Source organism: Haliotis cracherodii, unplaced genomic scaffold (genome assembly GCF_022045235.1).
Source record: "Haliotis cracherodii isolate W230 unplaced genomic scaffold, xgHalCrac1.p SCAF_2, whole genome shotgun sequence".
Taxonomy (NCBI): Eukaryota; Metazoa; Mollusca; class Gastropoda; order Lepetellida; family Haliotidae; genus Haliotis; species Haliotis cracherodii.
Window position 1 is genome coordinate 54,349,195 of NW_027266275.1, and position 144,179 is coordinate 54,493,373.

Sequence of the window (144,179 nt, forward strand, 5' to 3'; positions counted from 1 at the left end):
TCAATCACAACATAAAAGTAATCAATAAAAAGCTTTACCAGTGAAACCTTGAACAGTAACAGGCACATGTTCTTGGTCAGATGCAGCCATTTTGTAAACACTGACATAAAATTAGTCATGGAAAACATACGGTCTGAGAATCTAAAGTAAATTAATCATTCATCCCATAGCCTAATTCATATAATTTCAATATTGTTTAGATATTAATATGATTAACTAAATGATTTACATTCCAATCTTGTTGTATTTGTGTTAAGTTCATTTGCTAACTTTCGTATTAGAAATTGTTCGTAATTTAGTAATCACCTAAAACGGTACATAGCTGAAACGGCATCGCATCAAAACGCCACAAAACCCACACCTCGCTTGACAGAAACTTGAGTTGGGTTGGCGGAAACGTCGCAGTTTTTCATGAGGTTGGCGTGTCTTCATGCTAATGTGTTTTTAATTATGAATATTAAACATATGTTCTCATTTACTCTTCTTTCTTAAAAGACATCACGATTAAGATCATATCAGTCGTTAATTGTATAAGTAAGCTAGGAAAAAGATTAATTAATTAATAGAATGTTCTCCACATCAGTCCAAGAAGATGCAAATGTTTGATTTAGTTTCAGGCAACATATTGTGCCGTTTTACCCTGTTTCTTTTTGCCAAAGAAATATGCCGTTTTCTGCAGACAATTCGGTGTCGTTTTGAAGAGGTGCCGGTTTGGTCTGATTCCTTTACCACTTCCCGTTATTATCGTTTCCGGGTGGGACTCGACTCGAAAAGTGTATAAAATATAGCGACGACCCTGGGTTGTCGCTTCAATTGCGACTACTATCCCAAACCGGAAGTAAATATTGGACGTGCGCATTTGCATGTTGTGAATGTAATAGACACACAGGTGACTATTTAGGAAGGTATTTATGATGTATTTATTAAGTGTTTTAGCTGTGGTACGGACTTCGGCCACCGACTTTGACATTACTGAAATATACTCCTCATCATTTGAGAGGGATACTGGGCAATTTCATGTTGTTGCATATCTGGAGGACAGCAATTGCTGTAGGCCCTACTTGAATTATTTACTGACTTTAATTAACATTAAATGAAGATGAACATGCACCAGATTTAGACCTATGGCAAAGATTGGGGTTACTATTTGTATGACACCATCTCCGAGGAACCAATCACACATATTGAGGCCCCACATTCAACTGATGAGTCGTAGGGCCTATATTTGGTACTGGGGACCACAAACCCATTGGTATGTGGTCTCTGTTGGTACTAATTTGTGAAGTTTGTGTTGATTATTTCGAAACTGGTTCATTATTGGCGTGCATAACTCATTCGCGTCTTATCTTGGTCTATGTCTACATCAAATTAAAAGTAGTTAGTTCTGTCTTCAAGTTCAATCAATTGTTATTACATAGGAAAGACTTCCACCCGTAACCACCTCCAAAGGTAATGTATAAATACATGCTTTTAATCATGTATATTTTAAGGGGGGATATGGGCGGAAGTCTGACCATAAGATTGACAGTAATAATGTTTTGGTCGAAAATGTCAAAATCAGGAATGACATCATACGCATTTTTATTAGTGTCCAGTGGTATACTTGAAACAAATAAGTCTCTGTCCCTGCCATATTTACATCACATAGAGGTAGATGGTTACAGCGTGTGGATTGGAAAGAGACTAGGGGGAATTGGGAAACACCACTAGAACCTTATGCTTATTTTCTCAACAATATTTTACTTTCTATTTTATTCTATTTCTACTTCTAGTTTGTTTTAGTGTTTATATGTTGACATTTGTTTGTTGAACCAAGATTAGGAACATACCAGGGCTCCAGACAAGCAGGAAGATCTGCATATTTGTGTAAAATATACCAAAAAAATCACCAATATCCAATTAATTGTAGTTGGTTGTGTACGGGTGCAGGTTAAAACAGCACCTCAGCAAAACGGCACCGATTTCTCTGGCGAAAACGGCACCGCATTTGGTGAAAATGGCTATGATGTGTTGGGCGAAAACGGCACCTCTATTTTTAATAATGATAAGAACGATTTTTGTAGGAATATATATGGTTTATTTACATGGTATTTGATGTATTTACATTCTATTGGATGTATGTGATGTATTCACATGGTATTTCCTGTTTCCACAGATGAGTACATATAGAGAATCTCCCCCGAGTGTCTTTTGATATCAAATATATCCACACGAATTGATAAAAGTAGAAAAACTCTAATTTTTGGTGTTTGTAAGAGACGATGTGAGTTTGATTTCAATTATTTTTCTTTAAAGCATGTTATATCTTCACAATAAGTTGAGTTGCGTATAAGCTAAGTTGGATTATAGTTGTAGTAGAGGCTAATTTCTAATGTAAAATTGTTTTAACATCTCACAATTATTGGTGTTTGCAAATTACCATGTAAGTTTAATATCCTTTATTTGAACAAGGTGAAAAAAATAAGGTGCCGTTTTCGCCAAGCAATAGTAGCCGTTTTCACTTGAGTTGAGGTGCCGTTTTCGCCCGGTGATGTTTTGCTGAGGTACCGTTTTCGCTATAACCTGTTGCGTACAACTATGCATACAAAGTACTGCGTAATTACCCGATGTATATTTTGCAACTTGCTTCCCTGTATTTCTTAACAGATGTTTATTTACTGATGGAGTGAGGGCATCAAACACAAAGGACCTCCACTGCAGTGAATAATGCATACAAAAAACACTACGTCTTGCTTATTGTTAAGACATGTATATATCACTCTTGTGAGTTTATGCGACATGTTTGTCACTTGAGGCAGCACACAACAGATACAAATTAGAAGTCACCTAAAAAAGAACTTAAGCAGATTTATTAACAGAACTGTCTACTCATTTGATGTGAAAATACCCATTAGACTGGACTCAAGGAAGTAAAAATATATGCTGAAAATCCAAAGAAAACTATAAATACCCAATGTGAATGATAAATTGTGTAATACTCAATGGCTCTAAATACTATCTGGAGCCTGATCCCAGTAATGACGGCCATCTAAATGGCCCCATGCTTTGATAACTTATAGTGTAAATGCATGATGATGATGATAAACACAATCTATGACTCGTGAAATAATGATACTGTATATTCCTGCATGTGGTATTTTGGTGTGGAACCAAACTGCATTGGACTGTTTCAAAACAAATAGCTCCTGTGACCATCAGACCATTAGCCCCCCTCACCAATATACGGAAATAGGAATTATTTGATTCATATAAACCTAACAAAAGAAAAGCAATATTGTAACAGGCTGTCGTTGATTTGATTATTCTTTCTGTACACTTTCTGCAAATAATGTCAACAAGTCAACGAGTTGTTGTATAGAAAGGTGATAACTATATAAAATATAATTGCATTCTTCTGAAACTATATATAAATTTTGTATGTATATGATGTAGTTAATAAATATGTATTGAATTACTGCTATACAGCAGGTACAAAGGGATAGTCATATCAAATGTCTGTTCTGCCATTATTAAATTACACCATATATTTAATGTTGTAACCTATCACATTGTTTTATTTCAGACTCGTTTATGGTGACAGATGACGTTGACACTATGAACCTGTATGAAGGGCTGCTGTTACCTTGGTAACAGGTATCTTGTTGCCACTGGTGCTTGAGATTGGTTATGCCTCTATGAGCCAGGTCCTGTCTCTGTGTGTGCAGCAAGAAGTGCAGCTGCGCTTTCTCTGCCCTCATGATCTGGATGAGGTCAAGAGACTATGTGCGGAGTGGTTCCCTATAGAGTAAGTTGATCACTACGTTTGGTTCCTATTGAGTAAGTTGATCACAAAGTTTGGTTCCTGTTGAGTAAGTTGATCACTATGTTGAATTCCTGTTGAGTAAGTTGATCACTATGTTTAATTCCTGTTGAGTAAGTTGATGATTATGGTTGGTTCCTGTTGAGTAAGTTGATCACAAAGTTTGGTTCCTTTTGAGTTAGTTGATCACTATGTTTAATTCCTGTTGAGTAAGTTGATGACTATGTTTGGTTCCTGTTGAGTAAGTTGATCACAAAGTTTGGTTCCTGTTGAGTAAGTTGATGACTATGTTTGCTTCCTGTTGAGTAAGTTGATCAATACGTTTGGTTCCTGTTGAGTTAGTTGATCACAATGTTTAATTCCTGTTGAGTAAGTTGATCACTATGTTTAATTCCTGTTTAGTAAGTTGATGACTATGTTTGGTTCCTGTTGAGTAAGTTGATCACAAAGTTTGGTTCCTGTTGAGTAAGTTGATGACTATGTTTGCTTCCTGTTGAGTAAGTTGATCAATACGTTTGGTTCCTGTTGAGTTAGTTGATCACAATGTTTGGTTCCTGTTGAGTAAGTTGATCACTATGTTTGGTTCCTGTTGAGTAAGTTGATGACTATGTTTGGTTCCTGTTGAGTAAGTTGATCACTATGTTTGGTTTCTGTTGAGTAAGGTGATCACTGTGTTTGATTTCTGTTGAGTAAGTTGATCACTATGTTTGGTTCCTGTTGAGTAAGTTGATGACAATGTTTGGTTCCTGTTAAGTAAGTTGATGACTATGTTTGCTTCCTGTTGAGTAAGTTGATCACTCTGTTTGGTTCCTGTTAAGTAAGTTGATCACTATGTTTGATTCCTGTTGAGTAAGTTGATCACTATGTTTGGTTCCTGTTGAGTAAGTTGATGATTACGTGTGGTTCCTGTTGAGTAAGTTGATGACTATGTTTGGTTCCTGTTGAGTAAGTTGATGACTATGTTTGGTTCCTGTTGAGTAAGTTGATCACTATGTTTAGTTCTGGTTGAGTAAGTTGATCACTACGTTTGGTTCCCGTTGAGTAAGTTGATCACTATGTTTGGTTCTTGTTGAGTAAGGTGATCACTATGTTTGGTTCCTGTTGAGTAAGTTGATCACTATGTTTGGTTTCTGTTGAGTAAGGTGATCACTGTGTTTGATTTCTGTTGAGTAAGTTGATGACTTTTTGGTTCCTGTTGAGTAAGTTGATGACTATATTTGGTTCCTGTTGAGTAAGTTGATCACAAAGTTTGGTTTCTGTTGAGTAAGGTGATGACTATGTTTGATTTCTGTTGAGTAAGTTGATGACTATGTTTGGTTCCTGTTGAGTAAGTTGATGACTATGTTTGCTTCCTGTTGAGTAAGTTGATGACTATGTTTGCTTCCTGTTAAGTAAGTTGATCACTATGTTTGATTCCTGTTAAGTAAGTTGATCACTATGTTTGCTTCCTGTTAAAGGGGAAGTGTACACGCAAAAATCACTTTCTTTCTTTTTCTAAACAAAACGCAATTTTAGAATTAGTTAGTATCTGTGTTTGAAAATATACACTCATTTTTTTTCACAGTGAAAGTAGGAAGCTCACAATAGTGTGAAAGTGATATGCCGTTATGAGGCCTTCGTTTTACGAGCGAAATAGGCCTGAGTTATCCCCCTTAGATTATGACGTAATTGGTGCCAATTCAACTGGGTCCCTGTCTATTCTCAATGCAAAAGATATCAAAGACCAGTTTGCGGTAAAACAACATGGTCTGCGACACACTGCGGCGCAGTGGTGACTCAGCATAACACAATTCTGGCTGGCATCTGAGATGCTAGAATCACAAAACTGTACCTACACCACGTGAAGCGGCTCTAACAAAGCATGATGACGTCATAATGTTTATCAATTGGCACCAATGACGTCATATTGCAAGGGACATAAGCCATGGTGTTTTTGTTATGGAAATAGAACACTTGGTAAATGTGAAAAATATAAATCGTTTTAGTGCAAAAAATATGTTAATTAAATATGATGTTTTTATATTTTTGTCTATGACACTTCTATGTTAACACTTTTAATGTGGAAAAAGTACAAGAAAAAAAGGTTCATTTCCGTGTGAACTTGCCCTTTAAGTAAGTTGATCACTATGTTTGCTTCCTGTTGAGTAAGTTGATCACTATGTTTGGTTCCTGCTGAGTAAGTTGATGACTATGTTTGCTTCCTGTTGAGTAAGGTGATCACTATGTTTGGTTCCTGTTAAGTAAGTTGATGACTATGTTTGCTTCCTGTTGAATAAGGTGATCACTATGTTTGGTTCCTGTTGAGTAAGTTGATCACTATGTTTGGTTCCTGTTAAGTAAGTTGATCACTATGTTTGATTCCTGTTGAGTAAGTTGATCACTATGTTTGGTTCCTGTTGAGTAAGTTGATGACTACGTTTGGTTCCTGTTGAGTAAGTTGATGACTGTTTGGTTCCTGTTGAGTAAGTTGATGACTATGTTTGGTTCCTGTTGAGTAAGTTGATCACTATGTTTAGTTCTGGTTGAGTAAGTTGATCACTACGTTTGGTTCCCGTTGAGTAAGTTGATCACTATGTTTGGTTCTTGTTGAGTAAGTTGATCACTACGTTTGGTTCCTGTTGAGTAAGTTGATCACTATGTTTGGTTCCTGTAGAGTAAGTTGATCACTACGTTTGGTTCCCGTTGAGTAAGTTAATCACTGTGTTTGTAGACCTAGACCACTATGTTTGTAGACCTAGGCCACTATGTTTGAAGACCTAGGCTGCTCTGTTGTCAGACCTACCATGTGTTTTTTTCTTCTTTTTATTTGACATAAGTGTTCTCTGATTTAGACATATGCTCATGATATATACGATGGTAGCAGATTATCCTGTTTTGAGTTACCAATTGTGTCTTTAGTTAAGTAACTGATACTTCCCTTGTTATTTAAAAACAAAAATGTCCTATTCCACTTATTATGATGCTAAAACATTGAACACTTTCATTTCAAGAAATATGTTTGGAAATTTTGACCTGTTGAAACTTTTTTTTCTGTAGATAAATTGTTTACCTGAATTACTTTGAACTTTATTCATTTGTCAGAGATAAAGCCCAGTCAGGATTCCGGTTTAGAATAGGTCCCTAGCAACATGTGCTGGTTGTAAGAGGCGACTTAATGGATTGAGTAATTAGGCTCGGTGAATTGGATGACCGCGTAACATCGTATCCAAAATATTCTTGGTTAACATTTTTGAGGTTGCATGATTAGAAAACATATTCCGACTGTCACTTTCATGATCTGGTAAGCGATGCTTTGTTTGGTCGGATGAAAGGTCGTTCTGACGTGACCCGTAATGGGATGTCCTCAGATCTTTGTTTAGCGATAGCGAGAACTAAGATCTGATTTTAATGAGACTGAATCACTGCTCACAATATCAAACACTGGATTGTCTGATCCAAACTCATTTATTTACAGGCTATTGTCATATAGTTGGATTATTGCTCAGTTTATCTTTAAACAACAAGCAAACAAACATTCAACTGATTAAATGATAAATCTTCTTTCTTTGATGTTATAGTTTTGCAGGACTTGAACTAGTTGAACATGTTAAAAGAACACAAGATGTCGTAAGTCTGTGGAACTTGCAGACCCGTCGCCATCAATTTCTGTTTTGTCTGAAGGATGCTGGTGATGTTTCAGGTACCCTGACACGTGGTACAATGACATTACATCCAATCCCCGCTTCTACTCCCTGGCCGCCACCCACCGAGCTCGCATCATTGGACTCATTGTGGCAGAAATTAAACCAAGATCCAAGCTCAACAAGGAGGTAGGACTAAACTATGTCCACAATGGCTGGGCGGCACCTTGACCACTTTTGATAGGGATAACTTTATCTTTCCATGATACAAATAAATTATTCTCATAAATTGTCAAATGTGTATTTATTTTAAATAGAATGACTTGTCTGATTATCCCTATCGAAAGTGGAGTGGTATATAGCAACCTAACAGTTAATAATTACCCTGGTTACTTAGAAACAATGTCTCCATTTCACACAAGGCACTATTAACAATGTCTAGTCCTACACAGAATATGGCGCTAGAATGGAGCAGAGTACCTCTTTAATAGAGGTGTAACTATACGATGGGGTCGTGGTATGATACGTATCCCGATACTATGGGTACATCATCAAGACAAGTGCAGCTTCAACAAGGCTCTCATCTAAAAATGGTCTCTCCACATTAACAAAGCATCACTGATTATCCAGTTTTGCAATCACCCTTCTATTCTATGATATACTTGATAATTGAGGATGGTAGAATGGAGATGTAATACCCTGGATAATAGAGAATTAGAAATATTTCACTATTTGATAACTTTAATGTTGCGCACATCAAAACCTCATGGTAGGCTACAGAGTGCGATGACTCTACTTTTCTTCCTTCTGTTGCTGTACATGGCACAGATGGTCAATTTTCGTAAGGTGCTGCAATATGTGTGCAGAGTTGCATCCCTTGGGTGGGTTCCATCGCCCTGATTATGCTCTTTGTCTGGCTGAACCATACCAGTGCTTGTAGGTTTCACCAGAGTGGTAAATGTCTCCAACCTGCATCACAGTGGCTTTGCTCCCATATTATGTTCACCAAAAGTTTAAGCGCTGTTATGCTAACAATGTGCAGAACCTATGGATTTGTTATGGTCATAGAAATATATTGCAAGTGATTCTGCATTTGATTGGCTAACCAACAAAATATTTGGGCAATTGTTTCCATATACATGTACTGAAAATAATTTGGCGAAACCCCCTAACAGTCTGCGTTTTTCTTGGCTTATAAAAATGGGGGGCACGGTTGGCCCAGTCGTCTAAGGCGCCACGATTCGCCGTGCAGAGTTGCATCCCTTGGGCACGCCAGAAACCTATGATTGTGGGTTCGAATCCCGGTTCGCCCCAATTATGTTTCTAGGTTTGTCAGCACCATACCCGTGCTCGTGGGTTTCACCGAAGTGGTAAACGTCTGAGACCTGCATCACTTCGGGCTTTCCTCCCACATTAAGCTGACACGCCGCGATATAACTGGAATACTGTTAAAAGCGGCATTAAACCAAACTCACTCACTCACTCACTTGGCTGATAATAGTATTAGTGAGGCTTCTGTTGTATCATTGTGTGGAACAAAGTCACTGCTTTCGTATTGTTGTCTATACAGTTGTTTGTATTAATAACAAAATAAGCAGTCTGTGATGTTACTATTGTTGACAAATTTATTTATTAGGAATTGGTGTTGCTGTTTGAGTTATAGATGTTAAAAACAGTGCACACTTTGTAAATGCGGATATACATATTTTGCACACCGTTTTTATACTTCCATGAACACAACAATACTGAAGTCAGTTTGTTTGATTCGTTCAGGATGCAGACATTCTTGCGTCTTACTATGGGCCAAGTGTTCAGGTGGCCTACATCCTCAGTCTTGGTGTGGTGGGGGACTTCAGGCGGAATGGCATAGGTGAGTACCTCACTGTGGTTACTGTATGCCCTCATCTGTCCCTCGTTTAATGTCAGTCTGTCTATGTGTCACTACTGGGGGTACACAGATTGTCCCACAAGCAAGTCTGCCGATGTGTGCTGTAGGATTTCCAGTACACTTCTACATCTCTGATCGGCTACAAATCATGAAATATTTTTAAAATCTTAAAAAACTATCACTTCCTTAATCACTTACTTCCAAATATATATACTTGATTTCATCGAATGTAAACATGGAATCAGGATTCCTGATCAAAAAGAAATCAGTATGGCTTTTGGTAAACAAGATGGCACCCCTTCAAGAATGCCACAATTGTTTCCATTTTGTCCACAGAATTCTGATTTCACTCTTATTAAATGTGACACCATGGCAACCATACCAAATATATCACTTACCACTCTGATCAGAGCTGAACACACGCAAACTCATTATGTTGAAAATGTTGAAAAACAGTGCTTTGTTTGTGTTCTGATGTATTGTCTCCGTTCCACAGCCTCCCTTCTCCTGGATAGCCTGCTGTCATTTCTCACTTCCAAGGAGGGCTACGACTGCAAGGCGGTCTACCTGCACGTCCTGGCTACCAACTCAGTGGCACTGCGCTTCTACGAACATCGGAACTTCAAGCCCCACAGCTTCCTGCCGTACTACTACTCCATACAGGGCAAGCCTAGAGATGGCTTCTCATATGTTCTCTATGTCAATGGGGGACAGCCACCTTGGTCCATCATATATCCTTTTCTATGTATCACCATCATGATATTCTTGGAATCTTGGGGCCCGATCATCAAAGCACTTGTAGCACACCCTTCACAATTTTGTGACATCTTTAGGGATCCACAAAGTTATCTTAGTCAAAATATTTGCAACGTTGTGCGAAAAGCATGACCTTCTGTATCATGTGGTTTGACTTATGACAGAGTAGAGAAGAGAAGAAAAATAAGAAGAAGTAGACTCATGACACAGTAAGATGGCATTCATGACCAACTCGTGTATTCCGGGACAAGCCGAATAGCAACTTGTACCCCTCTCATGGCCATTTTGTGACCGGGTTCCGTCTTAGCGCAAACGGGCATACCTAAAACAATTGTCAACTTGTTGCGTAATGGTACGTATATTTCCCCATATATTATATATATTTCAGATGCAATTTAAAGCACAACAGGACATGAGGAATTATACAGTATGATGGAACACATTTAACTGTGTCTTGGGAAAATTTTAGATGCAAGACATATGTAAAATCAAAATATTTCTGAGGGATTCTTTGACGAAGAACTTGAAATCATACGCGCATTCTGATTGGTTTGTCATATTTTAGCAGTTAACATTCTTCGATAGGGGGACCATGCTTCTTGCAGGTTACAGAAAGGGGCGAGTGGGGATGAATGAGTAAGATGGCAGGAGGCATATACAAAGATTAAGTTTGTTACAATTATTGAAGTAAAGATCTGTTCACTAATAAGCCCCTATCAATTTTTACCTCCAACACAGAAGAGGGGCTATCTTTGGTGAAGGGTTTGGGGTTACTATTTTGCCTCTTCACATGTGGGGGCATTGGTGGTGCAGTTTGCTGTGAAGAGTGGCATCCTGTGCCATGATCTGCTGATCTTGGGTTTAAGTCATCCATTTTCACCCAAATAATCATCACAGGGATGAGAATCATCCATGGATCTACACATTTCTGCATATTTTAGTGACCACAAGTTTGTTAAATTCTGATGGCTTCCCCCATATACACCCCCAAATTATGTACCATGCTTCTTTGCAAAGATGTTTCAGCTGAAAGGGAAAATATCTATTCTCATCCCTGTCATCATCATGGCCCATCAGCATCAGACCTGTGTTCACTGGTTTCACCACTGTTATAAACGTTTGTGACCTGCATTGGTTTGTCTCACACATTAAACCAACATACCATGACCTGACTGACCCCCATTGGGACTCCAGCTTCGATACTAGCCACCTATGTCATTTTTGGTGACGTGGTTGATTGCAAGTCATTCTACCCCGACTGCATGGATCGATCCTCAGTCATTGGTTTGTATGGTCCATACTTGATGATATACAGGCTGCTCTTATGTAGCTGGAATTTTGGCTATGTGCACATTAAACAACATATCAAACTCTGCCATAAACCTTTACACTTTCAACCAGTGAAGATCTGGGGGAGAATAGGTCACCAGGAACCCATGCTTGCTATAAGAGGCTACTAATTGGATCAGGTGGTCAGGCCCGCTTATTTGGTTGATGCACGTCATCATATCCCAATTGCGTGGATCGATGCTCATCATGTCAATCACAGGATTATTTACAAAGCGCCGTCATATAGCTGGAATATTGCTGAGTGCAACAAAAAATGACAAATGACTTTCAGCCCTCTTCTAAACTCACTTATAGTTTCATTAAGAATTATTCACAGAATTGTCTTGTAAATTGCTGTCTTAGACACATTCAGTACTGATGGACCAGTTCACTGTGTCAGTATATTTATTACCTTAACCTGAATTACTGACTACATCAGCCATTGTGGGAAGATGCTGACCAAGATGCAGCCATGTGCTCTCCCCAAGCACATGTACCACGCAATTCGCAGTATCATCAACCGGTTCCTCTTTGGGTCATCACAGCAAGAGAATGCAGGTCATGTCAGCTGATGGTCACCAGTGCACACTCAGCAACCAAGGTCAAGGATCATCAAACATGTCTAGGTCAAGGTCATTTACAAGGGAAACAACTGATAACATCTCTTCAATATGCAGAAACACATGCCAAAGGATATTTATAATGATATTTATGATCCATGCAATGCAGTCCATGTGCTGAAGTAGAAACTTAAAGGGAACTAATATTAAGTATATTGATGGGAATTATTGCATTTATTAGCTTTTTTAATTAGAAATAATGTATAATACCGGATTGGTTTTATTTATAAATAACATTTCCACCAATTTTTCAATTCTAGTCTGTCCACATCAACCCTGATTGTATCAGATTACACAACTTTAGAGTAATCTCCCCTGTTTGATGGTGTCCTTGTCATTGGTTGATGCAAGTGTGTATGTCCTTGATCAAGGAGCCAAGTTTCATTTTGCCCACAACACATAGCTATGAATACACCTCCATCCAGATCCCCTATAGACAAACGACACTACTCGTACTTCTACCCTTTGTGATATCACTACTCCTCTATCTGTAAGCCATGTGTGAATATTATAAAAAAAATTCACCAACCATGGTTTACAGAAATTCAGTAATTTTGTTTCACCCACCTGAAGCGTGATAGCCAGGTATGACTGCAGCTACAGTGTTTAGTATATTTTGGCTAAGTGCTCTCATCTGTGGACTGTCCATAACGCAAGAGAATATTTTACTACATACAATGTGATAGACAGGTTGGTTAATCATAGGAGGCACACCTGTTTCATGCATTTGCCTCTGTTATATCCCAAAATTGCAAATTCACTTGAATCGTTATGTTTATAACCCTTAGAATTGTGAAACACTATGAAAACGCAATCCTGATTTAAGTTCTAAAGGAATTGTGAGGACTTTTATCAGTGTGTGATTTACTGGGGCAGCTGTGTATTGTGTGATGTGGCAGATGCCAGGAAATATACTGGGTTTGGTTAGTCCTGGTCTCTGTAGGCTTGGGGGCCAAAGGTCACAGGTGGCCTCTCATCTGAGGAGCTGGAATTCACGGTGCAGAGATACATCTCTAGGGTAAATCCATACGTGCCATAAAAGGTGACTATGCTGGTCATAAAAGGCAACTAATGGGATCGGGTGGTCGGGCTCACTGACTTGGTTGATACTTGTCATCGATCCCAATTTCTTGGATCGATGCTCATGATGTCTATCACTGGATTGTCTGGTCCAGACTTGATAATGTTACAGACCACTGTCATATAGCTGGAATATTGCTGAGTGCGGCGTTAGACAAGAAACAAGAAGAAGGGTGTGCCAGAAACCTCTGATCATGGGTTCCAATCCCAGATTCACCCTGATTATGTTTCTAGGTTGTCAGCATACTCATGCTCGTGGGTTTCATCGAAGTGAAACACGTTTAAGACCTCCCACATCAAGCCGACACGCTGGACACAACTGAAATACTATTCAAAGAAGTATTAAACTAAGCCCTGGTCTGCACACAACAGCCTAGTCTGATAACAAAATGACTACAAATGTCATGAAAATCAGAAACAGCTATCTCTAAAACATTGCAAACATTTTAAACTCTTTCATAATTTTGGAACTTTCTGAATTAATTGATACTACTGACAAGTCACAAAATGAACAAACCATATCCGAGGGACATTGAGACACATAAGATGTCTGAAACATAGAAATCCTCTGCACCCCAACTCTATCCGCCTGTGTAATGAGAGAAACATACAGTTGCGTTTTCACAGTGTGTCAGAATAAGGCATTAGTACTGACTTTGTTATAGCCACATTCTTTCCATGTCTGACTATGTCACAGCTGATATTGACAATGTGTTTTAGATTTGTGTATTCAAGAATCTATGTTGAACATAACCTGCTTGACTGTAAAACTTCTGGGCAGACATGTTAAGCCCTGTGAAGTTCTATTAGTGCAATAAGACAGTTGCTAGTGTTTGCTTAGTTTCGGCTGTGTGCAAAGGGGATCTTACCTTTGCAGTATCTTGTTTTAAATGGCAGTATTGTCAGTCTCTCAAACCTACTTGGACAGTAGATACATGTAGCTATTTTATTGAAATTATCAGTGACCATTTCTTCTGTGTTTTGTTCAACATTTGATGCCAAGACTGACACAGTGGTGATGAAATAGTTGGGTCATGGCAAAAGAATGAAAATGGATATTCCATTTTCCATTTGTCAACCTTTATGTAGTCTGTTTTATACATATCTGTTTTGAGGAACTATGTCTGTTCATCCAAATGTAATGTCGCAACTATTTTAGTTGATCTAGTCCACTGACACAGACTGATGCCAAAACAAGCTGTTTTATGTTTTGCAGATATATTCTTGGTGATTTAATGTTGAAAGAATTACGTGTATCATGACAACTGCCATTTTCAGCATTCAGCATGTCACATTCTCAAGGTCATTACTCATTTGCAAGGGAGATAACTTCAAAAGGTAAAATAAGAAGTTAAATCCCTGTCTTTTTCTGTGACAAATAAGGATTGCATGGTGATAAATCGTATAGGTCTGCGATGTATTTGTAATTTAAAATGCTGTTTAACATCTATAAAAGGGCAGCACTTACTTAATTGCTGTTTCGGTGAGAGGTTGAATGATATAGTGTTTTTAGATCTGAATTTAACATTACCTAACTACATGTAATGTAATGGTTAATTGCTAGTATCTGTTGATAATATTACTTATAAATTCTGACGTAAATTAAATAGTCACTTTGTTTGCTTTGAATAATCTGTTTTATTTGAGATGGCACTATTTACCTCCTCACGTTTCTATGTTGTGCTTTTAACATGAAGTCAGCGAGGGGTCGTCTCACAAGTTATTTCTTCAGATTTGAGAAGATTGAGTAGATGAGCTACTTCACATCTATTCTGTTCTGAAAGAGCCACCCATTTTGAACTCATTTGAGATATGTTGCTATTGAAATAAAGTTGGAAAATGACTTCTAACGTATGAAACCATCCCTAACAATGGGTGCAGTGTCTCTCAGGGTTTGTGCTGTATATTCCATGTACTCATTCTAAAAAGGTGGGGGTCATTCAGCTGTGTCCATGTGCCACACATATGGCATTTTAAGAGCTATAATCATTTCACTCTTTTTGGCTTATTGATATAAAGAGTGAGTTGCTATTTGTACTGACATAAAATATTAGTAAAGCTTTTCACATTTAATGTGAAATTTTAAAACAGGGTTGAAACATTCATGTAACAAAAATATTCTTAAAAAATATTACATTTTTATGGTGCAAGTTTGAACTGGTCTTGTTTTTCACTGGCATATTTTTATTCTACAGTCAAGTTTCTTGAAGGTCTATTTTCTACAACCACTAAGTTTTCACCCCGTGACAGGTTCTTTCCTTGGTCAAGTATGATGAATCTAAGTTTATCTGATAGCCTTTGGAGCTTTCCCTTGTAACAGCCTGCATAGTGCAGGGAAATATATATGTCCTTATTTGGAGTACCTGTCTATTCCCAGAACTCAGATTTAGGTTTCAAGAGTCGCCGATATTGCACCTTAAAAAGTGAAAAAAAATGGGTAAAGCATTTTGTTCTATTTCTCATACCTCAAGTATTTACATTAACGTGCGTCTTCCTGAGGCAAGAGAGTTAACAAACTATAAAAGTCTAGTTTCCACCCTTGCTGAACTGGGCTGGAGTTACGTTTTGGCTGGACTAACGAGTCTATGAGTACTCCAATCAAAATTCTATAATCTGATCAATACTTGGTTTGTAAACTGTCATGCAGATTTCAGTTGATTGCAGGATTTGCAAAGCATGTGTACCATCAACTGGGCATCATCAGATATTTTCTAAATCTTTTCATGTTTTTAGTCAAGATGCTCAAGTAATTTGATGCATTTCGCGAGGTAAGACCAGTTCTATTACAAAATATGTCTTGACTGGATGTCGCCATTTTTTTAAGCCAATGCAAGATATTATGGGCCCATATGGATTGGAGAAAAACTGATGTTCAGTTGGTTAGTTTTTAGCAACAGGATTTCCAGATTAACATGTCAATTTATGAAGTCAAACTTTGGTCACACCCTACCTAACATAAAAGTCTCGAGGCCCAGTCTCATGCATCTTCCCGAAGGCAAGAGCATCCACTAGTCTTTTTATCAAAGTCATATTGCCACCCTTGCCACATCAGGCCCCCTTTCCTGTGCTAAATATGATTGGACTATCACACATATCGATAGTCCAATCAGAGAATGTTTCACAAAATCAACATCTACAATTGGTACACTTTCGTATGAAAGTTATTTTCCTCTGGAATATGTCTTTTTTCATCTTTAAATACACCCAAAGAATGCCTATCAGGTTTTTGTGTCAGGGATGATTTTTGTTATCTGTTCAACTAGGTCATCGTGAATGGTAGTCGCCATCTTTGTGCAGCTATATGAGATAAGAACAGCGATCTCATTGCATATCACGTTTTCATTACAAGGGGTACAACTCATGATCTATGCGATATGGTGCCAGGGTCGAGCCATGAAAAGTGGCCTTAATGTAGCAATGGTAGAAACTAGGCTTTGATATAGGCTAGTGGACAAGCTTGCCTTGGGAAGATGAGCTTTCTGTGTTAGTGACCAGTCCTTCATAACTTGTTAATTCTGTTAAAATGACTGGTCCCTCAATAAGTGACTGGTCACTTGTATCATGGGAACCTCAATAAATGACTGGTCCCTTGTATCATGGGATCCTCAATACATGACTTGTCCCTCATGACGAGTTGATCCTTTGCGAGTTGACGTAACCCAAAAAGCACAACTATAATTAACAAAATAAATGGTGTACTTGCACTCGCTCACTGATGCGTGTCAGGCAGCATGAATGGACCCCACCTTGCAATTTACCTTGTACATTTTAACTTTGTATGGTCATATATTGGTGATTCTATTTATTGTTGATGCCTGTTTTATTCACGATATTTATCATCCTGTAAATAGTATTTAAAATCTATTGTACAGTGATTATTGTTTGAGAGATTATGTTTGAGGATACTGAAGATTTTATCTTGAAACACTAGTTACAATGAGAGAGCCGACTGACAAGATGATAAGACATCTACTAAGGCAGCAATGGTTTACCGGTAAACCCATCTGGGCAAGGTAAGGCCACACAACTGGCTTCATTTTCAAGAACCGGTTAATTGTGACATTACCATTCTCCCATTCCAAAAGGTATAACCAGTAGCCTTATAGATTTATCTTATAAGCCCTGCAAATATTACTTGTTTTAGTTAGCATGTCTTTGACCAATATGTTGGTAGTAAGGTAAATGTGATATTATTATTGTGTTGATAAGATGTAAGTGTAGCTGATATTCTTGACCACCCAACTGCTGAAACAAAACAGAATCAGATGAAGCTTTGGTATTGGAAGCTGGTATTCCAAGCTTAAAAATTATGCGTAAACGTATTAGTTGTGATGAAAGAATAATATTAATAATAACAATATTTTTATAATAACCAACAGCTTAGTACATGTTAATTTGAAAATGCTGGAAATGGGAAACTGTCAGTTAAATCTAGTTTCATTTTACAGTTAACCGGTTCTACTTTTTGAGAAAACCGTTGCAGCCTTAACCATGTTAACATCTAATCTTGTATCTAATTTATTCCACATGTGTTTGTCTAAAGTGGAAAACATTTGCTGTGTACACATGTGAGCATTGTGATCCTACGTTGTCAATGTGATGTGTACAGCTTGTGATGGCTTTCTCCAAGTGCTTACGTTAGTATGTGTGACTGCTATTAGATGTTGTTTTCATGTAAGGCCGGTAATTGTGAATCACTAGGTTATCAGCCATTCTGTCCAGACAAACGCATCCAACATTAACATTATGTCTCCGTTGTATGATGATATATACTGGACCCATTCCGAAGTTTCATTTAGTCATCACCATCTCCTCCTCTGTTATCACCCACCAATATAGCAAAGAACTTCAGTTGCTTATGAGCTTGAAATCAACAACCAATCAAAATGCTTCTTGGCTGCAAGTGCGGCATTGATCCACATTCATGATCATAGCCTTGTGTGTCGGAGTCCTGATATTTAATCAAATCAGAAGACAATTTGAACTGTTAGCATGAAAGTCAGACAGAGTGAGGGAAGTTTTTGTATGAATGGCACACAAATGTCGGGTTCTGATTGTATTGATCTCTTGATTGGATGGTATTCTAGCATTGTGTCATTCAAAAGTAGACTCAAAGTATAACAATGGTGACTAATATGGATCCAGGTATTTATAAAAAAAACCAATGGAGATTTGATTCATTGGATGAAAGAGGAGTGATTCTAAATGAGTAGAGATTCTAAAAGAGGAGTAATACTCAAAGAGTATTCTTTCCAAGATATATCGCCTGAAAAAACCAAGGAGAAACAATCGTAAGTTAGCTATTTGATCCAAAGTTGTAAACAAATTTGTAAACAAGGAATGGACTTGTCATGTTGATAAATAGATAACAAAGTGTAAAATGAGATGAACGTTTTAAAGGGAGTTTGCTGGAGGATAACCTAATGATGAATAATACTGGCCAAATATCTTATTATAATGTATTATAATTCCATTGTACAGGGATAATACTGTCAATGTGTTCGGAAGTGACACCAACAGGAAAACCAATGCCTTTGTTTACCTTGATGTTGTAAACGTGATACACATAAACAATCAACATGTTAATCATAATCATAAGGGATATGAATTGTACACAGCTAAAATAGCTGTGTTCAAAGTGGATACACACATTGACACATTCAAACAACAGGAAGTGGCTGCGTGTTCTTGACTGCTTCTTCTTCTAACAACGGTATGAATATGAAGAGATGTATTGTTTGTAGTTCAATCTCATTAAAATCAGATCTTAGTTCTCGCAATCGCTAAACAAAGATCTGAGGACATCCCATTACGGATCAGACCTATTAAAGCATCGCTTACCAGATCATGAAAGTGACAGTCGGAATGTGTTTTCTGATATTGCCACCTCGAAAACGTTAACATGGGGTATTCTGAACGACAGTTAAGGCCCAAATGACTGATTCTGTCAAAATCATCGTCTATCTCTCGCTTCCGTGGGATAAACATTTGAACGAAGGAGGCGTTGCACAGTATGTGGGAAGCACTGCCATACAATTGCAACCATATATAAGACATTACGGAACGTTCATTTGTTCACTTTACCCAATTTTAATCGAGAACTGTGTCAACATATTTTTCAAGCGTAGTCTGAAATGGAAGTCGCCATGTTGAAACTAGTGCCGTAAAGCTCGGGAAAGCTGCTTTCTAACTTGCTGATGTCGCCTTTCTGTTATTTGTTTCAAAGGTGGGTCAAAGTTCGTGAAAGGTCATTCTGACTTACCCGTAATGGTTTGTCCTCAGATCTTTGTTTAGCGACTGCGAGAACTTAGGTCTTTAATGAGATTGTTTGTAGTTAGGGTTCAAATTAAGTTTACATTTTAGACCAAAAGAATTACGGACCTCGTTGTGATGCGGAGGTAGCTTATGTAGGGAGTATGTCGGATACTTGAAGAGCTGTAGGAGGTATCATGTTTACTAGTCCTGCCTGCTGCATCTTTGTCTTGTACATACACATCTGAATTGAAAGTTAAGTTAAGAGACTCTGAAAAATATTTCCTATGTCTGTAATATTTAATATCCCCTCAATGCATGATTAATTACACTGCAAGGTAACAACAATTTGATTATTTGTGCTTTTAGGTTTTGACTACCTTTTTCTGAATTTTGTAGGGTTTATTCAGGCTTAGAAGAACCTCATTGTCACAAGTTTTCCACCAGTGTAAAAGGACAATTGACCAATGTAAGAAACCAAATATCCATTGTCTACAAAACTTTGATCAATTGCGACGGTATGTTTAAGATGTATACATCAACAACTTTTAAGTTAGGGAATTGCCCTTATTCTGGTCTGAGGGATCTTCCATGGTCCCTGACTAACTTGATGAACAATCTGATGAACAAATAATCCATTTTTTGTTGCCTTGACTTCAGTGTTCCTAATTGGAACCTGTAAAAAGTAGTGTGCTTTACTTCAGAGAGCGAACAGGAAGGTATACCTGTGAACCAATCAGATTCACAGAAACTAAATGTTTGCTAGGCTATGGATGCAATGAGAGGGCAGTAGAAATAGGCTGTTCTGGTCTGGCAAAAGAAAAATAAACTACTTAAATCTGGGGCATTAAGACTATGTTAATTGATCTTGGTCTATATCAGAAGTCAAACAAGTTGGTTTTGCCTTACAAGTGTTTAAGGAAAATATAACATAATGAATGGATCTGAAACAATTTTTCCTGAGACTTTAGAATTGCTTCTTGCCAGAATTGACATGTTATGGAACCAGATCTAGCAATTTGTCTGTGAGATTTGGGGGCGGTGGGGTAGCCTAGTGGTAGCCTAGTGGTTAAAGCGTTTGCTCGTCATGCGAAAGACCCAGGTTTGATTCCCCACATTGGTGCAATGTGAAGCCCACCTCTGGTGTCCCCCTCCGTGATATTGCTGGAATATTGCTAAATGCAGTGTAAAACCATACTCGCTCAATCTGTGAGCTTTGGAAGGTCATAATATTAAGGCATTGGCTCTCCATGCCATTAGACTGTGGCGTGAGTCCATCTGTGTGTTAGACAGCCCCTGATACATGTCTTAGTGGGGCTCTGAAGGGTAGAATGAAATGGACTCGAGGAACTGCGTCTCATAGACTCCAGCAGTAATATGCCACATAAACACCATTTTGTAATTTATTCTCAGCATCATCGGAGTCAAAACTGTCCAGACACTACCATATTTTTTCCATGTCTGCTGTCACGTTAGAGAAATGGAGATGTGAGTTATCTCCTCTGGTCGGGTACTCATGCTCTTACATTGGACTGAAGTACATCTAAGCCGGACACGTACTCGAGTTCTCAAGTACCTATCAGAGCCCTAAGTCATAGCTGGTGTGTTTTACTGCTTCATCGTGGATACAATGAATTTTGTGTAGCTATTTTATTGCTAATGCAATATGGTAATGCTGCAATGTGCTTACTCAGCAATTCTCAGCGGCAGGTTTGCCAAATGATGCCAATAATTAGATGTTTGTAATCCCTCCATTTCTCTCCAGCACTCTGTGTGTGTGTGTGCGTGTGCGTGTGCGTGTGCGTGTGCGTGTGCGTGTGCATGTGTGTGTAACTGTACGTGTGTGCACACATTTGTCAGCATGACATTGATGCTGGGCGACCTTTCCAGCATGACTTGTTTGCTTACCCTGTTCATTTCTTACGCTTTGTTTAAGATGTATCATATCCAATGTCAATCGCTTGCGTCGGAAACGTTTTGGAAGATGTTGCCAGGGGTGATATGAACTGCAGGAAAACTCCATCAATGCTACATATTGTGTTATGATGTCTTCTGGTACCTAAGAGTATTTAACTTTAAGTTAGGTATTTATAAAATCTCAATGATTAATAAAAGATCTGTCAAAATGAAAAGTGTTCGGGGCTGCAGTGACTTCTGTTGCTGTCGGTGCACATCAACTGATGCGCCAAATTCACTCTTCTTTACAGTAGATAGATGTACCTTGATAACAGCTCTGCATGAGGATTATTTACAGTAATTAAAATATTGAAATATTTTAACCACTTATGGATTAAATGTTCCTGCTTGAAAAAACATAAAAGTTTCTATATGTCAGTGTGCTTCATTTTGAACAAATCAGTAAAAATGTGTCTGTTTACGTATTTCCCTCAATTTCTAGTGTGCAGCAACATTCCAGCGTGAACACGGTGCAACAAAACCGACATCCCGCTACAAGTTAGATGAAGTGGCGTCATAGTTAGGCTATGCTACATTTGTATTGTAAACAGTATATGAACTGGCGTAAAATGGTTATTGATTCATGTTACCTCAATATGAGGTATCTCTCAATATGAAGTCGCTTCTTACAATATTATTCTTGGTTCACCATTTATGGTTCAACTGCTTGTCTCAATCTGTGGACAGCTCTACAAGGTCAATAAGGTTTCAGTGTATTTCATATCATTAATGGAAAACAGGCAAATATTTTAGGATAGTATTAAGACCTGAATATGTACACAAACTGCTGGACAGATTGAAGAATGATAATATAATACTCATTGATAAAATGTTATGAAGGGAAGACGGCTTCAGGATGTCACAAACCACATGTTAATCAATATTGAGGATGCATCTGAAAATAATAATATGGTACGTGCAGTGACAACATCAAGTTACCATTATCATATATATAGACCTCCAACTGAATCTGCGTCTTAGTTATATGGAATCGTTTCAATCAAGAGAATATTAGAAATAGAAGTAAAAGGAAAACCAAATATATTTTGGGTTTTGTCATATTTCCTGTAATAAGCACCCAGGGCTTTTAGAAAATTTATAAAAGTAGGTGCTTGTGAAACCTTACATAAGAAAACTTTCGCGATCCTGTTTATAACCCTTAAATTGAGGACATTTGAAAATGCCTGCTGATAAGTTTGACTGTGTTGTTTCAATTTTTAAAAAGTAAATCAAATTTCTAGCATCTAAGAATAATTTTGAAGGTCCACAGTATTCTGTTCTTTGTTATGGTTGAGGGACTTAAATGATGGGAATAGGTAGGTGTATGAACATTTGAAGGCTGTGACTAGGATTGTGATTTCTACATATGTTGTGTTGTACGACATTCAGTCCAAAACACCGAAACACCCCTTTTCTAACCATTGTTTACATTTTGTCACTATGGATACCAAGTGACAAGTTCAACATGCATCTGTGTGTAGTGTTGTAACAGTAAAATCTCACAAATCAGTTAATTTCTCAGAGCATGCTAAATTTCTGGCAAATAAAAGGCAACTTAGTTGGTAAAGTAGATAAGGGTAACTTGGGGTTCTGTCCAAGATTTGTTGTTCTTAAGGTGTTTGTATGGAAAATAACCAATTTAGGAAATGATGATGTTGATTTTGAAATGAAATAAAAAAAAGTCCAAAAAGACAGATATAATTTTTTCTATCCCACATATCTAAACAATATTTTTAATGTTCTCAAATGAAATGGAGTTTTGAAATGTACATTTGCCAGCATTCTCCATATTCTACACTCATCTAAAAGGCTTATATTAACTACTGTATTCGCCATATTATACCCCCTGCTTCAATAGGTGCCCGATCAACTTCTGAATTAATTTTAAGTGCCCCCTACAAAGACTGAATTTTTTTATTTAGTTTCAGTGACATTTGAACTTAGTTTGTTTACCACCGCTTGATTTCTTAAAATAAATTTAGCTGAATATTTAACAAGTGTCCTCCCTTTGTCATTTCTCAAATCTAATTTTCTGACCCTGGGTGCTTATTATGGCGAATATGGTAATTCCAGACATACGGTTTTTAACATTTATCTACTTGAATTCTTCAAAAGGTAAACAGAAATGTTATCTGTTTTAAAAGAAGCAAATTGGTTATGTCTTGCTGTGATACAACAAACAATACGAGACTTGACAGAATTGTGGCAGTTTATATTGTGCTGTAGACAATATCATGTTTAGTACCCTTATGTTTCCAAGATCTTGATTGTCTAAAGAATTCCATATCCAAGAGAAAGATATGTGTATTGATAACAATATATTGGATGTGTGTATATGTTAACTATGACAATTTGTGCATGCTGGTTTCTTGAAGACTTCCGTTATTTAATGCAAACCTAAGGTTTGTTGTTTATTTCACTATTCAGTCCTCTTGATTTAAAGAGGATGTTTCCCACATCCTAATATATATGTGTTCCTTCCTTCTATTGTGTTTTTTTATAGTTTTATACTGAATTTGTTATGCTTAACGTTATCAATCATATGTTTACACTTTTGTTTTCTCGAAACATTCTTGTGTTATTATTTAACATTGCTTGCTCCTTGGCAATATGTGGGGTTGGACCAGTCATGTATGCATGTGTTACAGGTGACCGCTCTATGCCGATGTCCAGAATATACTACTCAACTTTTAATAGGGCACGTTAGATACTGTATGCACCCGGGGCGCTCTCAAAATGAGAAATAGGGGGCTCTTATTAGAATATAATTTTGGTGAGACAAAAACATAGTTGAAAAATTGTAAATTTCGTAGTTTATGCTGACAGCCTGAAATGATACATAAGAAAAGTATGTGCGTATCATGCATGACAGATATATTTTCCCGAATTTAATTGCCCGTAATTAAGGGTGCCTATAACACACAAGTGCGTATTATACACGAATAAATAAGTCTTGTGTACATTGATCAATCGGAAGGGGTGCTAATTGGGATTGTTCACTAGCCAATATATTAGCAAATATCGCCGTGGGCGCTTATTAGAGCAGGGCCCTTATTACCTTGAATACGGTTTGTCATTCTATTTAAATATACACTTGACATATCAGAGGAAGAGCTCTGCGTATCATGCAAAGATAAAAATATCCCTATCAAAAGGGGAGTAGTATAATTTTAAATCTGTTACTGCCCATTGATAACAAGGACACTCCAAATCATACATTAGTATATGTAAGGGTGTAACACTCACCAAAGGATAGATGGAATACCCTAGACATGATGTGAGTTTGGTTTCATGAGATTATTATTTGATTCAAAATGGTACAAGAAAATGCAAGGGTAACGTGTAAAATGGTACGTAATGAATTGTACCATACTATTTTCTGATATATTAAAATATTCTCTAACCAGTGTAATTTTATGGACTTATATTTAGTGACAATGTTCAGTTTGGCCTTTTCAACGTCTCTCGAAAACATCTCTTGAAGATTTAATTTGTTTTGTATCATGTTTTTAATCACAGCCTTACTATAAAGATAGATATTGTACGGTAGCAAAGCATTCCGTTACACATTTCTATGTCTGTCTGTGTGGTATTCCAGTATCCATGCATGGGTGACTGGTCAGACAGCGCCAAGTGACAAGCAGTCTCACGACATATTGAACCTCCAGCTCATTTCTACCTGTTTTTGTCAGTCTGTGATGTGAATGGATTGTCTTGTGTGTTAGCTGCACAGTCTGTAGTGTTCAGTGAGAGGGGCACCTGCCCTCACTCCTCCCCGGCCTGTTACAATGGGGCTTGGTGCAATCTGTGCCAGATTAATGTTGGCTTTTGTGGATTTTCTCAGAAGCTGGCAATCATATGACAGGTACATTGTAGAATTTATACTGTAAGAACATGTATTTTGAAAATACAATTTGTATTTTATGACTACAGTTTTGTAAAGTGGAACGTCCTGTCATACATGCGGGTGAATGTTACAGTGGCTAAATGTCCTGTGGCTGGCTAACTCGACACGTGTCCTTCATTTCAATGCATGTGATAGGGTAATGTAAGTCTCATGTGTATTATTTATGGCTGAAAGTATGTCTTTTATGGTCAAACAGGACATTGGGCTCTCTATAGCAATGTAATCTCATAGACAAATTTAGCCTTTCTGTAATTCAAATCCTAGGATCTAGCTGAACCTTTCGTATATGCCAAATATGGTAATGAGGTTCACATACAAGGTTTTTGAGAAAGTCTACGATACAATGCTGACCTGTTAAATAACCAGCCAGCTGACATTACAGCTCATTTGTGATGGGCAACTTGAACAGGACCTTGTCCATTAGCCTTTGATGTAAGAAGGTGAGTTATTTTTATTAGCATTCATCCTGCTTATCATTGGCATTCACATGAAGGCAGCTGGGAAAATTGAGAAAGAAGGAAGACACCTGTCCTCCAAAATATGAATGTGCCTGCTACTCTTGTGTGAGGACAGAGGAGGGAATTAAAGCAAGCCTTGGAATAGAACAACTTATTTCTCTGTTTGATATGGGTTCATCGTTATTCCAAGGTAGCAGTGTTTTTTAGGACGATGGCAATGGTTGGGGAGGAGTTTACTTGAGAGGGCATGTGTTATCTTTCATAAAAAAGGGCACCTGTTACCATGCTCACGGAGCACATGCAACTTTGCTCACTCACACCTGTAGCTTATACACACAATAAAATGTTTCCACTGTCACAGTTCTGCTGTTTTCTTTATCATTCCATAGGATACCTTTGCAGTTGTGGTAGTTTGTGCTTTTTTATTTATTTATTTGTTTACACATTATCTTAGTGATCACGTGATTCTTAATCAAGGAATTGGTGGATGGGCATCATATCATGGGTGGCCCTCTTGTCCAAGTTATGCCAGATACATCTGAGACATGCATCACTTCAGGTTTTACTTTCATATGAAGCTGTGACCTGTGAAGATCCGGGTTAGAATATGTCTTCAGTAACCCATTCTTGTCGTAAGAGGTGACTAACAGGATTGGGTGGTCAGACTCGCTGACTTGCTTGATGCATGTCATAATATCCCATTTGTTTAGATCCATGCTCATGATGTCAATCACTGAATTGTCTTGTCCAGACTCGATTATTTACAGACCGCCGTCATATAGCTGGAATATTGCTGAGTGCGGCGTTAAACAACAAACAAATTATATGAAGCTGAAATTCACTCCTACTAAAAGTCCTGCCATAGGCTAATGTGCAGTTATAAGCTTCTTTCTTAATCATGACTGATGTCATACTTCGCATCACAGTGAGAGTGAAATATCATAATAGTGATATATGGTATAAAACTAAACTTTGCAAGGCTTAATAAACCCCCACAAGCTGTGCCACTCTTAGGTGCAAGTAAAAGATAAAACTGTAAAGACAAAGAAAGTACAGAAGTAATCAATGAATGTGCTTTATTTTCTGTACATGGAACCATGATAATAGTGATTCTTGTGATGCATCTCTGCTGGTCACTGAATGGTCAGCAGTGACCACACCCTCCTTGTCATGCACTCTCTGCTGGTCACTGAATGTACTTGTGATGCACTCTCTGCTGGTCACTGAATGGTCACTGAATGGTCAGCACTGACCACACCCTCCTTGTGATGCCAACCCTACTGGTCACTGAAAGGTCAGCACTGACCACACCCTCCTTGTGATGCCAACTCTGCTGATCACTGTATGGTCAGCACTGACCAAACCCTCCTTGTGATGCCCAATCTGCTGGTCAACTATAGTCTCAGACAGAATGGATTATGTGATACACTGGTGTAAGTGTCATGTGATCTTTAGAAGGACACCTGCATTGTGAATCACCTTGTTACTTGGTTGCCCTGACAACACCACACACAACAATGACTTTGGTCGAACCTTCTTTGCAATCCTCTTCACTCTTTTGTCTATTCGCTTCATATATCTCTGAAATACATGAATTTCAAACTGATGACAAGAGGAACATTTACACATTGGGTGTGTCAATAAATGGAAGTGAGATGAATTGGGGTTACACCTCACGTTCAAGATTACTTCTCTTGTACAGGGGGGCACAGATGGCCCAGTTGTCTAAGGCACCACAATTCACTGTGCAGAGTTGCGTCCCTTGGGCATGCCAGAACCCTATGATTGTGGGTTTGAAACCGGTTCACCACGATTATTTTTCTAGGTATGTCAGCACCAGACCCCTGCTTGTGAGTTTCACCGAAGGGGTAAACATCTAAGACCTGCATCACTTCGGGCTTTCCTCCCACATTGAGCTGATGCATGGTGATATAACTGTGGCGTTAAACACAGCTCACTCATGTATACAGTGATGTGTATGCATGTGTAGTTGCTAATACTAATCTGGACTTATGTCAGTCTTTTAGTGCTAGGCCACTGAGATACCATGCCGCAGTTTAACATGGCTACCCCTCTCGGATGCTTTATACTGACTGAGCCGGAAGGCCTTGTCGCTCCGATGTGACCCGTAATGGAATGTCCTCAGATCTTTGTTTAGCAATAGCGAGAACTCAGATCTGATTTTAATGAGATTATATATTTTGTTTTGTTTTGTCATGGTAGAATTTAGATAATCATTCTGTGTTTTCAATATAGAACTAGGTTACCTGTAGATTTAACAGCGCTAAATTTACATTTGAAACCTCAAGCTGCATGTTCAGTTCCAAATTCAATTTAGCATGGGTAAATCTACAGGTAACCTAGGTCTACATTGAAAACACAGTAAGTTTATCTCCTAAATGAGTGAGTGAGTGAGTATGGTGTTACACCACTTTTAGCAATATTCCAGCAATATCACGGCGGGGGACACAGGAAATGGGCTTCACACATTGTACCCATGTCGGGAATCGAACCCGGGTCTGTGGCGTGACAAGCGTAAGCTTTAACCACAAGGCTACCCAACTGCCCCAGTATCTCCTAAGTAACTAAATGATACTGAATGTTTTTAATGTTCTAGTGCTTCTAACCTTAATCAAGTCCTCGTCTTCCTTTTCCCCTTCTTCTCTCAACATGGACTCCTCTTTCTCTTCATCAGAATCACCAGTTTTTCTCACAGATGCTGCTGTCTCTTTCTCCTCCCTTGACTCTGCTGTTACCTTTTCCTCCCCTGTGTTGGCAGTGTTACTTTTCGTCCTCTGATTCAGAGCATGCAGCTGCACCCACACAAAGTCCTGCTTCTGCACCGCCTGCGCTGCAACCTCAGTCCTGGCTTTGTCTGATGACCCGACGGTGCAACAAACAGACAAGTGTGATGGTAGCGTGTCCGCCTTGTCAATAACTGCAGCTGTAAACACCAACACAGATATGTCAGACTACACTGTGCACCATAATTTAAAGTCTTCATATCATTTTCCCATTTGTCAGTTGTGTATGGATAGAATGGAGTTATTGACGATGTTGAAATCACAAAAAAATACAAATATTAGAAACAATGGTTTGCCTAGTGAAGCTGATACTTGGCCAGCATAGTTTTACTAATTATGACACAATTCTTTTTTAAAATTTGTGGATCCATTTCTTGGGATAAAATTATGATTTATATTTAAAAGAAATGTATGGAAAATTTTCGTTCCATCCTTCTTTCTCAGATTAGCCAAAACCATAGCTGAACAGATTAGCTAAAAGATGAGCTTAACAAATCAAAAGTTACTAAGCAACTTAGTCCAGTTTAGACACTGGTCCAGATTAGTGAGATTTTAGCAGGAGTTGTTACCAATGAACATACAAGACTGAATTCAATATTTACTTCCAATTGTACAAGAGTCAGTTCCCTGTATCTATGATGTCTATAAAATGTTTATAAAACTGATGTAATTCAATCGGGACCATAAATTGGGTCTGGTTTCCAAAGAGAATTAGTCAGGTTTTAATAGATCCCATACTTAACATTGATGCATGTGTGATATTTGGCCTTCTCTCCTAATTTGCATCTCACCATATCCTAAATTGTTAGTCTGAACCGTTTATTTAGCACCTGTTGCAATGATGCTGATGAATTATGATCATGACGATCGTGATAAGGACAAATACAAAATGGCTACCCATTTCAGCCACATTAAAAAATCCACTTTGTCAGCCATAGTTAGAGGCACAGAAATAAAAGTTGATATGTTGGCAAAATGTATATGTAACAGTACACCGAACACTTTAAGAGTTAACTAAAATGGCACAAATGAAGCAGGGATCAATTTGGGGAACTCTAACCTATTCAAGGTGGATGTTGACATGATAACCTAGTTGCACCAGGAAAAACCAGGTAACACCCTGGTCCCATGAATATATCAAGTTGAAACACGGATGCATACACTAGTCTAAATAAGTAAAATCTCAGAAATTGTGTCATGATTTTACATAACTTAATGGTGTATTGCTGTAAAACATACAATGATCATGTGCACATCATCTTGAAGTACCAACAGTGTGATGACGTCAAGCCCAAGAAAGCATGATAATTACACCTAACACAGGGATCAGTGATGTAGTACATAAAGCTTAGAGGTAGTGGGTGTTCGTGGATTGTTGTTGTGTGGAAAAGTCAGACACAAATTTGAATTTTTTTTACATGCACTTGATGCATGAAGACATAAATATCAGGTTGCACTTTTCAAAAATAGACTGCACTGGTGCATGTTTCATATAGCTAAATCAATCCCTGTGAAGTATCACAATATGTTTCATATCATGACTTGAGTATCATGATATGCACTGATTCATGGTGTAAGGGTAGGATCACACTACTCTCCTGTAGTTTTCCTCTGTGAGTCACAACCTACCTGCCTTCTTCTCTGTCACCATGAGTGAGTGAGTGAGTTGGGTTTAATGCCGCTTTTAACAGTATTCCAGTTATATGTGGAAGAAAAGCCCGAGGTGATGCAGGTCTCAGACATTTACGACTTCGGTGAAACCCACGAGCACAGGTATGGTGCTGACAAACCTAGAAACATAATCGGGATTTGAACCCACAATCATAGGGATGCAACTCTGCACAGCGAATCGCGGCGCCTTAGATGACTGGGCCACCCGTGCCCCCTCTGTCGACATGAGAGTCAGTAGACTGTGATAGCAGGACTTATTCTGTTGGAAGAACAACATACCTGTCTTCTTCTCTGTTGCCATGAGAGCCAGTAGACTGTTATAGCAGGACTTATTCTGTTGGAAGAACAGGCGCCTCTTGTCCATCACCTGGGTGGCTGTCTCCCCCTTCCCGGTCACACCCTCAACCACACCCTTGGTGCAGCACTCAGACGAGGGATCCAGGTCTACCACAGACCGAGTTGCATCCCCGAAATCCAAACCTGCCATCAGTGTACTCATATTTTAAAAGTGAACTATACTTCAAGTCATCTGTGTTGATTTAGCATCATGCTCAGCAAAGATGTTTTGTATTTATTCTATAGTCATATGTATATGTTGTTGAAATGATTGTGTGCCTGAGTGTAAATAAAAGTTCAATTTAGGCAATAAGCTTTATCCTTCATTGGACTGTTAGACTTTTACAAAATTCCTTTTTTTTCCTTAACTAAGCGTTGGGGTATTGGGGTGTTGGGTTTGTTGGTTTGTTGTTTAATGCCGCACTCAGCAATATTCCAGCTATATGACGGCGGTCTGTAAATAATCGAGTCTGGACCAGACAATCCAGTGATTAATATCATGAGCATCGATCCATGCAATTGGGATCAATGACATGCATCAACCAAGTCAGCGAGCCTGACCACCTGATCCTGTTGTCGCCTCTTACTTGGGGTGTTGGGATTTGGGGAGACAATCATTGGCAGTATTTGATGTTCATAAACTACAGCGTTTGTTTGCTGATATAAATTGTATGATGCACAGTGGAATAACAGTTAATGACTACCCTCACATACAGACACATGCAGGCACTGGGTACTGGTACTCATTGCAATGTCTGGACCTGAACTAAACATGGGCAACAGTCCTTGGATCATTGCCCCGTTTGAGGTTTTACTGATTATCAGATGAAACTTTTGGTCCTTGTGACATGCACCTCAGAACAGATGCTCATATTACTTTCAACTTGAAACAATTCTGACCTTTGTGCAGCTTCAGCTGAACGAGTTCCATGGCTGCACGGGCGTCCTCCACTGGACTGTGACCTGCCGACCCTGTCTGAATGTCCTGTCTGAACAATACAGGGTCCACACATCAGAAATATTTTACTAAACAGATGTTCAAATCTGAATTTGTGCAGTTTCTTTCATAGATATCATTAATATATTCATGTAAACAAAATTTCACTTTATAGATGTTAAAATGCAATATCAACTAGATAAACAAGGGTATATGGTGGCCAAAGGTCATAGCAGGGCAAAATATAAAAATCAACGAAAAATCAGAATGTTATTCTGCCTACCATATACTTATTCCTACTTTTTTATATGCATGTGATATATTCAATATGGCAGCCATGGGGGCCATGTTTGAAATCAGATCAGAATTCTGACATCATTATGTAATCCTCAGAGAAATATTATCCTTTGTTTCTCATAATTAATGATTTACTTGATAATAATAAAATATTTTTCAGAGAAAAGAATCAGAATTTGTTAATGAGTAGCCATCCTGTTTCATTCACAATATCATTTGAATAATTGCTGGTTGTGTTCTGTCATCAAACATTATTCAGCCTTACAAACCTTACATTCATCCATCAGCCATCACCCATATACGATGCTATGCAGTGTGGTAGTGACATATGTCTGTTTTAAGTAAGCTAATGAAATGAGGCCGTTTATAGCTCATGGGCCTCAAATTAACCCTACTCCTTGCATAAACATGGAAGGATTCACACAATGTGTAGAGCAGACAGTGACAAGGCACGATGTACCAGTTGCACATGTTGTCAAGCGAGAAACATCAACGTTTGTTGGAGTGAGTGAATGAGTCAGTTGGGTTTAACGCCGCTTTTAACAGTATTCCAGTTATATCAGCTTAATGTAGGAGGAAAGCCCGGAGTGATGCAGGTCTCAGACGTTTACCACTTCGGTGAAACCCACGAGCATGGGTATGGTGCTGACAAACCCACAATCATGGGACGCAACTCTGCACAGTGAATCACGGTGCCTTAAACGACTGGGCTATCCGTGCCTCCCCCGATGTAATCAGAGCGCTCATTGGTCAGAGCAATCGCTGCAACCAGGCCATGGCTTAATTAAAAATTGCAACTACACTGGAAAGTAATTGTATATATAAGACATATTGACGATGGGGACATATAAGTTAGCTACGCCATAAATCACAAAGAACAATGAAGAACAAAGCATGGTTTATTTCACAATAAAACATTGTTCTATCATGCCGTCATTTCTGATGATTGGAACAAGCACTCACAACTTGATGACATCGTATATTGGACGTACATTTGAGAGGGGAGTGTCTAGTGAGTTGTTCCCCATAGATGTAGCTGGCCAATGCAGACAAACATGATGGCCGAACAATCGCATCCAAACGAGACATGACAATCTTCATTGGGAGAAAATGTACAGGATATCGACGTGAGGATTGTGAGAATATGCGGTAAATACCCACCTGCGCACGAAATTGACTTGTCCGACATTGCTGAGGTCGGATTGTATAGAGGGAGTCATCATTATTAAAATACAGGTTAAAATTTTTAAAGCTTGTACATTTCATCATCATCTTTAAAGAGGCTGTATGTAATGTTAATACCTCATATAAGAAATAAACGACTCATGGTTGCTGTTTATCATACAATTAAACACGGCAGAGAGAATAAATGACCCAGGGCTGAACCCCTCATGGTTTATTCTCCCTGCAGTGTTTTCTTCTTCAATAAACCACGACCATGAGTTGTTTATTTCTTAATGATGCAACATGGGTTGATGGTACTGAACATACTTGAGGAACTGAGCTGTGAGGGCCTTGAGCCCAGTCTTCTTCCACCTGATGCCAGACATGTTGTAGATGACGCTCGTGTCGATCACATAGGGGTGGAACAACTGTAACATGAACCATGGAGACTTGTGTCAGTGGCAGTCAGACAGACAGCAAATCAATAAATGTATGGAATGGTTTCATGAGTGAGTAAGTTGGGTTTAACGCCGCTTTTAACAGTATTCCAGTCATATCACGGCGTGTCAGCTTAATGTAGGAGGAAAGCCTGAGATGATGCAGGTCTGAGACGTTTACCACTTCGGTGAAACCCATGAGCATGGGTATGGTGCTGACAAACCTAGAAACATATTCGGGGTGGACTGGGATTCATACCCACAATCATAGGTTTCTGCACAGCCAAATTGCGGCCCCTTAGACGACCGGGCCCCCCGTGCCCCCTCATGGACAGATTCAATAAGTGATAACCTCCTGTGGGTATGTTCATAAAGTTGATAAACATGGCAACAAGACTTTCCTTACCTGAAGGTACTCTATGGGGATGATAATCTAATACATACAATAATAAATGGCTGGTCCCTAAAAACAAGCATGTGGATCTATTTTGCAACAAATATGAGGTATGTGGATACTACCCTCACTCTGGAGTGAGTTTAGTTTAAGGTCACTTTGAACAGTGTTACAGTCAAATCACAGCATGTCAGCTTGTTGGGAGGAAAGTCTGAAGTGATACATGTCTTAGACGCTTACCACTTTGACAAAACCCCATGCACAGGTACCGCAATTACAGACCTAGAAACATAATTGTGGTGCTCTGGGATTTGAAGCCAAGATCATAGGTTTCTGGCATGCATAAGGGACCATTCATATATTATTGGGGGAGGTCAGAGGGAATATGGGGAGGGTCACCAAAAAATATGACTGTCTAATACACATATTTGGGGGAAAATGAACATTCTACGATAAAATATAAAGTGCTTTTGGGTCAGCGGAAAAAAAGGTACAAGGACAGCATGGACAGGGGGGGGGGGGGGGTCATCCGAAAATATGACAAGGATTAGTAGAGGGTTATTCTTTTCAGTACTTCAGTGCGTCAGAAAACTGACCCACCCCACACTGTAATAAATGGCCGTTCCCTAAGGGACTAACAGCCAATTGTGAGCCTCCACCTGGGCCAGTTGTGCTACCTGTTGTCATGGTGAGCTCTCCAGGGTAAGGCATACCTTGAGTGCAAGAAGATCCCCGTTGAGAGACTGACCCACCCAGATGGCGTCTGAGGGCAGGAGTCTCTTCAAGTGTTTTTGTACATCCTTCAGACGAGTCTTCACTGGAAGCAACATCGTCTTCGTGATGCCACTGTATCTGAACACACAGCACAGGAAGCTGTTACTATGTGACTGGCAATACATCATTGAGATTTCATTTGTGATTCTTTCTTTCACACATGCAATTTCTTTCACCAACCTGTGTAATGGTTTATTCATGTGGCACCTATAACTATAAGACAGATCCTGGCTTCAGTTAGTTATCAAGTGTAACATTAATACCGTATTCGACGTAATAAGAGCCCCACTCTAATAAACGCCCATGGCGATATTTGCTAATATATTGGCTAGTGAACAATCCAAATTAGCACCCCTTCTGATTGATTAATGTACACAAGACTGTATAATACCTGTGTTATATGCATCCTTAATTATGGGAAATTAAATTCTGGAAAAATATATCTGTCGTATATAAACATTTCAGGCTGTCAGCATAAACCACAAAATTTACAATCTTTCAACTCTGATGTTTTTCACCGAAATAATATTCTAATAAAAGCCCCCTATTTCTAATTTTGAGAGTGCCCTGGGTGCTTATTATGTCGAATACAGTACATGTTTTCCAGGACAGATAAAGAAATATCTCAAGTGTCCCTGGGAGATCAAACGGATAAACATTTTTAAAAAAAGCATCAGATTAATCAATTCTCCTACCAATGAACTTGTCAAATACCCTGGTGTGATTTGCTGAAACTGGCAAAACTATGTGGGCTGTTTTTCTTGTCAGATGCTTACTGTGTGAGGTAGTTTGTGATCCTGTTGTATGGTTTGACCAACGTGTCATACACAGTCTCTAACTTCTCGTTGACCACCGACACTCTCGTCAACTCATTCTCCTGGGCTGACGTGAGACACTGAAAGTCACAAGATACTATCTCATCTCTGCGCACAAATCTCTACTTGAGCCCAAGTGTTGGAATCAAAAGCTGGTCAAACAAACATACAAATTATTCTTCTTCTTTAAAACCAGAGATTATCAGTAAAATTATGGTTTTGTTTGAAATAATAATCAATGAACCAAGAAAGAGACCTAAACTACAAAAATGTTTGCACACTGTATCTTAACCTCAGACCGGAACTGCTCAGTCTTACCATTTCACAATCTATAGCAAAGAGTGGACTTTTCTTTGACACAGATTTGTAACTGTTACAGCTGAACTTGAAATCCTTGTAGCGATCTGAAACTCCAAATGTGTGGAATATATTCTTTATTCAACCTCGTGGGGGAAAGTGAAATAACACCACAATGAAAAGATTTTCAGTTATACTATACTACTGCAATGGTCAGAATGTCTGCAAATGTGACTATACTACTGAGATACTTCTGCAATGGTCAGAATGTCTGCAAATGTGACTATACTACTGAGATACTACTGCAATGGTCAAAATGCCTGCAAATGTGACTATACTACTGAGATACTACTGCAAAGGTCAAAATGCCTGCAAATGTGACTATACTACTGAGATACTACTGCAATGGTCACAATGTCTGTAGATATGACTATATTACTGACATACTACTGCAATGGTCAAAATGCCTGCAAATGTGACTATACTACTGAGATACTACTGCAAAGGTCAAAATGCCTGCAAATGTGACTATACTACTGAGATACTACTGCAAAGGTCAAAATGCCTGCTAATGTGACTATACTACTGAGATACTACTGCAAAGGTCAAAATGCCTGCAAATGTGACTATACTACTGAGATACGACTGCAAAGGTCAAAATGCCTGCAAATGTGACTATACTACTGAGATACGACTCCAATGGTCACAATTCCTACAAATGTGACTATACTACTGAGATACGACTGCAATGGTCACAATTCCTACAAATGTGACTATACTACTGAGATACTACTGCAAAGGTCAAAATGCCTGCAAATGTGACTTTACTACTGAGATACGACTCCAATGGTCACAATTCCTACAAATGTGACTATACTACTGACATACTACTGCAATGGTCAAAATGCCTGCAAATGTGACTATACTACTGAGATACTACTGCAAAGGTCAAAATGCCTGCAAATGTGACTATACTACTGAGATACTACTGCAAAGGTCAAAATGCCTGCTAATGTGACTATACTACTGAGATACTACTGCAAAGGTCAAAATGCCTGCAAATGTGACTATACTACTGAGATACGACTGCAAAGGTCAAAATGCCTGCAAATGTGACTATACTACTGAGATACGACTCCAATGGTCACAATTCCTACAAATGTGACTATACTACTGAGATACGACTGCAATGGTCACAATTCCTACAAATGTGACTATACTACTGAGATACTACTGCAAAGGTCAAAATGCCTGCAAATGTGACTTTACTACTGAGATACGACTCCAATGGTCACAATTCCTACAAATGTGACTATACTACTGTCATTCTACTACAATGGACAACACGTAGGCTGCAGTCCCCCACCTTTCAGTGTGTCTACTGGCATGGGGTAGCCATCCTGCATCATCTGCATGGGGTTGAGGAGCAGGTGGGTCCTGTCGAAGTCAGACGCCGGCGCTGGGATGCCTGCAACGGTGATGCCCAGAGACTGCTGTAGCCGCAACTGGGAATTGTGCACCTCATCAATCTGATTCTTCAATTTAATTCTTCCTTCCTGGTCACTCACTAAAGGTCAAGAGGAAACATTTACCAAATTCAAAATATTAAAAGGAACTTCTTTTTTCGGCAAGAAATATAAAGTAATTATAAACTATAACCATATGTGGTAATCAACAGTAATTAATGAAAGAATCATGTTTGTATGATGTCATCGTCAGGCAAACAATGGGTGGGTAACTGGACATGCCATGATGCACAGGCAATGGGTGAGTGAGTGACTTTGGTTTAACGCCGCTTTTAACACCGCTTTTAACAGTATTCCAGTTATATCAGGGCATGTCAGGTTAATGTGGGAGGAAAGCCCAAAGTGATGCAGGTCTCAGATGTTTACCACTTCGGTGAAACCCACGAGCACGGGTATGGTGCTGACAAACTTAGAAACATAATTGGGGCGAACCACATGTAATGATGAGGCAGACCACCCATGCTGACCACATCAGTCTAGTTTTAGAGCTTGTGTTTTGTTTTTAATGTTAAACGCCACACGCAGCAAAAAACAGCCTGTAAATGTCTGAGTCTGGACAAGACAGACTAGTGGTTGATGTAATGAGTAATGTCCCACGCAATCAGGGTACGAAGACACGCAATCAGCCAATCACACAACCTGACCACCAGATTCAGGAACCTTGTATGACAAGCATAGGCTAGAAGGGACTTATTTTAACCCAGAATTCCAAAGGGGCGCATTTTAGTATGCTCTGATGACAAGGATGAGATACATGAGGCCTATTCAGCCCCACAGGCCTAAATCAGGATATAAAAATAACACGATGTAAAGTACCACCAACTCACTGGCTTTAACCTTCATGGTGGCTTTGCTGACAGGCACGTGGAACACGTCCTCCATTACTGAGCCGCCATATTGATAAGGGGAGATCATCTCGGTAAACTGAGAAGCAGAATGCAAATCAAAGATGTAATTAAGCAGTTAATGTTTCTATGACTAGGCTACTATTAACATAAAATCTAATAACTAATATTCCACTAAGAGTAAGGAAAAATGTACATCTTGAAGGTAAATGGTGTCAAAGGGTTGGTTGATTTGTTGTTTAACGCTGCACTCAGCAATATTCCAGCTATATGACAGTGATCTGTAAATATACCAGTCTGGACCAGACAATCCAGTGATTGATATTATGAGCATTGATCCACGCAATTGGGATTGATGACATGCATCAACCAAGTCAGCGAGCATGACCCTCTGATCGCCTTTTACGACAAGCTTAGTCGCCTTTTACTGCAAGCATTGTTGAAGACCTATTCTACCCCGGATCTACCCCGGCCAAAGGGAGGTAACACGTGTTTCGTATGATTAACTTGTCCACAACAGAATCCAAAGGAACCCTGAAGTGAATGAATGAATGAATGAATGAATGAATGAAAAGTATTCAGCAATATCAAAACGTGTCAACTTGATGTTGGAGGAAAGCCTGAAGTGATGCAGGTCTTAAACATTTAAAACTCTGGTGAAACACGTACATGTATGGTGCTGACTACCTAGAAACATATTCAGGGTGAATCTAATCAGATCTATACTCCCAATCATAGGTTTCTGAAACACATAAGGGATGCAACTCTGCACAGTGAATTCCTCTGCATAAAACAACTGGCTCACCCATGCTACCCTAACGCATCCAGAAGTTCAGTGTCTTATATCTAAATTGTTAGTAGCTTGAAGAATAACATTAGTCCACAATGAGTGAGTGAGTTGGGTTAAACGCCGCTTTTAACAGTTTTCCAGTTATATTGCGGCTTGTCAGCTTTAATGTGGGGGGAAAGCCCAAAGTGATGCAGGTCTCAGACATTTACCACTTTGATGAAACCCACGAGAATGGGTATGGTGTTGACAAACCTAGAAACATAATCGGGGCGAACCATGATTCGAACCCACAATCATTGGTTTCTGGCGTGCTGCCCAAGGGATGCAACTCTGCACAGCGAATCGCGGCGCCTTTGACGACTGGGCTACCCATGCCCCCTAGTCCCCAATGATCAGGGATTAGATTTTGTTTGTTTGTTGTTTAACACCGCACTCAGCAATATTCAAGCTATATGACGGTGGTCTGTCAATAATCGAGTCTGGACCAGACAATCCAGTGATTGATATCAGAAGCATTGATCCACGCAATTGGGACACACTGACCATGTCAGCAAGCCTGACCACCTGATCCCTTCAGCTGCATGGGTTGCTGGAGACATATTCTAAACCCGAATCTTCACAGGTCTTGGAGATAGGAAACTGAGTTCATGATACAGATATTTCACATAATCTGACTGTTATAATAATATCATCGGGAACTAACTATACATCAAAATTCAGTTGAGAATCAGCTTTTTATAGCTGATACTATCATGCTAATAACCAAACAAGGAAAGTATGTTCAAGCTCTACACATCCTTAAAATGTATAAATCCTCACTTTTATTCCAAAATATCAACACACATTTGAAAAATTCCAAAGCCATAGTTTTCTTACTATATGAAATGTTTTCTTCATGAAGGGAAAGCAGTCTTGGTATTCTTCCAGATCACTGGAGCTAAGTTGGTCTATCACTATGACAACCACTGAGGCCACCTTCCTGGGACGTGCCAACTTACACCATCTGTAGAAAACAAGCAATATTAATGGAAAGGATTCTTCACATGCTTCAGCAACCCCATAATACTCTGCAATAGAAAAAGTGAAACATCCTGAGAATGTTTAACCAGTGAAGCCAAAGACAGCTGACCAGTCCTTGGTTTATCCTTTATATGCCGAACCCCAGGCAAGGAAACAACAAGTAACATATTTAAAAAAAATTGTATGATGGGGCAGGTGATCGAACCACCAACCTTCCGCTGTCCGAGCAGACACTTTGTCCACTAGACCACAGTGGTAGTCAAATTGATGGGCACAAGCCAGACAAGACAATTCATTGATGTCAACAAATTCTATGCATTAACGCCGACATACCGCAACTAAGTGTTTGAAAATAAGCATGAAGATCAATGGGTTCTTGTCATAGCCAGAATGTTAATAATGACAGATTTAGGGGGTACCCTTCATTAAAATACTAATAACAATACTTAAATGACCCCTTTACTTCTAAGTGTGGCTACTGTCTCAGATTTCTTCACCTTTATAAAGCAAAATAAGAACTAAATTGAATAGCACACCATAATTTGATACAAAGAGAGAATCCTTTTCTGCCCTTGTCTAATGTTGCATACCTTGGATAGTATTTGTACGAGTCAGGTAACAGAGCAAAGGTCAATAAATGTTGCAAATCCAACATGAACAAGGGAGGTAACTCCTCATCTTCTTTACGGGGTACTTGTGTGTTTCCTTGTTGTTCGAGCAACTCCTTGAGTGTGAGATACAAAGCTGGCCGTTCCTGCAGGAGATAATAACATTTTAGAAAGCATTTAGAAGATGTGACATTTCTAATGCAATTCTCTACAATATGAAAGCAATGCAAAAACTGGGAACCAGATCAAAATAGGTCTTGTTTATCAAAAAACTTGCGCAACCTACTTTATTAGGTTACAACATAATATGGGTGACTTCAATAGTTAACTAAACATCTGGCTTGACTGGAAAATTTCTTGTTACAATCAACTTTCAGCATGGATGTATAAAAATGGGAGACAGTAGCGTACCGCTGTATCTGTCTTGGCAGGTTTGCTCAATCTTCTTCTCTCTTTCACTCTCTGTTTCTTCAGTTGGTGCAACAGCACCTTCCTCGACACTGTTTTCCCTGTGGAATTTGAAGGACAGCTACCATCTTGGACTTTCTTCAATTGTGAATCATCTGATATCCCCCCTTTAGTCAACTTTATCTGGAAATAATAATAATAATAATAATAATAATAATAATAATAATAATAATAATATTCCATTCACCAAACGGATGCTCATAGTGCTACACTATCATTACCCTGTCAGCATGGTCAGTGGATCAGTGCGCACTTGATTTTTATTCTCAGCTCCCTGGGGTGTATACCTTTCTGGAAGAGCCATGCCTTCTGTAGCTAACCAGACTTAAACTGTTTTTGTATATCTAGGAGTGAATGTGTATGGTTTTACTAAAAGAAATACATATATTTCATTTATATTCTAACTTCTAAATATAGGCTATTGATATACACAAGCTACCCACACTGTGCACTTTTAACCATCAGCAACAGCATGATTAGTCTCAATGCAACGTACCTACCTAACCTAGCTACTATTAATTAGTCTAGCAAATTGCCTGATAATCATCATGGTTATGGTACAAATATTAACATTAAAATCTCGATCAGAGCTACAGATAAGCAGCGTTTTTGAGTAAAATACCCCCCAGAAATATTCAAAACCCAATTGCTTTCAATTATGAAACACTCAAATGTATAAACACAGTACGCGTAAATACCCAATAAAAGCTTTTTCACTACGCGTACAACGCAACTAATTTCTGAAACACAATTACAAGCTTATGTACCCTCTGAGTCAGGCCTATATTTATATACATCTTATATACATCTAACACATTATTTCATTTGTTTTAAATCTTAAAATGTTCCCTCATTTGGGGAAACACCCAATAGAGTGATGAATATATGTGTGAAAAAATATTGGTAACCCAATGAAAAATGTAATAGCCCGAGTGAAAACTCAAATGCTCAAAAAGTTATCTGGAACTCTGTATCTACTGATATAGTGCCAAAGGACACTTTAGTCTAGTAAAGGTGTGTCCTGTATCACTGCCTGTGGTTTTCATAGACTGACATTTGCTATTCAATAATGGGCAACACACACTGATTGTCGTTATATCAAGTGTTCAGGTTGTTTTACTGATCATTTCACTGTCCTCCTTTCAAACATGTCCTTATTCTATAATCATTCTTCTAACATGACTGAAAGGAGTGCTGAGCCCTTAGGTAAGTGAGTATTGTTTTAAGTCGCTTTTAGCAGTAATTCAGTAGTATCACCATGATTACATTTACAGTTGGACATACAAGAAATAAGGGGGCCGAAGTTGTTAATCATATCTAGTCAGTATTATAACTAAAATCATATCGTGTATATTAACGTACACTTAATATAAATTCGAAGGAAATGATTACTGACAAATCATGGTAAACTTGTTAACTATGTTTAAAACTTTATACCCGTTTGCGTTGCACATCTGTCTGGCTGAGTAAATCAATCAGAACTTCGGCTTTACGTTTCTTGTTCGCCAGTCTTTTGTCACGCTTACTCATTCTGACAAAGTCAGATATAACCTTTGAGTTTTCCATAATTCACAAAAAGGGTATAGTCGCTTCATGAAATTACTGTAGAATATCTAAAGCTAGTCACTGCACGAAGATCCATGTGTATGTGTTGATATCGCTGGGCGCTGACATCTTGGATCCTAAAAAGTGGTATTTTGACGAATATTTAGATTCTCTTTTTCCTTTACCAACTGTTCACCTTGTGTTGGCTCTGTTAACATGCTTACGTTGCAATATGATGTGTTTTAATATTATGCATAGAATATATTACACTCGCACGATGAGAAAATTGTAAGTAAAAAGATGTTCATATTTCGTATCATGTCTTATGTTTTTGATAAAATCAAAGTCTCGCTGGGTGCGAGAATTCAGCAATGGCGGCTAATTTGAGTCCACACTTGGACTGCGAAACCATTGATATTTGTATTTTCAGTACTTATAGTTGTCTAAACGCTCATGAATGACTTGCGTACACAGAGATGAAAACAACTAAAGAGCTTGCACGGTAATGGTCTCTGCAGTCATTACAATATACAAACTCTTGATATATACTTATATGTAAACATAAAATTATCATCAACAGTTCGGGGATGACCGGAGTCTGCAGAGACGACCTGCTGTCTGTCAGGGATTGGCATAAGTTCAGTGCGTGCATAATGACTGCCACGCAATTCTCAAATATGCATGCAACATTTACAAATTCTTTCTCACCCAACAACGACACATTCATGATTCAATAACTAAGGGTTGCATGTTTACATTTTCACACCGTCTCCTCATCATCGTAATCAGTGCCAATACATTTTTAGTTAACTTGCCCAAAATTGTCACTTAGCCTTATTCTCATTTAAATTGAGTCTTATCTGTGGATTTATAAGCTGATCTTAATAGACCAACAGAGTTTTCTTAAACTCAGCCTTGGTCCAAATCGCAGACTGTCATCGCAGGTAGGGCTGAGATGAGTCCAAATTTATTACCCGGGTACCCACAACCCTTTTACCTGACCCTTCCCAGGTACCTGCTGTAGGTCTCAAGAGTGAGTGAGTATGTTTTTACGCCGCTTTTAGCAATATTCCAGCAATATCACGGCAGGGGACACCAGAAATGGGCTTCACACAATGTACCCATGTCGGGAATCGAACCCGGGTCTTCGGCATGACGAGTGAACGCTTTAGCCACTTGGCTACCCGACCGCCCCTTAGGTCTCAAGAGATAGGTACAATATGGCCGATTGGGAAACGTTTGACCTTACTCCTGTCAAAATGTAATCAGATACTCATAAACCATTTGTAAACCGATCTGGTCATGCATTTACTGAAGTTGACTGAAGTTTTATCTTAATGTCAAGTCAGAAGGAATGTGGGCATTATCAGAAAGAAATGTGAACATTTGTTGCTTAATACAGTGTTACCAAAGAGTTCTAGATAAGTTTTGCCAATAAACAATATAATGATGTGACCAACCACGGGTCCGGGTAGCCCTGCTCAGTACCCACCTGACCCGAGTACCTGACCCATCCAAGCCCTAATTGCTGGACATTGTAGTTGTCATTTGTAAAGCATCTGTGTCTCAATATTCTCAGAATGTCAGTTGACAGTCAAAAAGTCTGCTTTCATTTCACTGACTGTAAAGATAGTGTCAGATCACCTGTTTTCATGGGAATCCAGTTTATGGTATTTCGGTACATATACTCTATCACTTGCTAGGCATTATCACTATTGCAAAAGTAAATGTTAATAGTTTATTGTGCATTATGACATTTATAAAATCTTTAAATAATCAAACTATTAAATATACCATATTTACCATATTAAGGGCTTTTCTCTTTCCTATAAGCACCCCCTCAACAACTTCTAGACCAATCTGAAAGTAATCTTTTTAAGCACCCCATATTAGAAGGCATATTGCAATGACAGTTCATATTAATTATAAGAAATTGCGTCACTGAAGGTACGTAATTGTGAAGTGACTATTATCATAAATCAAATAACATTTTATCGTTTAAACGATGTTTGTTCACTACCGAACGATCTATGAAAACAAGTCTAAATTGTGTATGGCTTACCCATGTCCCAGGGGTGCTTATTATGGACCATCTTTCCTTTGCAGTGAACTGGGACTCCTGAGAAAACGCTATATGCCAAAAGTACAAAATGGAAAAGAAGCCCTAATGAAAAAGCCCAAGTTGTGCACAGGTGATGTGATTTAAGATATGATAAGCTGAAGTTATAACTTAACTGTTTCATTGTTTGCTCTCATTTTATGACTAAAACTTTAATCATTCACAATTGTATTTGCATTTAAGAAGAAGTTAGATAAACTGTAAACATGAGAGAAAAATAAGTAAGATTGGCAGGTGATATATTCAAAGGTTTTATTCTTTCAGGTCAGGTTTTTACATATCTTGTGGTATTGGATTTTGAATCAACATGTTGGCAAGATGGAAAATTTCGCACCCAAGAAATCAGTAAGATTTTCAGATTCCTTTTATCAATATCATGAGTGAGTGAGTTTGGTTTCACGCCGCTTTTAGCAATATTCCAGCAATATCACAGCGGGGGACACCAGAAATGGGTTTCATACATTGTACCCATGAAGGGAACCAACCCTGAGTCCTCGGCATGACAAGCGAATGCTTAAACCACGAGGATACCCCACCGCCCCTCAGTTCCATGATGATCATACCATTCACACTGACGCACCGTGATGTTTTCACTTGTTCTGTAATAATTCACATGTAGTTAATGTCCTAAGGCTTAAAAAAAAATTAAGTGGATCCAATTACCTATCTGGCCTTTAAATAATTCTTTCAGTGGTACTGTTTTGTGACAAAACAAATGCCACAAATGAAATATATTCCAAACCCTGCTTACTTTAAGCATTTTTTCCAAAACAGTTGCAGATTCATTGAATAAGAAGAAGTCTATCTTCCGATCCCTTTTTAAATTAAGTGTAATGAAAACTACAACATTATTTTTAATTGTTCTTATCAATACTATAATGCAATAATCATGATAATATAGCTGCATACTATGTGATGGCTGGAATAACTTAACATGGATAGCTTGATGAAAAGCCAGTTAAATGGAAAAAGAATTGGGACAATGTTGACACCTACTGTTACTTGAAATATGGTGGCACATGGTCATGTGTACAGTGTACAGGTAACAAATCAGGTAACGTTTAAAAAACGTTGGTCGTGGAGAGTTGATGGATGGATGACTACTTTCGGCAGTGTGAGTTTCTAGGGCTTTAGTCCTGCCCCACACTGAAGCACATGTCATGTGATTTCTCCTAAGGCAAGTGCCTTTGTTTGAAATATGCCTCTGTTCACCCAGCAGTGTATGGGTACCAGGTAGGATGATATGGTGACCTTCTGGTTGTCAGTTGGTAATTGATTAGATTTCGCTGTTGTTGATCAATTTTGAGTGTTTTTTTTCCAAAATCAATGTTGACCTATCATAAATGAGTTTAAGTTGAGCAATAAAAACCCATTTGATTTTGATTATGAACAATATTGGACGATATTATGCATACATTTGTTTGTATTCTTCCAGTTGAGTTTCCAGCAGTGCTGTGTAACACGAGGACGGGGCAGATAGAGAGTGAGTTTCACCACTATGTTCAGCCTCAAGAACAGCCAGTGCTCAGTGACTTCTGTAAACAGCTCACTGGAATTGCGCAGGTAGGTGGGAATTAGCCTTGTCACATTCTTGTAGTTTCTGAAGTGGAATAGGTCACAGATACCTAGTGTTTACAAGAAATTGTCAGAAGTGAATGAAAACTTACTGATGTTTTCGTTTTTAAAGTGATCAGCAGAGAGACCTTAATTTTCTGAGAATATGACCGCTTGGCATCAGATGATGTTTGATGGTTAAAAGTCATGTCTTTGATTTCCCACATGGGTACAGTGAAACCCATCCTTTGGGATGACGTCATCATTTGACCAGAATATTGTTAAAAGCTGTGTAACTGCTTGCTGAAAGTAATGCTCAAACAAGTTCCTTACTGTTAGAGTAGTTACAGCTAAAGTGTGGGGTGAGTGAGTGAGTTGGGTTAAATGCTGCTTTAAACAGTATTCCAGTTATATCACGGCGTGTCAGCTTAATGTAAGAGGAAAGCCCGAAGTGATGCAGGTCTCAGACGTTTACCACTTCAGTGAAACCCATGAGCATGGGTATGGTGCTGACAAACCTAGAAACATAATTGGGTCGAACCAGGATTTGAACCCACAATCATAGGTTTCTGGCATGCTCAAGGGACGCAACACTTCACAGCGAATCATGCCTCTATTGTGAATTAAGTAGTTGCTTGTTTACAGTGCTACTTATTTACAGCTAAAAGTGTGATACAGATATTGAACATGCTAAAAAATATGACTTTGTATCAGTAATCACATTATACAAATAATTACTCTTGATGAGGTCAATATGCAGAAATGATCTGAGGACCCAACCTCTGGGATGATCTGATCAGACCAATGCAGGAGGCTGAGGTCCAGTCAGACCACCGAATGGATTGGGTCCAACAGTCCTTCTTTTCGCATATTGACCTCTCCAAAAGTGAACATTAGTTTTGTTATACCAAAATTCACTTTGAAGTTTATGAAGCATTTAAACCATCCTTTGTTTCATTACATTAATTTAGCTGTGAACCGTAAAAAAAAATGTTGGTATACCAGACGCTGTCTTGTTTTTCTCGTGATACAGATGAACCAATGGAATTTCAAAATTGTTAATGGAGGCATAACAAACATCAATCTCATTAAAATCAGATCTTAGTACTTGCTATCGCTAAACAAAGTTCTGATGACATCCCATTACGGGTCACGTCAGAATGACCTTTCATCCAACCAGTCAAATTTAGCTTACCAGATCATGAAAGTGTTTTCTAAACATGCAACTTCGAAAATGTTAACACGGGTATTCCAAATGACAGTTACGGCCCATACGACTGATTCCATCAAAATTATCATCTAACTCTCGCTTCCGTGGTATAAATATTCTAACGGAGGAGGCGTTGCACAGTACATGGGAAGCACTGCCATACAATCGCAACCATATGTTAGACATTTCGGAATGTTCTATAGTTTTCAAAATTTTAATAGAGAACTGTGTCAACATATTTTTCGAGCGTAGTCTGAAATGGAAGTCATCAGGTTAAATGAGTGCCGTAAATCTAGAGAAAGCTGCTTTCTAATTGGCTGATGTCGACTTCTTGTTAGTCTTTTCAGTGGAAGTCGTTCTGACGTGACCCGTAATGGGATGTCCTCAGATCTTTGTTTAGCGGCAGCGAGAACTTAGATCTGATTTTAATGAGATTGAATAAACATAAATGGGTCATGGCTGTGGTGTTTTATCATCGGCCTGTGTTTGCCAGGAGCAAGTGGAACAAGGGATCCCTCTGTTTCTGTGTCTACGGAAGTTCTGTCACTGGTTGAACAAGATTAAGCAGGAGAAGAATATTGTCTTCTCTGAAGGGGAAGAAGGGTCCAGAGCCACCTTTGTCACATGGTCAGGTTAGTACAGGTCTTGCTCCACACTTGAACACAGGTTATGAGGTATGAGACATATCCTTAGGCGAATCGTTTAGGTGATGTTCCAAATTTGCATCTGTTCACCCAGCGGCGAATGGATACCCGGTTGGTTGTTATGGTGACTTGAGAGCATACCTTCTGGCACTATGAGTTGTACACTGCCCAGGAGCTGAGCATGTGATTTGAATGTTCGCTGGGATACTATATGATATTTATGTTGTAAGAGCCGACTAAAACTAAGAGAGATTGTATGGTCTCAATGCCTGCAGAATGTGAATAATTATGAGGACTAGCGTATAAGCATGGGTATGAGCTGTTGGTGTGAATTGGCTCTCACACTATCGACCACTGGTTTATCTGATCCTGGCCTGATTTCAGGCTACCATGTTGTGGTTTCCATCAGTAGCATTGCTCACCTTTTCATTGAATCTTATTCCTGATTTAATTTTGACACATGTCATGTAACAGGTTTGTGAAATAGGCTACTCCTGAACTGAGATTTAGAAATCGACCACAATTTTCCCTGAACTTTGAACTGTCACGCTAAAGTTATGACATGGAGCCGTTGACATTCATTCTACATTTTGAACATTGCGCCAGACTTTCCTGTAACATACACTGACAAGCTGTGATATGCTAGAAACTGAGCTAATTACATTTAGCTTTGTGTGGTTTTAAAATGATGAAAGATAAAGAAGGATTGGATGGTAAATACATTTCTGAAGTTACGAATTTAAAGTTTTCTCTGTGATAAGCTTGAAAAGATATTCTACTGTGTAGAAGTATACTGGTATATGTTTTTTCAACTTTCAGATTGGGATCTTGGTGTGTGTCTACTGTATGAGGCTCGTCGGAAACAACTCTCCAGACCCCCAGAGATGAACAGTTGGATTGATCTGAGGGCCACATACAGGGTAGGGGATCGGGTGTTCCTTAGCTGTGCCAGGATCCAATAATTGTTAGATTGAATCACACATTCACCCTGATTATGATCTTTGGCTTCATGCCTGTGCATGTCTTAACAAGAACACAAACTATTATAAGAGGAATACAGTAGTGTCACAAACAAAAAGAAATTATGTTTCTTTAACTGAAAAATATTCAGTTTTACATCTACATGAGACTATTAAGAGCTACCTCCTTTAAATCTCCAACACATTCCATAGCCATTAACTGAACCTATGAAATGGAGGACATGTTACAGTAGCATGGTTAGGCAAGGCATGTTAGGCTTGCCATGGTACAAGCGTATAGAAAAAGGCGTGTGAAATAACATTGTTACAAGGTAATTATAGTCAGAATGCCACTGCAATAGTTAAAATGCTCCCTGTAGTCATCCCGCACCAGACAGTGCATTTTTTTTTTGTAAATGTGGAATGTGTTTATCAGGGGTCAGTACTTATTGCTTATGGTCGTAAAAGAGGGACTGTGCTCCATGTTCTGGTGCCCATTTCATGTCAAGGTCGAGGGTCGGGTGCTCACTTCCTGTCAAGGTCCATGTTCTGGTGCCCATTTCCTGTCCAGGTCCTTGTTCTGGTGCCCACTTCCTGTCAAGGTCCATGTTCTGGTGCCCATTTCCTGTCCAGGTCCATGTTCTGATGCCCACTTCCAGTCAAGGTCTATTGTATGGTGCCCATTTCCAGTCAAGGTCTGTTGTATGGTGCCCACTTCCAGTCAAGGTCTATTGTATGGTGCCCTCTTCCAGTCAAGGTCTATTGTATAGTGCCCACTTCCTGTCAAGGTCTATTGTGTGGTGCCCACTTCCAGTCAAGGTCTTTTGTATGGTGCCCACTTCCAGGCAAGGTCTATTGTATAGTGCCCACTTCCTGTCAAGGTCTATTGTATGGTGCCCACTTCCAGTCAAGGTCTATTGTATGGTGCCCATTTCCAGTCAAGGTCTATTGTATGGTGCCCTCTTCCAGTCAGGGTCTATTGTATGGTGCCCACTTCCAGTCAAGGTCTATTGTATGGTGCCCATTTCCAGTCAAGGTCTATTGTATGGTGCCCTCTTCCAGTCAAGGTCTATTGTATGGTGCCCTCTTCCAGTCAAGGTTTATTGTATGGTGCCCATTTCCAGTCAAGGTCTATTGTATGGTGCCCACTTCCAGTCAAGGTCTATTGTATGGTGCCCTCTTCCAGTCAAGGTCTATTGTATAGTGCCCACTTCCAGGCAAGGTCTATTGTATAGTGCCCACTTCCTGTCAAGGTCTGTTGTATGGTGCCCACTTCCAGTCAAGGTCTATTGTATGGTGCCCTCTTCCAGTCAAGGTCTATTGTATGGTGCCCTCTTCCAGTCAAGGTCCATGGTCTGGTACCCACTTCCTGTCTAGGTCCATGGTCTGGTGCTCACTTCCAGGCAAGGTCTATTGTATGGTGCCCACTTCCAGTCAAGGTCCATGGTCTGGTGCCGACATCCCATCAAGGTCTATTGTATGGTGCCCACTTCCTGCCAAGGTCTATTGTATGGTGCCCACTTCCAGTCAAGGTCTATTGTATGGTGCCCACTTCCAGTCAGGGTCTATTGTATGGTGCCCTCTTCCAGTCAAGGTCTATTGTATGGTGCCCTCTTCCAGTCAAGGTCTATTGTATAGTGCCCACTTCCAGGCAAGGTCTATTGTATAGTGCCCACTTCCTGTCAAGGTCTGTTGTATGGTGCCCACTTCCAGTCAAGGTCTATTGTATGGTGCCCTCTTCCAGTCAAGGTCTATTGTATGGTGCCCTCTTCCAGTCAAGGTCTATTGTATGGTGCCCACTTCCAGTCAAGGTCCATGGTCTGGTACCCACTTCCAGGCAAGGTCTATTGTATGGTGCTCACTTCTAGTCAAGGTCCATGTTCTGGTGCCCACTTCCTGTCATAGTCTTGGGTATGGTGCCCTCTTCCAGGCAAGGTCTATTGTATGGTGCCCTCTTCCAGGCAAGGTCTATTGTATGGTGCACTCTTCCAGGCAAGGTCTATTGTATGGTGCCCTCTTCCAGGCAAGGTCTATTGTATGGTGCCCACTTCCAGTCAAGGTCTATTGTATGGTGCCCACTTCCAGTCAAGGTCCATGGTCTGGTACCCACTTCCAGGCAAGGTCTATTGTATGGTGCACTCTTCAAGTAAAGGCGCTGCGATTCGCTGTCTATTGTATGGTGCCCACTTCCAGTCAAGGTCTATTGTATGGTGCCCACTTCCAGTCAAGGTCCATGGTCTGGTACCCACTTCCAGGCAAGGTCTATTGTATGGTGCCCACTTCCAGTCAAGGTCTATTGTATGGTGCTCACTTCCAGTCAAGGTCCATGGGCTGGTACCCACTTCCAGGCAAGGTCTATTGTATGGTGCCCACTTCCAGGCAAGGTCTATTGTATGGTGCTCACTTCCTGTCAAGGTCTATTGTATGGTGCTCACTTCTAGTCAAGGTCCATGGTCTGGTACCCACTTCCTGTCTAGGTCCATGGTCTGGTGCTCACTTCCAGGCAAGGTCTATTGTATGGTGCCCACTTCCAGTCAAGGTCCATGGTCTGGTGCCGACATCCCATCAAGGTCTATTGTATGGTGCCCACTTCCTGCCAAGGTCTATTGTATGGTGCCCACTTCCAGTCAAGGTCTATTGTATGGTGCCCACTTCCAGTCAGGGTCTATTGTATGGTGCCCTCTTCCAGTCAAGGTCTATTGTATGGTGCCCACTTCCAGTCAAGGTCCATGGTCTGGTACCCACTTCCTGTCAAGGTCCATGGTCTGGTGCTCACTTCCAGTCAAGGTCTAGGTGTTGTTAGATTGACACATTGTCTCATGTGTAAACAGGTAGTCTTTGACTACTGGAGAGACATACATCAGAATATTTGAGATAACAGATGATACACTGTATTGGGGGTCAGAGTTGATGATATTGAGGGCCTTAAAAGCTGTTGTACCATGTTTAAGTGTGTGTTTCTTTGAAATCAAATAATGAAAGTGAATCATCAATAAATGATGATTTAAATGGTTTTCTATTTTTAGAAATTCTATGGGCGGAAGCCTCATGGTTTGAATGGAGCTTTGCAGGCTGTTGGTATTGAGTTTGAAGGACGTGAACATTCAGGTAAGCAATTGACACAGATGAACATTTAATACCTCATCCTTGCTTGTATACCACCACTGGTGTCACTGCCATGTTGTTTTAATTTTAAGAGTTATGACCTCAGCGCTTTTGGACATTTCTTTTATTTTTAACTTTAAGTGTGGTGGCCTCTACTTTTAACTTAAAACTGATTGTTGAGATTAATTATGAATGATTCCTTACAATTCCCGAATGTGTAAACTTTCTTTAGAGAGAAGCCATCTTACATCGCACAGACAACAATGTTTCTTGTGTGACATTTGCAACATGGGCCATTAGCTTGTGGTTGCCTGCTCTATACAGTAATTTAGTGCCAATTTAGGCAATGGTACATCTCACACTAGACCCCCTCTGTGGTCTAGTGGTAGAGCATCAGCCCGGAGAGCGGAAGGTCCCGGGTTCAATCCCTGGCCGCGTCATACCAAAAGACATTAAAGGATGGTACTTGTTGTTACCCTGTCTGGCGCTCGGCATTAAGGGGCTAAAACAAGGACTGTCGGCTCGGAGTCAGTATACGGTGTCTGAGTGTTGTATTCATGTTAAACTGTGGCATGGTATCTCAGTGAGCTAGCACTATAAATCAGCATCAGTCCGGACTAGTACAAGCAGCCACACACACACCCGTGCATGCACGTCGCTATATAAGTGCAATAATCTTGGATGCGACGTTAAACCCAATTTCACCTCACCTACATTTCACACTAAGTTCAGCTGTGGAGTGCGGATTAAGTAAGGACAGAATTCCATTTGTGAACATGGTTAATACTAGCCTCATAGCTACCCATGGAGATTACGGGATTCCCTAGCAACCTGCTTGTCATAAGTGGCCACAAAACAGCTCGCTGACTTGGTTGATGCATGTCATTGTATCCGAGTTGCATAGGTCGATGCTCAGTTTGTCAATCACTAGATTTATTACATTGTTTGATAATTTGCTGATGTCAGATGATCATGTAGCTAGAATAATGCTTAGTTATTCAACAAGCAAACAAACACACTAACATCATTTCAATTAGCTTACTAAAAATAGACATGTGTCACTACTTCACCGATCGAGGTTAAAATAAGTCTTCAGCAACCCATGCTTGTCGTAAGAGGTGACTGATAGGATTGGGTGGTCTGGCTCGCTGACTTGAATGATGCATGTCATTGTATCCCAATTGCGTAGATTGATGCTCATGATGCAATCACTAGATTGTCAGATTTGATTATATACAGACCGCCGTCAAACAGCTGGAATATTGCAGAGTATGGCGTTAAACAACAAACATAACAAACAAACAAACAAACAAACACTACCACATCGTACAGCGGTTTAATGTATTCAAGGGCAACGGAGAAATGCAATGTCATGTATTGATGATGCATTCCTCGTGAATGACAAAGCAATATTTACTCCCTCCCTCTAGACAAGTGGCTATTTCTGAAGTGTTACACAGGTAGACACATGATAGATAACTTGTATTCCAGGTGTGGATGATGCCCGCAACACAGCTCGTTTGGCATGGAGGATGATGAGAGATGGCTGTATCATGAACGTCACCAAGAACATCGGAATGGTACGCAGATAGACACTCATTACAGTCGATCAAAACAAGGGTCACTTGCAGTATGTTTTATATGTGTACTTGTAGATGTCTGTGATGATAATGTGGATTGTGTGTACTAATCTACTTGATTACGGGCATGAAAATGAGACAAATTCATAACCAGTTTGTCCATGTTTTAATGTGATGTATTTACCTTTATTGTATTTTATGGTTGATTTTTTTGTACTGGATTTTAAATGATATTAAAACAATCTGATTTGTGACAATAAGTGTCTGTTCTTTGTTATAAGGCAGCATCTGGTCAGGATGACCAACAGACTGTTGAGGGGGATGGAACAATAAAGCGAGGACACAGGTCACACATCTCTCCAACTATCACCGTGTCCACAGATCAAAGTTCTAAACGACCAAACTCTGTTCCTTTCAAGCAAAGTGGAACACTTCTTCAGACAAAACTTCAAATAGTCAACCAGAGATCTGATGGAAAGGAGAAAACATTTGTGGTTCCAGTGAGTTTAAATACTCGTCAAAGCTCTGTGGGACTGAGTGTTCGAGATACCAATATTGGGAGTGATTTTAAACAGGAGGATAAAAAGTGTGTCAGAGATGTGAAGAGTGGCAGGACAACCTGTTCAATGTCAAGTCAAGGAAAGAAACTGGAGTCTGATCATTGTGTGGATACTAAAGTGTCCAGTGTAGTTACACCATGCATGAATCGTTCCAAGACGGCTTTGAGAAATAGCTACTCGAGAACTAAGAATCATTGTCCTGCTGTTCATGGAAGCTTCAAGCCACCGAATCAAAGTGCTGTGACTCCAGGACAGACGGGTCTAAGCTCCGCTTCCACATCTGAAGTTGTGTTGAGAAGTGTTTTCAAAACTCCAAATCAGAGGATGAACCACAGTGGTGAAAGCTTTAGTCGTGGAGTTATGGCACCATATCAAAATACTTCAAACACTGTTTTCAAAACACCAAGTCCTGGGCAAGGCAGGTTATCATTTCCTGGGTCCAACTGTTCAAGCAGCATGAAGGCTACCCCTCCGATGTGTAAATGTGGTCGACGTTCAAAACGACGTTTGGTTCAGTCACCGGGCCCTAACATTGGTCGGTTCTTCTTCACATGTGGTGTGCGTACTTCTCAATATGATGCTAGGAGAGGATGCGAGTTCTTTCAGTGGGAAAGTTCATCTGCAGGGGGAGGTAACTCCAGACATGTCTCAAAGACAGGAAGTAGTTGTGGTGTGTCCAGACCATTTTCTCCTGTCACACCAGGAGGTGTGAGACTACAGTCTCAGCGGGGGATCAGATCAGCTGTTCCTAAGTTTATTCGATAGAACTATCAGGTTGCCCATGTTTACCTTGTGTTGATTCCAGGGCAGAATATGTCAACAGCTCACTATGCTGTGGTAACAGCTGACTAACATGAGGATCACATGGTCATAATGCTGCAGATTTTGGAAGATGTGCTTCTTGCTATCAATGCATCCCACAACCCACCGAAATATGTGTTTCCTAATTCTAAAATCTAAAAATAGGGTAGGAAGGTCATTTTGTTTGCTCTCTAAACTGTAATTTTGAAAAGTGGTAATTTGCATTATGTTATTAAAATAAACCTGATTAAACAGGTTTCGGATCCAGGCTCCTGATTAGGATTGATCGGAAACAGTCATCATATACCGTATTCGACGTAGTAAGCGCCAAGCTCTAATAAGCACCCACGGCGATATTTGCTAATATATTGGCTTGTGAACAATCCCAATTAGCACCCCTTCCGATTGATCAATATACACAAGACCTATCTATTCATGTATAATACGCACTCGTGTGTTATATGCACCCTTAATTATGGGCAATTAAATTTTGGAAAAATATATCTGTCGTGTATAATACACACAGACTTCTCTTTTGTATCATTTCAGGCCGTCAGCTGAAACCATGAAATTTACAATCTTTCAACTCTGTTTTTTTTTCATCAAATTTTCATTCTAATAAGAGCCCCCTATTTCTAATTTTGAGAGTGCCCTCGGCGCTTATTACGTTGAATATGGTATCTAGTTTCTGTAGCCTCAATCTGTTTCTTCAATCAGTTCTCGATTTAGCTATGACATCATGCGCCAGTGCAGAGACCATATACATGCATGTTGAGAGTATGAAGTATCATTATGTATGCATCATTGGTAATTGGTTATTTTGTTGGTGTGGGAGAGATATATGCGTTGTTGCTTAAAAATCCAAATGGAAACGTTTTGATCGACTGTCCAATTTTAGATTAGTTCCATGGTTGATCCTGTGTTTAATGTTATTTAAGATAAAAATGGTGTGATCAGGACAATAATTTCTTATAATTCATTTGTACACTTATTTGATATTAAGTAGTTTATAAAAAAAACACAAGGAAAATTGAATATTAATGTATGGAAAATGATGAATCTTTCTTGGGTATAGTTTAGATTATCTGGCTGAAAGTCAAGTGAGCTTATATTCATAAGCTCTGGCCATGATCTGGCGGTCTGTTTGTTTGTCATTAATTTTTCGTATTTTCAAAATCTCCTCTGAAGCTGCAAGGTCTTTGAAGCTGAATCTAGGAAGTATAAATGTCTAGAAAACCTGCACAAAGAACATGTATTCAATTTTTAAACATGTCCGCCGTGGCAGGTATGCATAGTGAAAATATCATTTGACCCATACTTTGGCATTTCTACATGTATCATTATTAAAATGAATAACATAACATACAATATGAATAACATAAGATATAATATGAATATTGGCTTTTATTTATTGTTGAACCAGTTTCACTTACTCGTTTGTCCTGTGTATCTGCAGTTTCAACATCTCCTCTAAAACGTCTTGGTTTTTGTGTTGTTATGAAATTTAATATGAAGTAAGTTGTCATATGTGAATAGCATATTACCTCACTAGTGTTTTATGTGCATAGTTGGAATTTAGGCCCAGACAGGACCTTTGACCTTTGAAATGTTCACATAATCCTGTTAGTCAACTTTTACCACATTTTCCACATCTACTCTGACAGTTCTGGGTTTAAACAGATTGTTTCTTTCAATAATTCCATTGCAGTCATGATGAACTTGCAATTCCTGAACCATCTTATTTTTCCTTCCACCCAGCCCTTAATATAATGAATGCTATAGTCTTAATTGAAACAAGTCCATATTTACCACAGGTTCTGAATCTCCCATCTTACCAGGGCTACTTTTTAATTTAAATTGAGTTATTTTCAGAGACTAAGTGTCAGTCTACATTGACCATCTGCATAGCCAGTTATGGAAAAGTCATATAATGAACATGGTGTGAGGAGTCTGTTTTGTAGACTTCTGTTATTTCTATTGCTTATCCTTCTTTTACCTTGTACCACCTTTTTGATTGTTAGACTGCCTCCGCGGTCTTGTGGTAGAACGTTTGCCCGGAGAGCGGAAGGTCCGGAGTTCGATCCCCGGCTGCGTCATACCAAAAGACGTTAAAAGATGGTACTTGTTGTTACCCTGTCTGGCGCTCGGCATTAAGGGGCTAAAACAACGACTGGTCAGTATACTGTGTCTGAGTGGGGTATTCATGTTAAACTGCGGCATGGTATCTCAGTGAGCTAGCACTATAAATCGGCATCAGTCCAGACTAGTACAAGCAGCCACACACACACACACGTGCATGCACGTCGCTATATAAGTGCAATAATCTTGGACGCAACATTAAACCCAATTTCACCTCACCTTCTGATTGTTATGTTATAGAAACTTTGGGTGAACTACAGAATCCTGTTGCTCCATGCTATTACATATATTTGATCATGTTGATTGTAGAAGGCCGTTTTGGGGAGCACAGATATATATGTTTTCTGTTGATTCATGTTTTGTTTATTTTGCTGTACCATGTATCATATATACAGTTATATGAAGACAATAGCCAGTAACGTAAAATGCCCCCAAAACAACTTGATATCCTTGCAGAAAAACATGCTTTATTGTTAAATATAAAAATACATTTCTAAAAAGTACATCAGGGTAATCTATTTAACCCATCGTCATTGTACATTATGATTAAACACTTTGTCTATAAAAAAATATACCTATTTCATATACATACAAAATCACAGATTTCATGTTATCATCATGATCATTCTCACCCCAAATGTTACAGCATATATAGCATCAAAAGATACAAAGGATTTTAATGTAGGCTTGAAGTCTAACTTGTCACCGGCGTGGATATGTCGTCTTTTCTCCCATAGTCTCTGCTTTGAGGAGCTGCTTGTGAAGCACCAGGAGGTATGTCCTGAGGTTGTTCTTCTACTGATGCTCTCTGAAGGTGACTCTGTAGTCACGATATAGTACCCTGTGTATCCACTCCACATGGCTGGCTGTCAGGGTGTACACACCCGGTCTCAGGGGCGTTGCACAGCCTACACCACCCGCATCACCAAAGGATGTGGTTCCTGGAAATGGATAGATTGACCTTTGTTGACTGATATAGTGATATTTTAGATCTGGAATCTTTAGGTCATCTGGCTCTGAAGATATCAAGATGGATAGCAGTCCAGCTCTGATTTACATTAATAATCTTTTTTAACATATTCAAAAAGCAAAATATAACTAAGTAACTATATCATAACCGAAGCTTTATGCCTGGGATAATACACATACACAGTTTCCTTATGGTACTTGAACTAATGTTTTCAGTATGTACACTAGAGTACACGATGGAGGGCCAACAAAGTCAAGGCAAAGTAGTGCCAAATGACATAATAGTAAAACAATGTAACATGTTGAATTGCGTATGCTTCATGCTTGCGTGACCACATGTCACCACTTCATGTAGAAACAAAGAAATGGCTGAACAGTGAGAGAAAAAATATTCAAAAGAGTAGAAACTCTGCAGACTTTAAAAGTCTGGTCTGACTATATTATTTACTAGTCGAATAGACATAATACCCTTGGTAATCGAGGATGTGTAAGGGTGCACCAGAGACTGGTATAATCTAACACTCACCGGCCATCACCCATCTGTTTTTGATCTGGCACTGAAGGGGTCCTCCGCTGTCCCCCTACAAACACACACACCATCAGCGACAGTTGAGTAATACCCTGCATCACAGATTAATACGCAGTTTCCATATACCAATGCCCAACTTATGATACAGGGTCTTTTAGTTTGATATCAAAGTGTTACTTGGCCACGAAATTTGTCACCTTGACTCTGCTTTATGTGAGGGAATCTAATAGTAAAGACAATGCCCTGCTTTGTGTGAGGAAGTCCAACAGTCAAGACAATGCCCTGTTTATGTGAGGGAATCCAACAGTCAAGACGAAAACCTGCTTCACGCTTTACGTATTTACTATGTATGTTAGTTGCTTACGTGACAAGTGTCGACCCCGCCCTCCCTGTATCCCGCACAGATTGTGTCTTCCGTGACCAGCTCCTTGTATCCAGGCAGCTCGCTGCAGTCAGAGTAGCTGTACACTGGCACCACGGCCTCTTTCAGGGCGCCAGGGGGTCCAGACGCTGGAATAGTAGACTTGGTAATTACGTACATATTGTGCTGACCACACAGATTCATTATTGTAATGTAACCTAAAAGTGTTGTTCTGAGCACAGTCCCTTCCATACTAGGAGTGTATGATCCTTGGTCTATTAGTGGTGAGTTCTTTGGTTTTAAACAGTATTTCTGTAATATTACCGCGTGGCAGCTGCGGGGGCAAAGATGAAGCCGTAGGTTGATTATTATACTTTTTCAAATCATACGATGCGGGCTGAACCCCCTCTGGCGACACTTTGGCCGACAAAATATGAAATCATTCACGGGAGCGTCTAAATGTAAAATAGTCCCGTATGTTCCAAGTGTATATTTATAGAAAGATTGTTCAAGATATGAAATACTTGACAAATTGACAACAACCTGTCCATTTCTTAAAGCTAATGGAGCGTTTAGACAATAGGATGCCGTCACACATATGTTTTGACTATGATGAAACACGCACGTGTTATAGACCCCCAGCCAGTGATGACGCACTTCTGTCCAGTGCTCGGAATGTCATCGTTGTTGGGAAGACACAGAGGCCTTGTCCACGTGTTCATGGTCACGGGACGCTCCAGCTTAAGCAGGACGAGATCTTTTCCTGGTAGAAGAGGGTCGTTGACGTCGAAGCCAGGAGGGGTGAAGATGTTGATGAGTTTGATGTTTTGTTGGGTCGGCTCTGTCTTCGCTCCCGGCGTTGGGTCGAATTTTCCAAGGCGTGCCTCCCACAGTGACAGGTTGCTGAACACAGGCCACCTGTGAGGGTGATTTTGAAAGTGTTGAGTTATATTTCAATATGATCAATGCGGGGAACACTAAGAATGTGCTTCATGTAGGGACCCACCATTCAATATTGTAATGAGATCAGGGAGCCAGGATCCTCATACTTCACCTGGCACGCCTTTGTATAATCGAAATACCGATAAAAGCGATTTGATAAATAATTCACTGTAATCAAGAGATGGCTAATACTTTGTTTTCATAGACATCCTGACATTATTTCTTTTTTAAACATTTTTGACAAACAATGATCATCCATCAGGAAAACATATTGAGTATTTTTTTTGTTAAATCATAAATAGTTCTTTACGGAAGCTAAACCACCTATATACACATGGACCTCAAGCTGATGTTGGTCTGTTGAGGACACTGGGTGTGAAAATGGCATGTGTGAAATCAAAGTCTAAGACATGTTTACTTACCCATAGAAACAGTGGCCTGCAGACAGAACCCACTGCTTGTCCAGCAGAACCCCGCCACACCAGTGCTGTTCGGCAAACTGGAGAGAAACCTGAGCACAGGAGTGAGTGCGTGAGCTTTTAATAGTATTCCAGTTACATCACGTGATGCAGGTCTCTAACATTTACAACTTTGGTAAAACCCACGAGCACGGGTAGTGTGCTGACAAACCTAGAAACATAATCGGGGTGAACCGGCATTCGAACCCACGATGATAGGTTTCTGGCGCGCCCAAGGCACGTAACTCTGCACAGTGAATTGCGGAGCCTTAGACGAGTGGGCCACCCGTGGCTCCTACAACGGAGTGAGTGGGGAGGACGATGCTTTGAACTGTATTTAAGTTTTAAATGACGTAATCCCAGGAATCTGTAATTGAAATCTCATTAGAATCGGACCTTAGTGCCCTCTGCCGCTACACACAACACTAACATGTGTTTTAATGAGATTGCTGTAATTTGAAGCATGATGAGCGGATCCTGGCACGACTAAGGGATGCAACTCTGCCCAGTGACTTACGACACCTTCTACCACTGGGCTATCCCCATCCACACAAGAAGAAAGCGTTTGAATCAGCTCGGGAAACATTTGCGAAATAGCTGATTCATAAATAGTTCAAACAGTGTCCGACGATTTTGTGTATTGTATGTTTTTCCAATGTTAAAATTTCCCCAGAATACACGGATGAGCATTAGAAGCTAAAGAAATTGAGTTTTGAATTCATCAGTTTGAGAGAGATGGAACTGGTGACGTCACTTCTGAAGCAGAACTATGGTTGCGAATGGGGTATATGATAATATAAAGGGGATACAAGAATATGGTGACGGCACAAGCACAACTTACTCATTCCTTCTGTAGGTAGTTAGGACACAAAGAAGAATATCTCACTCACCATCCAAGGCCAGGTGCCCGTTTTAGCGCCACTTTGAACAATAGCTCAGTTATATATATTAGTTTATAATATTATATTATGTTAGTTTAACGTGGGAGGAAAGTCCAAAATGTCCAAGTCATGTACCACTTTGATGGAACCCACAAGCATGGGTAATTTCTAAGAATCATAGAGAGCACGGGTGGCCCAGTCTGAAGCGCCGCGATTCACTGCCCAGAGATGCGTCCCTTGGGCACGTCAGAAACCTATGATTGTGGGTTTGAATCACGGTTCGCCCCGATTATATTTCTAGGTCTGTCAGCACCATACCCGTGATCGTGGGTTTCACCGAAGTGGTAAACGTCTCAGACCTGCATCACTTCGGGCTTTCCTCCCACATTAAGCTGACATGCTGTGATATAACTGGAATACTGTTAAAAGTGGCGTTAAACCCAACTCACTCACTCACTCTAAAATCATAAGCATGGCCAAGAACCCACTACCATACTATTATCCCACGCAAGGAACGCAACTCTGCACAGCGCATTGTGACGACTTTGCCTCCCTTTCCCCAAATTTGACACATCAGGGATGTTTTGTTTTTTTTATTTCTAGGGGCTGAGATTTTTTCTTCTGAATAGGGAGCTGCTATTTATTTACGGCACATTTCAATTTCAACCTATGGAAAGAATGTTAAAATTATCTCACTGTTCACTAAAGCATAATAACTCGACAGATGTAGGTGATTTCAAAACAGAACAATGAAAATAACAGTTTGATATAGCAGTTTATAAAATATTAGATAAAAGACCATGTGTAACGAAATCCACTCAACTTGACATGTTTGTACTCACATCTACTGGAGGAATGTAGTTTTCAATGACTAAGATTGTGGATGATGGACATAGGTAGCATAACGTTTGATGTAAAGTGACGTAAAAAAAGAAACTTTAGCAAACTGAAAGTTGGACACAATGGGTCCAAACTCCGAAAAGTGTTACAAAACAACCACAACAGATTGCTGCACCTGCTACCTGGAACTCGAGATTGAAGTGAAACTTCTGCTGTACTAGCAGCATGCAAGCCTACAAAGATATGGATATAAAAGGATCAATGATCTGTTCATTCACACCCAAACCATTGGACAGTGACACATAACATGCTGAGATTACTGGTACTGCAAGAACAAGCCATTGGTATAATACATCAAGAAGCAACGCATGACCATGTTGCAAGGAGTTTTGTCCGAATGACAGTCACCAGGTTGAAGGTTCGTTATAGGCACGCTGGATGGACTGGAGACAGTCGATACTTCATGGTCGACGTCGTTGGTGAGGCGGCAGCCCTGGCCAACGCCACAATTAGCCATGCACCATAACAATACCCCTGAACGTAGTGGAGCCTTTGCGTTTTAAAAATATTGAAAGTCCAAGTGCACAATAAAATGCATTTCTCCAATCACAAAGATCAGTTCTTGGCTCAGATTGGTCAGAATTAGGACACACTCACATCATCACAAAGTAGCAACAGATGACACCAGACCTTTTAGACTCTCTTTTTATAGGCAAAACGCACCCATTAGGAAAGAATGTTCCAGACAGGTGCGAGAAATGTTTGAAGCCAATTTCATTCAGCCAAGTTCTTCTGAATGGCACGCTCCCATTGTCATGGTTAAAAAACGTGATAGTTCTTACCGCTTTGCCGCAGATTACAGACGCCTCAAAGCATTTACCAAACCTATATATTTCCCTCTAACATCTCAGCTAATATTTAACAGATAATATTTAATTATAAGTGTGCTCGATTGTGCTGGATGCAAAACTCAAGTCGGCCTAAATTACACCCGATGGTGTTTTTGGACGGAATTGCAACCCTTTTGGCTTAAAAAATGCTCCTATGGCATGCAAACCATTTCAGAGGCAATAAAGAAATGAATTGGCGTTACATACTAATATATGTAGATATTTTCTAAAACATTTTTGGATCATTTGAGTCACCTCAAGGCAGTATCCCAAAAGATCGAAGACGCAGGATTCAAATGTACATTTGCGACAAAACAAGTCGGCTTCCTAGGGCATATCTTCAGCAAAGATGGCCTCCATGTCAATATACTTCAAAAATAGATTCAGTCACACAGATCCTACCCTCTAAAAACGTCCACGACTTGTGTCATTTCTTAGATTTGGTCTCGTATTATCACAACTTTGGCATCAAATGTCCAACAATTACCAACAGTCATTCAAAAAGCTAAAGCAAGCCCTTACAAGAGCCCCCATCCTTGCATATCCCGACCAAAACAAACCCTTCACACAAGGGGGCACGGGTGGCCAAGTCGTCTAAGGCGCCACGATTCGATATGCAGAGTTGCGTCCCTTGGGCACGCCCGAAACCTATGATTGTGGGTTCGAATTCGGGTTTGCCCTAGTTATGTTTCTAGGTTTGTCAGCACCATACCTGTGATCGTGGGTTTCACCGAAGTGGTAAACGTTCGAGACCTGCATCACTTCAGGCTTTCCTCCCACATTAAGCTCCCACAGCGCGAAATAACTGGAATACTGTTAAAAGCGTCGTTAAACCCAGCTCACTCACTCATCCTCACAACTGATGCATGTCAATCTGCTATAGGGTACATTTTAGGCCATAGAAGTAACTTCCTGTTCTGTTTTTAGGAACAAACAATGTTGATTGGTAATGTTTCGTTTGCTTGTAAGGGTATATTATGCATAATGGTCATTTCCCATCACAGTTAGCAACTGCTATGGCCTCTTGAAATGGAAGATTTGAAGTGATTATTAAAACAATAGGGTAACAGGCATACTGTCGCTCTGTCAAAGATTATGGCTTTGATCACGAAATATTCTGTATTGATGAGGATGGCCAAACCCCCACCCCCTTCCCCCCACACCCACCCAAATCAAATGCCCCTTACTCGTTCCTGTATTAGTATTTCACTCACCATCCAAGGCCAGCTACCCGGTATGGCATTATTTCCCCCAATAATTCTCGGCATCTTCAACCTTGGTTCTACATCAGGAATGCCACACTCCCCAACATCGTCTTGTAGCCATGCTTTGTACCACGTCTTGAAGTCAACTGGGCGTTGGCTCTCCTTAGGTGGAACATCAGTCGGGCTCTGGCCCTTGCTAGGCCAGTGGTGCCACCTGGATAGGAGCGAGTAGAGGGTGTTGTGAGAGAGGACGTGCCAGTGAGGGTGGGCACGTCCAAGCCAGGACGCCATCTGGTGGAGTCTGAAGGTGGACAACCCCGCTGTGAGCGGGTGGCTCCTTGGGAGATTCGATAGAGCGTTTCTGAGAATGGCAGCATCTTCGTCACTACTGTCACGTGACGGAGTGTCTGGAATGAAATCAGCTGACTACATTGTTATGTTTAGCATTTTGATTGCAGCGGTTCAAACTTAATTTATATGGTTTAAGTGAAGATGTGTGTGTTTAGGTATTAAACACATTGTAGATATGTTTAGCTCTATACGTGTTGAGTGAGTGAGTATGGTTTTAGCAATATTTCAGCAATGTCCTGCATTCACTCGTTGTACCCATATGGAGAATAAAACTAGGATCTTTGGCGCGACGAGGAAACCATTTATCCACCAGGTTACTCCACCTCACTGTATGTGTGGCTGATTGTGTTAAGATCCATGTTCCCAAAACAAGAGAGTGAACTGACTATAAAAGTCCAGTTTCTACCGTTGCTGAACTAGGCTGGTATTATGGAGTTACATTTTGGCTGGACTAACGAGTCCAATCAAAATCATGCAACAAAATCGAAATCCGGATCGTGAACTGTCATGCGGATTTCGGTCGACTGCAGGATTTGCAAAGCATGTGCTCCGCCAACTCATTGTCAATAGATATTTCCAAATTCATTTTCATGTTTTTCATCAAAGTGATCACATGATTTGATGCATTTCGCGATGTAAAAACCGTTTTATAACAATATAGATCTTGATTATCATCAGATTTTCCTGACTGGGCGCCGCCATTTTATTTAAAGCAAATGCAAGTGATACGAGAGGTGGAATTTGATTGGTCCATAGGACAGGCTTAGAAGGGACGTAACTCGTAATAGCCCTTGGTGGCGCTATGATCGAGCCGAGGAATTCCTGCCCAGTTCGGCAAGGGTGGAAACTGGACTTTTAAAGATGGTTAAGATCCTAATCTATACTACAAAATGTCAGTACATGCCCTCGATATACAACACCAGTCAATCCAGTGATTGATATCGTGAGCATCGAACTACGCAATAGGGACATGATGACATGCATCAAACAGGTCAGCAAGCCTGATCACCCGATCCCGTTAGTCGCCTCTTACCACAAGTATGGTCGCCTTTTACGGCAAGCATGTTTTGCTGAATACCTATTCTAACCCGGATTTTTAAAACCGCTAAATGCAGGCCGTCTGTAATAATCGAATATTAGTCAACTGTGGGCTTATTTCTTCTTTAGGGACACAAGATAATGATTCTTGGATGGCGATCATTGGTAGGTCAGAATTAAACTCTGCGACCTGTATCATTTTTTGATATTTCAAAAACTAACTGGGCGTGATTTAACTGAATACTGACGCCTCTGTGGTCCAGTGGATATAGAGAATATACTTTTTGTGTAGTTGTCTACCGGAAAATTAAATTATTTCATTAAAAACCTTGAAACGTAAATTCTCCCTACCTAGCACACAGGGACGTGTCACCACCCCTTGTATTTGCGACTAAAAAAGTAGTTTCATGTTTGAAAAATCATAACAAACATAAACAAAAGTTACAAAAATATTTAGGGTCGCGAAAATTCTATGTCACACACATAGATATAATTATATACTAAATCAACTTAACACAAAATATTCTTGAAAACTTCGAGACCGCTGTTGGAAGCGAAAGAATACACGCTGGTAACAAAAATGGCGCTTGCGAACGGTCTCGATTGAAGTGAGAAATGTCTATAATGGAACATTTTCAAGAGAATAACAAACGCCATGAAGCGATATTAACTCCATAAATGGCCATCTGTCATTAATTTTGCCTTGTCAATATGGAACTTAGTAAAAGGAAGTCAACAGTTTGTGAACGGGCCAGACACTTACGATAAAGGGAGAAAATTTGAGGGGAGGTCAGTCTTCTTGACAATAGTTCTGTCTAAGTGTTATGTTCACAGCAGTGAAATATCAAGAGTTATGGTCTCTGCAGTGAAGTGAAATATCAATTGCTATGTTCACTGCAATGAAAATATCACTTTTCTCAACTTCGATTTACTCAGTCTTTCACACTTAAGTATATAATAAAACATCTGTCCGGAGAGCGGAAGGTCAATGGTTCCATTCCCGGTCGTGTCAAAGCAAAGGACGTTAAAAGATGGTATATGTTGTTTCCCTGCCTCGGAGTCAGTATCATATGTGCATAAGTGGGGTATTCATGTTAAACTGGGACATGGTCATTAGTGGGCAACTACTGTAAAACCAGCCAGCATTAGTCTGGACTAGCACACACACGCGCGCGATCGTTTGTAATGTCTCTGGAAAAAATCAGAACCGGTGCTTTGAAATTAAAAACAAATGAAGCTGCAAAAACACAAAACACAATACCATATTTTTAAACCACCTACCTGCTGCGCACAGAGTAAAAAGTACAACTAGCCATATGTGCGATGGCATATTCCTCATACGCGACGACCGGTGTATGTGTGTGTGTATAAATATTCCAATATGAAACGCCGAGAACTTTCATTAGCTGTATAAGAACCACCTCTTATAGGGCTTCCTGAAAGTGGGCGGGTCAATTACCTTAGGTCTCTGAATGGGCGAATGCCTTTGACAACTGAAACATGGTTGCGTTTTGGAGAGCCCGATCATGCACGTTTTTCTGTATGAAAGTATATGAAACAATTATTAAATATATAAACTGTTACATGCGTCAGCGAGGGGGAGTTAAACAATCATTTGGAAGATTATATTTTCTTACTATCAACATCAGGTGTATTTTCGGCGTAGTTCTGTAGTTTTATACATCATTTTATATCTCATTCGAAAGGGCGAGGTAGGATAAGAACCTTTTTGTGCCCATTAGAAATGTGAAAAAAGTAAAGGTACGTAAAAGCTTATAATTGTAGGAAAATTATCAGAATTCTCAAATGATTGATAGCAAACCTTTATCTTCTCTTTTACACTTGGAATTTATTTTTACTTATGACATTTTCAAGTACGTAAGAATGACTAATAAAGGCAAAATAGATTGATGTTTTCAACATCAAGAGCAAATCAAACTATGAGCACAAGGTGATGATTTACGACATGTGTGTACTGCCTTTATCTACATCACATCTACATCTTGGGTTGAAGACTTGTTCATGTTCCAATATTTAAACAAAACCTTCATTAAAAACCTCTAAAATCAATCTTTTTGAGACATTTTAATCTAATGTATACATTCCGCGTTGTTTTAAGTTCAAAACATCGATGTGATAAAATGTCAGGTTCTCATTCATATGAACGTACACCAGGTCACCCTGATATATACTGCCAGGCATAAAGAAAGTATACACTTCAAAATGGATTTGACCAAAATTACAAAAGTTATCAAAACGTTACTTGGCTGAAAACAGTCGCCGAAACACTGCAAACTAGAGGTCCAAAAACACAACTACTGTTCACGTGTCAAATACATCACCATCGAAAAACTATTTCTTGTTGGGTTTTTTATTTAGCCGCCTTCAAACTTTTGCCCGGCAGTTTACATTAGTATTGCTGTAAGTGTAGTGACAATTCATCCACTCACAATCTCACAACCTTAAAATTTTGCTTTAGTTTTAGTTATGTTTGCCGTAAGAGGCGACAAAGGGATCGGGTGGTCAGGCTCGCTGACTTGGTTGATGATGCATGTCATTGTATCCCAATTGCGTTGATCGATGTTCATGATATCAATCACTGGATTGTGTGGTCTAGACTCACACAGACCGTCGTCATATAGCTGGAATATTGCTGAGTGCGGCGTTTAACAAAAATCAAACAAACACACATTCGAAGAAAGGGATGTTGAGTAAGCATAGTGGTTGAAGCGTTCGATTATCGTGACGAAGGCCCGGATTCGATCCCGTACAATGTGTGAAGTCCAATTCTGGTCTTCTCCGCCGGGATATTTGTGGGATATTGCTAATAGCGGCGCTAAATCATATTCACTCACTTATTCAAAAGAGATGCTGGGCTAACTGCTTAACCTCGGTAACAGGTCGCATGGACTTGAACACAACACATTTATCATCTGTCTACCACCTATACACTATATCCTGTGGAACGCCAAATCGGGGCCTCCCGCTCAGCTGGTACATTGCTGTTTGAACTCATAGGTGGGCCATATCCACGGAGGTGGACTTTGGCCTTCTTTACCTGTGTGCTGCCGCCACACGTATACACGACAAGACAGCCAGTGACAACGGAGGTTTTTTGGCGTGACGTGAGGTGCAGGAGTTATTTCAATTTGGTCTACAAAAGAGCCTTTGCTGTAAAGGTGTTTTTTTTAATGCCGTTAAAACTGATATAGAAGATAAAATTTAATAAATAACCTAAACGTTAGTTTTTATTTTCTAAATCGTTACACTGAATAAGTAACAAATCGAAAATCAAACACAAAACCAAAGCCACATTTATTACGTTTTGCGTGTTTTAACATCTCAATGAATGAATATATTATATAATGTCTTTTTATATTCGATCTTGATTCAAACTAAGTTTAATACGACTTTCATCAGGCATACATTTAAACTAGTCCATTCATACTGGTCTTAGTATTCAATGCTGCGATTATATCCTTATAAGATCATACATCCCCGTGTTATGGGTTTTCGGACGCTTAAGAAACATTCGTAGTTTTCTTTCTAATCACATGAACATGCTTCATTCACTTATAAAAAAGACAACTTTCTCTAAAAAAACAAGCCATCATCTGAGTATTTACAATGTCTGTGGGATGCTACACCGATAAACATGACCGTCCGAAAACATACGACATCCGAAAACTTATTATCCGACGATATGTTATTTTCGGACATATTTGTTTATATCAACTAAAAATAATAGGGTGTGTTTTCTTATTTCACAGTTTCCTTCCCTACCAGAGCAAAGGTTACATATTGTAGATGGGAATACCGTGACATGCCCATCACTTAATCTCTTCATCAACAAAACAAGTCGACCTTCCCAGTTTTCGTAAATCTTCGTCGCTCCACCTTCTCGGGGTAGGCACCTCGTGACGTCACCAAGGGATTGGGGTAGCTGTGGCGCGTGCCAGTTCAAGTATTTCGTTACCTTATCAAAGGGAAAGGGTACTTGTGATGGACGTGTTGACAAGTTGAGGATGTAACTCTGTAGTTACCCTGTCGGATTAGAGAGGTTAATTACACACGAAAACGTTACAAAACAAAATACATTTTGACTAGAGTAAGTGAGTGAGAATACACTTACGCCGCTTTTAGCAATATTCCAGCAATCGGACACCAGAAATGGGCTTCACACGTTGTAGGAATGTGGGGAATCGAAAGCGGACCTTTGGCGTTAACAGCGAACGCTTTGACCACCATAGGCTACAACCGCCCCCATTTTGGTCAGAAACGTTGAAGGACAATTGGTACTTGGTAGGTTGGATGAAAACAGGCGGTGTTAGCAAACCAGACAATCGTAACCTGAACAAAACAGAATTTAGTGTGACAGGTCCCAAAGTGCAACAATGCACTGATGTTCAGCAACTGTTATATGTGATACTGTCATTGTTCGATTTATTTGTTTGTTTGTTGCTTAACGCTGCACTCAGCAATATTCCAGCTATATGACGTCGGTCTGTAAATAATCGAGTCCGGAACAAACAATCCAGTGATTGACATCATGAGCATCAAGTGATAAGATGACATGCATCAACCAAGTCAGCGAGCCTGACCGCCCGATCCCGTTAGTCGCCTCTTAAGGGCAAGCATGGGTTGCTGAAGACCTATTCTACCCCGGATCTTCATGGGTTTTGTTCGGTGAAGGTGAAGAAAAATGAGTATGAACCAGCATGTGACCAGGGTGTAACGAACAGATGATTACCATCTAAGAAATAAGAGTGAGTGAGTAAGTTGTGTTTAACGCCGCTTTTAACAGTATTCCAGTTATATCGCGGCGTGTCAGCTTAATGTGGAAGGAAAGCCCAAAGTGATGCAGGTCTCAGACGTTTACTACTTCGGTGAAACCCACCATCACGGGTATGACGCTGACAAACCTAGAAACATAATCGGGGCGAACCGGGATTCGAACCCACAATCATAGGTTTCTGGCGTGCCAAAGGAACGCATCTCTGCACATCGAATCGCGGCGCCTTAGACGACTGGGCCACCCATGCCCCCTAAGTAATAAGAGGAAATTAACGTGTATTTTCTCTCATCATATCCATAATTGTCTATTGTAACAGCCTCCTTCTGAATGTAACCAAAGAGCAGATTAACAGACTTCAGGCCATCATGAATACATCTGCTAGGATCCTATTCAGATCTTCCAAGTTTGATCATGTCTCCCAGCATGTATTGGAGCTCCACTGGCTGCCAGTTGCTGCACAAATCAGCTTAGCCTATAAGATCCTCATCAACGCCTACAAGTGTTATTTCAACCTTGCACCTGCCTACTTCCTAAACGATCGCTCCGACTTCAACATCATCTATATAATCACAGTTCCCCGTGTTAAATCTTGTACTTTCCCCAAAAGAACACTCTCATAGGCTGCAGCGCCTCTGTGGAACAATCTGCCAGAAAATCTGAAATCTGCTCCCACTTTCAAATCTCAGCTGAAGACATTTCTGACTCAACCGCGCACAGAGAATATGTATTTTTTGTGCATTGTTGCGCTCTTTTAATGCATGCATTATTATTACTAATATAGTACACAATTTCTTTCTCTGGGTCGTTGAGGGTAGCCATTATGACCGCTGAACCGATTTTTGATATAAGTTATTAAGGACGTCTGAGGTATTGGTGGCCTATTCTGGCCCGGATTCTGCGGGTGGTTTTACACACATTTTCTGACCTGTGGTCAAACTGCAAGTATGTGCACTAATTATCAGACAAAAACATAATTCCATGAAAACTGCTTTTCAATTATAATTGTGGGTATCAAAAAAAGAAAGAAAAAGAATTAAGTCTCCAGCGTAGGTATTACGTTAGGTGGTCTGGATATAAGTAATTTTGGACAAGGCGAACAACTGATTAATCAACAGGAGAAACGATCCACGCCATCTGGGCACGATGTGGCGCTAACACCCAAATCACCCACATGAGTTGCTTGATAAATACGCCCCAAGCCACCAGATCGACTTTTACCACATGCTATGGTAACTGAGGAGGAATTTAACCCCGGTATCCCCACTGACATCGGTGCATTGATATAAAGGATACAGAGTTTATTGTCTATCTTACAATTACATGTTATGAACTGGCATTGAATCAAAATTCAGTGTAACCACCATTTAGACAAATGGACCCTGAAGCTCATTGTCTTAAGCGGCACAACTCGCTGTGGGGAGTTGGGGACTTGCATCCCTTAGCTTCCTGGATCCAAAGATCCTAGGCTCCGATCACCGTCTGTGATCCTTTGTCTTTCATGATTATGCCTATGAGTATGCTGGTTTCTGTGGTATGTCTTCTAAAGTTAGAGGTTGCATGACTTTACCTAGTGTAATAATTATAATATGGATCACTGAAGGCAATACGCACCAACCAGTTGCCGTGGCAGAAGTTCAACAAATCTTACATTCAACACCTTTGCGAGGCAAGGGAGTTAACCGGCTATATAAGTCCAGTTCCACCCTTGCCGAACTAGGATGGAATATTATGGAGTTATAGTTTGGCTGGACTAACGAGTCTATGCCCAAATCAATCAAAATCGCGTAACGAAATCGACATCCGGTTCATATACAACATGGCGTCTGCCGTGCAGAATTCGGTCGGTAGCAGGATTTGCAGAGCATGTGTACATTAAAGAGGGTGTCGACATACATTTTCAAATCTTTTCACGTTTTTAATAAAGGTGCTCAGGTGATTTGATTCATTTCGCGAGGTAATTACCCCTTTTATTAAATAAAGATCTTGATTATCTTGGAATTTGATTGGTTAATAGGAAAGACAGTTCTAAGGGACATAACTCGTAACAGCCACTGGTGGCGCTACGATCTAGCCACGAAATTCCAGCCGAGTACGGCAAGGGTGGAAGCTGGACTTTTTCAGTTAGTTAATACCTTTTCCTCGGGAAGATGTACATTCAGCTGCCGATTCACACGCGTACGCGTAGTAGAGGCTTCTGTGTGAAATGAAAGTCAAGAACATATGATAAAAACACTTTATCCCTCGTCATGTTGGCCAAGATCTCAATTGTAATGAATGATCATAGAATGAACAGGTTGCAATGAAAGACGTTGTCGTGTCTGTTGTGACGTCATCAGATGCAGATTCACGTGCTGCACCTGCCTTGTGACACCAGTCGGCGCCGTATCCAAGGTTGCTCGCTGAAGTGTAGTGGGCCTTTATCGATAACGTATCTGTAAAACACAATATTGCAGTGACTAAAGATGCAAACAATAGGAGTTTATTCAAACAAATGTGGGTTTCAAAATGGCTGTGTATCAATCAACAACAATACAATATTCACCGGTGACTGTTTCACTAGTACCATATTGAATTTACATATTTCCTTGTGAGCTGATGCATTATTACATACTGATTGTGGCATAGTGTGACAATTTTGTGTGTGTGTGTGTGTGTGTGTGTGTGTGTGTCTGCTTGTACTAGTCCGGACTTATTGTTACCCTGTCAGGCTCGAGAGGCCCATATACAAGAATAACATAAATTAATGTAACACCAACGAGAGATCAGGTTTGTACACGTATAGGATAAAATAATCCTTATATACTGATTGCTTTCACCGAGGGAATCACGTTGTGTTTTAAGACATTAATCCAAATGTCATGATTAGACAAGTGTTGTTGCCTTACACTCAGAGACTTATGGACCAATCTAAGAGAGCTACGTGATATATCTAAAAAAAAAAAACAGTAAAGAAGGAAGCGTGTTTTATTTCACGATAAAACACTGTTCTATTATGACGTCATTTCTGGTAATTCGAAGATGCGCTCGCAACTTGATGACGTCGTAAATTAGACGACGTTTTTTTTAGGGGGAAGTGTCAGTGAGTTGTTCCCCACAGATGTAGCTGGACAGCGCAGATGAACGCAATGCCCGAACGATCGAATCCAAAAGTGGGAGAGATATGACAGTCGGTACTGGGAAAAAAGGTACAAATTTCAATACCAAATTTCAAAGTTCCCCGAAACACCAAACTTTTACATTCCAGTGGGCAAAAAGGACATTTGAAATGTTTTATAGCATTCTTCTACCATCTTACAACCACACATATGTGTTCATGTTTTACCTGATGCATCGACGATATGAAACCCGTTATACATTGTGGCAGTTAAAATGGTGTCCCCTTCAAAAGGGTCCCACTTAACACGCCAGATGCCACCACCCAAATCACAGACCGCCAGGGGGCGCTTCATCTGTCGCGTGTCCCACACATGTAGCTCTTCGTCATAGCTACAATCAAAGAATGTCGATTTTTACCAGCTGTCAAGATGCGAACTTCCTTGATTCATTATTTCAATCAAAAATATCTTCATGAATGTGTTGTTACATCACATTGCATTACATAGTTACGCGAAGAAGAATATTTTGACAGACGATGAGTTGTGGTTCCGCGAAGTAAACGCCTTACCTCCCCACCGCCAGCTTGTATTCCTGCAGACGGTTGCTCTGTATGCTGCAAACGCCCATACTGTGTCTGAAATGCACCAGCAGAATTTCATGCAGAACCACGAGTTAAGTGAGTGTTTGTTTGTTTATGTGTTTGTTGTTTAACGCCACACTTAGCAATATTCCAGCTGTATGACAACGGTCTGTAAATAATGGACAACACAATCCAGTGACTGACATCATGAGCATCGATCCACGTTATTGGGATACGATGACATGCACCAACCAAGTCAATAAGCCTGACCACCCGATTCCGTTAGTTGCCACTTACGACAAGGGTCGCCTTTTACGGAAAGCATAGGTTGCTGAAGACCTATTCCACCCCGGATATTCATGGGTCAGTTGAGTGAATGAGTGCGTGTGCTGACACCACAGTCAGCAACGTTTCCTGTTTATTACGGAAGACTGTAAACACCAATCTGGACCTGGTGGTTGAAAGCATGAGCATCTATCCAAACTGTAATATCCCCGCCCAACCATCTCGCCGACTGAATGGCAAAGGAATATTAATAATATATTTACTGAACGTCTCCTCTGTATACAATTAAACCCTTTTCCGGAGAACAGTCTAGGCCCGCAGCTGTACATGCGAGTGCATATGTAATTATTCCTTATATCAATATTCCAACAAAGTTTAAGAACGCTGAGAATAGGCTTAAGGCACTATACCACATTCGTGACCACTCGTGTCTTTCCAGCTGAATGGCGCTTCTTGCAGCATTCATCACCACTCGACCCTTCCCGTAACCAGCAAGAAGACTCGTTCCCCCTATCGATGAATGTTACACGCGAAAATACGACAAACCAATCACAATGCGCGTATGACTTCAAGTACTTCGGTCAAAGAATTCCTCAGGAATATTTTTTTATTTTACATCTAAGAATATTCCCTAAGTACAGTTATATGTGTACAATCATACTGTTTAAATCCCGTAAGTGCCGATTTGTTTTAAACTGCATCTGGAATAAATACGACATGGGGAAAATATTCGTGAATCATTACGCAACGAGTTCAATTCTTTTAACTTTGAAATGGCCACGAGATAGGCACGGGCCGTTCTTCGGCTTGTCCCGGCATAACACGTGTTTGTCACGATTGTTCTTGCAGGTTACGGAAAGGGTCAAGTGGTGACGAATGCTTCAATATCAATGTAAGTAGGCTCAGATAGCAGGCTTCGATATGACACGTGACAGAACATGTGGACCCACAAAATTAATTTCACCTAACAAATTTTAATCAACAAATTGTCGGAGCGCTCAAAGGATTTCGCTTATCTTGTTTATCTACCATATCAGTTCATTCACATGAGCAGCGACGCTACTGATGGCATTTATCACGCTTAAATGTCACTGCTTGCAATCCACAAATTGTATATATAGCTATATAAACGGGAGAACCATCGGTGTCAATATTATGTCCACGATTAATATTAAATCTGATTGGTTGGTGGCATGTCATCAAAATGTCACAGCAGTGCCTAGGTATTTCAGAAATGTTTCCTGTGCGTTAAAGGTGGGGAGTGTTCATCAAAAGATTATGACGGGCGTCAACACAGTGGCGAAGGGGTTTAAAGCCTTACTGGTGTATGGTGATGAACGGTTTCGAGGGCTTACCGTTTGTTGGTAAAAGTAGGCGTCGTGCCTACGCGCAGATCCCATCCCTTGAGCATGCCGTCGTCCCCTCCTGTGGTTGTACATATCGGGGGTGTTATTGATCATCTAATCACCTTGGTTAGAAACGGGACTTTTTTCTAAAGTGAGCGAGTGCGACTTAACGCCGTAGGACGGTATTTCAGTTATATGACGGCATGTCAGCGTGATGTGGGAGGAAAGCCTGAAGTGATGTTAGTCTCAGACCGAAACCACTTTACTGCAGTTTCGAAACCACCAGCACGATTTTGGTCAGGTCAAACCAAGAAACATATTCAGGGTCTTAGGCTCCGGGCACGGCTGAGGGACGCAACTCTTCACAGCGAATTGAGGCGCCTTAGACGACAGGGCCACCTGTCCAATCCCACCACGCCTGTTTTTCCTTAGTAGGCAGAGTTAACTAGTGAGTGAATCAACGAAATACCAAAATGCATATGATATATAGAAGGCAGTACCAACAATTTTGTAAAAGGATGAGCACTGATTTGCTTTTAGAGTAAATAAAACAGACAAGTAATAACTGGAGAGATAACACTATTTCTTCAAATAAAATTGAAAGAACACAATCGAGCAACCAATTTATAGTTTCTCGTGTGGTGTCTGTGAATGACGAAATATACACCTAGAAAAAGATAAAGCACCGCCCTTTCTTTTTTTCCATATCAACCGAACCACCATGTATGTTTGGAAAGATACATCGGTTTCAATGTCTGTGTTTCAATATGAGAAGTGTGAAACTAAAGCAGGATACGATTTATAAATAGCTATTTACATAGAGACAGAGCGTCAGCTATTCTTAACCTGTATGGACACGCTATTGTTGTTGTTGTTTGTGGTTTGTTGTTTAACACCGCACTCAGCAGTTTCACATTCCTGTAAATAATCCAGTCTTGACAACATAATGCAGTGATTGAAATCATGAGCATCGATTCACACAATTGGGATACAATGACATGCATCAACCAAGTCAGCAGCCTCACCACCCGATCCCGTTAGTCGCCTCCTACGGCAAGCATAGTCGCCTTTTACGGCAAGCATGGGTTGCTGAAGACCAATTCTAACCCGGATCTTCACGGGTCTATAGATATTCTGATGGACAGGACCGATGGGACAGATGTTAGGCGTAACACTTGTTTCATGATGGGTGATATGTCCACAAAATATGAACGTTTCTTGTTAAGGTACTGTCAAACAAGATATCACAACGTGACTGTGTTGTTTTGTTGATTGAGTGAGTTTGGATTAACGCCTCTTTGAACACTATTTCAGTTATATCACGGCGTGGCAGCTTGATGAAGGGAGAAAGACGGGGTGCTAATAATCCAAGAATCGTAATTTGTAAGTCCTGTATTAGAAACCTGGATCATAGGAGTCTGGCTTCGACAAGAGGAGCAACTCTGCATACGGAATCGCCCATGCTCCCTTGTTGATTGAACGGATGCCATCCACCTATTCTTTCACAAAAAGGTTGAATGTCGACATTATGTAACAAAAACACAGAACACTATATTTACTCAATTTAAACTTTGTTTGGGGCACGGGTGGCCCATTCGTCTAAGGCGCCGCGATTCGCTGTGCAGAGTTGAGTCCCTTTGGCGCGCCAGAAACCTATGATCTTGGGTTCGAATTCCGATTCGGCCGGATTATGTTTCAAGGTTTGTCAGCACCATACCCGTGTTCTTGGGTTTTACCGAAGTGGTAAACGTCCGAGACCTGCATCACTTCGGGCTTTCCTCCCACATTAAACTGACACGCCGTGATATAACTGGAATAATGTTAAAACTGGCGTTAAATCCAACTCACTCATACTTTGTTTTCCCAGATACGTTCAATCAAGACATTGTCCGGCTGACGTGTGCAGAAAGGGTATTCCTTTGTGATATATTTAGACCACATAATAGGTCTCCACCCCCCACCCCTTTTAGTATGACTCGATGACTCTTTCTCCAGTAATATGTTTATATTTTAGCTCTTATTATTTTCCCATCAGTACACTTACCATGACACCTGTACTGAACATGGACTCACCCGAATATATAACTCCTTCGTTCCATCTGTCATATGCGCAGATCCACGCTTCGTATTCATGCGCATGCCACGAGCTGACCTTTGTCACGTCACTATCTACGTCAAACACCGAAAGCGAACCTGTGGAGTCTGACGTCACAATCTGAAGGCTTGGGGTTGAAATATAAAATGAGTTAAATATCTGCTGACTGTAAATGTAAAATACAATACAAATGTTCCAAACTATATACAGTAAACTACGCTTATAACGAACTCATAGGGACGACTTATTTTAGTTCGTTATAACCGTAGTTCGTTATTAGCATATATACAGCATAACTACAGCAAATAGTCGGGACTAAAAAAGTAAGTTCGTTATATCCGCAAGTTCGTTATAAGCGTGTTCGTTATAACCGTAGTTTACTGTACAATGACAATAAAGAAGTTAACATATTGCCCGCGGTGCAGTGTTAAACAAAAAACAAACAAGCAAACAAACAAACAAAAGTGAAACATATTAAAATTCTTAATTAAATATCACCGAGAATACTGGAAAAAAACCATGTTTGTTCGGTTTTACAAACATACAACGTTCACTGACATGCCTGAAAAATTTGTCTACCCAAAAATATTTGGCCCTTCTTTTCAGCGTAACAAATTGCATGTTTTGTAGCATGGGCCTACAAAATACCAAACTGAAATCCCAGCTGCACTTCTTCAGATCTATCTGTAGCTTCTAGTAACCGAAAAGGTATACCAAGAGACATTGATGTGTTCTTACAATCAGTAATATGTATTTTCCTTACGTTGTAGACCCGTGAAGATCCGGGGTAGAATAGGTCTTCAGCAACCCATGCTTGCCGTAAAACGTGACAATGCTTGTCGTAAGAGGCGAAGAACGGGATCGGGTGGTCAGACTTGGTTGACGCATGTAATCATGTCCCAATTGCGTGGATCGATGCTCATGATGCCAGTCACTGGATTGTCTGGTCCAGGCTCGATTATTTACAGACCGCCGTCATATTGCTGGAATATTGCTGAGTGCGGCGTTACACAGCAAACAAGCTTCAGCGAGCCTGGCCACCTGATCCTGTTAGTCGCCTCTTTCGACAAGCATAGTCGCCTTGTAAGGCAAGCATGGGTTGAGATGGCTGTGCATATACACACATACCATGTAATTCATCTGAGTTATTACTATTACATGTCACTAAATATACAATGGATGTTTTTCCATTTCACAATGAGTAATGGTTTCAGAGTCAGGGCATATCGACTGATACACGTCCCAAGAGTTGGGAAGTAAAAAACAAAGGAATGAATCGTCGACTTGCGTTTCAATCTCATTAAAATCAGATCTTCGTTCTCGTTATCGCTAAACAAAGATCTGAGGACATCCCATTAGGGGTCACGTTAGAACGACCTTTCATCCAACCAATCAGAGCGTCGCTTACCAGATCATGAAAGTGACAGTCGGAATGTGTTTTCTAATCATGCAACCACGATATATTTAACACAGGGTATTCCGAACGACAGTTACAGATTTTATGATTATATCCATACAATCTGTGCCATCTATAAGCCATTCGAGAATGTTCTTCTTATCAGTTTTTAAAATCTTTAATCGAGTATACGTCGAAATATGTTTCGAAGCGTAGTCGCCAGTTTGAAACTAGTGTCGTAAAGCTCGAGAAAGCTGCCTTCTGATTGGCCAATGTCGTTTTTTTGTCAGTCATTTCATAAGTCGGTCAAAATTCGCGAAAAGTCGTTCTGACGTGACCCGTTATGGGATGTCCTCAGATCTTTGATTAGCGGCAGCGAAAACTAAGATCTGATTTTAATGAGATTGCTTGCGTTTGTGAGGCGTTTTCAGATTTTACGTGCGCTTCCGACTAATGCTAGTTTGACACACGGGTGGAATATTACAACATACACACCATACATTACCTGTCATGTTTACTGTCGCTCCAGTCAAGGGACAGACCGAGACACGTCAGGCCCAGGTCAGTCTGGGTCAGTTTCTTCGGGGGTGTCATCAGGGCGGTGTCGGCAACCTGCCACAGTTGTAAGTGACCCGCAGCATTAACCAGTCCACACGTGAGCAGTGGACAGGCCCGGGCACACCACTTGATGTCCAGGACTCCCGGCATGTCCAGACAATGATGCAATGAGAGGCTCCTGGGACTGGCTTCAGTGGACTCTAAGCGGTACACCCTCAGTTGGCCTACTCTGGTCTGTGGTCGCTTTTCGTCACACGTTGATTCTCCCTGTATGTACGTTGTACTGCACTTTTAGTATTATTTTGTTTGTGTGTGTAAAACAAAGTACATCTGAAAAAAGTGTTTTAGGACAAATCTGCGAGCTATTATGCTGTGTATGATATGATTGTTGCGTTGCGTTGCGTTGCGTTGCGGCAGATGAATTCTGTTTCGGATTAGGCGATGATTGTCGCCCTTTCACGGATATGTACTTTTTTTTTTATCATACCACCATGTCTGAATGATGAAATCTGATTGGTCCACGTTATCTTGATAAAAAACCACAACTATATCTGATTTGACATAGAAACACTGTGGTTAATGGATTCCCTCTTGGCGCTTCCCGTGGTACTTATGGAATATTGCAAAAGGCTAGACCCACTCACATAACAACTGACGCTAATGCATTCTCGATATCCTTCAAATGATGTTTTTTTTTTTATACATTTGTCTGTTAAGATGTAATAATTATGGATGACCAACACAATATTTGGGCCACATTCCCTCCTTTAGTACCATTCCCAATTATCCAGCAATACAAAATGCTCTGGATAATCGAGGGCGCTCTATTGGATACAAAATAACTTATATACCTCGTCCTGTTCCTCCAGTTGGTAGGTGCCACACAGCAGCACATCCTGACACCCCTCCACTGGGCACCATTCCACTGAATCTGCATACAGTTCTGTGTCAAAGGTCTGTACCAATCCGCGACTGGAGGGGTCAGGTGAGCCCTCAGCCATAGCTGACCGGAGATCTAAAATAACAATTACAGTTTGGCAATGATTGACAGAATAATTTTAAACCGCTCAGTTATCACAGGGATAGTACACTCAACAATGGATGAATTGCGTATTTGGCGTGGATGAGTTTGTTAAATCCGCAATCCGGAATTGTCTAGCTATATCGCGGCGGCCTGTAAATAAACGAGTCTGGATCAGAAAATCCAGTGACGGATATTGTGAGCAACGATTCACGCCGTCGAGGTACGAGAATACGCTATCAACCAAGTCACCGAGCCTGACCACCCAATCCATTTGGTCTCCTTTTATGACCGGCATAGGTTGCTGGGGACCCGGAATCCCGACGTGGTTGGTGCGGATTAGTGAGATCAACGAAAGCAGATCAATGACGTTTGCTGCTTTTGTGAAATCTAGGATTCGAACCATCGACAAGCGGATCCTAGCAAGGCTAAAGCAGGCAACCAGTGACCCCTCCCCCCACCCCCCACCCCTAGAATTTACTATGTTAGTATGAATCAGGGGCAAACTTTGATCACAGTAAGGCCTATATGTTTTCAGCGAGCCACAAACTTCGAGAACTAAACTTCGACTTTGCTAGATTTTCTTCTCTCTCCAAACTTAAATACCAAATTACCGGTCCCGTAAGAAGAGTAAGAATTGATTTTTAAACAGCAGTGAGAACAATTTCGTCTGTACCAGAACGCAAAATCAGGTCTTGTGGAAAAGAGAATAATGTAGATCAAGGTCGCCGTGAGATTACACATGAGTGCAGCCAGGCCCTGTGGTTACGGGATGATTTTCTAAGGTACAATGTTTCCATCCCATAGTCTGTCGCACAGTCCCTGAACCAGATTATTCTCTCTTCCAACCAGCCCTTACTTTTATTCTATAGCACTAAATGAATTAAGTCTAGATTGCGTCAGGTTCTGAATCTCCGATCTCACTGGGTCTCCTTTTCAGTTTAAATGGAGTTGTTTGTTTCTGCTAAAACTATATGATTTCATATATTATGCGTCAGTCTATTCCATCCTAGTACCACCCTTAATTTGACCCTGTCTGTTCCATCTTACTCTTCATGGAGAGATGCTGGGTACATTGCACATACAAGTTCTAGTTCCAGATACATCAGCGTGTCAATCCGTGCCACTACAGGTAAAACAGGTGGTATTCGAAACTAATAGTTTTTTAAGCAGGTCAGTCATGACACTATAAACTCCGTGCGCAGAATAGATATTCAAAGACATAAAAAGCCTCCACATAATAATATTACTGTAATGCCATTTTTTGTATACACCTTCAGCTCTGTCATAATCCCCTGACTATGCATCTTCCCGAGGCAAGAGAGTTGACTTTAAAAGACCAGTTTCCACCCTTGCCGAAGAAGGCTCGAATCCTGGGCTCGATCGTAGCGCCACCAGTGGCTATTACGAGTTATGTCCCTTCTATGCCTCTCCTATGAACCAATGAGATTCCACCTCTCGTATCACTTGCGTTTGCTTCAACCAAAACTGCGGCGCCAAGTCAAGACGATCTGATCGATAATCAAGATCAATATATTGTGATAAAACGAGTCTTACATCGCGATGTGCATCAAATCACGTGAGCATGTTGATTAAAAACATGATTTTTTTTTAGAAAATATGTTGACAACGAGTTAGCGGTGCACATGCTTTGCAAATCCTGCAATCGACCGAAATCTGTATGACATTTTACGAACGGGATTTCGATTTCGGTGCGCGATTTTGATTGGACTATGCATAGACTCGTTAGTCCAGCCAAAATGTAACTCCATAATATACCAGCCTCGTTCGGCAAGGGTGGAAACTGGACTTTTATAGTCAGTTAACTCACTTGCCTCCGGAAGATGCTGACTATGTGGTATCACCTAAATGCCTATCAAAGCGTTGTCCACAAGAAAAGAAATGGCATTGTGAGATTTACAATATAGGATGTGTATTCATTGATATAGATTCTTAAAAGAAAAGAAACGCATAACCAGATTTATGGTGTGGGACGTAACACATATATATACTGTACATCTGAACACTTGAATAGTGATGACATGTGGCAAACAGAACACATGTACAATAGGAAGATATTACAAGAATGGCAATGGTCAAGGTCATGATAACTCACCATCTCGTCTGTCCACAGTTAGCCTCAAAATACTGCCTGACACCTATCCACAGACGAAATGTAAGTACGAATCACACAATGGGAATACTTAGCCCACTGAGCATGTGGTGCAATGACCTTGTTTCTTGATGAAGCTGTCATAGGCGGCATTCCAATTCGTCCCATAGTTGGTATGTCAGGTTCAAAGCTGGATATTTAGACGGAGACCACCGCCCACAGCATTAGGCTGCCATTTCAAAATCTGTATCTGCATCAATCATATGCAGCTGTCGGTAAAGCTTGATGGCAAGGTCGGTACACCCTGGCTCTCTAATATGCTTGAAGCAGAAAAATTTACTGGTCGCTGAAGCCAACAGTTCTCCCTGGCTTGTACGACCAAGCTCTGTTTGCTTGACACTGGTATCACAGTTGACCTTGCTATTGCCTCAAACCATCACCTCTGACACGCAGTCTGGCTGTGAGACCTACCCCACGAAAGCATCTCCGCATTGTCTGGCCAGAAATCACTTGAATTGCTGCTCTTGAGGTAAATTGTGTTGTGGTCTTGTCGCAAATGAAGGTAAGGAGGTATGAAGCCGCCCATGCTTCATGCACCAGCTATTTATTTCCATTTAAAATAGCCAGTTTTTAAATTGGATTATGTACTAATTTTCTGAGCAACTTATGTTGAAAAACAGAAACCAAAATAACTTATGAACTGAAATGTTTAGTAACTGTGGCATTGTAACACTTGTTTGACTACCCTCCCAACTGCTTACTTGTATATACTGACAGTGTGTGCCACCATCTGGAACAAAACATACCCTGAATGTAGCTGATCACATACACAAATACACATATATTTTAGAGAGGTAGAATATCATGAAATACATGTACTTGCAGCTGTTTTTTAAACATACAAATGATTCTGTGTCCCAGTGGATGCATTCTGTGTTTTTTGGACTTCCATTTTCAATTTCTTTTCACATAGGATGCAAGATTTCAGTTCTGGGAAATGTTGGCATTTCCTTCTGACTATGCACCCATTCCTTTTTACTTTTATAGGTTTGAATTAAGATAAAACTCTAGTGAACTTCAGTGTATGCATGACCAGATCGTTTTTTTATTATGCCTCAAAGTGAGATTGACCAATCAGAGAGCAAAACTACTAACCCCATATGAGTCTGTATACCGTCACTACAGCCATTTTTGATTCTCTAACACCTACCTCACATAAAAATTCTGGTACAGAAATTTGTTATTCGACACTGTTTTGTCTTTTAAAGGCTCTGCTAACACCCAATATTTGTTCTGCCAACCTAATATGACACTGTATATACGGCAGCTAAGGACACCATAACTAATAATATGTGTATCTGAATACATTGTGCCAGGGCTATGGTCAAACTATTCCCAATCCGACATATGGTACCTGGATAGGGTCAAGAAATAGGGGGTGGATGCCCGGGTAGTAAATTTGGACTTGTCCCAGCCCTACAACAAAGCTGTATTGGGATCTATAGGCATGATAAACAAAAGACAAACAAATCGAAAATTTTATTCACATTTGTCTTAATACAGGCGTTTATATATTTAAGTATTGTGCAGATGAGAGCAGAACATGCTGAGCAACTCCCTTTGACACAATAAGTACAAATGACATAACTCAGTCTTTAAATGAAGAAACATAAATGTTTTTTATCAGCTAATCTATGATTCATTTGTGAAGCACTTTGAGCACTTCAGTGATTTAAAGTATCAATTTTCAAGGTCATGATGGAAGACAAATGTATCTGAGAATGTGAAAAATGCTTTGACTTGAATATGAATACAACAAAGCAGTGACCTGCCAGATGTCTTAAACCAGTGAATGAGATTTTACTATTCTTTAGCATCAGTATCACATGGGGATGTCGCAAGTTACTGACGCCTCAGTACATCACTAATTTATACCTGATGATCTATCATGCTGATGATACTATACATGTTGCATCTACCCAGTGTTGGAAATTTAGCATGAACGTCAAGGCATCATCGTCATTACCAAAAATGATAAATGTTAAACATTTAGGGGGAAAGCAGTCCTAAGTAAGCCAGGACCCCCTCCCCCACCCCCTGATTTGTAACACTGCCTACAAATGTATTGATTCATGATTTCAGTCTGTTTTGATTTTAAAGCATAATATTCATGAAGATAAGTAAAGTTCTTACCTACTTATAATGCATTCATAAGGTAGGTGACTGGGGACACCTTTAATACCCCAACAAAAGGCAGCAGATGTCGGCATCAAGGTCACAATTTGGACAACCAAACCCAAGTCTTGTGAGTTCTTAAAGTAACCACATTAATCATAACTAGGCTATCACAAAATATCCAGTAATGATAATTTCCGCCAGATCCTCCTGTTCAGAATGATGGAAGCACACTCATCATTGGTCTTTTGATCATGGCTCTTTCATAATAACTTGGTTTTCCTTTCAGGATTGGAAGAATGATAATAGTACGAGTACATGAAAATAACCTTGCTTCCTGCTGTGCGCTGCTCTTCAATGACTGCATGTTTTTTTCCACAATAATCATGAATTCAATACTGTACAAGATCCAACACATATCTTTGTATCCACTAACACCTATTCAAACATAAACCTTGCACATCATACATACAATATACAGCAGAAACAGACAGGTGGGAACAGTTAACTGTTGATGTCCAGCAAACCTCCATACCAAAAACTCATATTGAATTATTGTTTTTCGTAGAGACATCATAAAATTTCATAACTTCTAAATTGCAACCCTACACATGAGCATAACTTAAAAATGACTCTGGTAGCAACATACATTTCCTCTAATTTGAATTACCTAATATTCCAAGATTTTGCAATGTTCAGAGTTGGGTCACAGTACACCTTAACTGCATTCTTTAGCTTAGAAAATTGACAAATGGGTGTGTGTAAATGGCGTACAAAAACACAGATTTTTTTGAATTCTTATAAAACAAAGTCAATAATCAGTTTTACTTTGCCAACTGTGATGTGTTCACATTGGAGAGAATGTCAAAATTAAATGTCATTTGGCATAACATGCACGCCCATCTATACCAGTGTTTTAAAAAAACAATTTTTTGTTTTTTTTATACACAACAAAATACAGACTGTCATATAACTTTAAGGCAGAGTACTTGTAGATTGGTCTATGAGTTTGTCAGGGTGCTTTTGGAGCAGTATGAAGAATATGCTAAATGACTATACCTCAATGTTTTAGCACTACAATACCTAAACAGTAGAATCCAGGTTTAACACATGTTAACACAAACAACATTTGACGAGGAGTGGTGGTTTTAGGGATCATCACACATTGCTTTTGTTTCCAGACTGGACTGTATGTTCATCCTTCACATTACATAACAATACTTTTCACATGCAAATTACTGATAGCTATTCAGCCTTGCTGGTACATGGAACATTCTCTAAAAAACGGACAAGGTAGTGATGGCCATTTTAGAAATGTTCATGAGACTGTGCATATGTCAAGCATAAAATGTCCTCTTTCCATACTTTTAAAATAATGATCTTCAAGTTCTTGCACTTCGTTCACATTCCATTAAACATTCTCTGACAAGGATTCTGCCATGAACAATACTTCTTTTCAATCTCTCAGCCGATGTCCTATTGCCAGCATATGTTGGCCTGATGTCTCTGCCCATGTCTTCTATAACTGCCAACAACTGACTGTATTTGCTCATTTGCTGATGGTGTGCCATTGGTGGGAGCTGCTGTTGTCTGGGAACCACACCTGGTAATGGGGGAGTGGCACGAACCTCTGATGGGTCAACTGATCGTGGAGTCCCAGGATTACTCACAACAGGGGAGTTGGTCTCCATTACATTTTCTTCATCAGCCATAATCTGAAAAAATGGAAAAACAAATAACATAACAAATTGGTCAAAGTCTTTTTATTTGCGAAACATTAATCTTACATGACCTGTATAAAATCTTCAGAATAATATCTTTGGAAAAATAAGGTGAATAATGCATGTTGAAATTATGTGAACATAATGACATGATATATATATATTCAGTAGACTAGAACAACTAGCCAACCATCACCACCAGACCAGTACTTGTGTATATGGTCTAATATCTGCACTGAATCATTAAAATTTTAACCCTAAAATGCCTACAATATTTAATTTCAAATTATCATGTATCTTCCATCTGAAATCATAATCACATGATTACGATGTTTGAAATATTTAAAACAGTGCGGAATTCTACTGGTCAACATCATCATCCAAACACGGATGTAAGTAGCCCCTAGACCTCTCGTCTCTGTCAACGATCATGCAGAAACAAAGCAAACATTTCGACTGAAATTCGGCCTATAGGCTAGATCTTGTGTGCATAGGTTACACCATGCATAGTTAGCAACAGACCATTAATTTAATTTAAAAAAACATATTTTTTTAATCCACATTCATTCTTAACTTGCCATACGTACCAAATAGAATATGTCTCCAACACGATTATTTTTGCCACGCTCAGGAAAGGTAACAAAGACAACTTCCGGTAAGCTGGTTTTGGTGAGATCTAAAACATGACTCGGGGCGCGAATTAGAAAGTTTTACCTATAAACAAACTGGAACAATCTACGTAAGTTAATCTTCTATCGATCGATCCAAATATTTTGATAAATAAAGATATTTTTTCCGTTATAAATTTACACCAACAGAAGGTCGTAATAACATTCCAAGCAATATCTAACTTCGATATCAAATCGATCTTTTTTATAAGTTGACTATTCAAGATGGCCGCTCGCGGTGTAGAGCGTGTGCTAGCGAAATGTCAAGCATGTGTAGATGCTGGTAACTTTTATGAAGCCCATCAAATGTACAGGACTTTATATTTTAGGTCAGTATCATTCAGTCTACAGGATTTTGTATTTGGATTGTTGACTTACTTTACTTTATTTGGAAACGTTCCAGAAAAAATCCGAATGATCAAATCGTCATCTGACCAAAGATGATCTTTCATCTTGTTATTATTTTACAGTCTGGGACATTTGTCGAAACTAATGTTTCTCTCCAAGAAAATGTAATTAATTAATTTGTGATTCAATCAGTGTATTAGGGTCTGCAATGAACATGCATGATGTGAACCCGCGAAACACTTAAAAAACCCAACCCATCATGCATATTCATTTTAATCGGCTTTAAGAGACAGAAATTAGCCTAGGGGTGCAATAAGAATATCTTCAGTAATGTAATAATCATGTGCATCTGTTGATCAAATGTGAGTCAGTTCATTCTTGTTGTACAGGTATTGACACATATACATATCAAAATTTGGCTCACCCCTTAACAGTTTTCTTGTGTACTAATACATTAAGATGCTTACCTATACGTAACAATTCCATCAATTTAGACATACTGAGAGGCTGAAAAGACTGACATAACATGTGGCCTACATTTGTCTTAATTTGATTACATTCTGCCCACAAAACACAAGTGTAAAAACAACCAGGCATCTCAATGCTTTGGATTTTCTTGAAAATTCATGCAGATTGCACTGCATTTATCATTTTGTTGAGTACTTTGTAAATGTTGCTCCTGAAGTATTCTTGTTTGTTTATTAACTCTTAATGCAAGGACTATACACATACACACAATAGACATTTGATCTGATTTTTAGTCGCCAATGCCTGTACAACAATGATCATTGTAAGTTGTTGAAATGTCATCCCCTAGCAGGGTTAGAACTTAATACTAGCCTGCTTGCCCGGGGTTAGTACAAATTCCAGCAGGCTGGTACAAATTTCCAAATTTTCCTATTGTTTTATGTTTGTTTATTGTTTGACACTGCACTCAGCAATATTCCAGCTATGTGAATACTGATGGTGGTCTGTAAATAATCGAGTCTGGACCAGACAATCCAGTGATTGAAAACATGAGCCCCATTGTTTTTACAGTACAAGTGCATTTTAATTTTTATCTTTACCCAGGCTAGTAAAGCTTTTGAGTTAGTTCTAACTGTGCCTAACCCAATGGACGGCTATTCAGAGTATCCAATGACTGCCTCCCTGGTCCAATGGTGGAGCATCCACCCGAAGAGCTGGAGGTCGCGGTTCAATGCCCAGTTGCGTCATACCAAAGACATTAAAAGATGGTACTTGTTGTTACCCTGACTGGCGATTGGCACATAAGTCTGTATACTGTGTCTGAGTGGGGTATTCATGTTAAACTGTGGCATGGTATCTCAGTGAGCTAGAACTACAAAATCAGCATTGGTATGAGTAGCCACACACACACACATGTGCATGCATTAATGATTAATAAGAGATGTAAATTGTTATTTTTTATACACATACAAAATAAATAACTTTATTATTAACCGATAAATTGCAGGGATTTATCAAGATCTGCGCAGAGGCTGATATTCGGCCCCAAGTCTACAACAAATGTCAATAAAAATTCCCAATTTGGAACTTAACATTTCCAAATTCATGTTACAAAATGTACAATGTATTAATATACATATAACTAATGACTAACTTATGGCTTTGTAGAGGTAACATGCATTCACTTATTACAAGACCAACAAATGGGAACAGGTGTTAATGCTTCGTTTTAAATTATTGCATTAAATGCAATCTCCAAATACCTCTGAATCTAAGAATATGTGCATTTATATAACAAAATAACGATTTTTCACAATTTGAATGCTGAGGGCACTTATTTAAGAATCCTAGATCTTAAGTTCTTTTCCTATATTGTTTGATTATTTTAGCATCAGCTGGCCAATACTGTGCATCCCCATCAGTGGACATAATGTAAGCGATGTAAAAATCAAAAGCTATCTTGGTGTCGCATAATCATGATAATGAACATGGATAAAATATGTACAGGACTGGCAGAATTGCTTTTCAGGTGTATATTTCATACATGTACTACATAATAGTATTGGCACAGTTGCTTCAATGAGAGAGAGTTTAGAACAATTTCTTGACTTGGTTCAACTTGGTCGACCTGTCTTTACACTTTGAAACGTAGTGTGGGGATTTCATGACAGGCTAGGGGGCATAGGTGGCCCAGTCGTCTGAGGTGCAGAGTTGCGTCTCTTTGGCACCCCAGAAACCTATGATTGTGGGTTCGAATCCCGGTTCGCCCGATTGTTTCTAGGTTTGTCGGCGCCATAGCCGTGCTCGTGGGTTTCATCGAAGTGGTAAACAACTGAGACCTGCATCAGTTCGGGATTTCCTCCCACATTAAGCTGACACCCCCCGATATAACTGGAATACTGTTAAAAGCCTCTTTAAACCCAACCCACTCACTCATTCATGATAGGCTAAATACTAATCCATCATGACCTTTGGAGATTCATAAGGGGAATGACATATTAACTTCAGTATAAAGTAAGTTACGACCAACTCAGATTTCTTCTTCTCAATTATCATCATTTATCACTAATCATGCTCATCAATATACATCACATTTATTGATATTTCCTTGTCTTTATCATGTTTGTTTGCTTTTATTATTTCATATATACATAGATAGTGTGCCACAGTGGTTGCTAGTTAAGGTAATAATCATGATGATAATATTGTAGTAATTATATGTAGACAAGTAATTATATGTACTGTGTAGATTTTGTGATTTTGTGCTATTGACATTGACAAATGACCCTCCTATCTTTTGGGATAAAAAGCGTTGAAGGGGTTCCAAATGAAGGCGTATTGGTAGCACAGCCTCCGCATTGGAACTCAATGCATATATTATGCTAACGAAAAGAAACACTACTGGACTTGACAGTGGTCGTTACCCCGTGCTCAGCCACCATGGTAAAATCGGTCAACTGCAGCGGAATAATCTTGGCTGTAGTCGTAAACAGCAGATCTTAGTTAATTGACAACACCTTTTCCGGAAAAAAACACAGTGTGCGAGAAATAGCGGCGATAAACTAATAAGTGGCAAGCGAAGAAATTTCTTTTGATTAGTATGACATGAAGTCTTGACTATAAAACATACAATCCAATTGCATGGAGCAAGTAATATTCTTATGCATCAGAATTTGTTATCTGAAGTGGGAGACATGTTTTCTTGTATCAGTTATCTCAAATAAATGGGCAGTAGTCAGGTATGGTTTTCAAACACACTGTACATGTCTGACATCTTGCCCACCAGATCCCAGCAATCTTGGCAACTGTGTGGTAGCCAAAACACACACATCCAATCTCATTAAAATCAGATCTGAGTTATCGCTGCCGCTAAACAGAGATCTGAAGACATCCCTTTACGGGTCACGTCAGAACGACCTTTTAAAGATACCCAAAAGACTGGACCCCAGGAAGAAAAAAATATACCAAATACCTAAAGAAAACTGCGAATAACGAATCCTGCAACTGTGGGAGATTGATGTGCTTGAACTGTTTCCATGTGTAATGCTGCACCCTTGGGTCATCCATGATGTTTTACGTACATGTTTGTGACTTGTGACGTATTCATGACTTGAAAGTTAAAATGTGACCATGTGCAAGCCTGAAACTGCGATGAAGTCTTGAATGAAAATTGTTTCGAACACTTTGCTTCCTCAGTTTTTTGTCGTTGTGCGACAACAATTTGTAAACAACCACATTGCCATTCAAACTTTTTCAGTAAGTGACTTAGTGTTAGTTTTGATTCTGCATGCTTTAAATCACCTGGTTGCCAGTTGTTGAATTATTCCATGTTGTACCTTTGGACAAGGTACTGTATTGTCCCAGGGTACTGTATTGTCCCAGGGTACTGTATTGTCCCAGGGTACTGTATTGTCCCAGGGTACTGTATTGTCCCAGGGTACACAGCATTAGTTTTGTACCTGGTTGAAATCTGTGCCATTATTCTAGAGATGGTATAGCAATGGGCATTTTTCAGTAGCACTTGTATTAGCGGTGCACATTACAGAAGGATACGACACATATCACGATATACTGGTCACGATTCGATACACATCTCAATTTGCCATAATCACAACACAAAGGCCACAAACTGAAATACCTGTGGTTTAAAATTGAGCTACTAAAAAGGCGAAAGACTGATTCCTCCTTTTTAACTGTCCGTCCAAAAAGGTAGTACAGAGCCAAATTGATCCCCAAAAGCTGATTTGTTGGAAACAGGTGGTTTTTCAAACTTATGCTTATCCATTCTTGTTTTGTTAAGTACCAGAGTATGTTACAAATGTGTAGTTTGTATGGTCAAGAATGATGATGCAAGTATGTAGGTGTACGTATTGCACCGAAGACCACGTTGTTTCACATCGTTTCTATAACTAAGGCATTTATGACAAAACTTTGTTCTTTTCAATATTTCCAGGTATGCAGCTGGTCAAAAGTATGCAGAGGCATCAGACCTCCTCTACAAAGGTTCCCTGACGTTACTTAAACACAACCAGGTGAGAAACAGGTTCCGATAGTACTGGCTCTATTTGCCATGTTTGCTTTGTGATGAAATGATGATGAATTAAGAATTGTGTGATTCTGATCAGGGTTGAACAAATATGTAAGTCCAACAGTGAAGACCCATGAAAGTTGGATAGAAAAAGGAACAATTCTGTGCATGAGCCCATGTTTTTAACAATTGTTAAGGAATTCATGGACATACCATGACAATAATGTCTTGTGTTCATGTCATGTACCACTTCCCTCCTAATATGCTGAGGGGCGGTCGGGTAGCCTAGTGGTTAAAGTGTTCACTCGCCACGCTGAAGACCCTGGTTCGATTCCTGACATGGGGACAATGTGTGAAGCCCTTTTTTGGTGTCCCCCACCGTGATATTGCTGGAATTAATATGCTTAAATCATTTATACATATATAGATGCAGTATAAGGCATCGCACTTTGCTGTGCAGAGTTGTGTCTCTTGGGTATGCCAGAAACCTATGATTGTGGGTTTGAATCCCAGTTTGTCACGATGATGTTTCGTGTTTAGTCAGGCTGCGCTATACCTGTGTGGGTTTCATCAAAGTGGTTAACGTCAAAGACCTGCATCACGTCAGGCTTTCCTCTAAGCTGACAAACTGGGATATAACTGGAATGCTGTTAAGGACATTAAACTAAACTCCATCACTCTGTCACTCACTTGAGAGGTCCATCAGTGCATGTCATTACCATTATGTTGAAACATTAAGATTTTAGCTCCAAATAAAAAACTCTTGCAGCAGACCTCAAGGTCCCCATGAAAACTTGACCTTGCAATAGAAATTTAATGAGACATTTATTAAGATGCACCAATGTGTTAGATAATATGTCACATCCCTACAAATTAAGATTTGACAAACTGATTGGCGTTTTTGTGCCACTACATCAGAGAAGCAAAGAGTGAGCGATGCTGTTAAAGATGATGGCGAAGGCAAAATGTATGGTGCAAGACGTGAACAGACAAATACACCTGACCATAGGCTGCATGTAGAGTTGACTTTGTATTCATTGAAATATATGAATGTGTGATTAGTCAGTGACTTACGTCATGGACATTGACCAAAAATATTTCCAACACTGTTAATTTGTATCATTTAAGTAGTCTAGCTGTGGTTATGTATTTTAGTTCCTCCATAAAGATCTGTGTTGGAATTGGTCTTCAGTTTATCGTAAGATGCGACTAGTGAGATCGGTTGGTCAGGCTTGCTGATTTCGATGGTGCTTTGATCAATACTCATGATGTCAGTCACTGGATTGTCTGGTCCAGACTCACTTATTTACAGATCGCCATCATATAGCTTGAATATTGCTGAGCATGGTGTTAAACAACAAACAAGCAAACAAATGAATATTTATGATAGTGGTAACCATGGTAAGAAGGGTAACAAGGGTAACTGTTCTTGTTCTTATGACTGCTGTTTCCTTTATTTCAGTATTCCAGTGGAGCAGACTTAGCTTTACTCCTTGTAAATGTCTTGAACAGCTCAAAACAGGAAGTTAGCGGTGTTACAATGGGTAAGAAACGTCTGTAGACAGTATTTCAGGTAACACTAAACAGTACTGTAAGTTAACTGTTTGAATCTCTTTCTGTGTGTACGCAGAGACCTACCCTTCTGTACCAACAAGCTTCTAAGTCCACGAGCTTGAAATGGCCTCTTGTTATCATTTTCAGTAGATTTTAGTATTAATATGTGGACTTTCTCTGCAGAGTGTACTACATGTAATTGGCCAAACAACATTTTACTAGAATCAAGCAGGGGCGGTAGGGTAGCATAGTGGTTAAAGCGTTTGCTCGTCACACCAAAGAGCCGGTTTCGATTCCCCACATGGGTACAATGTGTGAAGCCCTTTTCTGGTGTCCCCCGTCGTGATATTTCTGGAATATCGCTAAAAGGACTTAAAACACTACTCACAGGTTTGAACTAGAGTTTGAAGTCACAGATTGCCTGCCTACTAAGAAGACGGGCAAAACAAATTACACACCCATGTTTGATGGTGCCTTAAAATCAAACAAACAAGAAATTGATATTTTATGGTAATTTATTATGGTATCATAGCTGTGTTTTAGACCTTAAGTTTGCAGTTTTCGGTCCTGTTTTCAGCCTTGTAATGTAATGATTACGTTTGTAATGTTTCGATATTCAAGTGTATGCTTTCTTTGCCTAGAAGTTTGTTTACATTGTCACTACTAATTACATCTATGTGTGATGTCCACAGCCAGGATGAGTGATGCATGTTTTGTCTCTTCAGATCGGGTTGTGACACTCTTCCAGCAGATGGACCCTAACTGTCCAGAAAGACATAATTTCTTGACCTCAGCCATTAGGTGGACAAACAAAGTCAATGCAGACCACAAACGAGGTCATCCTGACTTGCATCAACGATTTGGAATTACATTTTGGCAGGGTATGTTTCATTCTTCTTTAACTTAAGTAATTTGGTTATTGACTTTTCCAGAAACATAGGATGGTATGAACGAAAAAACAACAAAAAACAAGAATTGTGCCACCCAGGTCAAATGGGAGAATGTTTGCCTGGAGAGCGGGAGGTCTGGGGTTTGATCCCTGGCCGCATCATATGATGGCGCTTGTTGTTACCCTGTCTGTTGCTCGGCATTAAGGGGCTAAAACAAGGACTGGTTGGCTCGGAGTCAATATACTGTGTCTGAGTGGGATATTCATGTTAAACCTTGGCATGGTATCTCAGTGGGCTAGCACTATAAAATCGGCCACTAGTACAAGCAGCCACACACACGCATACATGTCACCATATAAGTGCAATTCTTTTTAATGCGATGTTAAATCCCATTTCACCTCACCTAAGATGATTGTAACACCTACCTGTTAACAAAGGCTTGATCGCTTTAAGGAGTGGGGCCCTGGTAATGTAGTTAACAGTTGTAACCATCTGAGTACAAGTCTATTGAGATCCGGGGTAGAAGAGATCTTCAGCAATTCATGCTTGCTGTAAAAGGTGACTATGCTTGTCGTAAGTGGCTACTTACAGGATCGGGTGGTCAGGCTGGCTGACTTGGTTGATGCATGTCATCGATCCCAATCGTGTCGATTGATGCTCATGATATTAATCACTGAATTGTCTGGTCCAGACTCGATTATAGCTGGAACAAACCAACCAACCGACCAACATCATATCCATAGTAACGTATGCCTGGGATAACAAGCAACTCATATGAATAAGGTGGTTAGACTTAGTCACTCGTATCCTGACGTGAAACGTTGCTCATGATATCTACCACTAGTCTGTATGTTGAAGACTTGATTATTTGCAGGCCACTCTGATATAGCACGAATATTACTGAATGTGCGTTAACATTTTCTGGCTTAACTTTTCTTCTCAACGTCTTGTTTTTTTCAGAGAAAAACTATGCACAAGCTCGCTACCACCTTATCCACTCCACAGATGGGAAAGGATGTGCAGCCATGTTGATAGAGTATCATAGTAGTCAAGGTTACCCTTCTGAGGTGGACCTATTTATCGCACAAGCTGTGCTACAGTGAGTATTTGGGAACATGTTGTGGTGTGACCATAGTGTCAAAGGTCCATCTTTGAGCATGAACCCACCCAACTGTAGCTGGTTGGGTAAAACAGGGTGTCTTAAGGCTGGTAGCCCACCCTGCAATTTGTAAAAACAATGTGATCAGTGAGCTGGGATTGCTCCTCAGCTGGACCAGCCAAGGCAGCAGCCAAGCCAACCAGTCATCAATTAAACATTAGTTTGTTATTCTTGTTTATTGTTTGCTATGTGTTGAAAAAAGATCAGAGGTAATTTTAGTATGATACCTAGTTACATGTTTATCCTCGTCAACACGATCGATATGTCATCAGTTTCAATGACTGAGACAATTCGGGTAAGACTTCCTTTAAATAAAGTATTTTTAAATTAGGGGTAATAGTCTTGTTTATTCAAAATTATTTGAGATCAAAGTGAAATTGTAAGTGATTTTTAGAAGTACAGTCGAACCTCGTGTGAAACTTGGATGTGTTGAATTCCTGGTTGTCTTGAACTTATCTTCCAGTCCCTGCAAATTCATCATATATTTCTCATCATTTATACTCAGATCTGTCGAAATGGATGTGTTTAATTTCCGGTTGTCTCAAACTCATTTGTGAGTCCCAAGGCTCCAAATGAAGCATAAAATTCCCCTGATGACTCAAACAGTTCAATATAAAAAATAACGTCAACACACCAACACACCAACACTTGCCTAACTTTCAACCCTCAACTCCAATATCCAATCAAGCCTAATTAACAAGCAACAATCTGATTACTGTATACACAACAGCAAGAAGGTACTTAAGTGTTCTCACGTGAGTGCTGATGGCACGTGTAATGAGTATAAAGGATTAAGATTATGTTAATGAATCTATTATTTGAGATACGACTTTGAAACCAATCCAGGACCCACTTGCACAAAGCGATCTTAGCGCTACAACTATTGTAAGCCAATGTTTAAGTATGGGAGTTACAATTATCTTAGCGCTAAGATCGCTTTGTGCAAGTGGGCCCAGATGGCTAAGATACAATTGAGTTTCCATCCCCATCACTACCGGAATTTGTGTACACCTTGAAATCTAGTGTTTTGTCCTGACCCGGTAATGATCTCTAAGCACACGATGTTTGGTTTTTCATTTTCTTGGTTGTCTCCAACTCCAGATAACTGAAACATTTTTCCAGGTCCCCATGAGTTCGACACAACAATAGGGTCTTTTAGAAATATACTTATCTGCCCTTGATTCACATGTGCTGAGCCACAGATTTTTATGCGATTTGAACTTTAAAGGGAGTTAACGGTCTTATGAATTATGGAGTTATATTTTGGCTGGATTAACTAGTTTATGCATAGTCCTTTCAAAATTTTGAATAGCGTCAACAGATATTTTCCAAATCTTTTCATGTTTTTAATGAAGGTGGTAATGTGATTGAATGCACTTCGCGAAGTAAGACCCATTTTATTACAATATAGATCAGGATTATGGATCAGATCATCTTCAGCAGGCGACACACATTTATTTGAAGCTAATGCAAGTGATATGAGAGGTGGAATCTCATTGGATAATAGGAGAGACAAAGAAGGGACATAACTCATAATAGGCACTGATGGCGCTACGATCGAGCTCAGAAATTCCAGCCGAGTTCTGCAAGGGTGGAAACTGGACTTTTACAGTTCAGGAAGTTTGCCTCAGGAAGATCGGTCCAGACTTTATTGTTGACAGGCCATAAAATGTGGTGTTTAACAACAAATAAACAAAACAAATGATGTAGATATGATGGTAATGCATTTTCAAGTTGTGTTGTACTGCTTTCTGCATGACTCATCATGTTGTTTGACTTGCAGGTATTTGTGCCTCCAAAACAAAGACACAGCACATGCCGTGTTTACTGCATACACTTCTAATCACCCACATTTGGAGAAGGGTCCCCCATTCGTGAAACCTTTGTTGAACTTTCTCTGGTTCCTGTTGCTGGCACTAGAAGGGTAAGGATACGTTTGATATACCACTCAACGGTTGATAGGGACATTTCTGTTATTTCTTGATGTGCAGAGATGAGGTGAAATGGAGTCATGATCAATGCACTTATGTAGCGACAAATCCAAGATTATAGCAACGGTCTTGCACATGTGTGGGTGTGTGACTGCTTGTACTAGTCCGGACAGATGCCAATTTTATGGTGCTAGCCCACTGAGATACCATGCCGTCTGTATCAAATGTTGAGTAGTGCAGTTTATATTTTTTTCATAAATGGTACAGATAATGCCTTTTCAAATTACAATCAAATTGAGCCTATTTAAGACATGATATTTTTGTCCCAATAACATTATCAGGATTATGCAGTAATATGAATCTCATTTTCCTGCAGAATACTACAGGAAGACAAGTTCACCTTCTTTCTCAATGAATGAAGTAGAGTTACCTCCCTTATATTATCTCGGCTGGATTCAACTTGAAGCCCAATGATTCTGTATGAGTAAGCCGTGTATATGAGCCTTGTATGCCATGTTCTATCATAACAGTTTCCTCATGATGACAATTCATTTTTTTGTTCCTGTTTCAGAGGCAAATTAGCAGTGTTTACGATATTGTGTGAAAAATATGAACCTTCCTTGAAAAGAGACCCAAGCTATAAAGAAGTAAGTGACTACTGGGGATATGGTACAAAACGTACAATTTTATTTGTTTCAGCATGTCCAGCGAACAAGTATTTTATTTAGGCATATAACCTGTGTTCAGTTATGTAGTGATGTTTTTCTTTCTCGAACAAACTATTCCTTTGAAACTTTGATATTTATGTTTTGACCCAATCTCATTAAAATCAGATCTTAGTTTTCGCAACGGCTTAACAAAGATCTGAGGACATCCCATTACGAGTAACGTCAGAACAACCTTTCATCAAACCAATCAGAGCATTGCTTACCAGATCATGAAAGTGATGGACGGAATGTGTTTTCTAATCATGCAACCTTGAAAAATTTGACAGAGGGTATTCCGAACGACAGTTAGGGGTTTTATGATTATATCCATACAATATAGGCCATCTATAAGCCATTCCAGAATGTTCTTTTTATCAGTTTTAAAAATTTGTAATCGAGAATACGTCAAAATATGTTTCGAAGCGTCGTCGCCAGTTTGAAACTTGTGTTGAAAGCTCAAGAAAGCTGTCTTCTTGTCATTTATTTTATTGGTCGGTCAAAGTTCGCGAAAGGTCGCTCTGACGTGATCCGCAATGGGATGTCCTCACATCTTTGTTTAGCGATAGCGAGAACTAAGATCTGATTTTAATGAGATTGGTTTTGACCGATAATGCTGAATTGTTCTGTATTCTTATTTCCAGTATTTAGACAAAATAGGCCAGATCTTCTTTGGTGTTCCTCCTCCTCAAGTCAGCCAAGGATTGTTTGGTGAGTATCTCTACTGGCAATTGTTCCCACTTCATATGTTTTGAACAGATGCTGAATTATTACATTGCTTTGAACATCAGATACTATCCTGAATACCGGGATATGGATTTATCCAGGAATCTACTACATTTAACAGACCTGTGAAGATCCGGGTTAGAATAGGTCTTCAGCAACCCATGCTTGCTGTAGGAGGCGACTTACAGGATCGGGTTGTCAGGCTTGCTGACTTGGTTGATGCAAGTCATCGTATCCCTATTGCGTAGATGCTCATGATGTCAATGACTGGATTGTGTGGTCCAGACTCAATTATGTACAGATAGTCGTCATATAGTGCAGTGTGAAACAACAACAAAAAACAAAAAAACTAGTCCGAACAATTTGGGAATATTTACTGACATTTGCTCCATACTTGTGGCCGAATATTGGCCTCTGAGGTGGCCAAGATAAATCCCTGAATACCTTCATTGTCCAACCCTTTTTAGTCTTTATGATGGTTCCTGGAAGCGTCAGTTTTTCCTATCACAATAGCATACTGTGCTGCTAATGTCAAATACTGGACAGCATGGTCCACTGAAGCCCATTTCTGGTGTCCCCCGCCGTGATATTGCTGGAATATTGCTGAAAGCGGTATAAAACCATACTCACTCACTCACTCACTCACTCAGTATGGTCCAGACTTGATTTTTTACAGAATGCCATCACATAGGTGGAATATTGCTGAGTGCTTCGTTAAGCAACAAAACAGACATCTCAATAATTCAGCACAGGGAACATGACCATGTGACATATTCTTTAGAGGACATTTGAATTTTATCCATAGTTTATTGTACTTGCAGGACATGAATCTCAACATGTTATTTCTCGAGCAGTTACACTTTTGCACCATTTAAGTACCGGTATTCAGTATGAAATCAAGGATAGTGTTTGTGAAATCAGGGTTGGATATCTGATTCATGCTCGTGATGCGTTGTTTTATCATATGCTGGTATCTCTTTCAGGGAATTTGTTAAACAGTCTCCTCGATGGTGGGGGTGCCGAGGACAGTGATGATGACACTCCTGTGACTGCCAACGCCACTCCCAAACGAAAAGAGACACAGTTTGACATGGACTAATTATCTTGCAGATGTGTGCCTTCTCTACATGGTTATCTCCCTTGGGTCTCTGTAGATGACATTCTAGATACAATTCTTGCAGAATTTTGTCTCTTCATTTAAGACTGTGATCTTGTGTAGTATTGATTGCAATCTGATTTGAGTGTTGTATGTTAAAAGTTCTTTTATTGAAAGTATGAGATTGTTGTGATACATCTGAATTTACGGTAACAGATTAATATTTGGAAATCAATGAAAAGGTCAAACCAGTTCATTTTCAGGCAATTACTTTCATAACATTTGTGTGGTCAGATGGTATCTTTCTTTAGTGAAGATGTGATTCCACGGTGTCAGGATTTGTTGTTGTCACAAATCATGTATAATATGCTCTCCAGTGAGGATGGTTTACTGATTTGGACTCTGCCTGAGCATCTTTCTGTAAGCAAATGTATGTGAACATTATTAATGGCATCGTTAATACTTCATGGATCTGTGAACATGACTACATTCTTTCAAAACCTGTGGCTTGATATGGCTGCTTTGTTGTGTAGTCGCTATTTTCAACCAATGAATCAAACAACGACCTGGCTCAAACAAGTGAGCGCTCAGATTACATCGCAGAGACATCAGTGTTTCTCTCATGCAGTTGTGTGCAACTTGCCATCACCTTTCTCATGGCGGCATGTGGCTCTGTGTGCAGCACACAGGTCACAAATCAGGTGAGGTTAAGCAATGTTGGTCACAGAAAGTAGTTTGATCGATGACTGGGTTTGGCAGCTTGACTCCTGAAAGTTTCTTGGACTTCGGTTCAGACTCACACTGAAGCACTCTCTTCACCAAGTGCAGTGAATGGGTACCCATTAGGATGAGATGGTAATGTAATCAACCTTCAAGCGCCTCACAGGTAGCTTGGGTTGTATACTCCCCAGGGAGCTGAGAAGGGAAATCAAGTGCACTCTGATCCATTGACTGGGGTAATAATGAAGCGCTTTTAGTGTCATCATTAATGCCGAGCAATGGTATGGTTCACACAGAGTGCTTACAGAGCGCTTATGAGTTGGGCTCATTTGAGGTCTATGGTTTCTTTTCCATGGTCTTGTGGTAGAGCGTCTGCCCAGAGAATGGAAAGTTGGGGGTTCAATCCCTGGCCGCGTCATACCAAAAGACGTTAAATGATGGTATTTGTTGTTACTTTGCCTGGCGCTCGGCATATAGGGGCTAAAACAAGGACAGGTCGACATGGAATCAGTATACTGTGTCTGAGTTGTGTATCAATGTTAAACTGCGGCATGGTATCACTGTGGTGTGGCACTACAAAACTGACATTAGTCCGGACTAATACAAGCAGCCACACATACACACATCCATGCGCGTCGATATATAAGTGCAAAATCTTGAACGTGACGTTAAACCCCATTTCACCTCACCCCACCTCATTTCACTACCTGACTAAAAATGGACACATGTCATCACTACACTGCTTGTCGGCCCAATGTATTCAAGGGTGATGAGGAGCGTATTGTATACATACCCTCGAAGTATTGACGATGTAAAGTTGGAGGGTTGTGACAAACCATTGTGACCAGAAATAAGTCATTACCTTTTGTATCCCTCACAATGATCCACCAGATGTCAATCCTTAAATGAAGTAACAAAACCCTGTGTTATCTCTATTCCTTATTGTTTCCATTCCTGTCTTATTCAAGCTAATTGGCTTATCATTCATCGGTTTCGTTAAGATAATGTCATTGTTTAAGTGGGTGAACTTGAAAGGAAATGTTTCTATTGCACATCATCCTTATGTTATTCAGCAGCTAATGTTAGAGTGACCAAATAGGTATGGTCTGCTCCAGATAAACATGTATTCTCTATTGATATGACAGATGAAATACAGGGCTATTATATGATTATTTCCAGGAGTATTTGAGATGGAAATTCACATGTACTTGTCATGAATGTTATGAAGGAACCTTGTGTTGTTTCTGTATGATTACTGACAGAAGGAGGAATTGTATATGATGGAAATCTAAAGTGAAACCATTTTACTCTGGTACAGTACCTCTCTGTATGAAGACACCTCCATAGGAGGTCACATTAGGTGAACAATGGGCCAACTTTGAAGGATCAAATCAAATGAAGGATGCATGTGTTCTTGAGCCAATCAGATGTCAGCTTACTAGGTTGAGCCAATCAGATATCAGCTTTCTGGTACGGTCGAGATTCATTTCTTTACCACCTCAATTTAGAAATTTTAATCTTAACATGAATTGCCATGGTGCTCAGAAATGGCAGGGTGTGAAATATACTCACCACAGTAGCATGACCTTTATTTTACATTCAGAACTGCCTGTTTATGTTCATTTTGGAATACAGCATCAGACATCTTGCTCTGAATACTCATGAGTAGAAAGATCATTTGAGGTAGCCTATGAAGGATTTGTTGGATCTACACGCAGAGAGGTGTCATCTTGGAGTAATAGATCGGATTTTGATGAGATTGATTTTATGTTTGGGAATAAATAACTATATATTTTTCCAAGTCTACAAACCAATGAGTTGGACAATTCAGATTGAACTGTATCTGTTGAGGCCTTTCAACATATCAATTCTAGCGTTACAACTACTGAAAATTAAGTACATTAACATATCTATATGACATAGCATTATTAGCACTTTGAGCAATCTGTTTCGGGGCACTCTTCTATAAAATGACTCTGGGGCTATGTTCATTTCAAAAGCGTCCCTTTATGTGTGCGACTGTATCTTTGAAATGTACTGTACAAATGACACTATCAATATGGACAGTAAATAGCTTCTTGTTTGAAGGTAGTCCAATTTATGCAGAGAGTAAAATAATAAGTTAAGACACTGTACTTCATTGAAATTATGCAGGTTATGAACTTCATTTTTCTTGTTGAAAACTTAAATTTCAGGATATGTTCTTTACTAAGTAACTGACCCTGAAATGGTTTTAACTGTAATTTGGGACCTGCCTTTTTGGCATCTTTAAACAAATATCTAAGTTTTAAAGCTCTGTCTATGTGAAAGTAATTATGATATTTTCATCTAGATCCACCTCACTGAAGAAACCTCAGTCTTTTGTGGTTTCTTGGAGAATGATGGTAGGAGTGCATTCCACCTCACCTTTAGAAAAATGTTTTGATGAAAATTTCCTGTTAATTTGTTTTCGTGTTTTTTACAAGCTGTACATGTATATTGAGAGGGCAGTTGTGGTAATGCAATTTTGTCCTTGGTGATCAAGACATCAACTGCACACCTATTGTACTTCGAGTCTTATTGTGGACATCCTCAAAACCATGCATATGTAATATAAGATCCTCAAAACCACCTGTTAACTGATGAGAAAAAGCTCTAATCACTGAATGGTCATGTCTTGGAACCAATTGATATTTAGGCTGGAGTTTTGTAAAAAGATGTTTACCCCAGAAACTAACAATGGGAGGAAATAAGTTTGCCCCATATGAACATACGAATATATGAAGTTTCAGACTGTTGTGAAGAGCCCTTGTAGTTTTGTTTTAGTGAAGGAAGGTGGTTAATACACAAAATATGGTATGAATACAGTATTTCATTCATTTTGGTTTGTTCTGTATAATGATGTGGAATTGAGATTGCTTATTTTGAACATTCCGCCTCAATTATCCAGTGTATTATCCTAATGTATTTTGATGAATACCCTGGACCATCATAATTTCATTAGCATTAGGACTTACCTCCCCCATCTTATTACCGAGGAAAGATTTTTCCAGTGAACCAGACAATCCAGTGATTGATATCATGACCATTGATCCACGCAATTGGGATTGATGACATGCATCAAGGAGTCAGTGGTCATGCTCGCTGACTTGGTTGATGCATGTCATCGATCCCAACTGTGTGGAACGATGCTCGTGATATCAATCACTGGATTGTCTGGTCCAGACTCAATTATTTACTGACCGCCGTCATATAGCTGGAATATTGCTGAGTCAGCATTAAACAACAAGCCAACCAACCAAAATCCAGTGAAAAGATCATCATAACAGTCTTCTGATTCCTGTAAATGTATTGAAGGCTGGCTTGTTTGAGGCTGAGACTTTGAAGTTAGATCACTGCGGAACTCTTGTTTAGAAGATTCATTTTGATTGCTTGTTCATTTCAAGATGTTGAGCAAGAGAAATTCTGTTGTTGATTCAGGAGTTGAGTGAGTATGGTTTTATGCTGCTTTTATCAATTTTCAAGCAATAGCATGGCGGGGGACACCAGTGGGGAATTGAACCTGGGTCTTTGGTGTGACCACCAAACACTTTAACCACCAGGCTACCCTACCGCCTAATTTGATTTAAGAGTGATGAGGATGGTGCTTCCGAATGAAACTTGGTTGTGTATAGGTTTTTATGAAAGGAGATGAAACACTGGATGATCGAGGATGTACAGGCATGTTCTTGTGGAGATTAGTGGAATGACTTGCTGTGTATTTGTCTGTTCAGGTGACCTGCCAGTGAATAAGACTAACAAATCACTTGTAATGTCAGACCTGTACAACTAACAGAGGAAATTGAAAATATGGATGTGTAGAAATTTAAAGAAAACATACCAAGCAAGAGATAACGCAATTGTTTATCAATGTTAATGTGATGGTATCAAAATATCCCCTGCATCTGAATGAAAAATGTTTTCCTTACTGTGGTGTCGCAATAGAAATGAAACAGTATTTAGCCTATGCTTGTCCCCCTTCAATCTTATTAAAGTCAGATCTTTTACTCGGAGTAATGGAGACTGGTCTCTTTTTTCACCTATATATATCAATTTGTCTTGTCTAAAATATGACTGAAGTTTCTTTGAAACCCTTATATCACATATTTGTATTTACTATTTTTGCAGTGTTTTGTAAAAAATACTAATATGATCAACATGACTGATATGGTCGTGGGATTTACTGTAAATCCTTCAATATATGCTCTGTGTGAGTTACATGGCTCAGTTATATATATGTAGGTGAACTGATGTATGCTCGCCTCAGTTAAACATCTACATAAAACATTGAATAAGCCACTGTCTCCATATAATGATTGCTGGAGTATATAAGCCAGAAGAATGTGGAATATATAGGTGTTTGATAAGGATTACTTGACACTTGCGTGTTATTTTTCGTTGACCTGTGTATTGCTTTCTCATGAGGCATTTGTTTAGTTGTTTATTTATAACAATTGATTTTGTACAGAAATAATATATTTTCATCCCATTTGATGTTATTTAAAAGCTATGACATACTATTGATTATTTTGTACTCAGCTAGTATACGCTACCTGTAGTTAAATAGGAACTGTGCCATTGATGTTGTTGCCATGGAAGAAGAATTTGTTTGATTTCTTTTCTTCATTTTTTTAATATTAGTGATTAATAGTATGGTTAGCGCTTAAGTGCTCCAAATTACTTCTACCTGAGCTCAGTTCAACAAAGCAATCTTGATGTCCTGATTATTTTGCACCGATGTTTAGTGGATGGACACAGCACTTTAATTTGTTATGATAGCTGGCATATGCTTCATGTGGAGTTATTCACTGTTTAAAACACCAGGTGAATACACACAGCATATAACGTGATCTCATGCAGTGTCGATCCAGAGGGAGTTTGGGGGAGGGCCAAACACACACCTTTTTTCACATCTGATGACATTTTGTATGCACATTTCCTCCCATAATAACATGTTGATTTGGTTGTTAAAATAAAATGATTAATAAATGGCCCAAATGGAACCCCATTTTTCAAAATCCTGAATGTGCCCGTCATGTAAGGAATATGTGAAAGTTTTATAGTTTCTTCAAATAAGCGGAGTTTAATATTCCACAAAAAAAACATGCAGGTTCTGTGATATTTGCAGTGTGCATAATCTTCAACCAAAAGCAAGCTCTGAAAAGAACTATACATGAAAATCGCAGAATGTCAAGGTAAATATTTGTATACGAAGAACATTGATAAATCCTTTCTTGCCTAGTGACAGTGTGTTTTTTTGCTGTAACTTGTGTTATTAAGTCTCTAGAATCTATTAGAGACTTAGAAAACGAGTTTTAAATGTGGCTTTTTAAAAATATTTCTTCTTCATATTTATCGCTGTCAGCTGTAATGTCAAAAATGAATGGTCAGTGTATATAATTTACAAGGCAAAAACGGTATGCCTCAAATCTTTATAATTCAAAGTCTGATTATTTATGGCTGTTTCTATTTTCTGCACACCAAGGCATTGGTGAAGTGTTGGAGTTTGTTTCTTCACAGGGAGAAGTTAAGTAATGAATGCCCCTATGATATGCAACAGATTACCCTGTACAGTCATTGTTGTATAAAGTGTCATTGCTGATAGGTCTTGTGTTTTGTGTCTTTCAAGGATTGGAGAGTTCTGTCTCACTATCCCAATTCTGTATGTTACATGTAAGCTGAAGTTTGTGTTATAGTTTCGTTTAAGTTGTCTATGTAAAAGTTTAAAATTCTTGCTACTCTTATGAAAAATGTACAGGTATCTACCAAAGCGCCTTATTGTTAGTATTCAGCGGGACAGAAAACTAATTATGACTAACTTGAAGGCAACCCTGTGGCATTGTTCGTGAAGGAAAGATAACTCTTATGGTTTTGCATTAAACGCCACGCCATATTATAGGTGACATTCACAAATACAAGTTAAACAACCCATTTTTTCACCAGGTATTGCGCAGGGACTAGGATCTTAAAATAAGTTATTTTTCTCACAAGTTTTATTTCATTGTTGAATCATAAGTTTAAAATTAAATCAACCTGTTCCATTTCCATGAATATACAATATTAACATACATGCCGGGAGGCCTAGTTTTAGTCAAGCTGCTTGAAAGGTGTAGGGAACAATAAGAGAAAACGCGTAATTAATGATTGTCCTTCGTGCGGCTTCTAGGTTGAGAGATCGAAGTAAAATAATAGATATCGGGATCTCACAATGAAAGAATGAACCCGAATGAACCTGTGAAGAATTCGACGGTCGGTCGCCGCTACAGGACGCATAATCATTTGCATAGTAAGAGAAGCGTTCGTAAAACAAATAAACCAGTCAATAGAGCGCCAATATACTAAGTATAAACGAATCTATCAGTAATTTGATAATTGAAATTAAGTTATCACGAACAAGGAAGTGGTAATTTTCATTGACTTCAATGGAATACAATATGTAAGACATAATTCCTTTTCATCGTAGCAGTCGTCGTGGCCGAGTGGTTAAGGCGATGGACTCGAAATCCATTGGGGTCTCCCCGCACAGGTTCGAATCCTGTCGGCGACGTATATTTTTGCGGAGCCGTTTAATATTTTCTTTACCTCTGTAACATAAATACATTGTATAATGCAACATTATTTGAAACAGACAGTTGATATTTTCATTTTATTACATGTAAACAAGCCATTCATTTATTTAGGAAATCTTCGTAATGCAGCATGCCGATATTAAAAATACATAGAGAACGTTTGCAAACTTAACTACAAGAAGTTCCATCAATGTGTTTATAATATAGGCTAAATTTAAATTAAACAAAACAATATTATATATTGCATCTCTTCAACTCCAACACTGTCACGACAGAAAGATGACGAGCTATGATTGATTCAGCGATGACCACACCATCTTACAGGTGTATCTTACACAATGATAATATGATAACAAGATCATTAGCACTCATCACTCACTCTGACACCCTACATATATTATAATGTTCGTATAACAGCTATATCGATCACTGTTCACCGTCACAGCTGACACAGCCAAGTAGATGATGAGTAAATCAAAAGTTCATCTGTTTGAATACCAAGGTAATGACTCGGCTAGATTATGGTGTCAAATTTGCCTAAGTATACCTGGATAGCCTTTTTCAAATATCACCTCGAGGTAAAAACTTACTTTGTTGTGAACGTATATGAAACAATGAGATTTAGAATTAAGGGCCATGAACCGTCTACCGCATTAGACAACAGGATATTGTCCCGATAAGAGTGAAATTCTCAGTAATGATAGGTTTCCGCATCTAGGCAATTTCATGATACCTATAACATCGCTATTTAAAACACGTTATTGTTTTTTTCCCATCGAGGCATATGAATCTATTTATCTGTATATCTATGTCTCTATATATGTCATTTCCAAGAGGTAATAAAGTGCAAATTCTATTTATCTGAGTTCCATTTGGTTGGGTTTGCCGGAATAAACAATTCACACAGTCAAACTCGTCTATATTCAGTGAGTGAGTGAGCACACACGATTCGTTAGTCGTTAGACACGGTTTTCACTTATTCCATATCATTTCTCCCACTATCCACCATCCTTCATACCCCGTCTTCCATATCTACCCCCCACCCCCACCCCCACCCCCACAAACTTACATAATCTAATCTTCCATCATGCATTTCATCTTCCACTCACCATCTTGTCACCCATCTAATCCTGCAATATGACTGTTATCGCCATCATCCATCTATCCATCCATTATCTTAGCTTTATCAACCGCCATGTTTCCATCATATCATACATCTATCCATCCATTATCTAAGCTTTATCAATCGCCATGTTTCCATCATATCATACATCTATCCATCCATTATCTAAGCTTTATCAATCGCCATGTTTCCATCATATAATGCATCTATCCATCCATTATCTAAGCTTTATCAATCGCCATGTTTCCATCATCTCATAATCTATCCATCCATTATCTAAGCTTTATCAATCGCCATGTTTCCATCATCTCATACATCTATCCATCCATTATCTAAGCTTTATCAATCGCCATGTTTCCATCATCTCATACATCTATCCATCCATTATCTAAGCTTTATCAACGGCAATGTTTCCATAATATAATCCATCTATCCATCCATTATCTAAGCTTTATCAATCGCCATGTTTCCATCATCTCATACATCTATATCCATCACCCCTCTTGTTTCTCATCATCAATCGGCCATCCTTTTCATCTAATAATCCATCCATTAGTTAAATTTTCCAATATCTATATCTCACCACCTTGTTTTCCATCATCTATCAATCCGTCTTTCATCCCATCTAACTATTTAATCTTTTTTTCCATATTCTAATCTGCCCTTCATCCATCTAATCTTTCATTTTCAGCTGTCTGATCTTCCATATTCTTATCTCCCACTCATCTATCGTACCTACCCTCATCCATCTCATCTTCCATATTCACATCTTCCCTTCATCGCCGACTATTTCATTTTCAGTTATCTCGTCTTCCGTATTTTAATCTTCCATCCATCCATATATTCTTCCATTGGCTATCTCATCTTCCGTATTCTAATCTTCCATCCATCCATCTAGTCTTCCATTAGCTATATCATCTTCCGTATTCTAATCTTCCATCCATCCAGCTATTCTTCCATTACCTACATCATCTTCCATATTCTAATCGACCATCCTCTCTTTTAATCTTCCCTCCATCCATCTGATCTTCCATTATATCTGCTGTCTGATCTTTCTATATTCTAATCGTCCACCCATCCAGCTACTCTTCCCTCCAAGGACATAATCTTCCATTATATCTGCTTTCCGATCTTCAATATTCTAATCTTTCATCCATCCAACTAATCTTCCACGAGCTATCTGATCTTCCATATTCTAATCTTCCATCCATCCATCTAATCTTCCATTAGCTATATCATCTTCCGTATTCTAATCTTCCATCCATCCAGCTATTCTTCCATTAGCTACATCATCTTCCATATTCTAATCGACCATGCTCTCTTCTAATCTTCCCTCCATCCATCTGATCTTCCATTATATCTGCTGTCCGATCTTCAATATTCTAATCTTTCATCCATCTAGGCAGTTTCTTTGAGTTATTGCCGTTTTCATCGAGGCATCCTCATCTTCCATTAGCAACCGTCTGATCTCCCATGTTCTAATCTTCCATCCATCCCTGTTATCTTCCATTATCGATCTGATCTTCCTCGGGGTTCGACATACCAAAATACGTTAAAAGATGGTACTTGTTGTTGCCCTGCCTGGCGCTCGACATTAAGAGAATTAAACAAGGACTGGTCGGTTCGGAGTCAGTATACTGTGTCTGAGTGGGGTATTCGTGTTAAGCTGCGGCATGGTATCTCAGTGGGCTAGCACGATAAAGCGGCAGCAGTCCGGACTAGTACAAGCAGCCACCCAAACACACACACGTGCATGCACGTCGCTATATAAGAGCAATAATCTTGGACGCGACGTCCAGCCCCATTTGACCTCACCTCACCTTTACCGTTCCAACTCACCTTTCTCACACATACATATATCGATAACACTGTTATGACACAAAATTCAATTAGAAATACAAAAATTGCGTAAACACAGGAAATATTTGCAAACTGACATTTTGCGGTATTAAACAATGAGGCATGAGCTCGCTATTAACTGTTCGCCCACTTTTTCCACAGTTCCATGGAGTATCACAAGACGGAAAGAAATGTTCGATATTCATTACCACGTTAAATCACTTGAGTCGTGTGTACTCACTGGTCACTTACAGATTGTGTTGACACGCGGTCCGTACTCTTATTTAAAACAACAGGGGGCCAAAATGTTAGTGTTTGATAGCCACAAACCGATCGATATTAATTTATGGCAGCTAATATGCTTTAATTACTTTCTTTGTACAATGTCGATTGCAGTAATTAAATCTGTAGGGCAAGGAGAGGAACACAGGCCCTGCTATTGGTGAACGTGGTGAGGTCGTGGCCATTATTATTATAACAAATACTTTTCGCGGGTAATTACATTCGTCGGAGTTTATCAGGCACTCGGTAAGTGATGCCTTATTTGCTCTGTTTACACTCCTAATGGTCTTTAATTGAAATATCAGTTGAGCTAATCTGGACACTAGCGGAGCTGTTGATCGGTTAAAGTCTAATGCAGAAAACAATGGGGTCCGCAAGGGCCTATACATACACCGCCACTGGGGATGAATATTCACCCTGACGCCAGTCCGCATTTTATACCGACGGAGGTTCCTTCGCGAATGCATTTGCAGTCGTGCACGTGCACGCGCATTTTTATGCATTTAAAGTTTGTACCCAATGACCGTTAATTGGTAGGGATAAAATCAATACATATTGAATAAAACAGATAACTCAACGACTAATTATCCCAAATAAATTTGTCCTTAAAAGTATGGTGATCCCTCGCACCATGATGACAAACACATATGCATAGACAGGTTTTTCAAATGGGAACTGTTATCCCTCGGTAAATTATCGAGTCATTATTTCAAGGAGTTCAATTCAATTCTTTATTCATGTACATGTGTAGGCCAGCGGCCCATGGTACAATATTTGAGTCCATCATTAACATTTGTAGGCTTAGTGTTTGGAGTCGAACATTCATAGTATGGTATATAAAAGTTGCAACATTTCTAATAACAGTTTCATTGTTTACCGCCATAAGCATATTGAATTTACCAAAAGTAGGATGTACAAAATACTTCTGTGGTAAATACTGAAGACGAAGTTCATCATAAGCGTTACAAATTTCAAGGAGTTGACGCACAGTCATTTTGAAGTAAAACAGATTTGTCTTAAAATACAGTGTCTTAACTGTTTAATAATTTGAATAAAAATGTTTTAACGCTTCGTGAATATATTCAGTGCTTATTCAACTTTGTTTTCGACTTTTTTTCAGTCAAGGATTTTTGAATTTTATATCAACACATCCCCAACAACATTAATCTGTCAACATAATAGCAATGTCTCCTTTTCACTTGTCAAAGAAAAATGTCCATGACATAATGGTTTATTCAGATTGAATTAATGAAGATTTGAATAAATAACTGGCAGATTAAAATCGTTATTGTTGCCGGTGCTGTTCGTATTAAGCGACTAACGGGATCGTGGTTGATGCATGTCATCGTATCCCAATTGTGTGGATCGATGCTCATGATGTCAATCACTGAATTGTCTGGTCCAGACTGGATTATTTACAGACCGCCGTCATATAGCTGGAATATTGCTGAGTGCGGCGTTAAACAACAAACAAACAAACAAATAAACAAGCAAACATCTGCGTGAAGTGCAGCGTTAAATGAGAAGCTATATTCCACAGCAAAAAGATATATCTTATGCTCAACAACATAACTGTTTCACAGTTTACAAATACGTTCATTAAGCGGAGATGTTGGAGGACTAAATTTGTCTAATTCTATTTCAGAGAGGGGTATCACTTCCTTAGTAAAGTACAATTTCTAATACTATTTTGGGTTGAGTCCCCGCTTTGGTGCCTGACTCTGAGAGTGTGGGTTCGAATCCCGGATGGGACTCAAATGAAAAAAGGTACCAGAATTTGTACTTTATTGAGGAAATGTTATCGCAAATATAACATTTGTTACATTTGACCACTTTCTATATGGCATTGCGTATTCATAGCGTTAGTACAGCTTCCTCAGTAATTCCTTAGTACCCCAAATTGCCAACCAATAGGGTAAGATAGGCTGGGCCAAATTATCGTTCAAAGATGCTGTATGCCAAACCACCAGCTGCTTTAAATTTACAGATTATAACACTAAGTGTCCTATTTGCAGATTCAGCTATTTCCTTGACTGTAAAATTCAAATCAAGATGTTTTTTTAACCAGTCACCTTGATATTAATTAGCATGAGTACTTTCAACCTAATCAAAATCAATTGTAAAATCAAAATCAGGCCGAAAGCATCACTGACAAAACTGATGTCCTATGCAATTTCCTATTTGGCTTGTAAAACAATGTTCCAGTGTTCCAACCGAACAATTGACTTGCCTTTGCATGTGTTTGTGGCGATGGGACAGGATGAGTTCACCTTTACCTGAACACCTGGTATCATCACTATTTGATATGATTCATAAACACATGATATGGTCGGAATCGTACAATGGACTTAACGTGTTGCTCATATTCGCGTATATTTCTTCAAAGAGCAAAATCGTGTAAAAACTCGCGTGTACGATACGCCATCTGAATGGATCTTTGGACACCTCAAGACACATGTAATTGAAGAAATGAAGACACACGTAAACACACATGCATGTGTACAAACTAATGAAGGCCACACGCATGCGACCACACGCACACACATTGATACAGGATAATACACACTTCTGTGCACATGTTGCCTATGCACATCTTTTCAACAAGTCGAAACTCGCAAGCTATTAGGCAGGCGCTTCCGTATAAACATTTACTATGAATAAAACTTAAAACGCCAGGCAAATCATTCTTGTTTTATGTTTGAACCTGTCCTACAGCCTTCAAATGAGCAAGTTTAAAGAAGTGTACAAATGCTGTGATTGATTGAAAATAGGTTTACTATGAACGCCCTTTTCGTCTGTTTGCCTTACCATAAATGTCAAGAAGTTGGTTCCAAAATCACAACCTAACACAAATTTTCAAAAAGTCATGATGCATATTGGCAACGAAAATATATTGCCGTGGCGTAGGAACAAACTATTATAATTGTTTCAATGAACTCAGATAAACCATATAAAACATATGATATAACACATTTCGAACCATAAATGGTCATTATGGTAAGTGTTTAAAGGAAATAGGATAATTCGTATACTATATCTGAAACATCTATACGAAATCGTCTAAATTGTATAAAGTCTATGGAAACATATACACTCAAATGGCCAGTGTAAACTGTGATAATTGTTTACATGAACTCTACATGCAAATATATGAATAATAATCAAATAAAGATGTCAATGTTAACAACTGAAACCGGATAATCACATTCAAATTCAATTTAAATGGCCAGGAGTAACTATTGTTATTGTTTAAATGAAATTGGATATATCGCATGAAAACTATGAAAACGAACTCTTCAAATGGCCAATGGTTACTATTGTAACTATCTGAAAAGCGCCACGTGAATATTGAATTTCGGATGTATTAAGGATATGGCGTTTCTGCACGCTAGAGAGGCCTTCATAAGGGTAATCTATAATACGTGTGTCTAATATTTTTATATGTTTGATGAATATATTTAAATTGTGGCATTAAATGGAAAGTCAGTGATGACATTTCCACAGAGGAACTTGCAGGATTCATCGCTTGTTACTACAGACACACTATTCTTTTCATATAGATGTATTGTAATTTGGAGTGTTGGCCTGTTATAAAACACCAAATGGCCTGTGTTCCAAGATATCATTCCCTTGTAGCAAGGTACAAATAACGTGCATACACTGCGTGACAACCCAGCATATATTTGAACATAATCAATAAATCTAACAAGGTTAGTTTCTACTATTTTACAGTGATATGTACTCTCTGTAATAGCGGAGACGGTCTTTTAAGTAGTGATACATCGTACCTGATCCCTTTCGCTAAGCATAAAACATGTTGAAAGAATATATGTACAGCATACTTACACGTACGTGTTTGCCAGATCAATGCTGCAAGATTAAATTAGACAGACTCTAATACACCAAGGGTAAATGAGGGGGCTATTGTACTATGGGGCAATATTGTAAGGGCAAATTAGATTGACTCTGGAATGGCCTAGTTAATGTTATAACGGCAATTTAGACGGCTTCTTGCATTTTCAGGGCAATGTTATAAAGGCAAATTAGATGAACTCTGGATGCCAAGTTAATGGCTTCTGGTATTTCTTGTATTGTCAGGGCAATGTTAAAAGGCAAATAAGATGGACTCTGGAATGACCAAGTTAATGTTAAAACGCCAATTTAGACGGCTCCTGGAATTTCTGACATTGGTCAGGGCAATATTATAAGAGCAAATTAGATGGACTCTAGAATTGCCAAGGTAATGCTATAACGACAATTTAGACGACTTCTGGTATTTTCAAGGCAATGTCATAAGGGCAACTTAGATGGACTCTGGATTGCAAAGACAATGTTATAACGGCAATTTAGGACGGCTTCTAGTATTTCTGGTATTGCCAGGGCAATGTTAGAAAGGGCACATTTTAGATAGACTCTGGAATTGCAAAGATAATGTCATAACGGTAATTCAGACGGCTTCTGGTATTGCCAGGAAAAAAGTATACGGTCAAATTGGACGGATTCTAGTATTGCCAGGGCAGTGATATATGGGTCGTTATTAGACGGACTTGATATGTGGGAAAGCAATGTAAACAGGGCAAACGACTAATCATCTTATTTTTTAAATTTCCCCATCTCTGATTAATATCACAACATTGTCATTGTCACATTGACATGATCATTCATTTCGCGTCCCTTACTAAACAGACAACCATCAATCATAAAGAGACATATTATTATCTTTATTTACCATATGAGGATGTGATTTGAAACCGTGCCATGTAGTCCAAGGTAATCAGATCCTTTTATAGCATTTATATTCTTTTTATTAACTATTTCAAAATGGCTTTGTTCGCAATATTCTTTTCTTTCATCAGTACTATAGTAAATAATATTTGCAAGCAGGACGACCTGCTTGTGTGACCGAAGGGCATGTTAGCATGTGAACTCGCGTGTCATATAACTAAGCTGAAGTTTACCCTCTATGGATACCGTTATGACAATGCGATTACTATCCCTCCTCATCAGAGAAAACACATTAGGAGATGATTAATGTCACCAGTTGGCTGTAAGTGTCGTCAGTGGCTCCCCTTGGTGAGACGCCGCATACAATTAGGGCTGCTGTTGAAATCCGAGACACCTTATTGAACCCTATAACTGTCCTCCACGCTGACCCGGCCAATCCTCAGTATATTTCTACCCATCCGAATTGTTTGGAAGTTTCCCTGCCCATTTGTAATTTTAAAATGCTTTCTATGTTACATTTTTCATAAAAAAGTTTAGGAATAATTAATATATGAACAATAATAAAAGTTGTTTTCTACGGAAAATGAATACTAAAATGTTTTCTTATTTTAAGTTTGAAAGTTATTGAAAGAATATATTGCTTCTAAACCGATCCAGTTTCCATGTTAACTATTTAAACGCTCAATACAAGATCATCAATCTAATTCTTTGGGGCCTCTTTCGACAAAGCAACTTTAGCGCTCCGAATAACATATATGTTACTAACATAGACCTGATGAACGGACCCGTGAAGATCCGGGGTAGAATAGGTCTTCAGCAACCTATGCTTGCCCTAAAAGGCGTCTATGCTTGTCATAAAAGGCGACTAACGGGATCCGGTTGTCAGGCTCGCTGACTTGGTTGATGCATGTCATCGATCCCAATTGCGTGGATCGATGCTCATGATTTCAATCACTGGATTGTCTGGTCCAGACTCGATTATTTACAGACCCCCGTCATATAGCTGGAATATTGCTGAGTGCGACGTAAAACAACATTCCAACCAACCAACCAACCAACTTGATGGACGCGGCGGTGATTCGGTCTGTTGAACGGAGCCGGAGGTCGGTTTCGTCAAGAGAAACATGAATGCGATCGAAGGACTGCGGCTATCGTAACTGCGATATTTACATAAACTTACAATGGTCGTAGTATTAAATTGCTTTGTGAACCGGGGAGGTCGGCTCGCCTCAACTCAAGGGGCCCGTTTCTCAAAACGACCTTAAAAAGATTCGCGTTTCGACTGTCGTATGCGAGCTGCGACGATTCCAGCCATTACGGGGTTCGTTTCAACAAGGTTATATAACGGTCACAGGCCATGAGTGTGTTAAGGTATCCGGCTTTATAAAACAGGGTGAGGTGAGGTGAAATGGGGTTTAACGTCGCGTCCAAGATTATTGCACTTATATAGCGACGTGCATGTACGTGTGTGTGTTTGTGTGGCTACAACTGATGCCGATTTATAGTGCTAGCTCACTGAGAAACCATGCCGCAGTTTAACATGAATATCCCACTCAGACACAGTATTCTGACTCAGAGCCGACCAGTCCTAGTTTTAGCCCCTTAATGCCGAGCGCCAGACAGGGTAACAACAAGTACCTTCTTTTAACGTCTTTTGGTATGACGCGGCCGGGGATCGAACCCCGGACCTTCCGCTCTCCGGGCGGACGCTCTACCACTAGACCACGGAGGCGGTCTTATGAAACAGAGTGCGTACTTAAGTGTGAGTGAGTTGGTTTAAATCCGCTTTGAAAAGAGCATCGCAGTATTGCATTGTGAATATGTGTTCAGAATGTAAACACATATAAGACATGTTTAGATCTAATCATGTTCAAGAATGCGTTTAGATCCTAAACGGAATACACATTTGGTGAAATGAGCAGTCTTCTCACAGCCTAAAGTCCACCTAAACACAATATCTAAACATGTTTAAAATGTGAATCATTGTTGACACATTCTTAATACATATTTAGAATTTAAACATGTTTAAGTAAAGTGCATATCAAGGGGCATTAGGTCAAATATAGATAAATTGTATGATATATATTGAAGTTAGATGTACAGTCGAACTTGGTACAATAGTAACATTAAAATGTCCAAATAAACCAACCCAGGAATTCGATGACTTCAAAAATTGACATTAGTGGCGCCAACAATCTTCGCAGCATAGGAGGTAGCCTGAAGGTCGTATCTCACCGAGTTTTTAAAATATGTTTATAAATGTGTTGTTGCTGTATGAATAATAATATTATAATTATTCATGCATGAAATGAAAGTATGTCTAATTACGACGATAGACCCCCAAACCTTATCAAATAAAATTATTTATCTTTAGCTGTTAAAAACAATCCGAAACATGTTAAGATGTTGGGGCTTACAGATCAGTGAGTGAGTGAGTGAGTGAGTGAGTGAGTTTCCAAGAACTTTTACCAAAGGCCAATACATGTTCAGGTATAGCACGGCGTGTCAGCTTGATGTGGGAGGAAAGCCTCAATTAATGCAGTAGGGTAGGCGGTGTGTCTTAGTTATAGGTAGATGAGATGGGTACAGCTTTACTCACTCGAAAAACAGGTGCACTATTAGCTCAGGGACAAAGTAATACAATGCATTCATAACCAACTAACCCCATAAGGTAATCGACCGAAAACGTATCTTCCGATTTGAGCATTAAAAGACTGTTTCCTCGGGTCATGATTGATATTATTTAAGATCCAATGATAATATTGATATATATTTATATATACAGCTTAGGGGCCAAAATGAAAAAGAATGAGTGAAACCTCGCTAATTCGAGTTCCTGAAAATCGATATTATCATGAAAGACGATGGCCCAGGCAGATCTCTTATAGACGCCCACTTGACACTTGACTGGTCTATGGTCCTCAGAAAGAAATGTTCCGTGGACATGTTGGATGTGTTGTGAAAAATAATAATTCTTCGGCTTCTCCTTTCACATAAAATAAGTGTTTTGAAGCAATGATCCAAAAATAAGTACTGCTTCTAAACTTCTTATATTGCCAGGTAACGGCACTGAAGAATATGGGACTGACACTGGTGTTGCCTCGTCAATATATCTAGGACTTAATAGTTTGATGTTGCCTCGTCAATATATCTAGGACTGAATAGTTTGAAGGCTGTGGTGGAAATGAATGTTGAAAATTGGTAGTGCTCAGTAAATAAATAGTTTGTTGAGATCAGATGGGAAAAAAACAGATTGTTCTAAAAAGACCCCCCCCCCCCCCCACACACACACACACACACGCAAGTACTTACGTATTATGTCCATCATGAAATCCAAAATCTTGATTTAAAAACTTTACTTACGTGCTTTGATCATCATACCTTTTAACCACTATAATTTAAATTTTAGATTTGCACCAACAGAAATTATCAATGTATGCATAAAAAAGACTGCAGTGCAAAACAAAGTATATATTTGTATTTTTTGAAAATTGAATTTGACCCAATATTACAAACGTTATGAAATGTTACTTGGCTTAAAACAGTCGCCCCAAATAATGCAAACTGAATGTGAAAAACGCAACTATGATACCCGTATGAAATACATCTCCATCTAATAACCATTTCTTGTTTGTTTCATTGTTTGCTACCATCAAACAAGGGTGTGTACTTTTTGCCCGTCAGTTTACTAAACCATTTATGAATGACCTATAACCTTCATCCATTACAGTCATAACCTCATCTCCATAGTGTGAGACCGCCTCCGTGGTCTAGTGGTAGAGCGTCCGCCCGGAGAGCGGAAGGTCCCCTGTCCGAGCCCCGGCCGCGTCATACCAAAATACGTTAAAAGATGGTACTTGTTGTTAACCTGTATGGCGCTCGGCATTAAGGGGCTAAAACAAGGACTGGTCGGCTCGGAGTACTGTGTCTGAGTGGGATATTCATGTTAAACTGCGGCATGGTATCTCAGTGAGCTATAACACTATAAATCGGCATCAGTCCGGACTAGTACAAGCAGCCACACGCTATATAACATATATAATCTTGGACGCGACGTTAAACCCCATTTCACCTCACCACCTCACCTCCATATTGTCAATCATAGATATATATATATGTATATGTTTCAATATAATGACATTTACCTTATAATTTACTAATACGCAATATCCATAACTGTCAATAATAGTATTCATAACGTTTATGCAATACATGTTAAACCAGTTCTTGATAGTCTATACCGATTGAAAGTTATTCATGATGACGAGTTACATCGATACCTCTCATGCATGTGTCGGTATAACTCGCGTAGCATACATCTTATAAGCTATCATATGAAACAAATGAGATGACGTAATATGATAAAGACCATCAATAACGTATGACACCCGTCACGTGACGTCACATCCTTCTCTATGATTGGCTCTGGGATGTACACTTATTTGACAAGTGACATCGACATTGCCACACATATCGCCCGTCACATAGTTGGTTCCGCAGTTGGTTCGCGCAGTAAGCTACTCGTTTAGATAGACAGGAGCCCAGTCAATTCGTCACGTGGTTCAATAGGGATATTATTATGACGAATAAAGATACCTGATGTATTAAATTATCACTTAGCGAAATTAACATATGTTTCTCTATGTATGTATTTATTATTATCATATCCATATACAATTTAAAACTCTCTTAGATTTATATCAGGCTAATATTAGTTGTCTTTGATAAGCATTTAGAATTTAGTTGGGAGAACATGAATACATGAAACTTCTTTTTATCCTTTGTACGACGTTTCAGAGCTACTTTTTGCTCCTTCATCAGGTGATTCATTCACCTGATGAAGGAGCAAGAAGTAGCTATGAAACGTCGTACAAAGGATAAAAAGAAGTTGCTGTCCTCAAAATATGTCATGTATTCGTAATATTAGTATATTTTAAAACAGAATGAAACATAGCACATGCTCTTTAATAATTTAATTAAAACGATTTTTAGTAATCAAAACTACAGATTAAATAGGTCCATAAAATACATTAATGAAACTTATTGCAATTTATTTTAAATTCTATGAGTAAATTTATATATGTATATCACGCTTTTTAAACGGAATCATATCAGTTCAGTTGAATAATGTTCCTGATAACCCATAAGTGAGTATGGTTTTACGCCGCTTTCAGCAATATTCCAGCAATATCACGGCGGGGGACACCACAAATGGGCTTCACACATTGTACCCATGTCTGGAATCGAACCCGGGTCTTCGGCGTGACGAGCGAACGCTTTAACCACTAGGCTACCCGACCGCCCCTCATAACACATGACTTTTATCACAAAATAAATATGCACTCCTATAGGACCTGACAATATTAACAACGCTCCTCATCAATTTTGTTTAACTATGTAGTGACCACATATAAATATGTTGATTACATCCCCTGTATTCATGAACTTAGATTTGGTAGATTATAACGTCTTTGTAAAATAACTTCATACAAGTATAGACATTCTAATATTTTGCAAAACTATTGATACCTATCATATTTTTTTCTGCCAGACCAGTTTCAGCAAACTTTTATTCCGCATCTAAATCCTCACGATGACGTTGTGTATGTTGTGCACCGTGTTTATTTTAAATAATATTTGTTTATTGTTTTATGCACTGCTTGGTAATATTGCAGTTGTTGCTATCCATGTCACGTTGTTTACAAACATATCAAACTAATGTCGTTTCTTTTGTCTGCTAATTGCAATACATTTATCTTCGGCAGATTTAATTGTAAAATAATCATTTCACACAAAAAGGACCAACAGAAGCAATCTCCAATACGATCTCATATCGACCCTGGTAATGGTAAACTTGCTTTGAAATAGAAGCGAACACACACGAGTAGGACAGTATTGTAGACGTCGCTCTCTTCTTAATTGAGACTAATTACTATACATCTCAATATGACCTGCATGATGTACTTTGTTGTTTTGATATTTTTCCAAAACAGAAAAAACAAAAGCATCCGCAATTTAGTGACTCGAACTATTTGTTTTCATTAAAAAGTAAAACATTTTCTTTGAAGAAACGATAACATTGTCTGACGTAACGATCTATACTGTCTTTGTCAGGTGCTTTCATTTTTGTATCCACATCCTTCTTTATACGATCTCTGATTCTTCAACGATGCCAGATTTGAGAAAAATTGATTTTGGCATGACGGGAGATCGTCAGTGCCATTCAAGCAGTTAGTTCTATTGTGAAGCCAAATTGAATACCGATATGGCATGTATAGGGTGGGGGAACGATACACACAGCTAACTGTGCTTGAATAAACACACCTCACTATTAGGCTGATTATTTAAGCTCCGCTAATTGATCTAAATGGAAATTTGAATGGAGAAACAAACACGTCATTATTCTCGGTAAAACCAAGAGCTGCATGTCCCAATTTAACTTTCGACAACAAATATTTACTCACATAATGGATTTAATTGAAAATGACGCCCTGAGATAATGAAAAGTACGACCTTAGACGAAGCGTGTTGTGAAATATCTCATGGTGTATCTTTTATTGGAGTAAAATATAGTCCTGAATAAATACAGTTTTAAAGGTTATGAAATCACATTGACCTGTTTCATTGCCTTGATATGTCAACTACGTTGTGTATTAGATTGGCTTCGGTGAGACGGAACGGGTATTTCGTTTCATAAGACGTGATAGTTTGATTTAGTATTTCGGTGGATGCGTTTGCTGTGAGATTATCGCCTTTTTAATGACTGTGTTTCACATAAAACCCATACAAAACACTTTACCAGGTCATGGAACGTTTCATTTCATGTCTCGTTTCGCGAAAAAATATTTGTATATAATATCCACACGATAACAATATATTTGTCAATACAATTTGAGTATTGATATTAATTATGGTTTTGTGTAATTTAAATAAATAAATAAATAAATATTTATTTTAAAATAAAATCTGATGGTCAGAAGAAATATACAACCGTATTTGTTTGTGGCTAAACATGAAACAAACAAGAAATGGTTATTCCATAGTGATGTATTTGATACGGGTATCATAGTTGTGTTTTTCAGTGTTTCGGCGACTGTTTGCAGCCTAGAAACGTTTGATAACGTTTGTATTTGTTTGTTCAAATTCAATTTCCAAGTGTTTACTTTCGTTTGCTCTGCAGTTTAGGTGTAAGGTACAGACATCATGAAAAATATCTGACATCAGTGTCTGTTCACAAGGCAACAGAGCAGAGGACTCTATTTGTAAGAAACATGTATTCAAAACATAAGTAAACATCAAAGTAATCACGACGAGCTGTCGATCGATAGAAATATTACCTAATTCTCATAATTTTTCCAACAACGAAATCTCGACATTCTAGGTATTAGATATCTGCCTCGGTAACGGTGCTCCACAATTATTGACAGTTTAGATTTGCACTATATGACATCATCAATGTATTCATAACAAAATGCCGGGCACAAGAAAGCATTTTAAAACATTACTAGGCTGAAAACAGTCGCTGAAACACTAAACTCCAGGTCCAATACATAACTGTGATACACATAGAACATATCCATTACCATCGAATAAAACCTGTCTTGTTTGTTTCATTTTTTGCTACTATCAAACATGGGTGTATACTTTCCTGTGCACGGTAGTTTAGACCGCCTGATTGTTTATTCATAATAAATTGTTTATTGGCATACTATTCGTGTGAAGATTTCTATGCTAGTGTTTACCATAACGGTATGCACATCTTTTTGTAATTACAAACCTGTGTCCTTTTAACGAAATAAGTATTGTTATGTTATATGATACTGCCGTACACTACATAATCCCACATCAGCTGATTCACAGAAAGAAGATAATTCCAAAACATATATTTGCTAGTGTTTACCAAAACATATATATGCTAGTGTTTACCATAAAGGTATGCACATCTTGTTGTAATTACAAACCCGTGTCCTTTTAACGAAATAAGTATTGTTATGTTATATGATACTGCCGTATACTACATATTCCCACATCAGCTGATTCACAGAAAGAAGATAATTCCAAAAACATATATTGGCTAGTGTTTACCAAAACATATATTTCCTCTGTAATTAGTTGAACAGATTTATATATCGTGCCAGACACGACAAACGTTTCAGACTATTCGGCAAACCTTAAAAAGTTCAAAACTATTCAATTACAACGTCTATGACGGTGTGATATACACACCTATTGTCTTTTCGCCTTTGAAAATTGAACCAGCCTTCAAACCTTCCCGAGCTACGAAAGAAACTATTAAACCTCCCCTATCAAAGGTACAACACAATTAAATCAGTTAAGAATTAGATCGATGTCCGTTTAGCATGATTTAAAACACAGCGGAACTACCCATAGAGGTCGCCGCAGTTCTTTGTGAAGCAATATGCACGTAATAGCCAACTCTCTATTGAAATATAGACGGGTGTCGGAGACGTGGTGGGTGAAGATCTGGACGGAGTCCTTGTAGTTAGGGTCAGATGAGGCTGTTAACGCTGACCAGGCAATCCCCCTAGATCCCCAATATCCCCGCGTTAAATAGATACCTCTCTTCTCGACCCGCCCCGTCAAGTCCTACAATGGTGGAGATACGACTCCATCTGTCTTTCTCGACCAGTCTATAATCAAGCCTTCTCCATGAAATCTCAACAGCTAATGCAGCAATCCCCTTGTCATTGTTAAAAAATAACGCCCTCAAAACACCCCGACGTTTGGGGACAGGGTGTCAGAGTAGGGTGGTTTGACGTATCGGAACCCTCACACAACCCTTCATATAAGTACGGGTTGGGGAAAAACGAAATTTGATAATTAGCTTTTCCGCATGAGACAGTCAGATATGGATGTGTTTTCCTTGTCGTGGGATTCTGGGAAATAACAACTAACGATATTTCTCAAGTTAAACATGGGTTATTCGATAATGGTTTTATGATAAGTATTGAAGTGTCTTGTTGAGTCTTGATCAAAAGCGTAGCGCTCCCGGGGCCTGTGGTTTGAGTTGTTTGACTATTTATTGGTTCCAGTGTTTGATTCGGGTGTTTTGTGTTTGCCCGTGATAATGCTATTTATTAGTCGGAAGGGTATTTTAAACTAATTTATTATATAGCTTAATTCTGATGGGCTCCTTTTTGCCGGGCTCTGTCAGAGAATGTTATATATCGTTATTGTGTGACGGACATGGTATTGACATACATGTGCTACATTGAGTCCAGATGTACAATGCACTTATTCAACTTAATCAGTTATTTCTAGATTTTTTCAATCCTTATTTTGGTATTTTTATTATTATTTTTCTCTCCCAAAAGAGTAAAAGTATAATAATATGATTTCTAATTTGCGGATTATATTACGATTAGAAAATGATAAGTCGCATTGTTAATATTTTACTTCAAATATAAAATCGCATTTGAAAATTCGAAATTTGAAAATACTTGAAAACATTGAAACATAAGTTGCTACATAATTATAAAGGTATTTAGATGAATAAACACATACATGATACCAACGAAAGGATTCCTTAATCATTTATCCTGGAATATTACTGAGTGCGACGTTAAACAAACAAACAAACAAACAAACAATAATCATTTATCTGCAACCAGAGTTGTATGACTTAGGATAAATAATCTTCGAACTGTGCTATCAGTGTAAATGTCAATCATTCGAAATGCTGACTTAATTATCGTTTGAAAATCTTGAAATTCAAGACCCACTTATCATATGAGTATCTATAGGCCCCTAATAGAGAGCCAGTTTGTTTAATTCAGATAGGCAAACACATATTTGATTCATGATTGAAGGCAGTTTTTTAATGGGCATTATCATTTTATGCACTCCTTTTCTAAAATCTCGATATTCAGAAAGGTGCAAATGCATCGAATTGTTTATAATCATGCCATATCAGTATAATCTAATAGGTAGTTTGGTGACCATTAGTAGAATATATATGATTATTATTAGGATTGTTGTTGCCTACTTGAATTACATGAGTAAAACTGCGGGTAATGATGTTTGTGAATGTTTGATTCATTTTCTGTTTATGTTATATCTGTGTGGTAAACATTTAAATTGACAGTTAATTCGACGTAGATCTTTTTCATGAGACTATTGGTGTAGCCTTCATACACGTTCTTTTTATGTTGAAAATATATTTTAAATAAAATACACTTTCATGCATAGGCATGATTTGTGCTTTTCATTTTTTAAATTATATTTTTTACAAACAAAAATAAACACGAAAACAACTTGTGCATTTTTTAAAGAGAACTAACTCATCCAAGTTAGGGATTGTTAGGAAAATGTAACAGCAAAGCTCATTATCGTACATTGTGCGTTCGAATTGATAAACAAGTTACCCAAATTAAAATGTTCTAACTAAATGAATTTATTTCGTATCATTTTGTTAACCACATTTTAAGGGAATTGCAAAACAAATTTAAATGTCGCTGTGGTTCATACTGTTTCATTTCGAAAACTATTTGAGGGCAGTTGAAAATTAAGGTTTTCTTTTAAGTTAAGTTTCCATTTAACTTTCAAGCCAAATTAAATTGGATATTTTAAAAAAAGATAATGGGCTTCGTCGAAGTACTCAATACCCCGTTCCTTCTATGCGAACGCCCGGCTCAGCGTTGAGGAACCAAAGCGAGGAAATTGTACAACAGAATGCCACCGTGTCCAAAGAAAATCCTCCCTGCGTCTGCCCAACACCTTAACGAGCTAAAAGAATTTTCTGAATCCCTCTCAGATTTGGAACAAAACCCTTTAAATTCCCAGGACTATGTTACAACGCAGGGACAAGCTTTATGCTACGGCTACGGACTAAAAGAATCCGCAGTGTGATTTCTACTCCGCTTTATGGGTGTCGGGTAATGAAGACTTGGCGAGGCGCTGGTGTTTGCTGGCTGCTCTTCTCTTGCCAGATTAAATCTCGTGACTCCTGGGAGACTTACGAGCCACGCGAGACTTCGCTCGGCTCATTGCCCTGGCCAATTTACAATGTAATTTCGGCACATTCAATAAAGCAGTGATTACCTCAACTCTACATATGCCATCTTTTGGAGCTCACTTCCATCAAAACACCGAAAAACTCAATTATCTCTCGTGTTCATTGCGTTAACAATATCGCTGATTAATTCAAATTTAATTACTTCAGACACCAATAACAAGACCCTGTGCTAGCGAGTATCCTTTCAATCAGATGAGTTGATGGGATTTCGCTCAGGCAGAGAGCGCGATCTCTGATACCGTCCTTCTATTTCCATGCAAATGACTCGTATTTTCCGGTATTAGGCCTCCAACACTGTAGCTATTTCCTGGCACGACAAATGCGCCGTTTTCCACTTTTTGTTAAGCGAAACTTGAGACCAGGTTCTTTGGTGATGGCACCATTGGTTTATCCCGCGGATGATGACTTGGTAGATGATGGTCGCAGCAGCCGCGCTGAGCCAATGGCCAGTCTAAGTGGCAGCTGGTATTAGCGAAACAGTCGGATGTCTCGCAGAAGTAGCTGAGCTGTAAAATGTTGCCGTGCTGTGCTGTTATTGTGTTTAATTGTAAACGCTTAATATCATCCGATATGTTATTTGTATTGTCCATCAAATGAAACACTCGATGTTATACTATAATCGATAATAATTGTCGTTTTCTGTAAAAGTAAACGATGATGCTATATGCATTTAAAAATTTAAAAATACCTTTATACCAATTATTATTAGTGTACTATGTAAAATCGAGTTTAATCTGATGACACATGTTTCTACTTAAATTACTTTATTAATACTAGTATTTCCTGAGTATGAGAGCTGACAAACTATTGTATTATTCCGTTGTCTAGCATCCCTATTGCTAAAGTACTGTTAACATGTTTAATGAGTAAATTGCCTTTGCGTGGCAATAAAAGGGTCAAAACCCTTTTCGTAATCATAAGAAATCTCTGCTAAAAGCAGAGCATTTGGTACAATTCCGACTATATCATACGCATATGTTCATGAATCACTATCAAATAGTCATGATACCAAGTGTTCGCGAAAATGTAAGCCTATCCTGCCCCAGCGGTGGCACCCGTCTCAAAAACATGCAAAGGCAAGTCAATTTGTTCAATGATAACCGCGGGAACATATGGTAAAATAGGGAATTGTATCAGACATATTATTTTATCACTGATGTGTCAAATTTAAAAGTATCCTCCACATGTCTACCATAAAACTTAAAAATGCTTAGCAAGTTGAAATAGTGTAAAATAATATTTGCCCAGTTTGAGTAAATGTTCTAATGTGTAACATCCTTTCACGCTGTGCATTGTAAAGTTGATAAATCAGGGTATTTAGGTATGTGATTGTCATCCAAACTGACCCTTCCTTTATGTGTTTATGTGGACTTGTTCCTGCATTGTATTGCTGCGACATCCAACTGGAAGAGGATTTATTACTGCTATGTCCAGTGCGCAGCCTGTCTGGGACGCAAGCACCTCATAAAGGCTGAAACTGTGCTTACTTCGGTTATGTTAAAAAATCGGAAAGAGTACATACTCATTTATCCATTTTGAAAAGAATTGGGAGTCTTGCGAGTTTCAAATTTTTACATTGTTTTATTCGCTTTGTTTTTTAACATACGAAGCGGTTCAATATCAAGTACATCGAAAACATATTTATATACTGCGCTTTTTATATGTGTGTTACATTTGGAAAGGGTAAAGGTCATTTTTTGCCCACGAGATATGCATAATTAAAGAAGGTGGAAAATAAATCTGTATAAAATTATCAAAAGTGGTCGTATGAATAAGAAATACTTTGTTCATTTTAGCTATTGCATGTTTGGGATTTAGAACAGCACTGAATGAATAAGTAAGGCTAAAATGTGTCAAAAAGGCTGAAGTTAGAGGTTTTCAGGAAGCGTTGTAATGTTTAAACATTACCACGTCTTTGACTCAAGCTAATTTTCTTAGGAGATTCAGACAGAGAAAGTACATATATATGATAACCAATGCATCCATACTTTATTTTATTATGTCAAATTTTTCCGTATTTTATTATGTCAAATTAAAAGATTTGAAAGTGTAAGAAACAAGGCTAGTCTTCAGCCATTTAAACATGTCTGATAATTTTCATAATTGTATGTTAAAGTTTTCCTCAATTTACATTTGCAGTGGTCCAGTTAGGGCTCTTATACTTCCTGCCCCCTTCCCATCTTATGTGTAGTCAAATGATTGCTCCCTGCTGTAAACCATTAACGCTAAATGTGGAATGTTTATAAAACAGAACTTAATAGTATTGTAGCGGAAGGCTAGATGGTCTTACACAGTCGTCTCAACTCCTGCAGCTAAATCCCCGAGGAATAGCGACGAGGGAATCAATTCCTCCCGAGTTCGCAAATAACATCTACGCATAAACAATGTCACAGGGCCATTTGACAAAAAGTGTTATTTCTTCATTTACTAATATTTATTTCTCTAAAATAAATACACACACTTCTTACCTGACCAAATAACTACGTATTTGTATGTAGTCAATATTTGGAATTGTTAGAGAAAGTTGTGAAAAAACTTCATTTCTTATTTGTGTTTTGGTTGAGAGAGAGAGAGAGAGAGAGAGAGAGAGAGAGAGAGAGAGAGAGAGAGAGAGAGAGAGAGAGAGAGAGAGAGAGAGAGAGAGAGAGAGAGAGAGAGAAACAACAGACACACACGCACACACACACATCTATGGGCCAAGCCTCTGGGTTTCCACTAATTCCCCAGTGGATCGCCCACGTGGCAATACCTGGTGATCATTATGTGTACGAAATATGAATTTGCACCGTTATCAGCGGATGTCAAAATTTGATAAAACCCTTCTATGTGATTCATTCCCTTGAGGGCATATAACGCTAAACGTCAGTTCAGCCGACAATAAGACAACGGTATTTCATATTCTTAAGGAAAAGTAAGTTTGATTAATGGGCGCCATCATTATTAATCGACTAAAACAAAGAGCCTCTCCTCTTTGATATTGACGGCCATGATGAGATGCCAGGTGCCCTGATGAATACCCATCCAGAATGTGCTCCAAGGCGTGGGTTTGTTTTCAATAACCAGTAGCTGTGAGGGAAATAGTGTTTCCTGTTTTTCTTTATGGAGATCTATATTGATAACTTTATCTGATTTTTAATCCTAGACCCGCAGTGGTAATTCATTGCAAAGGAATTTAACCCTTACTGGATGTGAAGTTGAAGTACACATTGGCTATCTTGCGTGTCAAGAGATTTTACTGTCAAGAAGTGTTGGTAATATGAAGACATATAGAAATCAACCATGTGTAAAGTATGTCGTCATCTTTGAATGACTCGACAAACTCGTGCCATTGTGTGGGCGTAGCCTGTTGCAACAATACCCGCCGGGTGTAAAACAATTATGACTACATTCAATCATATATGTAGGGAAACAACGTGTTTTGTGACAATTAATATCTATTCCACATTTTTCTCAAACTTTTTGTTTGATCGTGGCCAAATATCACTTTAAAGTATCGCCATTTATTTCGTATGATGATCCGGAAAGACGAAACCAATTTATCTGAAAAAAGGTAACGCATCACGTGAAGTAAAACCACACTTCGATTCAACGTTGAATTTAGATGGCTCTTTACATCGAATTAAATAACTTGAAAGATATCTTCAAAGATTACACGTGTAGCCTGTCAGCATTAGATGTGAATTCAAGGGTGGCAAATTGTTTTTCATGGACTTGTATGTTCTAAAGTTATCCGACAATATCATTTCATTATCCATGAGTGTCAAGTTAAACCTTTCTAAACCAGACGGTACAGTGCCCAGGGAATAGTCTTTATTGACAGACCTCAGAATTGACGATTCTGAATTCAGAACAGGTACGGAGTTATGGCCCTTACTTGGCCCATGGTGTGTGTTTGTGTGTGTGTTTTATGTATGTGTGTGTGTGCGTGTGCGTGTGCGTGTGCACGTGCGTGTATTCTGTGTTTATATATATATATATATATATATATATATATATATATGTGTGTGTGTGTGTGTGTGTGTGTGTGTGTGTGTGTGTGTGTGTGTGTGTGCTAGTATTTGTGCGTGTGTGTGTTTAAAAATGGTTTAAACGCATCGGAGTGTCAATAACGTCTCCAAAATGTCAAAATCACAATACCGCTGATGAATTATCCTATGTTGTACACTCAAACACAGACCCACAGACAAACGTGGGTACTATGTCTGAAGAACGCCTATCATCAAACATTGTCTTCATTTTTACATATTTTACATGTTTTCCAAAGGTAATCTCCTCCTAAGTGTAACTGCATAAGAGAGTGTGTATATATTAGTGTTACACGACTCAACTTCTTTCGCCATTCTATATAACGTGACCACTACACTCTCCAGTAAACGTATAGATCTTTCTGAACCATAGGTAAGCCTCTTTGAAACATTGACATGTCGCAATATTTTCTGTTCAGCCACCTCGCTTCCAAAGAGTCAGGTTAAAATTCAGCAAAACGCCATCTCAGGCAACACATCTCAGGCTGTTAAATTTTCAACGAGGCATGCGTGAATCAATTATGCCATGTTGCCATCGAAATCTGCTACAGGACAATATCTTCAACACCCTCAAGATCGCCTTGTAAATTGAGCAAAATGACTGAACAGTTGGTGTGATTCTCTCCTCGACAGGAATGTCTCAGCTGGCCTCGTTGTCATCAAATTACCACCAAACTGACATTAGAACAATCTGCTTTAATTTCCACAAGTCTAAATTAATTGATAATTTTCGTGCGGAGGGTAATTGTTAACATGGTTAATAGGAAAGCAATTGAATACTGTTGAAGACAGAGCAATAAACTCCGACTATTTTACTGGTGTAATCGCCAACAACTGTCTGCCGTGTCATCAGCTCGTTTAGAGCCAGAAGAACTTGCAACAAAACCTGATACATCTTCGAGGTCCACAGAGTGCGCCGATTAACGAGCCCACAACAAACCACGGTGACTGGATTCATGTAACTAGACCTAGTTGCAATCTTTAACAAGCGAGAAAGAAGTCCATAGTGTGATGGGCGGCTGGTTCCACCTGCAGTCGTATCAGAAGGTTGGATAGTGGGCAGGAGGAACATTCAACTTGACAGTCTGACCGCCCCGTGAGTCAGAGACCTTAATCCTTGATTTGGGTGACACAAGTCATCAGGGACATGGCACTTTGGACCCACGAAGGGATTTCCCAGTACATGCTTGCGTTGTAAGAGCAGACTTTTGAGGATCTTGGCTATGGCGGGTAGTTAATTGTTGTCCTGCCCCGACGGCGCGGATCGTGAGGGAGGGTGAAGGGAATTTGGTTTAACGTCGCGTTTACGATTATTGCAATAATATAGCGACGTGCATGCACGCGCTTCATGTAGCAGGATTATTGCGGACTGCTGCGTTACAAAAAAAATTCACTTCGCTTACTTAACACCGCATTTCTAAATGAGTGAGTGAATTTTGATTAACGCCGCTTTGAACAGTATTACGACTGTATCTCGGCCTGTCAGAGTGATGTCGGAGGAAAGCCCGAAATGATGCAGATCTGAGATGTTTTACCACTTTGGTGAAACCACCGAGTGAAAAGATTGCTCATTGTCATGAAAACTGTTGTGAAACATAGAATATATAATAGTGAGTCCCCTAACAACGTAAACCTCAGTTCACGCCCTATCGTCAGTGAGCAAGACTCTCCAAGTTCACTCCTGGGATGAAGAGTGACATACCGTTCGTGTAGCCGCTCGAGTTGCACGTGCAATTTGTCAGCAACGTTCCCGAACCAGTGCACAATTATACTGCAATTAACGGTTTAACTATTCGCTTAAATTATGCATATTTCTTGCAAACTTAGCTCCACAAGAACAATGTTTATAGGCATACAAATCAGGGCACACCCCTATTGACATATTAAGCCTTTCAACGGAAATGTCATGCTTTAAGGTTTATCTGTTTACAATCACTAAAACACAACACAGCTTCAGCTCATAGCGTTAACTTGTTAACGCAGAAATATATCCAGTGATAATGATATTTACAACTTTAGGTCGGTCACCATTACAGTTGGTGTGCGATCTTTCGTATCACAGATCCACGACAAGTCCCTAGGTCCTACTGGGTGATCCAGACACCTGCTTGTGAGAGAGGTCTTCATCGCAGATCCATGACAACTCCCTAGGTCCTACTGGGTGATCCAGACACCTGCTTGTGAGAGAGGTCTTCATCGCAGATCCATGACAAGCCCCTAGGTCCTACTGGATGATCCAGACACCTGCTTGTGAGAGAGGTCTTCCTCGCAGATCAATGACAAGTCCCTAAGTTCTACTGGATGATCCAGACACCTGCTTGTGAGAGAGGTCTTCATCGCAGATCCATGACAAGCCCCTAGGTCCTACTGGATTATCCAGACACCTGCTTCCGAGAGAGGTCTTCCTCGCAGATCCATGACAAGACCCTAGGTCATACTGGATGATCCAGACACCTGCTTCTGCCAGAGGTCTTCCTCACAGACCCATGACAAGTCCCTAGGTTCTATGGATGATCCAGGCACCTGCTTCTGAGAGAGGTCTTCCTCACAGACTCATGACAAGTCCCTAGGTCATACTGGATGGCCCTTACACCTGCTTCTGAGAGAGGTCTTCCTCACAGACCCATGACAAGTCCCTAGGTTCTATGGATGATCCAGGCACCTGCTTCTGCGAGAGGTCTTCCTCACAGACTCATGACAACTCCCTAGGTCATACTGGATGGCCCTTACACCTGCTTCTGAGAGAGGCCTTCCTCACAGATTTATGGCAATCGGTGAACAAAAGCAACCCTGATGTCAATCCTCAATACTACACGTTAACTGACCCATTCATTAATTCATCATAAAATCGTCTAAAAAAAAAGTTACATGTTGTAGATGGTTTCCAATTGACTGGAATTCGACACGATATCAAGACTGCCCAAATTCAGAAAAGCAGTCTTATCAGATCATGATGTATGACTACGCGAAGAGTGGCCGGTGCTACCTGTAGACCAGGGCACGCATGATGAGACTGATGATTCAAATGCGTTCGAGTTTACATTTTGTAGAATATTCTTTCATTTACCAAACAGGGTCATATGATCTATAATTTTACATTATCAGTAGAAGAAAAGAAACTTAGCTCCAAGAAGAAACTACGCCCTTCATTTCACACTTTTACATGTGGCCGCAGACCCGTGAAGATTCCGGGGTAGAATAGGTCTTCAGCAACCCATGCTTGTCGTAAAAGGCGACTTTGCTTGTCGTAAGGGGCGACTAACGGGATCGGGTGGTCAGGCTCGCTGACTTGTTTGATGCATGTCATCATATCCCAACTGCGTGGATCGATGTTCATGATATCTGGTCCAGACCTGAGTATTTACAGACCTCCGTCATATAGCTGGAATAGTGCAGCGTTAAACAACAAACAAACAAACAAACTAGTGCAAATACTCACCCGGCTAAATAAATTAAGATCTGTTTATTTCACACCTGTCTCTGACCTGCGTCCTTTACTTCAACAATCCCAGTAATAAATCTCCACTGACCGGATAACAGTATAGCAGCAAATGTTAAAGTGACGGTAACTGATCCGTTGAGGCACCCGCTTGCATTGTCTGTCCTTAACAGTCAACATTCCGCTGATGAACTTATTGCAACAAATAACAGTTAACAAGACAGGAAGCCACGATCGCGGGGGCACTGGCATAGCATGGTCTAAATGTCCCCTCGATGCTTGACCGGTCATGTCTTCATTATAGCCCTTAGACGTCAAGCCAGAACCTTGGCAACTTATTTCCATTGAGAAAAACCCAGCCTGTCTAAGTAGGCGTAAATTACTCGAGGTATCTTTTCCCGATAAAGGTTTAAAACACCAATAAAACGCTTCGGTAGTATCGTATGTCTTTGAGCGTGTGTAGGGTCTAGTTAAGCATGTGATATATGGGGCAGGAATTGATAGCTACCCTCTACCGTCGACTAGTCGACTAACCTGGTGTCGCGTTGCCGCTCGCGTTGCTCTGTGGTCGCAGACGATGTCTTTATGGCTGGGGGATAAAGGATGGCGGCCTGAGGATCTGTCACACGGATGCTACCCGACACCCGGAGTAGGACAAAGACTCAGGGTCTCGGATCATGGCAAGTCAAGCGGTTATGGCCGACAACAATTACACTGTCATGACTCTCTCTTCATATCTAATTGAATTAGCGACGTAAGCGATTATTATTGCAAGTTACGGGTCGGTTGTTGCGACCCGAGGAGTGTTGGCGGAAAGAGATAGGTAGGAGTTTGATGACTAAACAGGTCTTCTCTGACATGGTCACAGTGCAGCACCTGTGGATAATATGTCATCTGAATTCACCGTGTAGGAATGGTTACAATCACCGGTATTGTTAGAGCTGCGCGAAAATGTAAAAGCTGAACATATCGAAGCATGATACATTTTCTAATGCCAAGCATTGTGGCAGGGGACGGTCGGTAGCCTAGTGGTTAAAGCTTTAGACTATCACACCGAAGACAATGGCAATTTTCAAGTGTATACTTTCTTTTGCAGCAGGTTAGTCGGAATCGTACAATGGACAATGATTTCTTATGATTATAAAAAAAGTTTTGTCTGATTTTATCCTGTTAGTCTGTAACGATAATCACTCAAACTGTACAGATGTCATGAGATTGGTCCATGAAGTTGCCATATAATGATATCACATTGTCAATCATATGCCATGACAGTGACCTGTGCCACATAATGATATCACATTGTCTGATTCATGTCAAGACATTGATACATGAGGCTGCCATATAATGATATCACATTGTCAGTTCTTTGTTAAGACATTGGTCTATGAGGCTGTCATATAATGATATCACATTGTCAGTTTCTTGTCAAGACATTGGTCTATGAGGCTGCCATATAACGATATCACATTGTCAGTTTCATGTCAAGACATTGGTCTATGAGGCTGCCATATAATGATATCACATTGTCAGTTCCTTGTTAAGACATTGGTCTATGAGGCAGTCATATAATGATATCACATTGTCAGTTTCATGTCAAGACATTGGTCTATGAGGCTGCCATATAACGATATCACATTGTCAGTTTCATGTCAAGACATTGGTCTATGAGGCTGCCATATAACTATATCACATTGTCAGTTTCATGTCAAGACATTGGTCTATGAGGCTGCCATATAATGATATCACATTGTCAGTTCTATATCAAGACATTGGTCTATGAGGCTGCCATTTAATGATATCACATTGTCAGTTTCATGTCAAGATATTGGTCCATGAGGCTATCCATATAATGATATCACATTGTCAGTTTCATGTCAAGACATTGGTCCACTAGGTTGCCATATAATGATATCACATTGTCAGTTTCATGTCAAGACATTGGTCCACTGGGTTGCAATATAATGATATCACATTGTCAGTTTCATGTCAAGACACTGGTTTATGAGGCTGCCACATAATGATATCACATTGTCTGATTCATGTCAAGACATTGATACATGAGGCTGCCATATAATGATATCACATTGCCAGTTCCTTGTTAAGACATTGGTCTATGAGGCTGTCATATAATGATATCACATTGTCAGTTTCTTGTCAAGACATTGGTCTATGAGGCTGCCATATAACGATATCACATTGTCAGTTTCATGTCAAGACATTGGTCTATGAGGCTGCCATATAATGATATCACATTGTCAGTTCCTTGTTAAGACATTGGTCTATGAGGCTGTCATATAATGATATCACATTGTCAGTTTCATGTCAAGACATTGGTCTATGAGGCTGCCATATAACGATATCACATTGTCAGTTTCATGTCAAGACATTGGTCTATGAGGCTGCCATATAACTATATCACATTGTCAGTTTCATGTCAAGACATTGGTCTATGAGGCTGCCATATAATGATATCACATTGTCAGTTCTATATCAAGACATTGGTCTATGTGGCTGCCATTTAATGATATCACATTGTCAGTTTCATGTCAAGATATTGGTCCACGAGGCTGCCATATAATGATATCACATTGTCAGTTTCATGTCAAGACATTGGTCCACTAGGTTGCCATATAATGATATCACATTGTCAGTTTCATGTCAAGACATTGGTCCACTGGGTTGCAATATAATGATATCACATTGTCTGTTTCATGTCAAGACATTGGTTTATGAGGCTGCCACATAATGATATCACATTGTCTGTTTCATGTCAATACATTGATACACGAGGCTGCCATATAATGATATCACATTGTCAGTTCCTTGTTAATACATTGGTCTATGAGACTGTCATAAAATGATATCACATTGTCAGTTTCATGTCAAGACATTGGTCTATGAGGCTGCCATATAACGATATCACATTGTCAGTTTCATGTCAAGACATTGGTCTATGAGGCTGTCATATAACGATATCACATTGTCAGTTTTATATCAAGACATTTGTCTAGGAGGCTGCCATTTAATGATATCACATTGTCAGTTTTGTATCAAGACATTTGTCTGTGTGGCTGCCATTTAATGACATCACATTGTCAGGACATTGGTCCATGAGACTGCCATATAATGATATCACATTGTCAGTTTCATGTCAAGACATTGGTCTATGAGGGTGCCATATAACGTCATCACATTGTCAGTTTCATGTCAGGACATTGGTCTATGAGGCTGCCATATAATGATATCACATTGTCAGTTTCATGTCAAGACATTGGTCCATGATGCTGCCATATAATGATATCACATTGTCAGTTTCATGTCAAGACATTGGTCCACTAGGTTGCCATATAATGATATCACATTGTCAGTTTCATGTCAAGACATTGGTCCACGAGGCTGCCATATAATGATATCACATTGTCAGTTTCTTGTCAGGACATTGGTCCACGAGGCTGCCATACAATGATATCACATTGTCAGTTCCTTCTCAAGACATTGGTCCACGAGGCTGCCATATAATGACATAAGACTGTCACACATGCTCAGATTTTGGACGGGATGCTGAACACCTGGTAATAGTGTACTATGACAGATGTGTACTGCATTGTATTTGGCCACTATCCAGTAACACAATAACGCAACATACCCTAAGGACGAACCCATGTTTAAATGCTATGCAATGATAATGATGTATGACATATCTTTTAGATAAATAATTTTGCATTCCTAAGCTTTTTTATCCCAGTACACCGGAAGGCATCACATTACATCCTAAGGTCTATATGTTTTTTAACATTTTAGTCACAGCAGTCATTGTGATAAACACATGTTTCACCGAGTATATCCACAAGCATCACTCTTTATTGCTAAAGGACCAGTCATGTAACATTCTGGATACAGGGGGTGGATGAGTGGGGGGCGTTAAGGTTGGGAGTTTTTGTTTTGAACAAAATCCTTTTTTAAGTTCGTGATTGAATAGAAGCGGCAAAACATTTACATAATTATACAAAATCTCCACTAAAAGAAGAGTCCACGAATCACTATCAAAAGGGTGTTTGCGAAAAGGTGAGCGTATCCTGCCCCACTGGTGGCACCGGTCACAAACACTTGCAAGGGCGAGTCAACTGTTCCCCTGCAAAAAACTACGGGAACATATGGTACAAGTCTAAATAAGGAATCGCAGCGGACCTTTTGTCGCTGACGCGTCAAATTAGGAAACGTCCTCCACATGTCTACTGTAAAACGTTTTAAAAGCTTTACTGAGGTCTTGAATGTCGTTTCAGTTTTGAGCAAGATTCGCATGACGCTCTTTGAACTTTTCGTAAAAAGAACATGCTCGATTGTACCTCAACAGTTGTGTTTGTTTGTTTGTTTGTTATTTAACGCCGTAATCGAGTCTGGACCAGACAATCCAGTTATTGACATCATGAGTATGGATCCACGCAATTGGGATACGATGACATGCATCAAGCAAGTCAGCGAGCCTGACTATCCGATCCCGTTAGTTGCCTCTTACAACGAGCATAGCTGCCTCTTACAACAAGCATGGGTTGCTGAAGACCTATTCTATCCCGGATTTTCACGGGTCTTAACAGTTGTGACAATTCTTCCTGGATTCACATTATGTTTCAGAACATCCAACATGTCCAGTGAACGATTTATTTTTGGGATAAAATCTGAGGAGACTTTTTCCTGTGACAAATTGTAAACTGGGGATAACACTTTCTGAGTAAAGTACAGATTCTCGTACTTTTTGTGGTTGAGTCCCTCCAGGATTCGTACTCACAATGCCAGAGAGAGGCACCTTATCGCCAGCACAAAAAGTCAGATCCAACCCACTCAGCCACCGAGGCTTCCACAAACAATGAAAGTCCGACAACTGGTAGTCTAGATCACGTACTTTGTGTACCCCTCTGACAAGTGTAAATTGGCACGGCTCCCATGGCCGAAAGCTATGAACACACAATGCCATTTAGAAATTGGTCAAATGTAACACTTTCTGATGAGGAATATTTTTCCTGTGACAAATTTTAAACTGGGGATAACACTTTCTGAATAAAGAACAGATTCTGGTATATTTTTCGGTTGCGTCCTGTCCGGGAATCGAACCCACACTGCCAGAGTGAGGCACCTAATCGCCAGCACACAAAGTCAGCGATTTAATCCACACAGCCACCGAGGCTTCCACAAAAAGCGATGTACGCGAATTATACCCATGAGCGAGAGAAAGGGAGTGAGTGAGTGAGTGAAAATGGTTTTACACCGCTTTTAGCAATATTCCAGCAATATCATGGCGAGGGACACCAGAAATAGGCTTCACACATTCTACGATTGTGGGGAATCGAACCCGGGCCTTTGGCGTGACAAGCGAACGCTTTAACCACTAGGCTACCCGACAGCCAAGAGAAAGTCTGAGCAAGATTACTGGTTACCATTATATATTTCTTTTATTATCATATCATATGTGATTATTTTAACGACATTAGAAATGCCTAGATACCGGCATATTTTAGGAAAACATTTCTGTATGTAAAATCATAAGCTTATTAAAATCCCACAGACTAAGTGTCCTAAAGAAACTTGCTAATTTCAGTAGAATAATTGTAACAACTTTGAAATAGTCGCCATCAAAAACAAAATGCTTCTCTTCAACATACTATGTACATAGTCTAGAGCGGAATATAGTTCTATTCTATTCTGTGAGATGATGACGTCGCTTCCTGAACGAAGCTATGGTTTCGTCGTATATGCCATAAAAGAATACCACGATAGCCTTGCTAATCGAATCTGTATTTATATACACGTGTATATAGAACGGGTGGGATTTAAGAGCATGCTTGTTGGAAAATGTTTGCGTTGCCATTGGTTTCTATATAACCGATGGCCACACTTACTTCCTGACGTATTTACACAAGCATGCCCAGTTCATGTTGTTTGTATGATATTATTTACCATGGGACATTACTAGCATTGACAAAATACTATTTACAATGCGCATTACTCACTTCATGGTGCAGGAAACACGTTATGATTTACAAAAAGTGTATATATGTACTCAAATCAAACTTATTTCCCAAACTGCTGCGGGGCGAGATTATCTATATTTTTTGGAAACAAAACATTAATTTTCTACATTCCAGGCCAAGATACAACTGCAGCATCCTTAGAGTAAATTTCAGCCAACTCAGTACAATCGAGGGTTGATGAAACGTTCTGAGCCTATCTATGAGAGTTTTCAACATAATCCACTTCAAGGTCCAAACACTGCTGACAACCATGATGGAGTGCCTGGACCCCAGGTGTGGAGGGTTTCCTCCTTGTGGTGTAAAAAGTCCCCTACAGCAGAAATAATGCCATCATCATTGCACCATGCTTGTCAGACAGTTTATGAAACTGCAGTTGGAAGTTTGGGAAGTGGTGGGCATTTGACGGTGCCAAATCTGTTGAATGTGGAGGATGTTCAATGAGGTCAGATCCACAGTTATGCAAGTTTACCATGACGTTTAGCATTGATATTCTTACGCAGTTGCCAAGGCAGATCAGCATTATATTGGCCGTGAATGGTTTGACATGTCGGAAGGTATTCCACCTTAAATCCGAAGCCATCACCTTGCCAGACAGACAGGAGGAGACGTCAGATGTTTCCACTGCTTCCACTGTTGTTGTTTAGTCTCTGGTTAATGGTGGCGAACCCAAAGACGTGCATGGATACATATCGCCTTGCCATCTGATGGAACAGACAGACAGGAGGAGACGTCAGATGTTTCCACTGCTTCCACTGCTGTTTTTTAATCTCTGGTTAATGGTGGCGAACCCAAAGACGTGCATGGATACATATCGCCTTGCCATCTGATGGAACAGACAGACAGGAGGAGACGTCAGATGTGTCCACTGCTTCCACTGCTGTTTAGTCTCTGGTTAATGGTGGCGAACCCAAAGACGTGCATGGATACATATGGCCTTGACATCTGATGGAACAGACAGACAGGAGGAGACGTCAGATGTTTCCACTGCTGTTGTTTAGTCTCTGGTTAATGGTGGCGAACCCAAAGACGTGCATGGATACACATGGCCTTGCCATCTGATGGAAGAGACAAACGGGAGGAGACGTCAGATGTTGCCACTGCTTCCAGTGTCGTTTAAACTCTGGTTAATGTTGGCGAACCCAAAGACGTGCATGGACACATATCGCTAAACAATCAGCTACGTCTGCTTCAAACCGACGAGAGATGATGAACCTTGAGCGTTACTGATCAGCAGCAAGAAGTCTTGGCTAAGGCTGAAACCTTAGTCATGCCCATTTCATTTCTCAGAATGTTCTCACCTTTCTCATGGGAGAAGTCTACTGTATTGACTATGTGACGTGTCGTGAGTCGTTGTTAATCGATCATCAGTGCATGTATTGTGTAAATATTGTTCCTAGTCGGGGCAGTTGAAGGTCTCCATAATCTGGGATCATCTTTACGGCTTTCTCTTCCCACTTGAACTTGGCTGCCCACCTGTTAGCAGTGGCCAAGGCAGGGGCCTCATCCCCGTAAGTTGACTCCATGTCCGCTTGAATAGCTGACAGATTTAGCCCTTTCAGTTGGAGATACTTGATACATTCCTGTCCCACCAACAGAGAAAACCTCGTCACTTTGGTGCCTACAGAAATATGCTGCATAGTTGTATTTAGCTAGGCTCAGAACTTTTCACCCACTTTCGTAGTGAGGGCATGGGTGGCACAGTCGTCTAAAGCGCCGCAACTGTGCAGATTTCCCTGCTCTTGTGGAGCCAAAAACGTATGATCGTGACTTCCCAGATTCGCCATGATTATGTTTCTAGGTTTGTCAGCACCATACTCGTGCCCGTGGGCTTCACCAAAGTGGTGAACGTCTAAGACCTGCATCACTTCGTGATTTCCTCCCACGTGAAGCTGACACGCTGTGATATAGCTGACATTAGGTTCAAAACGGCGACAAACCGATCTCACTCGCTCACTCAAATACTTTTTCTTGATTGTGTGGCTCCTCTCGTAAGAAAAGGTTTCATTATTTTCTTAAAGACCCCTATTGTTCACTATTCATTGTTCTATATGGAATGGCATGACGTATTGATTCTATTGGGTGATGAAGATGGAATTAATAAATGAAAGTTTTTAATATTCATAACATTGTACATAATTATATAATTAGTGTCAAAACACCTGAAGTTCAATATTACGACGGTACTATTTGCATACAAACTATGTACATTTCTTCCGTCTTCACGTGTCTCTTAGCACGCCTTACCTTTATGAAATATACAAGACCCAAAAATATGCAACAGAAGAATATGCAATGGTGATCTATACAACACTATTCACAGTATGCACAAGTGAATATGGAATAGTCGTGTATATAACGTATGCATAATACTATCAAGAATATGCAATCGTTGTATACGCAATAGTCTTACAGTATACAATAGTCGTATATTCAACGCTTTATACAATAAACAATAGTATGCATAATACTATTAAGAATATGCAATCGTTGTATATGCAATAGTCTTACAGTATGCAATAGCCGTATATTCAACGCTATATACAATAAACAATAGTATGCATAATACTATTAAGAATATGCAATCGTTGTATATGCAGTAGTCTTACAGTATGCAATAGCCGTATATTCAACGCTATATACAATAAACAATAGTATGCATAATACTATTAAGAATATGCAATCGTTGTATATGCAATAGTCTTACAGTATGCAATAGTCGTATACCCAACGCTATATACAATAAACAATAGTATGCATAATACTATTAAAAATATGCAATCGATGTATATGTATATGACACTCTCCACTTAATGAAACAGTCATTTATACAATACAATGTACTATGTGTATTTTTGACATGCATGATATAATGAACTGAATGCTTAATGAGTATGGGCAATAAAGACACTACACGTTAAGTTGCAATATTGGAATGTACTCTAATATTAACCATGTGTATATAAACATATATGTAAGACAATCAATAGCATGTACCATCGAACTGCGGACTGGAGGAGATTCCTTGCACCATGGTACATTTCAAGAAATTGATCGTTTCCTATAGAATATGCTCAATCCAATATTCTCTTCTACGGCGTCGAGTTTCGTCTGCTTCATCGGGCCTCAGTTTCAAAGTTGCGGAAACTGTACACAATCCTTTCGGATCTCCGATTATGCTCAGATCGACTTTCAGAGACGCATTAGTTAGCATCAACATCGCGTATTTCAAATCAAACATGATGTTTTAACCTAATCGTTCATGTAGGCTCTAAGAAGAACACAAATCACCAGCAGTTTATGTCTTCAAGTAACAAGGCTAATTCACTTTACGCCATCGCGGCTAATTAATTCTTACCGTCCAATGTTTACAGAACACTTATAGAGCATTAAAGTCGGGCCTGTGAGCCTGGACGACTCTGGTTCTTGGAGCTCTCAAGCACCGCGCTAACAGAAGACCACGGGCAAGACGCAAAGCCAGTTCCGGCGGGACGCGCGTGCAAGGAAGGGTATTGATATCAGGGACAGGATCACACGACTAAAGTTTCATTTGAGAGTATTCGCTGTCAGTAATGATTCAAACCAAGTTGTTTTTTGCCATATTAAGCTAAAGGAGCGAATAGCTCTATGTACATTCCACTAAGTCAACAAGACGTCATGTCAGAGAGACGGTGTGACACAATGGCGTGAAGAGGTCGAGCTCCACACAGCGTCTGATCAAGGTTCAATGGTGTCACAAATGCGACGTATTTCATCAAATGTTATTTCTAATAATGTTCTCCTGCATTGCCTGATAACAATGGGAGAAAATCTAAAAAGGATTTGCTTTAATCGTATTGACAAAGTGTGTTGATTTAAGCTAATGTAGTAATACGGCCTATAATATGTATATTTACACGGCCATGTAATTGAGATGTTTAACATTGCACTTTCCTACAGCGAGAGTCCCAACATGATGAAATAAACAACAAGTCAAGATCAATGGATTGCGACATAAGTTTCCAAAATTTAAAAAACTCCATCACTTTCTTAAGAAACTGTCACGAAAGCCAAATATTCAGTGCTTGTTCATACGAATGATCAATAATCAATAAACACTAT

The 144,179-nt window shown here is 39.4% G+C and overlaps 8 protein-coding genes and 1 non-coding gene across 11 annotated transcripts in view; 4 read left to right on the forward strand and 5 right to left on the reverse strand.

The window, feature by feature from the left end:
• Window positions 1–90, reverse strand: part of LOC139469272 (ribosomal RNA-processing protein 7 homolog A-like) — an 8,502-nt gene extending 8,412 nt beyond the window's left edge. Inside the window, exon 1 of the mRNA XM_071251415.1 lies at window positions 39–90. Coding sequence (XP_071107516.1) covers window positions 39–90 — 52 coding nt within the window. The remainder of the gene's footprint in view (window positions 1–38) is intronic.
• Window positions 91–752: 662 nt separating this feature from the next.
• On the forward strand, window positions 753–26,023 carry LOC139468248 (N-alpha-acetyltransferase 60-like). Of its 3 annotated transcripts, none has more exons than XM_071250092.1 (6): window positions 753–905; window positions 3,563–3,784; window positions 7,479–7,608; window positions 9,193–9,289; window positions 9,804–10,038; window positions 11,820–26,023. In XM_071250092.1, exons 2-6 carry the CDS (start codon window positions 3,675–3,677, stop codon window positions 11,962–11,964), a joined length of 717 nt encoding a protein of 238 aa, XP_071106193.1. In that variant the 5' UTR covers window positions 753–905; window positions 3,563–3,674; the 3' UTR covers window positions 11,965–26,023. The 3 variants fall into 3 exon arrangements, with proteins under 3 accessions (XP_071106193.1, XP_071106192.1, XP_071106194.1); XM_071250091.1 differs by having other exon boundaries at window positions 753–889; XM_071250093.1 differs by having other exon boundaries at window positions 767–838.
• Window positions 26,024–26,745: 722 nt separating this feature from the next.
• On the reverse strand, window positions 26,746–42,517 carry LOC139469273 (uncharacterized). The gene is made up of 14 exons (XM_071251416.1): window positions 42,286–42,517; window positions 40,792–40,971; window positions 40,363–40,526; window positions 39,629–39,755; window positions 37,945–38,041; window positions 36,958–37,158; window positions 35,613–35,698; window positions 35,256–35,374; window positions 34,419–34,557; window positions 33,202–33,302; window positions 31,377–31,465; window positions 30,420–30,620; window positions 28,293–28,609; window positions 26,746–27,246 (listed from the first exon to the last, which is right to left on the reverse strand). Exons 1-14 carry the CDS (start codon window positions 42,412–42,414, stop codon window positions 27,106–27,108), a joined length of 2,091 nt encoding a protein of 696 aa, XP_071107517.1. The 5' UTR covers window positions 42,415–42,517; the 3' UTR covers window positions 26,746–27,105.
• Window positions 42,518–42,843: 326 nt separating this feature from the next.
• LOC139469274 (ERI1 exoribonuclease 2-like) lies at window positions 42,844–54,889 on the forward strand. Its single transcript, XM_071251417.1, has 9 exons — window positions 42,844–42,895; window positions 44,500–44,585; window positions 44,777–44,857; window positions 45,948–46,075; window positions 47,770–47,908; window positions 48,740–48,840; window positions 51,906–51,987; window positions 53,476–53,564; window positions 53,846–54,889. Exons 1-9 carry the CDS (start codon window positions 42,870–42,872, stop codon window positions 54,887–54,889), a joined length of 1,776 nt encoding a protein of 591 aa, XP_071107518.1. The 5' UTR covers window positions 42,844–42,869.
• Window positions 54,890–57,859: 2,970 nt separating this feature from the next.
• LOC139468601 (serine protease 33-like) lies at window positions 57,860–66,867 on the reverse strand. The gene is made up of 7 exons (XM_071250721.1): window positions 66,810–66,867; window positions 64,149–64,561; window positions 60,288–60,376; window positions 59,549–59,841; window positions 58,927–59,072; window positions 58,560–58,614; window positions 57,860–58,005 (listed from the first exon to the last, which is right to left on the reverse strand). Exons 1-7 carry the CDS (start codon window positions 66,865–66,867, stop codon window positions 57,860–57,862), a joined length of 1,200 nt encoding a protein of 399 aa, XP_071106822.1.
• A 5,700-nt stretch (window positions 66,868–72,567) lies between these two features.
• LOC139469275 (diphthine methyltransferase-like) lies at window positions 72,568–87,384 on the reverse strand. The gene is made up of 8 exons (XM_071251419.1): window positions 87,297–87,384; window positions 80,531–80,694; window positions 79,627–79,946; window positions 77,704–77,852; window positions 75,640–75,709; window positions 73,988–74,053; window positions 73,646–73,809; window positions 72,568–72,755 (listed from the first exon to the last, which is right to left on the reverse strand). Exons 2-8 carry the CDS (start codon window positions 80,678–80,680, stop codon window positions 72,568–72,570), a joined length of 1,107 nt encoding a protein of 368 aa, XP_071107520.1. The 5' UTR covers window positions 80,681–80,694; window positions 87,297–87,384.
• On the reverse strand, window positions 86,371–86,700 carry LOC139467680 (cyclin-dependent kinase 2-associated protein 2-like). The gene has a single exon (XM_071249197.1). The coding sequence runs from the start codon at window positions 86,698–86,700 to the stop codon at window positions 86,371–86,373; it is 330 nt and encodes a 109-aa protein (XP_071105298.1).
• A 218-nt stretch (window positions 87,385–87,602) lies between the features above and the next one.
• Window positions 87,603–102,104, forward strand: LOC139468249 (Golgi to ER traffic protein 4 homolog). The gene is made up of 9 exons (XM_071250094.1): window positions 87,603–87,706; window positions 92,146–92,224; window positions 93,683–93,764; window positions 94,500–94,655; window positions 95,625–95,763; window positions 97,607–97,747; window positions 98,326–98,401; window positions 99,103–99,169; window positions 100,168–102,104. Exons 1-9 carry the CDS (start codon window positions 87,603–87,605, stop codon window positions 100,281–100,283), a joined length of 960 nt encoding a protein of 319 aa, XP_071106195.1. The 3' UTR covers window positions 100,284–102,104.
• Window positions 102,105–107,483: 5,379 nt separating this feature from the next.
• On the forward strand, window positions 107,484–107,565 carry Trnas-cga (transfer RNA serine (anticodon CGA)). Its single transcript has one exon. It is a non-coding gene; the product is annotated as a tRNA-Ser (tRNA).
• Window positions 107,566–144,179: the final 36,614 nt, after the last annotated feature.

Coding starts and splice junctions, on each gene's coding strand:
- LOC139467680 (XM_071249197.1), bottom strand. CDS start 86,700: ATGGCTGATGAAGAAAATGTAATGGAGACCAACTCCCCTGTTGTGAGT.
- LOC139468601 (XM_071250721.1), bottom strand. CDS start 66,867: ATGAGGAATATGCCATCGCACATATGGCTAGTTGTACTTTTTACTCTG. Junction 64,562..66,809: donor TTTTACTCTGTGCGCAGCAG/GTAGGTGGTTTA, acceptor CAATGTAGTCAG/CTGATTTCATTCCAGACACT. Junction 59,073..59,548: donor TGGCTGGGGGTCTATAACAC/GTGCGTGTTTCA, acceptor CTACTATTCCAG/CGTCTGGACCCCCTGGCGCC.
- LOC139469273 (XM_071251416.1), bottom strand. CDS start 42,414: ATGGAAAACTCAAAGGTTATATCTGACTTTGTCAGAATGAGTAAGCGT. Junction 40,972..42,285: donor CAGATGTGCAACGCAAACGG/GTATAAAGTTTT, acceptor TATTATTTCCAG/ATAAAGTTGACTAAAGGGGG. Junction 37,159..37,944: donor CACCATGAAGGTTAAAGCCA/GTGAGTTGGTGG, acceptor CTTGACCTTTAG/TGAGTGACCAGGAAGGAAGA.
- LOC139468248 (XM_071250092.1), top strand. CDS start 3,675: ATGAGCCAGGTCCTGTCTCTGTGTGTGCAGCAAGAAGTGCAGCTGCGC. Junction 3,785..7,478: donor GCGGAGTGGTTCCCTATAGA/GTAAGTTGATCA, acceptor GTGATGTTTCAG/GTACCCTGACACGTGGTACA. Junction 7,609..9,192: donor GATCCAAGCTCAACAAGGAG/GTAGGACTAAAC, acceptor TGATTCGTTCAG/GATGCAGACATTCTTGCGTC.
- LOC139469274 (XM_071251417.1), top strand. CDS start 42,870: ATGAAAACAACTAAAGAGCTTGCACG. Junction 44,586..44,776: donor AAAGCCCAAGTTGTGCACAG/GTGATGTGATTT, acceptor TTATTCTTTCAG/GTCAGGTTTTTACATATCTT. Junction 48,841..51,905: donor ATCTGAGGGCCACATACAGG/GTAGGGGATCGG, acceptor TTCTATTTTTAG/AAATTCTATGGGCGGAAGCC.
- LOC139469275 (XM_071251419.1), bottom strand. CDS start 80,680: ATGGCTGAGGGCTCACCTGACCCCTCCAGTCGCGGATTGGTACAGACC. Junction 74,054..75,639: donor CCTACTTTTACCAACAAACG/GTAAGCCCTCGA, acceptor GGTGCATTTCAG/ACACAGTATGGGCGTTTGCA. Junction 72,756..73,645: donor TCATATCGTCGATGCATCAG/GTAAAACATGAA, acceptor TGTGTTTTACAG/ATACGTTATCGATAAAGGCC.
- LOC139468249 (XM_071250094.1), top strand. CDS start 87,603: ATGGCCGCTCGCGGTGTAGAGCGTGTGCTAGCGAAATGTCAAGCATGT. Junction 87,707..92,145: donor TACAGGACTTTATATTTTAG/GTCAGTATCATT, acceptor CAATATTTCCAG/GTATGCAGCTGGTCAAAAGT. Junction 95,764..97,606: donor ATCGCACAAGCTGTGCTACA/GTGAGTATTTGG, acceptor TTTGACTTGCAG/GTATTTGTGCCTCCAAAACA.